Source organism: Taudactylus pleione, unplaced genomic scaffold (assembly GCF_031769625.1).
Source record: "Taudactylus pleione unplaced genomic scaffold, aTauple2 ptg000041l, whole genome shotgun sequence".
NCBI lineage: Eukaryota > Metazoa > Chordata > Amphibia > Anura > Myobatrachidae > Taudactylus > Taudactylus pleione.
The window spans coordinates 19,876,642-20,020,820 of record NW_028284443.1 but is presented as its reverse complement, the minus strand read 5'-3'; the positions used below and the strand labels follow the sequence as shown (position 1 = coordinate 20,020,820).

General features: G+C 43.9%; 1 protein-coding gene and 1 long non-coding RNA gene across 2 annotated transcripts; both read left to right on the top strand.

Moving 5' to 3' along the window:
- The first annotated feature begins 42,486 nt into the window (after window positions 1-42,486).
- LOC148538019 (uncharacterized) lies at window positions 42,487-49,708 on the top strand. Its single transcript, XR_015872481.1, has 3 exons — window positions 42,487-42,587; window positions 48,976-49,252; window positions 49,583-49,708. It is a non-coding gene; the product is annotated as an uncharacterized LOC148538019 (long non-coding RNA).
- A 26,000-nt stretch (window positions 49,709-75,708) lies between these two features.
- TES (testin LIM domain protein) lies at window positions 75,709-140,386 on the top strand. Its single transcript, XM_088457683.1, has 7 exons — window positions 75,709-75,901; window positions 101,068-101,153; window positions 105,773-106,025; window positions 110,879-111,214; window positions 122,299-122,514; window positions 125,401-125,559; window positions 138,427-140,386. Exons 1-7 carry the CDS (start codon window positions 75,875-75,877, stop codon window positions 138,616-138,618), a joined length of 1,269 nt encoding a protein of 422 aa, XP_088313809.1. The 5' UTR covers window positions 75,709-75,874; the 3' UTR covers window positions 138,619-140,386.
- Window positions 140,387-144,179: the final 3,793 nt, after the last annotated feature.

The window sequence follows — 144,179 nt, the reverse complement described above, 5'->3', positions numbered from 1 at the left end:
GCCCAATATATTAGAGTTACATAGTGTGTGTAACAGTAACTAATACTACTTTTTTTCCAAAGTTCCAGGTCTGTGTCGGCGCCATTCACACCGGAGCCGGATCTGCAGTGACCCGGCTGTTCTGGTGTTGCAGGGGATGCTTGGAGATGAAGTAATGTCCAAGTGCCACTGAAACCGGGCATCATGACCCGGATAGCGCCGTTTACACTGCAGGGTGGCATGGGCACGACCCGTGGCCATCTCTGCAAAGTAGCCGAGTTGGATCCCCTGGTCCCTGGACCTGGGTGGATCCATTTACACTGACAAAAATCCGGATTGATGCGCATCAAACCAGGATTTTAGGTCAGTGTAAAAAGGGTATTAGATAGTATTCAGCAGGGTAATCCTCCTTACTTCTACTTTCTTACCGTCATATGCATATAGAGGACCATGGATGAGAGCATAAGGTGGTCCCGCTGATATGAAGAAAGATAGAGACACTTCTGCTTTCAGAGAAATGTAACTGCTCAGCAAAACTCTGATATCATGAGACAATGCAGCACATGTTGGTGGGTGCCCTGATGAGAGTGTCATAGGTATCTATGCAGGTGTGTGGTAATCTGGGTGCCAATTCGTGGGTGTAATATTAAAATGACAAATCAATTGAAAAAATGCATGTCACCATCTGATGACATGAGTCGCGGGGGGCTAGTTCCCATGCCAGCGTGTCCCAGATTCAGACTGAGAGAAGACGATCATTTTGCCTAAGCAGCTTGCTCACTTCCTCACCAGTCGGTCAGTATCCTAACCCTCCCCCTCTCCCTACTCCTAACCCTGCATCCCTGCTGCATAAACCTATCCCTCCCCCATTGTGCCTAATCCCAACCTCCCCCCTGTACCCTAAACCTAACCCTCCCCCATTAGTATCTAACCCTAATTTTCCCCCTAGTGACTAACCCTCAATACTTACCGTCAAGATGCCGGCTGTCGGGATACTGGTGCTGGAATTCTGACAGGTGTCGGGATTCTAACACTGGCATTCTAGGCGCTGGCATCCCGCCTGGCGGGATTATAACTACATCTGTTCACACAGTATTCTCCACATCACACACACACATCCAGTCCTACAAACAGTAAAATAGGTGGGGTTGGAATATTACTGTCACAATTTTGCACTTTCATAGTTCTACCACAGTTTCCATCACTTACATTAACATCTTTATAAATACATTCTATCAGAATTTTTACCCCATTTTCATATGAAAAGCTGTGATCTATTGTCCTTCTGGGCCACAAAAACAATTTCTTGAACATTCTCTGCCTGGTTCTCTCACTTCTTATCCTCTGACATCGCTACCATCATCATGGGTTTTTTCAATACCTCTGTCGATAGACCACATTCTCCTTGTGTCTCCAAACTACTCTCTGCCTCTCCCAGTGGACTGACTCTACTAATCAAAATGGCCACTGCCCTGAGGAAGGACCTTTACGGTCAGAAAAGCGTTGGTGTTTTTATAAGGACTTACATGGCTGTACTGGACTTATCCCAAAACAAGATCTAAGGAGCGGTATCCTGTTGTTATGCTTCAATCCGGATGAAGTAACTCCAGACGCTATTAGAGGAAGTATTAGCTGTGGAGTGTATGTTTTTATTTTCATGGTTTATTTTTAATTAATGTTTTAAATGGAAAATGGACTCTGAATAAAGTATTCCTGATTATCCATAAGAACGTCTCTGGGTGACACAAAGAAACCTTTTGGGCAACGTCAATACCTGGTCCCAGGTGAGTTCACTCCCTATGGGGAGGATTTGCATTGCAGCCAGTGAGAAATTGGTATTTGTAGATGGTGGAGAAAAATAAAGAAACTGTTATAGGAATATAGGGCACCTTATGTAGGTGAGTCCCCTTGATGGTCATCCCACCATATTGCAAACTTTTCTTATTTGATTGGAGCTTAACTGTTTGTTATCTTTTACTCACTTGAGATACACTGCTTCAAGGAAGAAAAAGAGGAAAACTGAATGTTGTGACAGCGCCTGGGGAACGCTTTTTCGTTTGCCTTTCTTATGTATTTGGAGGAGTGGTGCTCCTAAGCATGTACTGGGCTGCAGTTACAGGGCACAGGTGGTTTGAAATATTATATATTCTAAGCTGTGGGACAAGCTCAGACCTTGAAATGCGCAAGAAGGTCCGAGTACTGTATGTCTAACACAGAAAACTCTGACCTACAGTATTACATCTCACCCTTAGTCCTTACCGGGTTATTGGTCTCAAAAGGAAGCACACTTTTGACCAACTTGGTTTCAAAGTATAACGCCTCACTATACATAAACTTAGCTTGACTAGGTATTTTGTCCATTAATACTACAGGATAAATGTAATAGAGTACTAGTTTGACAAATGTGTGAGATCCCGATGAGATAGGATGTGTTATATGTAATAGAATAAGAGTACATGCCAACTTGCCTGAATCTCACATCTACTGTTATACAACTCACGGGATATAACAGTGATTGAATTGCAAACATGCCGGAAACTCAAAAGAATAACTTGCCAAACAACAGACGGCACCCAGGCCAGCGAGATTAATAAGAATCAGCATCTGAGGCCTATTAACACACATACAGTATGTGGCCTATTAGAACACAGGTAAACCCTATATAAACCTGATCTGAGCACATTTTACTTCTGTGTGGCTGTAGTAATGGCTGATAATTTCAACGCTGTTAAAATGTATATGACTGGGCTTCTCACTCTATATAAGGAGCAGCCTAAGTGGGTTCTCCACCCCTTGGGTATAGGAATTCCGCCTCACTGTCAGTAGCCATCTATCACCGACTCCTCGTACTGTGTCAAATGCGAGTAACTCGCTGCCATTACCAAGCTCCTACACCCGCACTTGTAACTGCTTATCCCGGGCTTATACCACTGGCAAATGGAACTGCTTACTTCTTAGTATATGTGGTTATGCTGCTGCAATAGCTCAGGTTGGTGTTGGCTAGTTCCCACTGACCACTTCATATGGACTAATGCTGAGCAGAAATTGAGAGACACTGGGATAAAACGCAAGACAGCATATGGCTTAAGGCACACATCCACTACAAGACTTCAAAACTACTGCACGATTACAACATTGTAATCGTGCAGTCGTTTGTCAGTCTGTGCTGTGCATACACTCAACGAGCAGTCGTTCAGTGTAGGCACATCAATCATCTCCTAACATGCTCAACCTAACGTTATCATCAGGTTTTACAGCTTGTTTGGGTGATGATAGATGCCTAAAGTGACCAGCGGGGGCGCTCATCGCTTGTCGTTTTAGACATTTTAGTGAACGATTTGCAAACGATTGAACCATAACGATATTGTTAAATCGCTGAATTTAATCGTGTAATGGATGTGTGCCTTAAGAGTTTAGGGCTTAACTGGCACTCATAGAATAAAAAAAAATGCAGGCATTTCTTGTGCCAAGAAGATATTAGTTACAGTAAAAATGTGTTTCCAGTAAAAATGTCTTTAAAAGTAAATTCCTTAGCTGAAGGTGCTTAGGAATATCTCAGTATACAAATGTTACACTCCTCGATGTTGAGAGGATATACATTTCTGACTCACAGAACCTGTCTTTTATTTAGATCTGGCACAGAATACAGCAGGGAGTAGTTCTGCCCTGTCTTTGTAATCAAACTAGTTGTGTCCATATATTGTTCATGTGCACTCAGCTGGAGTATTTTAACATTGTCTCTAGTGGACAGAGGGAAGTATCATCCTCTCTGTTCATGAGACCTCCTGGGGAGACTGTCCTGCTCTTGTGCACATTTTATGTAATAATAATAATAATTTTATTTATATAGCGGTTTTCTCCTAAAGGACTCAAAGTGCTTTACATTTGCCTTTACAGTACAAAACACAAAATAAGCTTAAACAAGGGACATTAGTGAAATGCTTTGGTGAATAGGCGAGTCTTAATTCTATTTTTGAAGGATTCTAGAGTGGAGGCCTCTCAAACTGTGGGGGAAAGTGATTTCCATAAGGTTGGAGCCCCAAAACTGAAAGCTCGACCCCCAGACGAATTCCGGGAGATTCTAGGTACTGTTAATAGTCATTCATCAACGGATCGCAGTAATCGAGTGGGAGGGTAAGGAATCAGAAGCTGCTTTAGGAACCTTGGGCCATGGTCATGTAGGGCTTTGTAAGTTAGTAATCCAATCTTGAAAACAATTCGCCATCTGACAGGCAGCCAGTAAAGGGACTAGAGAGTGGGTGTTATGTTGCTGAAATGGGGCTGGCTGGTTAATAGCCTGGCAGCTGCGTTTTGTACCATCTGCAAGCGGTGCAATTCTTTTGCTGGGATTCCAAGGTAGAGGGCGTTGCAGTAGTCTAGGCGTGATGATATAAATGCATGTATGACTTTAGGCAGATCTTCTGAGAGAATTAAGTGCTTGATTCTGGCAATGTTCCTCATATGAAAGAATGAGGATTTAATTGTGGCTGATACCTGATGTTTAAGTGTCAAGCCATTATCCAGATGTAGATGTTTTAAATAAATTGTAAATGGTTTTAAGGATATCACACTAGTGAGTTATTTTCCTTGTAGATATTTTGCATTGCTCTAGCGGCACATCTGGATGACCATAATGAGAATACTACTTCCTATCAGATAAGCACTGTTGAGAAATCAAAGTTACATGCAAATTTGTCTTGTCACTGCCAAATTTATACAGATGACTATAACTGCTCCCTTGTTATCTTTTTATGTGTGGTTTGTATGAGTGCCCTGGGAGGAGCTGGGCTTCACAAGTACTGTCCTTTGCAGACTGTACATTACATGCCTGTTAAGTAAATTTTTACTGTAAGATACAATTTTACTCTCATCCAGCACACTGGGGGGTAACCTGTCCATGTACAATACTAGCACAGACATCTAGCAGGTATTAAATGATTCAGGGCTGGGGGTAACGGGAACTAGCTCTCCTGGTCCCTAACAATCTGTAACACACAGTGCCTCTTTTTTCTAGTCCCAGCACTTAACTGTCACAGTGCTGAGTGCCGCAGCTGCCAAGCTCATTCCTGGACTGTGGCACACTAACAAACAAAAAATATTTGTTATAAATATATACAGTATTTAGTTTGCAGAGCCATCCCACACCAAGTGCTATTTTAAACCACAAGCTGGAGAGTGATGGCAGCAGACTGGACCTGTCCACACTTGGTACTTACCTTATTCTATCCAACTCTTATTATCTCACTTATCCACCTTAATGAAATTCATCTTAAATTGTTGTCACTGTGTGTGGGCCGTGTAGGTGTGTGTTAGGAAAAAGGCGTTCCTTGAACAGCCCCGTGGTTGAAGAACCACCACACACATCACCATAAGTAATAAGGAAGACCCAGGTGGAGGCACTGTGCACAAGAATGTAAGTTGGGGAGAGCACACATACACCATTAAAATCATCATCAATAAAGCCTGAGTCAGGGATTGTTACCATATAATTAAATTTCATTTACGAGCATGAGACCAATGAGTTTCACATGTGATGAATTCCTGCTCCTGACACAGACAATGGATGAGGAACTTCGTATGGCAGGTTCTAACTACCAAAGTTTTGTCACCTACATGTTTAGTGCCTGATTCAGAGATGGACTCAGTAGCACAGTAGCTACATCTTTAGATGCTGCTACTGTGCTAAAATATGGTTATGTTGCAGAAGTCTTGTGTAAATAGGCGCCTCCTGCCAGCTTATGTGATCCACAGCTGTGTTTGAAGCATCGGATGAAGCATCGGATCACTCTGAGTAAACAACGGTCATTTCAGTAACCTTCATGTTCTCAGGATGGCCAGTGCTTTCACGCAGCTGAAGCCAGTGAAGCTGCATTCAAGGACGCAGCCACTAGCTTCAGTATGCCCAGAAAACTGAGCCTACGTACCCATTTTCTGCTCTACGCTGTCCCCGCTCTGCCCCAAATCAGACTGCGGTGTCTGGGAACTGCAAACAAACTCACAGAAGAAGATCTTCACATGTGCAGTACGGATCATGTGCATACACAAATTGTCAAACGCTTTTAGTTATCACAGTTATGGTGCATACACACGGTCAGATTTTTCATGAGATCTGAAGAATAACGATTTTAAAAATCGTTCAATCGTTCATATCTGAAAGAAAAATCAGACATGTGAACCTGCAACAATGAACGATGAGCGTTCCCGCTAGTCAGATAACGATATCTGACATCTGATGTGTTTGCAGTCAGATTTGGTCGATTTCATTCATTTTAATACAGGCTGAAATCGTTCAATCGTTTGCAAATCATTCATCTGACATATCTGACTGTGTGTATGCACCATTACAGTGTGGTTACTTGTTGTGAAAGTGACCAACAAGCGAAGCGCTTTACAATTTATATACAATCACACCCACCATGTATCTAAACAATCCTTTATAGATTTATGTCTTCTAATTTATATCTACATTTTTGAACTTTGGAATTGATTTACAGCCATGTTAATATTAGTTTTACGGAATAAAATCTGCAATTATTCTTTTGTTTGAGTATTTCACAGGAATCCAATGCAGACATGCCAAAGAGAAGGAGGAGCTAGTGTAGTGGAGGACAAGCTGAGACCATTAGAGATGTGCCCATCAGAGGAGGAGCCACTGGATGAGGACAGGAGACTCCTGAGAATATTTTTTAAGGTACATAAATGTGTACTTTCTATTATCTGTTTTTCTTGTATTTCTAATAGTAGAGTCTTTATATGAGTCTATGTTTGGCCAAGGCCAGTCATAGTATGGAAGTGACTTCAAACAGTGTGTAGTTGTTTGAATTAATTGCACTGTATTATTTTATGTTCTCTCTATTTTGTCACCCAATCCCAACACTTGTTCTCTAGTGCTTCAGAGTAACTTGCCTGACTCAGAAGATTTTCAGCCTGAGTGCCACTGGCATGTTCCGAAGTCAGCTCTGTTTTCTGCTACTGCACCCTGGACTGCAGTAAACAAACCTCTTGCTACATATATATGGTATCTACATGTTGGTGCTCCATTTTGATCCAAATCCTATCTGCCTGCTGACATTGGCACCCGGGGCTTCCCGTGATCTGGCTCCTGTGTTCTCGTCTCAAGGCTAGTCCAGAGTGACTGCAGGTGGCTTGCTGACTACTTTGTAGATCCCTGCTCTGCACCTGCTCCATGTGTGCTGCCTCAGTTCTTTCAACAGGACACCATCCTCTTTTTCTGTGGCCAGTGGAGCTTCCCTCCCCAAGCTCCTCACACACTGCGAGGGCACCTCCAGATCTCAGGAGATTTCTCGCACACTGACAAACATGCTGGTGTCTCCCTACCTTGCTCCTCTATCTCGCTTCTCTCACCAATTGTCTACTGAAGATGTTCTAAGCGACCTTGCTCCTACATGTGCACCAGCTTTTCTCCACCAGCTGCATCCACTACATATTAGGCACATAGAGCACTTTTAACAGTGAAGTACTCAGTACTGCCACAGCTCTTTTCTGTCTCCCTCCCAACTAGCCTTCATCTAATGTGCTCTGTTTGTGGGACTCCCAAGCTGCCTAACTTGTACATACATATGCTATAGTGCACTGTTTTGCTACTCTTAAATGTTTTTTACTGCCACTGTTGCTGACCGCCCACCTGATTCAAATTCTTTCACACAAAGGCATGCCATCTACAATTGCCTTAAACTCACATTGCAGCTTCTACCTGTAAAAATGTAACGAGAAAAAATTACCCCAAACGCTAGTAATATGTAAGAAAAAATGTATAACATGAAAAATGTATAAAATAAATACAATATATATATATATATATATATATATATATATATATATATATATATATTAGGGATGTGCGCCGGACCATTTTTGCCGGATTTGGATTTGGATTTGGTTCTAATTCATCGTCCGGCTTTGGATTTGGATTTGGATTTGCCAAACTGCGGTGACTGGCTTTGGATTTGGATTTGGATTTGGATTTGGATTTTTTTACAAAAATTGACAAAAAAAGCTAAAATCACATAAATTGGTCTTTTTTTTCTTCCTAGAGTATTATTAACCTCAATAACATTAATTTACAATCACTTTAGACCATATCACAGCTTTAAATATTGTTTTCAACATTATTGGCCAAAGGTTGCAGTGAGCTGACTGGTTACTAAGCGACAAAGCAGCGGCACAACGACACAGACACCACAGTATAAAACACATCTACAGTATGACACATTGCCACACAGCAGTGGCAGAAATTAAAAGTAGTGCACCCACCCAGTGGGGTACAGCCAGCAGAATCACAGTACTTGTTTACATAGTGGGCTACGGCCCTAGGAGTCACAGTGCACAGTCTTATTCACATTACACCACACATAGTGCCCCTGATTCACATTACACCATAAAGTAGTGTCTCTTATTTATGTTACGACACACAGTAGTGCCCCTTTTACACAATGCCCACAGTAGTGACCCTTTTACACAATGCCCACAGTAGTGCCCCTTTTACACAATGCCCACAGTAGCGGTGTCCCTTACACAATGCCCCCAGCAGTGGTGCCCCCTATGAAGTCCCCTTAGTAGTAGGGTCCACTATGCAGTGCCCCCAGGAGAATGCCCCCCATTAGCAGGCCCCCCCAGTAGTATGCCCCCCATTAGCATGCCATCCAGTAGTATGCCCCCCATTAGCAGCCCCCCCCAGTAGTATGCCCCCCATTAGCAGGCTCCCCCAGTAGTATGCCCCCCATTAGCATGCCACCCCAGTAGTATGGCCCCCCCAGTAGTAGGCTGCCCCAGTAGCAGCCCCCCCCAGTAGTAGGCTGCCCCAGTAGTAGCCCCCCCTGTAGTATGGGCCCCTCTGTAGTATGCCCCAGCCCTGTAGTATGCCCCCCCCAGTAGTATGCCCCCCCCAGTAGTATGGCCCCCCCAGCAGCAGGCCCCTCAGTAGTATGGCCCCCCCAGTAGCAGACCCCCCCAGTAGTATAGCCCCTCCAGTAGCAGGCCCCTCAGTAGTATGGCCCCCCCAGTAGTATAGCCCCCCCCAGTAGCAGACCCCCCCCAGTAGTGCAGACCTCCCCAGTAGTATGGCCTCCCCGCAGCCCCAGTAGCAGACCCCCCCAGTAGCAGACCCCCCCCCCAGAAGCACCCCCGGCCCTTGCACAAATAAAAAATAAACAAATAAAAACTTACCTGTATCCCCGCTCCCGCGCCGTCCACTCTGTCACACGCTGAGGAGGGAGCCGGAAGACAGAGCTTATGTGTGAGCTCCAGCCGGCTCCCTCCGTGCAGCAGCCAATGAGAGTCTGTGTGACTCTCATTGGCTGCTGTAACAAACACACAGCTGCCGCTGGCGGCTGTGTGTTTGTGTCTGTGTAGGGCAGTGCACTATCACAGCGCTCTGCCCTACACAATAGGAGCCCTGATGTCGGATTCTCTAGTGAGAATCCGACATCAGGCGGGTGGACTCGGATCCCCAATGTTCGGAGCGGTTCGGATTCCACAGAATCCGAACCGCTCATCTCTAATATATATATATATATATATATATATATATATATATATGAATACATTTTAAATGCAGCAGCAGAAAAGCACAGTGGGCCTGATTCAGAGTTGGGAATAAAGAGAGAGATAGCACTTAACTGTGTACCTGGACAAACCATGTTGCAATGCAAGGGGTGTAAATACATAATTTTTTTTTGCATGTAGGGTAAATACTGGCTGCTTTTACATGTAGCCCACAAATATTGCACAGCTTTATTATTACTCTACAAATTAGATGTCAGTTTGGACACCTCCCTCCCAAATCTAAATCTCTCTGCACATTTTAAATCTGCCCCACCTGCAGTGCAGCATGGTTTCACCAAGATGATCAGTTCAGAGAGATATCTCTCTCTATTCCCAACTCTGAATCAGGCACAGTGTGCTTGTGATAGCACACCCAACTAAGCACCTGTAAAACAGGTGCAACACAGACTTCCAATTTGTTCTCTGTGCTAATTAAAATGAATGGATAATGGGCCTGATTCAGAGCCGCTCGTAAGCGGCCGCTCGTTCGTTCTGAGCGATGTTTGCCCAACTGCGCATGCGTACGGATCATAATACGCATCCGCAAACCAGTCAGTGCGGCCAAAAATCGTTTGTTCGCTAAATAGCGAATGCCTGCTAATATGAGTGACAAAAGGAGTCATTTGTGGGTGGTAACAGGGGAAGGAGCTTGTAAACGGGGAGTGGAGATCCGAACGCAGGTGTGCTTAAAGGTCAAAACGGGCGTTTTATGGGTGTGCATAATTAATACAGCAGCGTCATTGACCACGTCACTGGGTTATTTTATAGTCAGAACTGCTCGCAAGATTGTGGTAGGAATAACCAACCACAAGAATAGCGAGCAGTTCATACGCTGGTCGATGTACTCGATTAATCTAATAAATAGCGGACATGACGTAGGATGTGAGCGGCCAGGGGGCGTAGTTATCCAAAAAACGACCGCAAGTTTTGTTCGCTCGTTCAGACATAGAGGCATGAACAGACCGCAAAGAGCGAATGGTTCATTTGAATAGCCACCCCCTTTTCCTGAACGACCGTCCGCATATTGCGTCCGGCTCTGAATCAGGCCCAATATGGCTAAAAATAAAAATAATTTATAAAAAATAATTTACTATCGGACAGACATTAATACAATATATCAATTTGACCGGTGAAAATAAAACAAAAAAATATATATACACATTACAATGGAATAGTTAAAAAAAAAAAAAATGAAAATAAATCCGAGATAATAGCTTTAGTATATCTAAAGGTGGTGGATCCTACAAAAGAACTGGTATATATATACCAGTAATCAAGAGTTTATAATCCGCACCTGCAGTATGACCAGAGTCTCATTCAAATAGTAATGTACAGGTTGAGTCTCCCATATCCGTAATTCTATTAACCGAAATATTCCAAACACCGAAGGTTTTTTTGGCAGCCGTGACGTCATGACGTGACCTGGAGTCATGACATCACAGATCAATGACCAATCACTAGCGGCATGGTCTATATGCCGCTCTACCCCCACTGCAGCGCACGCCAGGCACTTCGTGACACCCACCGGACTCCCCCGCAACAACTGATGGACCCACCCCCGCCGCACATGCCGGGACTCACATGACACCTGCCGGAATTCACCAGACACCCGCCGGATCACTGGCGACATCTACCGGACACCCCCGCAGTACACTCCAGGCCTCCTGTGACACCTGCCAGACCCCTTGCAGCACACGCCAGGCCTCCTGTAACACCTGCCAGACCCCTCTGCTACACACGCCAGGTCTCCTGTGACATCATCTCCCGGAACCCCCTTGCAAGGTATTCTGAAAACCGAAATTATCCAATATCCGAAATGCTCCTGGTCCCGAGGATTTCGGATATGGGAGACTCAACCTGTACTTGATAGTATGTCTCTATATGTCATACATAATACTTGGATGGATTGACTTCCAGACCAAATCACATGAAGTCATGCACTCAGGAGAAATAGAGAAGAAATAAATTGAACACTGTCACTTCTCCGGTGGGAGGTATCCGGCAACAATAGTGGATGTTGCTAGTGGTAACCGCTCAAGCTGGACATAGGTACATGTGAGGGAGGCAATATCTCCAATGGGAGGATCAGGGGCCGCGACTACCTTGCATATGTGAAGAGTCCTGTAGATCGCGTCTGAATCCCCGCCTCGACCTCAGTGCTAAGTGAGCATCTAATTAAGCTGTGTGGTATAAGTCTATCTCCTGGGGTAATGGCAGGTGACTGCAGATAACAAATATGGGTCCAGTGTCCCAGCTATGAGTAGTTTTGCACCACTATTTGGGAGCTTTTTGAAAAAGCCAGATACCTCCCACCGGAAAAGTGACAGTGTTCAATTTATTTCTTTTCTATTTCTCCTGAGTGCTTGACTTCATGTGATTTGGTCTGGAAGCCTATCCATCCAATTATTATGTATGACATATAGAGACATACTATCAAGTACACTACTATTTGAATGAGACTCTGGTCATAATGCAGGTGCGGATTATAAACTCTTGATTACTGCTATATACCAGTTATTTTGTAAGATCCACCTCCTTTAGATATACGAAGCTATTATCTGTGATTTATTTTCATTTATTTTTTATTTTTAAACTATTTCATTGTAATGTGTATATATATTTTTTTGTTTTATTTTGACCGGTCAAACTGATATATTGTATTAATTAATGTCTGTCTGATATTAAATTATTTTTAAAAAATTATTTTTATTTTTAGCCATATTTTCCATTAATTTTAATTAGCGGAGAGAATCAATTGGAAACCTGTAAAAATGTGCCCTGAATGATTTACCCAACAGTAGAAATATGCCAAGGGGAAGAGATTTATATACTCCTATGTTTTGAAAAAGTTCCTCTGCTTCCTTCCAAAAAGTGAACATTTCTTCACTCCCTGTAGCAGTATAAAAAGGTAACAAACTCTGTAGTTATTCTCTAAGCTTTGGACTGAATATTCTCCACCTCCAAGATCATACAGTATCTGCTCTCTTTTTCCTTTAACTACCCACAGCCACCATTAGGGTTTACACAAATTTAGGAAGCGCTGCTACTGGGACCACATGGTGAGTGGCATCTTTGGAAGCTAAAGCCACAGACCTAACTCACTCCTCACTGGAAAGCCTCTAGGTTAACTGTACTGTGGAAATTCCAGTAGCAGTAGGTTGAGGGGAGGATTTAAAAACTCTATAAAGTCGAGGGTCGAGAAGCGAGAGCCCGACCGTGTAAATAATTATAAAGGCACTAATAAGACAGCTAATCAAAGGTGCGTGTATGAAATTAAGTGTGAATATGCACTACTAAACATATATTGGGACTGCATTATTAAACCTACTAACCCTAGTAACAAAATTGGAGAACTTGGGAAGTAGCTGGATTAAGTATAAAGACTGCACTAATATAATGCATATGAAATCAAGTGTGGATATGTACTATAAATTACAGATTGGGACTACATTATTAACCCTACTAACCCTATTAACAAAAAGTGGAGAATTTCGGAAATTGTTGCATTAAATACAATGACTGCACTACTAATATATATAAAAACTAACAACCATCTGTTTGGACAGAATAAACTATTAACATTGGTGATATGTGCATAATCTGATTCATTGTGCAATAAAGGGATAATCAATGGATGATTTGTTCTACAGGTATATGTTTTTTAATATTGTTTTTATTATATGGCCATTTCATTTCTATTAATTGATTAATTATTTTATTATATTGAAGATGTGATAAATGATCCAGTAGCAGTGCTTCTTAAATTTGTGTATACCGATTTCAATTGAGGTTTAGCAATTACCTCTAATTATTGAAGCAGCATCTTAGACTCCATATGTTGCCAATAGATTAGGCACCAAGTTAGTTGTTTTTTTATTATTATTAACCATTAGGGTTTTCCTGGATATATGGGGCATGGTCACAGGGAATGTGGAACGTAAACACTCACTCTTTGTTGAAGACAACCCACTGACTATACTACAGCTGAGACTCACCCTTCAAGGCCGGTTCAAGATCATTGGCCATTACGGTGATCTCTCAGATTATAAAATGGACATTATACAAACTTTAGCGATCGCAGAGGTCGATTCGCGCATGTGCACTGCAGTGCATATGCATGCAGAAAACGCAAATGACCGGGTGCATGCGAAAGCAGACGTGCGATCAAAGCTTAATGATGCTCATAACACCAAATTTCACTCAAATCCCACTCAAAATCGAACTTCAGAAAAACATTGGTACTTTTCCATAGACCAACACACTATATTAGATTTGAAATCGAACTTCAAATCCGTAAAATGAATAGACCTGCTTCATGCTGTCGTTTTTAGCATGAGCAGGCCTAATTGACACAGATGCATGCACAGATCAGTGAGATCTGTGCATTTATCTGTGTTTAACTAAAACATAAGAAAATTGAGGTGGGGTAAAAGCACAACCAGCCCTGGACTTTTCAGAGCCTATCCTGGTTGTGAAAATACAGGGGACCAAAGACGAAGGGGTCCCCTGTATTTAGCACAACCAGCACTGGGCTGAGCGAACCGGTCCTCGTTTTGTAAATACAGGGAAAATAAGTTGGGGGCCTCTTTATTTGCCATAACCAGCACCTGACTCTTTCTAGTGGGGGTTATGAATACCCCAATATCGCTAAACATGAAATAATTGCTTTCCAGATTTGGATTGTGGTTCCAAAGCACAAAAAGTTCTTAATGCATAAAAAGAAATTCACACGCTTTGACCTATCACAATTAGCGCAAAGACAATTACATACAAAAGGTACAGGCAATACATACGCAAGTGCTCCGAATCCAAATTCCCGGCATCAAACATGAAGCCTCCGTCATAAGAAAAAAAGAAGATGACTGACTACAGGACTGAGAGCGCTTGAATATATAATGGACAACACAATAGGAACGAGCTGGCATAATTCCATTGGTTCTTGTTCTTGTCATTCTGGTACGATGCAGGCCATAGGACAGTTCATATGGTGACAACAGGGATATGGTCCATCCCTCCAGACGAGATAACACTACATACAAAGTACATATTCTCTAACCAATAATTCCCTATAATCCATAACCACCGAACGCAAGATGTGACTCCTTCGCCGATAGATTCAGATATCTGGAATTATACAGGGTGTCAGTATGATACCAAACATGACATGTCTACTAAGTTCTATACCTTACATATCATATATGTACATTTTACACCATAATGATTAGCTAACAAAAACCTCTATTATTACGCTCAATGCTAGGGAACCTTTTATATGTGTGCTTGCATAAATGAATGTGAGATATTTACAGGAATTCTTCAGTGTGCGTTGTACGTCTTCATATTAAAATAGTTACAGGGTATGTTCGTGGGTATGTGCGTAAGCATAAGAGCGTCTATGTGTTCGCTTTGTGGATACACATGCGATTGTCTATGTGTATGCATGTGTGTGCAAATGTGCATTAGTGTTTGTGTCATGGATTAATATATATAAATATTTATATATATATATATATATATATATATATATATCTTTATCCAGTAACTGGTATTTTTGATATTATACCTGTCTGATGACAAATGACAGACAATTTGTTCTGATCAGAGATGGCCAGCAGATAGATGCTTGATGGAGTCACAATGTCTGATGGCTAATCAAAGGCCCCTTCTGCCTATTTGGAATGTAAATGTTAGTTCCTTTAGGCATTCAATGATGGTCAGACTTATGACAATGGTTTCTAATTTTGCATTTAACACATTCGTCTGCACCTCACAGTATGTGTGTGTTTTTTCAATTATCTGCCACAGACATACACAGAACCTGTCTCCTATACACTGGCTATAAGTTGCATTTTTAAATATATATATATATGCATTTGTGCGCATTGGCTTGCTTCCGATGCAGAATAGCGTCCGATTTTACTCTTTATCAGCCCATAAATGACTAGATCGTCAGATAATAATTACAAACGATCATAACCAATTATTTGACTTTGACAGTCCACCATTTGATAGCAAACAATACGCTATCACACTCTGATCTTAACCTTTTGCAGTCGTGCATAATAATGTATTATTCAAGGTTATAAATGGTGCGACACAAGTAGGTCACTGAATCGTTAATAATACATTCCAAGAGGGTATAACAACCCTTATACGCCATCTGCGGATCTATAGGGATCATTGGTGGGATGTTGGATCTCATGGAACCTATAAAGGAAGTTTGGGGGTGATTGAGACTACATTATTTAGAATGTTTACAAATAACATTAATAATACATCTATGCATGACCACACGATTTTATATTTCATTATCTGATGGTACAGTCTAATTCAGGGTTGTAATACAGTTCTTCCTTGACCTTGGTATCCAAAATATCATTGGTTACCACCATCATCTGTTTCTCTGTTTGCCCTTGTACATTTTCCACATTTCAATACATTAGGAACACATCTGACACATAAGCCAATTACTAAGATGACAATAAGTATGAGGATCAGGAGCTACCCACAATAGCAACCAGTTCCTGGACCCACTCTCCTAGACCAGAGAACCATTTCACAGGGTTCAACCAAGAGAACCACTCTTCTACCTTTTCCTCTACTTCAGCCAGTGAAGCATTATGGTTCTTTCGAAATTCCCATTTCAGCTGCAGAATTTCAGGCATCTTACGATCTATCACCTCCTTGGGGTCACTAGTGTTATTGGTGATGTACATGTAACACTTGACACCAAATTGGGTGGCTAGAGTCACACAGTATCTGCCAGTAACAGCTGTTAAATAATTTAACATTAGCCTATGTTGCACAAGTTCTTTCTTATAAGCCTGTAACTCTTTACCTGTATACCTGAACATGTCATCATACATCTCAGTGATATTATCTATTAATTTAGCAAGATCTTGGATGTATCTAAAATTTAAAGTACCCGAGCGATCCTGGTGGGATCTAGTGCTACCAAAATTTGGAAACCAGTTGTTTTGCTAATCTATTGTGTAGCTGCATGTATGTCACCAGGTATCATGTTTCTTTTGTCATGGTGTTCATAATGCGTATGAAGATATGGAAATGGTGTGTTTTTCACCATGTGTAAGGGTCATAACCTCTGGAAGTACCCTTCCTAGATAACATAAACCTTCAGAACTCGAAGAGAGCCAATTATACGCTTTCCTTCCACATATAAAATACACATCGTCTGGGAGTACATAAGGAATAGAATGCATCATTATCATCGGGCACAATTCTCTTACAAATAATCCTACCCCAGATTTTCCCTTCTGGTACTCTGCCAACCATTACCTTGGTAGAACTAAGGGGGTCATTCAGACCTGGTCGTTAGCGCCGATGCGCTCGGACCGGGTCGATGGCCCCCCCAGAGCATGCGCATGACGGCACCAGCATCGGCGGGCGCATGCGTGAGACCCGCTACAACTGACAGCGCTGGCCGTAGCGGGTCTCGATCCAAAGGGGGCGAGCTGACGATGTTGATTGACAGCTCGCCCCATTTGGAAGGTGGGTCGGGGGGGTGGCAGCCCAAACAGGGGCATTCCCATGGGAACGCCTACCGTTTGGGGCGGCCCCACTGACACAGGAAAGCTCTCCGGGGCTTACGACAAGGGAGACACTACCCTAGGGTCTCGTCGTAAGCCCCGATGGTCGCAATGGTCATGATGGTCTTGACCATCGCAACCATCACCTTAGGCGGTCGTAAGGCTGTGGGTGTTAACCCACAGCCTTACCACCGCAAAGGAGGATGTCTTGAAAATTTAAGACGTCCTCCCCTCATTCAGACCGACCGCACGCTCTGTGCGACCGGCTCTGAATGAGATCCTAAGTGTATACTTATACCGGAAGTATCTTCCACTGGTAATGTTGCGTATAAGTCCACCATCTACTGGTTCATTATCAGCTCTGTGTGAAAAGGTCATTGTCTGATTGTTCCCGGACACCTCCCAATTTCCTGGTTTATTGGAATTGGTGATGTTTAAACATAACAGGGATCTATCCACCTGGTACTGATGGAGCTTAAAATTTGGAGGCTTGGACATAATAAATTTCCCATCCAGCGTCTTCCCCTTTTGTAATCCAAGGACCTCAGAGACGTTTAGCGGGAATGGTACTAGTCCTACATTATGTTGTCCCTGAGGCACGTGAGAGCACACCCAACATTCAGTCTGATTTAAGACTTTGCCCACCAATATATGACAATCCTCTAAAGGATGCACACCCCAATACTGGTTATACTTGGGCTGACACAGTTGGAGGCATCTCTCATCGATTAGGGACCCACAATACTCACAAATACAGTATTCCTCAGACAATAACCCCTCACACTGTCTCTGAGTTTCTAGGATAACAGATCTCTTAGCAATTATTGTACTGAGTTTGGTCAGATACTGCCCTTGTGAATGTATTGCTCCTTCTCCCGACTCCACTCCATCGATATCACCATTGACCTCTCCCTCCATCATCTGTCCTCCGTTACAGAAACAGGACATCCCGAAACAAACAAGGATGATAAGAATTCTGGAAGAAAATAGGAACACAACCCCAGCCCGCCACTCCATTGCTGGAATAGTGGACTGAAAATTGCCCTAGCTCAGGTATCTCACTGCAGTCTTTAACTCTCCCAAAACAAGCTTGCAATTGACATTTCTACGTTATCTGCCTCGACTCCGCCTTGTATCTCAACCGGTTGGTTGACCTTTCTGCAGTGAGGGGAATGGACCCAGGTATCTCTCTGCCACTTTCAAGGATGTCGTACTTGTCAGCAACACTTGATACGGACCTTACCACCAATCTGTCAGACAACCTGAACATAAGAGATTTCTGATCATAACAAATTCTCCAGGTTCAACATCATGACAGTTTGTTTCTGGCATATCAGGTGACAACAATTTCAATTTCTGCTGCTGCTGTTTCAACTGTTTACTTATTGTTATAAGATACTTTACAGTAACCTCGTTGTTACTCTTCAAGTTTTCCTGTGGACTTACAATCAAATGAGGTTGTCTCCCAAACAAAAAGGGGACAAATTAAGAGGGGGTCTAGGAGTTGTCCTGATGCTATGAAGGACTAGCAGTAAGGCTTCTGGCCATCCTAATCCAGTTTCTGCCATGATCTTACTCAGTTTGTTCTTACTAGTACCGTTTACCCTCTCCACCTTGGCACTGGCTTGCGGTCGATAGGGGGTGTGAAGTTTACTATTAATACCCATCAACTTACACATGTTCTGGAAGACATCACCTGTGAAATGAATACCCCTATCACTTTCTATGATCCTAGGGATACCATACTTGCATACAAATTCCTGAACAATCTTTTAGCAGTAAACACAGCAGTATTAGTGGCAACTGGATATGCCTCTACCCAATTAGAAAACACATCTGTACAAACTAATACATATTTGAGGTTCCTGCAGGGTGGTAATTGGATGAAATCAATTTGTATTACCTGAAAAGGTCCATCTGTTGGAGGGATGTGGGATGGCTCGGTTGGTATTGTTTTTCCAGCGTTTTTCCTTAAGCAAGTCAAGCAAGACATTGCCCTCTTTTCAGCTTGAGAAGAGAAGCCCAGTGCACACCAATACACTCTGACCAACTTGCACATACCTTGCTTTCCCAGGTCTCCTATACACTGGCTAAAAGCTGCATTTTTAAATACATATATATACGCATTTGTGCGCATCGGCTTGCTTCCGACGCAGAGTAGTGTCCGATTTTACTCTTTATCAGCCCATAAATGACTAGATCGTCAGATAATAATTACAAACGATCATAACCAATTATTTGACTTCGACAGTGTGTAATGGGAACCGTTCATTGGCCGAGAGAGGCGGAGGCTCACCTTTCTCAGCCAATGAACACTCAACCCCGGGATTTCTAAGTGAATTGCTGCAGCTGAACTGTCATTCAGGAAGTGCCGTCCTTAGAAGATGGTACAGTTCATGGTTTGAGCACTTCATTTTTTTGTTTTAAGAAGATGGTAGATGCCTACATGAAGCAGAGGACTGGTCTAGATATTGTAGGTGAGTATGTGTGTATGTAGTATGCAGTCGGGAAGCCAGCAGACCTAATCTCGACAGCCGATGCCAGGTGACCAGCACCCGGCATCCCGATCAAAGGGATGCCCGGCGCTGAGCACGGATAGCTGCGGAGGGGTTAGGTTTAGGGTTCCCGGGGGGACTTAGGGTTACACCCCCCAGGAGGTTAGGTTTAGGCTAGGGGAAGGGAGGGTTAGGGTTATGCACCCCCGGGGGGGACTTAGGTTTACGCACCCCCGGGGGGGATTTAGGTTTAGGCAGCAGGGAAAGGGGGTTAGGTTTAGGCACTTAGAGGGGGGGATTAGGGTTAGGCACTGGGGGGGAAGGTTAGGCACCCCTAAGGGAGGGTTAGGGGATAGAAATAGGTTAGTCAAATCTTAGGACGATCGGGATTTCCGCCTCTGCTGGGATGCCGCTGTCGGATTCCAACCGCCAGGCATGGGTCCGGTGGTAAGTCATACCGATTCTTTGTATGTGTGTAATGAACTTATACTGTCATGGTGTGTATGTCTTGTCTTTATTTTTAACATTCCTTTACAAGTGAAGTAGAGATACCAGTGGGCCCTTAATGCCCTGTATCATGGTACTTGTGGTTCTCCAAGTACCAACATGCGAGGGAGGCTTGCTGGGATCTGTAGTTCTACTGTTAAATACAATGTTTTTACATCTATTTTTACACTACATTGTACACTATCAACCTGACACCCACCACCCAGGGGTGCCGGGGATCACCCTGGGCTATAAGCCCAGGCCTGGGGTGCCCTGGAAATGGGGACCCTTTTCTGGGGGGTCCCCACCTCTCCAGTCTGAGCTGACTAGCGGTCAAGGGGACCCTGTGAGAGTGTTCCCCTGGCTAAGGCATTTCACCCCCGCTAGAAAGAGTCTGGTGCTAGTTATGGCAAATACAGGGAACCTCAACTCATTTTGTCCCCTGTATTTCCAAAACCAGGGCCATCTTGCTTAGCCTAGTGTTGGTTGTGCTAAATACAGGGGACCCCTACGTCTTTTTTTCCCCTGTATTTTTACAACCAGGACTGGCTCTGAAAAGTCATGGGGTGGTTGTGCTTTTAAGGGGGGACTCCACATACATTTTTGGGGGATTTAACTGTTTCCAAGTTAGTTAAACACAGATGCATGCACAAATCTCACTGATCTGTGCATGCATCTGTATCAATTAGTCCTGGACATGCTGAAAATGAAAGCATGGGGATTTAAGGTTAAATTTTTAGTGGGATTTAGTGTTCATTTGTACATGTGCATGCAAAATCGAACATCAACTCACTGTTCAAAATCGAACCAAATTGAATTTGATTTAGAAAAGCCTTCTGAAATCGAATTTTAGTAAATGTGGGATTTTCACAGGGATTTGTAAATTTGATTTAATCCAGTTTGGGGTGAGCTAAATCAAATATCAAATTGAATGTAAAATCGAACTTTGATAAATATACCCTAATGTTTCCAGTCATACACCAGCTGCATCAGACCTGGGTATGTCAGGGGGAGGGAGCTGTGATTCCAGAACTACATTTGTAACGACAAATGCAGGCTGCAAAAATGTAACTTTTTTTCATGATGCATTTTGTGATTCCATATGTGCCTCTCTCTAAGGCCCCATATGTTTATTTCAAATTAATGAAAACTGTATTAAAGTGTGCAGGTGTTAGTGCTGCGGGGATAGTAGATTTTATAAATAGCTAAAGCATTAATCAATGAATATAAGCAACATCACAAAATTATATTTTTAACATATCATTTAATATGATAGTACTGTAGTTGCAAAACAATTCTGAGTTATTACATCATCTTACAAAATTTTACAGATTTTTGTAGATAATAATGCTTCCAGAAATAAGTCAGGTATGCAAAACATCTATATAATAAGCAAGAAAGTGTGTGTGTCGACTCTGTCTGTTTGTCCTTTATGCATGGCCAGTTTTGTTTCTAGCTCCATCAAATTTGTCATGGTGGTGTAGTCTGACCACGATTAAGATTTATAGTTTTATAAAAAGCAACACATTGTATGTTTCTATTATTGTTGCTGTTGTTGCCTTTTTTAAAACATATTCTTGTTTTTGTTGTTTTTATTGTGTATTTGTTGTAATAGTGTCAGCATCTTTGCTTGATCTATTATTGCATTGGTTCTCATATTGGTACGCTTTATGATATGTACATTATATAGTAAAATGTAATGTTTTCATCATAAGCTGTATTGTAGTACATTGATTATTGGTGACTTAGATACCTCTTTAGTATTTATATTATAGATTGGGGGTTTTGATTAATAATGTCACTAAATTTGTACGGCACAGTAGTGGTGATGTAAACAATATGATATCACTGGTTAGGAGACGGACTCTGGTGCATATGAATAGTAGATGGACTTTAGTAATGATTGATCTTTTAAGGATAGATTGATTTTCTAACTATGTACAAAATCAATGTTGCTCCTGGCGTGTAACTTTTCTTTTCATGTGTAGCACAGGCTGTGTGTATTTACCCACGTTGCTAGGCAATGGATCAGCAGGTTGCATACCTTGGTGTGCGCTGACCGGAGACATCATACTGCGCGGGCTGATTGCCGAGCGGTATGGGCTGATGTCCCGAGTGGTGTGCACCAGGTGAGATTAATGTATTTTCTAGGATGGGGTATTAAAGGATTGTCTGTTACTTGTCATATGTCTGTATGCCCCTGAAGACGGGGGTCAGGTCCCCGAAACATTGGAAATAAAGGACTTTTACTTTTGATTGATACGAGTCTGCAGAGTGCCGCCTGTCTCTGTTCCCCATATATATATATATATATATACAGTATATATTGTGGTAGTATCACCAGAGATGGCACTGGTGAGCAGCAGATTCTGTGTGGTGTAGGGGAGATCCGCCCACACAGACTAGAAAAGCTGATGCTTAATTGTTGCTCAGTGGATTCAGTCCAGGGAGGACTGAGGCAGAACAGTAAGACAGAGCTCATTGTGCCAGGAAGTCATTGGGGGCCAGGATGCCTGAGCCTAGATCTGTGAGATACAGGGAAGGCCATCAAACTCTGTGACTGAGCTATGGTACATGCAAGGCAGCAGGCCAGACTGTGAGGCTGTGGCAGCCAGCCAACTGAAGACCAGGCTGGAGCCTGTGTTAACCTGCAGGAAGCAGGGCTAAGCTGACTTTGGACTTTTATTTGCAGACTAGCTACACTTGAATAGTGAGGGTTCAAGAAGAGAGTTAGTGCCCTAAACAAGGGCTAGGTTTGTTTATTATTTTTCTGTTTCCTGATTTCACATGCTGAAAGTAAAGTATCATTTCTGTTTATTTAACTGGAGTGCTATGTGTGGACTCTAATTCTGCACCTACTCACTGCACCACTGACCCCAGTTTACCGAGCTAATTAACCCCAAGTTATCACAATATATATATATATATATATTTATCTAATAGTTATATCTAAACATGGTATATATTTTACATGTGTGTGTAATACAGTATACATATATATACAGTCAGGTGCATAAATATTGGGACATTGACAGAATTTTCATATTTTGGCCTCTATTCACCACCACAATGGCTTTGAAATGAAACAAACAAGATGTGCTTTAACTGCAGACTTTCAGATTTAATTTGAGGGTAATTACATCCAAATCAGGTGAACGGTGTAGGAATTACAATGGTTTCTATATGTGCCTCCCACTTTTTATGGGGCCAAAAGTAATGGGACTATCAACTCAAAAGCTATTTCATGGACAAGAGTGGGCTATTCCCTCATTATTTCATTATCAATTAAGCAGGTAAAAGGTCTGGAGTTGATTCTAGGTGTGACATTTGCATTTGGAATCAGTTGCTGTTGACTCTCAATATGAGATCCAAAGAGCTGTCACTATCAGTGAAGCAAGCCATCATTAGGCTGAAAAATCAAAACAAACCCATCAGAGAGATAGCAAAAACATTAGGTGTGGCCAAATCAACTGTTTGGAACATTCTTAAAAAGATAGAACTCACCGGGGAGCTCAGCAACACCAAAAGACTCGGAAGACCACGGAAAACAACTGTGGTGGATGACAGAAGAATTATTTCCCTGGTGAAGAAAAACCCCTTCACAATAGTTGGCCAAATCAAGAACACTCTCCAGGAGGTAGGTGTATATGTGTCAATGTCAACAATCAAGAGAAGACTTCACAAGAGTGAATATAGAGGGTTTATCACAAGATGTAAACCATTGGTGAGCCTCAAAAACAGGAAGACCAGATTAGAGTTTGCCAAACAACATCTAAAAAAGCCATTACAGTTCTGGAACAACATCCTATGGACAGATGAGACAAAGATCAACTTGTACCAGAGTGATGGGAAGAGAAGAGTATGGAGAAGGAAAGGAACTGCTCCAATACATACCACCTCATCAGTGAAGCATGGTGGTGGTAGTGTCATGGCGTGGGCATGTATGGCTGCCAATGGAACTTGTTCCCTTGTATATATTGATGATGTGACTGCTGACAAAAGCAGCAGAATGAATTCTGAAGTGTTTTGGGCAATATTATATACTCATATTCAGTCAAATGCTTCAGAACTCATTGGACGGCGCTTCACAGTGCAGATGAACAATGACCCGAAGCATACTGCAAAAGCAACCAAATAGTTTTTTATTGCTAAAAAGTGGAATGTTATGCAATGGCCAAGTCAATACCCTGACCTGAATCTGGTTGAGCATGCATTTCACATGATGAAGACAAAACTGAAGGGAAAATGCCCCAAGAACAAGCAGGAACTGAAGGCATTTGCAGTAGAGGCCTGGCAGAGCATCACCAGGGATAAAACCCAGCGTCTGGTAATGTCTATGCGTTCCAGACTTCAGGCTGTAATTGCCTGCAAAGGATTTGCAACAAAGTATTAAAAAGTGAAAGTTAGATTTAGGATTGTTTAGTTTGTCCCATTACTTTTGGCCCCTTAAAAAGTGGGAGGCACATATAGAAACCGTTGTAATTCTTACACTGTTCCCCTGATTTGGATGTAATTACCCTCAAATTAAATCTAAAAGTCTGCAGTTAAAGCACATCTTGTTTGATTCATTTCAAAGCCATTGTGGTGGTGAATGGAGGCCAAAATATGAAAATTCTGTCAATGTCCCAATATTTATGCACCTGACTGTATATACATATATATATATATATATATATATATCTGTGTGTGTATAAATATATATATGTTTGTGTTAAAGTGTAATATATATATGTCTATATATATATGTATATATATATATATATATATATATATATAAATAATGCAAGGTCCAGCACTCACTGGTTTCAATAAAGCTGCAGTTTACTAGTTGTCCTCCACATTTACAGCGTGCTGCTGAAATAGATAAATACAGTAGTATGGCGGCACTCTGGATTAGATTAGTAATGCTGTTCCTGAAAATGGCAAAATAAATCCCTGAAACATTTAAATCTTTTAACGCTGCAATGAGTCTTTACTTCTAATCTGGAGTGCCACCATTCTACTGTATTTATATACATAAATACTAAAATAATGTGATCCTGGGGCATGCGCTCTGCAACCAATGACAGCGATGCACTGCAGACAATAGCGTCCGGCTGCTATTCACTGCGGCCAAAAAAAATCATGTCCTGTGTCCCCTTCCAATAGTCAGCAAACATTTAATGTGCTGCATATGGTGTTATATCCTGATGTACCTTTCTTCATAGCAATGAGTCATCAAGTATGCTGTTTATGTAGTTTATTTATTGTAGGTAATACTTGCATTAGTACAGGTAGATAAAGACATAATCTCCTCATGGCTGTTCTCCTTTCTCCTACTCTCTCCTATATTCCTCCACCTCCTGATCCCATGTCCTTCTATGCTGCAGGATCCTTAAAGGTACACTACCTCATCTTACTATTACATGACAATGTACATAAACTATCTATATAGATACTACATCTCCCCATTTCTTTCATTCCTTTTCTTTTTAAATATAAAATTTATGTTCAAACAAGTAGTGCATTTATAAAATGAAACATAACAATGTATTAATGGTATCTAAGCATGAACATTAATCCAATATAAATGAAACTGGCAAACCTTCTAGAATGGTTACAAGCCATATATTTTGAGTCATATCTGCTCAATAAGCCTAGCAGGAGGTTTAATGACTCTGCCTCTTTTCATCTGAATATGTGATCCTTCACTCAAAGAAGCAGACTCCATTATCGGATCACTTGATGCTGAGGATGGTAAAGGCACTGTGATGACATCCTCTTGACTTGGTCCATCAAAAGATAAAGATGGAAATATCTTCTTGAAATGGGAAACATTCCTTGTCACTGTTTGATTGTCATTTCCTGCAACAATCATTGTTCCTTTCCTTTTCATTATAGTCAGTGGACTTGGGTGAAAAGCGGTCATGTCCTTGCGTACTACTTTTTGTTTCACCATAACATGATCTCCTTCTTGTAAAGCAGAAACAATAGCTCTCCTTTTCTGATCTGCATACTGTTTAGCTTTTTGTTTTTTAGCAGAGTCCATTTTACTAATCTGATGATCTTTAAATGAATTTCCGGAAGTGTGGATCTGATCACTTTTCTTTTGAATATTAATGTCTGAGGAGGGACATTTGTTGTGGAGTGAGGCACTGATCGATATTGTCTAAGAAATTGATTTAAGGATTGTTGAATTGGAATTAGGGATACTTTAATAATCTTTATTTGCTTTCCAAGATTACGCATAAAACATTCAACAAGACCATTAGCTTGTGGCCACAGGGGAGTAATTTTTTGATGTTGAATTCTAAAATGTTTCTTGAATTGGCTGAAATCAGCACCTTGAAATGGCGGACCATTATCTGTCTATATTGTTCCTGGAATTCCATAAGTAGTGAAGATTTTATCCAACGCTGGTAAGACAGATGTGGCAGATGTTGAAGATATTTTTTCAAGAAGAGGATATCGTGAATAATCATCCACAGCTACTAGTATGTATTTACCATTGTATAATGGGCCATAGAAGTCAACATCAACATTTTCCCAGACATTGTCAGGTAGGTCAGTCATCTGTAATGGTTCACTGTTAGGTTGCATAGAAAGAAGGGCGCATGTCATGCAGTTTCAGATTTCTGATTCAATATGTTGCTCCATGGAGGGAAACCATACCTTTTCACGTAAAAGTTGTGTCACACGCCGGCCTGGAGACCCCAGAATCAGACCCGTCGCTTACCTGTGCGGGCGCTGACCCACGCTGTCCTCCGGCTCCCATGCTGTACGCTCCTTCCTCATCTCTAAAGGCAGTCTCCGCTATTGTCCTCTGGAGGGTCCCGCTGCTGTGCTGCTCCCACGCCGGCTCCTGCTGACCGCTGGTCCCCGCAGACTACCTCCAGGAAGTGCTGTCCTCCGGTCCATGGGCGCAGCCATCTTGGATTGCCCATGTGACCCCACTACCACCAATGAGGAGCCTTCTCCTTCTCTCTCAGCCTGTCAGCTCCCAGTGTCCACTACAAAAGGATCCCCAATGCTCACACAAGTTGCCAGTGCAACTAGTTTCTTAGTTTAACTAAGCAAGCCTTCCCACTGCGCTCCAGCCACTCCACGTAGCCACTCAGCTACCAACGTCTACCCACGGCTATCCAGCTGCTCCACGTAGCCACTCCGCTACCAATGTCTACCCACGGCTATCCAGCCACTCCACATAGCCACTCAGCTACCAACATCTACCCTAGGCTATCCAGCCGCTCCACGTAGCCACTCAGCTACCAACGTCTACCCACGGCTATCCAGCCACTCCACGTAGCCACTCAGCTACCAACGTCTACCCACGGCTATCCAGCCACTCCACGTAGCCACTCAGCTACCAACGTCTTCCCACGGCTATCCAGCTGCTCCACGTAGCCACTCAGCTACCAATGTCTACCTACGGCTATCCAGCCACTCCACGTAGCTTCCTAGCTACCACACTACTGCCGCATTCCTCAAACTCCTGTCAGTTCGCTGCACCCTCTCATGTGGAGAAACTTCATTAAGCCAAGTCTCCTCCAGCGAGTGTCTGCGCCAAGTAATACAGATCGAAGGCCCAGTCCGGGAACACAGCTCCTAAATCCCACGATTGTGACAGTTTGCACTGGCCGGATGGACTCGGCAAGTGGTCAAGGATCTGGGGTAGAGCCCTCGCAGGATGTACTATCCCGTCTGGAAAGACAGGAGACCTCTCAGGCCCAGTTGATCCAATTCATCCAAGATATGTCGTCATGCCTGGACAACATTCAGTCCTTACTGGCTCATCCCGCTCCTGCTGGCTCCCAAGCCGCCTCTCCTCCTGTGGTGTCACCTGCTCCTCCGGTTCTACCTCCTGCTCGTCTTCAGCTTTCCCCTCCGAGCAAGTTCGATGGCAACCCCAAATTATGCAGGGGTTTTTTAAACCAATGCGAAATCCAATTCGAGCTACAATCCGCCAACTTTCCGATGGCCAGAACCAGGGTGGCATATATCATCTCTCTACTCTCTGGCCAAGCACTCGATTGGGTCTCGCCCCTTTGGGAGAAGTCGGATCCCCTGCTCTCCAACTACCCTGAATTTGTTGCCACATTTCGCAAAATCTTTGATGAACCCGGAAGAACCACTTCCGCATCAGCTGATCCATCAGGGCAGCAGGACCGTCAGCCAATACGTAGTCCAGTTCCAGACTCTGGCTTCAGAACTCAATTGGAATGAGGATGCCCTCATCGCTGCCTTCTGGAGTGGCCTTTCTGAAAGGCTCAAAGACGACCTAGCTTCCCGTGACCTTCCAACCAGTTTGGATGGGTTAATCTCTCTAACAAGGTGGATCTCCATCACAGGGAGCGTGCCTTGGAAAGAGGCAGATTTGATCGTGGAAGGCCACGTCCAGTTTCCCACTTACCCTCTCCTCCTCTGGGTGAAGAACCCATGCAGGTCAACCGCTCTCATTTATCGGCTGAGAAATGGCAGAAAAGGCAGAGGCAGAACCTCTGTATGTACTGCGGATCTCCTCAACATTTAGTTAAAACTTGTCCCATTCGTCCGGAAAACGCCTCCTCCTAACTTATGAAAGAGAGGTTAAGTTAGGAGTTGCCATTGAATCACAAAGGAAGTCTGATTCCACCATCCAGGCTCATTTAAAGTTTCCTCGAGGTTCCAAAGCTGTTTTAGCTCTCCTGGATTCCGGAGCGGCAGAGAAATTTGTCACTACTGACTTTGTCCAGAAACATCAAATCCCCATGGAAGCATTGCCTCGAGTCATCACTTTAACCACCATCGATGGTAGTCGCATTTCTAGTGTAACCATCACCCATCGTACAACACCACTTAAACTTACCATTGGGGTGCTCCATTCCAAACAACTATCCTTCCTAATGATTCCCAAAGCCTCTCATTCTATAGTGCTTGGATTACCCTGGCTACAGAGACATTCACCACAAATCAATTGGACCACCATGCAAATAACCTCCTGGGGTTCCAATTGCTTCAAAGGCTGCCTTCAGTGGGTAATACCTGTCAGATCTTCCATCGTACGGGATTCTACAGACCTGCCCAAAGCCTACGATGGGTTTCAGGACGTCTTTAGCAAACAGAGCGCAGACCTGTTACCTCCCCATCGTGATTGGGACTGTCCCATAGATCTGATTCCCGGGAAGAATCCTCCTAGAGGCCGAACCTACCCTCTATCTCTCCCTGAGACTCAGGCCATGTCGGAGTACATTAAGGAATACTTAAGTAAAGGTTTCATTCGACCTTCCACGTCTCCAGCAGGGGCTGGATTTTTCTTCGTAAAAAAGAAAGATGGTGGCTTGCGCCCATGTATTGACTACAGGGGTCTTAATGAATAACTATTAAGAATCGCTACCCTCTTCCTCTCATAACAGAGTTATTTGTTAGAGTCAAGGGAGCCACAGTTTTTAACAAACTCGACCTAAGAGGAGCCTATAATTTAATTCGTATCTGTCCAGGCGATGAATGGAAAACGGCCTTCAACACCAGGGATGGGCACTATGAGTATCTCGTTATGCCCTTCGGCCTCTGTAATACTCCGACCGTCTTCCAGTTTTTCATCAATTAAATCTTCCGGGACCTTTTGTACAAGTGTGTGGTCGTTTACTTGGATGACATTTTGATTTTTTCTCAAGACCTAGAAACTCATCGAGACCAGGTCAAACAAGTCCTTCTGAGGTTGCGGTCCAATCAACTTTTTTGCAAATTAGAGAAGTGTCTGTTTGAGGTCTCAAGTGTACCATTCCTGGGATACATCATCTCCGGAACAGGCCTTCAAATGGATTCATCAAAACTACAAGCCATTCTTGATTGGTCTCTTCCTTCTTCCAAAAAATCCATACAAAGATTCCTAGGATTTGCCAACTATTATCGCAAGTTTGTAAAAGGTTTCTCGACTCTGGTAGCTCTGATTACAGCCCTCACCCGCAAGGGAGCAGATCCAACTAAATGGCCCGTCGAAGCTACCTCTGCATTTCAACTTCTTAAGCAAGCCTTCATCTCCGCTCCCATCTTAAAGCAACCAGACTCCACCCGGCCATTTATCCTGGAGGTGGACGCATCTTCTGAAGGTGTCGGTGCAGTGCTCTTCCAGCGATTTAAAGATGAAAAACTTCATTCCTGTGGTTTCTTTTGCTGGAAGTTTTTGCCTGCAGAAAAGAACTACACCATCGGAGATCAAGAGTTACTCGCCATGAAACTAGCCCTCGAAGAATGGCGATATCTTCTAGAAGGAGCTCATTACCCCATTACCATTTTTACAGACCATAAGAACCTCCTTTAACTTAAATCTGCAAATTGCTTGAACCCTCGTCAAGCCCGGTGGGCAATGTTTTTCTCCAGATTTAACTTCAAAGTCTCCTATCGTCCCGGTTCACAAAACCTCAAAGCCGACGCACTCTCCCGTTCCATGACGAGCGACCCTGATCTACCCATGGAACAGCCCCAACCAATCTTGAATTCAGCTTTCTTCGCCTCTACCAAATTATCTTCTATACCCCCGGTTGGGAAGACTTTCATCGCTCCGGAACTCCGCAAGAGGTTACTGCATTGGGCCCATGCTTCCCGGTTCTCTGGTCACTAGGGTATGGATAAAACCCTAGAATTCATCCAGCGGTCCTATTGGTGGTCTTCGATGAAAAAGGACGTCAGGTCTTATGTGTCTTCATGCATCAAATGTGCCCAACACAAGATACCTCGGCGGGTTCCACATGGTCAACTCCAGCCTCTTGCAATTCCATTTAAGCCATGGACTCACCTATCTATGGATTTCATCTCTGATCTTCCTCCATCTCAGGGCCACAACACAATTTGGGTTATCGTGGATCGTTTTTCAAAAATGGCTCATTTCGTACCACTTACTGGGCTTCCGTCTGCACCTCTACTCGCCCAGAGCTTTATAAAAGAGATCTTCAAGCTCCACGGCCTTCCTCAAGAGATCATCTCCGACAGGGGAGTACAGTTCGTAGCGAAGTTCTGGAGGTCACTCTGCTCAGCCCTTAAAGTAAAACTCAAATTTTCTACCGCTTATCATCCCCAGACCAATGGTCAGACCGAAAGGGTCAATCAAGACCTGGAACAGTTCCTGCGCTCTTTTGTCTCATCCTCCCAAGATGACTGGATTGAACTTCTTCCTTGGGCCGAATTTGCTCACAATAATCATTATCACACGTCCACCAGCTCAACTCCTTTTTCTACAGTTTTTGGTCATCATCCTCGAGTGCCAGATTTCCCTCTTCTTCCAACATTAGATGTGCCTGCGGTCAAAATGTCCCTTCAACGGTTCTCCAACATCTGGGAAAAGGTTCGTTCCTCTCTGACGAAAACGTCAGCCCGGTACAAGAGATTTGCTGACTGCCAAAGATGAGCAGTTCCAAATTTCCAACCTGGGGATATGGTCTGGCTCTCTATCCGAAACCTGAGACTCCGAGTACCCTCAATGAAATTTGCTCCGCGATTCATTGGTCCATTCCCAATCATCAAAGTCTTGAATCCTGTGGCTTACAAGTTAAAGCTTCCTCCATTTCTTTGCATTCCAAGTTCTTTCCATATTTCTCTTTTAAAACCACTAGTCTTAAACCGATTTCAGAAGGTCATGCCTAAAGCTTCTAGTGTTCAAACACAGCAGGGAGAGGAGTTCGAAGTTGACAGAATCTTAGATTCCCGTTGTCGATACAACCGTCTTCAATACCTCATCGACTGGAAGAATTATGGTCCGGAGGAATGAATCTGGATAAATGCCTCTGATGTCCATGCACCCCGTCTGGTCAAAGCGTTCCATATGAAATTTCCTCATAAACCAAGGAAGTGTCCAGTGGCCACTCTTGAAGAAGGGGGTACTGTCACACGCCGGCCTGGAGACCCCAGAATCAGACCCCGTCGCTTACCTGTGCGGGCGCTGACCCGCGTTGTCTTCCAGCTCCCATGCTGTACGCTCCTTCCTCATCTCTCAAGGCAGTCTCCGCTGTTGTCCTCTGGAGGGTCCCGCTGCTGTGCTGCTCCCACGCCGGCTCCTGCTGACCGCTGGTCCCCGCTGACTACCTCCAGGAAGCACTGTCCTCCGGTCCATGGGCGCGGCCATCTTGGATTGCCCATGTGACCCCACTACCACCAATGAGGAGCCTTCTCCATCTCTCTCAGCCTGTCAGCTCCCAGTGTCTACTACAAAAGGATCCCCAATGCTCACACAAGTTGCCAGTGCAACTAGTTTCTTAGTTTAACTAAGCAAGCCTTCCCACTGTGCTCCAGCCGCTCCATGTAGCCACTCAGCTACCAATGTTTACCCACGGCTATCCAGCCGCTCCACGTAGCCACTCAGCTACCAACGTCTACCCACGGCTATCCAGCCGCTCCACGTAGCCACTCAGCTACCAACATCTACCCATGGCTATCCAGCCGCTCCACATAGCCACTCAGCTACCAATGTCTACCCACGGCTATCCAGCCACTCCACGTAGCCACTCAGCTACCAATGTCTACCCACGGCTATTCAGCTGCTCCACGTAGCCACTCAGCTACCAATGTCTACCCACGGCTATCCAGCCGCTCCACGTAGCCACTCAACTACCAACATCTACCCACGGCTATCCAGCCACTCCACATAGCCACTCAGCTACCAACGTCTACCCTCGGCTATCCAGCCACTCCACATAGCCACTCAGCTACCAACGTCTACCCTCAGCTATCCAGTCGCTCCACGTAGCCACTCAGCTACCAACGTCTACCCACAGCTATCCAGCTGCTCCACGTAGCCACTCAGCTACCAATGTCTACCCATGGCTATCCAGCCACTCCACGTAGCTTCCTAGCTACCATGCTACTGCCGCATTCCTCAAACTCCTGTCAGTTCGCTGCACCCTCTCATGCGGAGAAACTTCATTAAGCCAAGTCTCCTCCAGCGAGCGTCTGCGCCAAGTAATACAGATCCAAGGCCCAGTCCGGGAACACAGCTCCTAAATCCCACGATTGTGACAAGTTGTTTGGTCTTTACAATTCCTAAATGACTGGCATGGGCAATGTCGGTTACTTGCTTTCTCAAAACAGCTGGAATGACAATTTTATAACCTCTGTGAATGATTGAATCATCATGCACAATTAGTTCTTGACAATGTTTATGAAGTGCTCTAAAGTCTTGTTCCTCATCAGTTGAAAACAGAAACTGTCCCAACCGCCAATCATTGGAAATAATACAGTGTTTTACTGCTGACAATACTTTATCTGAGGAAGAAACCTCTTTGATGCTGTCACTAGTAAGTGAATCAGGAATTGAATTGTTGATAATAAAGTTCACATACTCCTCCACTGAAGTAGACTGTGAGATGTCAGAAGGTAAAGGGTGTCTAGACATGTAATCTGAAGGATTATTAGTGCCAGTTCTATGAATGATGGAGAAATTGTATGCCTGTAAACGTAAACCCCATCGCTGTATCCTAGCTGGTTGTTTGGATTGCGGATTTCCAAAAAGTGTCACCAGTGCTTGATGATCAGTCTGGATGGTAAAGTCAATGCTCTATAAATAGAGATAAAAGTGTTCACAACCCCAGACTAGTGCAAGAGCTTCCCTTTCTGGCTGGGAGTAGCATTTTGCAACCTCTTACAAACTACAACTCGCAAATGCTACAATGTGATGATCACCATGGGTATTCACCTGAGTCAAGATAGCTCCTAACCCCACAAGACTAGCATCCACAATAAGTTCTATTTTCCAAGCAGTGTTGTAATATGACATTGTGACACAATTCTGCAGATATCGTTTTATGTCATCAAATGCTTGTGATTGAGAGGAAGTGCATAAGAATTTAGCATTTTTCTTTGTGAGTTCCCTAAGTGGGGCTGTCAAAGTGGTATAATTTGGAATGAATTGGGAACAATAGTTAGTCATCCCAAGAAATGACTTTACTTCACCAGCATTGGTAGGTTTCGACATTTTTGTAACAGCCTGAACTTTTTGTGGATCAGGACTCACTCCATCTTCAGAAAAAAAGTGACCAAAAAATTTGAGCTTCTGTTGAAAACGCATTTGTCTTTATTCAGTGTTAAATTCCTGTCTTGAAGACACTGAAACACTTGACGCAGAGGCGCATCATGGTTCTGGGGCGTTGCTCCAAAAAACAGAATATCATCACTGTAATTGATGGCATTCTGAACCATAGGCAAACGCAGGGGGGGGGGTTCCGTCTGCCTGGAAACCCCCCTCTCAAGCCCACACCATGACCACAATAGAAATAGTAAGGTAATTTTACTAGTGCTGCATGTTCTTCACAGTATCACAAATTAAATAATTAGCACCACCTGTGGATCTTTTATAACATGTATCAGTCAGTAATAAATAACCTGCGCACCAACTAGGAGATCTGGAAAACATTCACTGTTAGGGGTGTGCTGCTATAGAGTCTAATATGTACATATATGTCCAGGGCAGTGCTAGGTTCCTCTGCTGCTCCCCCAGACTCCCGGACTTGCTCTAATACTCTGGAATGGTGCCCATATCTAAAATAAAAACATACAGCTCAGGCAGGATGGCCCTACTGCCGCATATAATGGCTTCTGTGATTGCTGGTCCTCTATATGCTGGAATTATAACACAATATACTTTGTATGATGCATATTAAAGCTGGTTAATTGATAATTATACCCTCTTCATGGACTGGCCACACTCACTCTAAAATCAAGCATTTGGAACAGGGGTGTTTCTAGAGAGGAGGGGGCCCATGTGTAGTCTCCGAAATGGCCCCCCTCCTCTTTGTCCGGCTGCCGGCAGCGCACTGAGCGGTGCATGGCCAGTGCTGGAGTTATAGACTCTGGGCACTAGAGTGTGCCCAGAGTCTATAGTGTATGCACAGGGCACCGGGAAAATGGCCGCAGTGGCCATCTTCCCTGTACTGCGCATGCACACACGACTGAAAAAGGGCCACCGCAGCCATTTTCCAGTCGTTTAACAGTGCCGGACCCCCACGCCGATGTAGGACTTTGGAGAGGTGGTAATATTATGGGTGCAGGGTGTGCGGTGCGGGGCCCCCCTGGACCCAGGGGCCCGTGTTCTCCACACACCCTGCAACTATTATAGATACGCCCCTGATTTGGAAAACCCCCCTCTAGAAATCCTGCGTTTGCCACTGTGAACTGACTGTATGACTCGAGGGATAGAATTTTGAAATACGTCTGCTGGATATGATTCCAAATGACAGCCGTTTGTATCTTCATAGCCCAACATGAGTTGAGAATGTTGTTATTTGTCGCGACTCTTCACCAACTTCTAGTTGATTATAACCTTTATTTAAATCCAATTTCGAAAAGGAACATGCACCTGTGAGTCGATGTATAATATCATCCAGGGGCATTTTAAGAGGGGGCCCGTGTGCACTCCTTGTATGGGGCCCCCTCCTCTCTCACCGGTGGCCGGCAGCCAACTGACATGGCTAGCCAGCCACCGGAGCCTTAGTAGACTCCGGGCACTAGAGTGTGCCCGGAGTCTACTGCGCATGAGCAGAACAACGGAAAATGACCAGGGGCAGCCAATTTACTGGTATTCTGTGAATGCGCAGTAGACTACGGGCACACTCTAGTGCCTGGAGTCTAGTGCGCATGTGCAGAACACTGGAAAAATGGCCACGGCAGCCATTTTCCGGTGTTCTGAGCAGCACAGACACCCAACGTGGGACCACAGATAGGTAAGTCTAAATTAATATGGGTGCAGTGTGTGCAGTGCGGGGCCCCCCTGGACCCGGGGGGCCCGTGTGCCCCGCACATACTGCACCGATTATAGATACGCCACTGATATCATCCATAGTAGGAGTAATATGGCTCTCTCTTTTAATGGCAACATTAGGACGACGCATATCAACACATATTCTCACTGCATTTGGTTGACCTGGTTTGGGCACAACCACAATAGGCGATACCCATGATGTAGGGCCAGATACCTTTTCAATGATATCTAAGTTTTTAAGAGTCTGTATGTCCTCTTCCACTTGTTTCCTTATGTTGATAGGAATGCGGCAATGTTCTTGAGCACTTGGTATAACTGAGTGATCAATGTGAAGATGAACTTGATAGTCTTTAAGTTTTCCAATGCCATGAAAAAGATGATCATACTCCTGCAGTAAAACATCCACATCACTTCGTAGTGGTTTTGGTTCATGTAGGACAGGAGTGGAATTGGAAGTGTCAGGTATAACAGGGGTGTGTGGGCCACAATTTGTATAAGACCCAATTGTGATGCAGTATCAAATCCCAAAAGATTGCCTCTAGCATATTTAGTGACAAAAAATAATGCTTTTGTCAGTTTGTCATTTTTGCGTGCAATAACATCAAAAGAACCCTGTAAGGGAAGGGGTCGTTTATTATCATAAGTGAATATTCTTACAGATGTTGGATTCAAAACCACCTTGCCATGCAGCTTCTTGAAACTGATAGCATCCATTAGATTTACAGAAGCACTGCAATCTATTAGAAATTCAACAGAAGTGTTGTCTAGGGCAGTGGTTCCCAAACTTTTTTGAATCACTGCACCCTAGAGTGTCAGTATTGTTTTCACGGTACCCCTAAGCCAAAAGATTGTTATTGAGAAATGAAGAAAAAAATTTAGTAAAGTAGTGACATAAATTGTGCTTACCTGTCATCCTTAGGTTCAGTTATGTGGTGGTGGACAGGTTTGTGCTTCTGTTTATCCACATATTTACATTACATTGACCATAAAGAATTAGATTTGGTGCTGGACCACCAACCTGAGGCACCCCTGCAAGTGTCCCAAGGCACCCCAGGGTGCTGCGGTGCACAGTTTGGGAACCACTGGTCTAGGGTGATGTAAGTTTGTGGACTGACCTTGTTTTTTTCCGACTTGATGAATCATGTAGATAAAGCCTTCTGACATATTATCACTGTCAAATGATTCTGCAGTTGGAGACAATGTAGAATCCACACCATGCACTGTCTTTCTCCTGGATTTAAATTGCTGTGAAGATTGTTTGGTGTAGATTTGGTTTCCTTGGATTTGCAGAGGAAAAGTGATTCAGTTTCCCACATGCAGTGCAAATTTTACCAGTGGCAGAACAGTGTCCTGAATGCAGCGTCCACATCAGTAACATGATCTTGATTTACTTGACTCCATATAGCCACTTGTGTCAGTATGTAATTGATTGCACACTTCCAGCTGGTTCATGCCCCTCTCCATGTCCTTAGCATGTGTTTCTGAAAGTTTAAGACTACTAGCATATTGATGCAGCTCTGTCATTGTCATTTCAGATTTAAGAGCACGTCTGCGCAGCTTTCCACATATGCCAAATGCAATTAGCTGCTGCTTAATTTCATCTTCAACATCATGGAACTGACATGTTCTGGCAAGAATCCTTAATCTAGTAATATATGCATCAACAGATTCAGGGCCTGATTCAGAGCGTCCGGCTCTGAATCAGGCCCTCAGTTTGCAGTTGCATAGCTGCCCTGAATAGATATTTGGAATGTGATAGGCTGCATTTTGGAGCGTAATAGGCAGTCAAAGAGTCCCTGCATTTGGTATAGTCACTGGTGTCTGTCTCTGGCATAGTATCATAAATCTTAGGGCCAGCACTGATAACAAGCATGCTTTTCTTTTTGCTGTCAGTAGTTACTCCCATAGCTGCAATAAAATGATCAAACCTTGCAAGCCACTGAGAAATCAATGCTAGCATGTCAGCCATGGTGACTGTGAGTAAGATAACTGAGTGTGAGCAATGAAACGTTTATCACATCCTCGTCGCCGGTTGTTATATCCTGATGTACCTTTCTTCATAGCAATGACTCATCAAGTATGCTGTTTATGTAGTTTATTTATTTATTGTAAGTAATACTTTCATTAGTACAGGTAATACATAAAGACATCGGGTCAAATGTAAAAGGTAGTTTGTTTTGGTAAATTGCGAGTTTGGTGCTAAACTCGCACTTTTTCACAACTCTCCAATGTAATAGGGTGTCTGTTCACTAAAACTCGCATTTTTCAGAGTTACTAAAACTCCCCATTCTCAAACTCGCATCCAGATGTTTTCACATTGAAAACAATCAACTCGCCCAATGTAATAGAGTGTCTGTTTCAGACTCGCTAAAAAAAAAGATTACCAAAAGTCCCCAAATATTAGACCTGCTTCAGGCTAGCGAGTACATCCTGAGCAGGTCAGATTAACACAGAAACATGCACATATCCATGAGATATGTACATGTTTCTGTGTGTACTTATGTAAAATGTTTTAAATAAAAAAAAATGACGTGCACAACCTCCCCAAAAGCATAACCAGCCCCGGGCTTTATAAAGCCTGTTCTGGTTCTAAAAATACAGGGGCCAAAATGCGTAGGGGGCCCCTGTATATTAAGAACCAGCACAGGGCTTTGTTGAGCTGGTCCTGGTTCTGGAAAATCAGGGGACAAAACGAGTAGGGGTCCCCTGAGAATTCCAGAACCAGCACCGAACTCTTTCTAGCGGGGGGATAATGCCACAGCCAGGGAAAACCTTTCACCGGTTTCCCCGGCCAAAGCATTATCCCTGACCGCTAGTCAGTCCAGGCCAGGGATCCCTGGGGAGTTGGGTACCTCCCCAATAAAGGGGTACCCCTCTCCAGGGTACCCCAGGCCTAGACTGATAGCCCAGGGCTATCCCCAGCACCCTATGGCCGAGGGTGCCGGGTTGATAGTGTAAAGTGTAAAAATAAAGTTTCCATATTGCCTTTAGTTGTAGAACCACAAGTACCAGCAAGCCTCCCCTGCATGCTGGTATTTGGAGAACCACAAATACCAGCATGCAGGGCATTACGGGCCCGCTGGCACTTGTTGTTCCACAACTAAAGAAATACGTAAATAAACAAACATACACAGTGAAAGTAAAATTTTAATTAAACATAATGTAATGCCCCGCATGCCGGTATTTGTGGTTCTCCAAATACCAGCATGCAAGGGAGACTTGCTGGTACTTGTGGTTCTACAACTAAAGACAATATGGAAACTTCATTTTTACACTTCACACTAACACTATCAACCCGGCACCCACGGCCATAGGGTGCAGGGGATAGCCCTGGGCTATCAGTCTAGGCCTGGGATGCCCTGGAGAGGGGTGCCCCTTTATTGGGGGGTACCCAACTCCCCAGGGATCCCCGGCCTGGACTGACTAGCGGTCAGGTATAATGCTTTGGCCGGGGAAACCGGTGAAAGGTTTTCCCTGGCTGTGGCATTATCCCCCCGCTAGAAAGAGTTCGGTGCTGGTTCTGGAATTTTCAGGGGACCCCTACTAGTTTTGTCCCCTGATTTTCCAGAACCAGCTCAACAAAGCCCTGTGATGGTTCTTAATATACAGGGGCCACCTACGAATTTTGCCCCCTGTATTTTTAGAACCAGAACAGGCTTTATAAAGCCCGGGGCTGGTTATGCTTTTGGGGAGGGGGTACATGGTTGTTTTTTAAAACACACACAGAAGCCATCACGGATCTCACTGATCTGTGATGGCTTCTCTAAAACTCGCACCTTTTAATGCTACTCGCATTAAAAGGTGTCAGTTTACATAGGCCTAAACTCGCAAATGCAGTAGCCTCGAGCTGAAAAGTTCGCAGGCTATTAAATTTGCGAGTTTCAGTACAAACTCGCACTTTTTAAAAGTGCGAGAAAGTGTGAGTTTGTACCGTTACTAAAACTGACACCCTATTACATTTGGCCCATCATCTCCTCGTGGCTGTTCTCCTTTCTCCTACTCTCTCCTATATTCCTCCACTTCCTGATCCCATGTCTTTCTATGCTGCAGGATCCTTAAAGGTGATCTAATCTCCAAGCGCCAGTTCAGCACGTGATGGTGGTGATGTCATCGGCTCGGCATTATTGCCGAGTTGGGCAGCCAGTCTGAAAGGGGTCTCAGGCAGTTCGCACCTAGGATGGACCTATGAATAAAATCACCCCGCATACATTATAGATATGCTCCTGGTGCTGTACAGCAAATGTTCTTATTTTTTATTTATTTAAAAAAAATGAAGGCATGTTGACCTTGGCAGCACCCCCTACGAGCTACATCACTGATGACCATCCAGTCAAACTGAACCTCAAGCTGCTATTGTTACTTAGGGGTAAATTTACTAAAGTGAGAGTTTTTAGAAGTGAGTTTTAGAAGAGATGTTGCCCAAACCAAGTATTGGTTTTCCCAAAGTCTGCTGCTTCAGTTTTTAGGATGGAAATTTACATATACTCCAGAATGTCATGAAAAGTGCTCAGATGAATTGCATGACAATGAACTTAGGGCCCGATTCAGACCCACTCGCTAGGCTGCATTCGCATGTAGCCTGCTGATGTTTGCAATCTGCATATGCATAGAAGACGCAGTGCGCTTGCGCGGACCAGTCAATGCGATCGAGAAGTGATCGCCCCTTGTACATAGATGCCTCACTAGTATGAGTGACAGGACGAGCTGTTTGTGGGTGGTGACAGGGGTTGGTCAATGGGAACGGGGGTGTGGTGGTGCAAACACAGCATGTCTGTGCGCCTTAACGCCATTTCAGAGGCATTAATAATTAAGACGCATCATCATAATACACGTCATATGGCTGCATTACACACTGAAGCATTTGCAGTGCTTCCGGTAGGGTATGGTCAGCCACAAGTGCTGCATATGGGTTCGATGGTACTCGATGTTACCGATTGTTGACTACACTTCCTGGAGATGACATGTATTACTAAGGGAAAGTGGGTGTCTTAAGACAGGCTGGTGGGCATCTAAATACACACCGCGATTGCAAGACAAAACATAGTGGGCGTGCTAATGCCTTGCCATGCGATTGCAGGATTTGCATACTTTGGCAACTGATGACTGCATACGAATGCATCTAGTGAGCGGGTCTGAATCGGGCCCTTAATCCCAAAAACAACACTTCCACTGCATTTCAGCCCTGCCACAAAAGGACCAGCTGACATCATGTCAGTAATTCTCTCGTTAACACAGGTGAGAGTGTTGACGAGGACAAGGCTGGAGATCACTCTGTCATACTGATTGAGTTAGAATAACAGACTGGAAGCTTTAAAAGGAGGGTGGAGCATGAAATCTTTGTTCTTCCTCTGTTAACCATGGTTACCTGAAAGGAAACACATGCAGTCATCATTGCTTTGCACAATAAGGGCTTCACAGGCAAAGGAACTGCTGCTAGGAAGATTGCACTTAATTCAACCATTTATCGGATCATCAAGAAATTCAAGGAGAGAAGTTCAATAGTTGTGAAAAAGACTTTAGGGCCCCCAAGAATGTACAGCAAGCACCAGGACCGTCTCCTAAAGTTGATTCAGCTGTGGGATCGGGGCACCACCAGTACGGAGCTTGCCCAGGAATGGCAGCAGGCAGGTGTGAGTGCATCTTCACACACAGTGAGGCAAGGACATTTGGAGGATGGCCTGGTGTCAAGAAGGGCAGCAAAGAAGCCACTTCTCTCCAGGAAAAACATCAGAGACAGACTGATATTCTGCAAAAGGTACAGGGATTGGACTGCTGAGGACTGGGGTAAAGTTATTTTCTCTGATGAATCCCCTTTCAGATTGTTTGGGGCATCTAGAAAAACGCTTGGCCGGAGAAGGAAAGGTGAGCGCTACCATCAGTCCTGTGTCATGCCAATAGTAAAGCATCCTGAGACCATTCAGATGTGGGGTTGCTTCTCAGCCAAGGGCGTGGGCTCACTAACAATTTTGCCAAAGAACACAGCCATGAATAAAGAATGGTACCAAAACATCCTGCAAGACCAACTTCTCCCAACCATCCAAGAACAGTTTGGTGACAAACAATGTCTTTTTCAACATGATGGAGCACCTTGCCATAAGGCAAAAGTGATAACTAAGTGGCTCGGGGAACAAAACATCGAAATTTTGGGTCCATGGCCAGGAAACTCCCCAGACCTTAATCCCACTGACAACTTGTGGTCAATCCTCAAAAGGCGGATGGACAAAAAAAACCCCACAAATTCTGACAAACCCCAAGCATTGATTAGGCTAAAATGGGCGGCCATCAGTCAGTATGTGGCCCAGAAGTTGATTGACAGCATGCCAGGGCGACTTGCAGAGGTCTTGAAATGAAGGTCAACACTGCAAATATTGACTCTTTGCATAAACTTAATGTAATTGTCAATAAAAGCCTTTGACACTTATGAAATGCTTGTAATTTTACTTCATTATACCATAATAACATCTGACAAAAAGGTCTAAAAACACTGAAGCAGCAAACTCTGTGAAAACCAATACTTGTGTCATTCTCAAAACTTTTGGCCATGGCAGTAGTATAAAGCCAGAGTTTGTGTCACTGACTTCCCAGATAATAGGAATAATCTGTACAAACTGGAGAATGGTGAGATCATTCTTGGGAACTTTGCCAACAATGTCACAGCAACCACTCTGACATTCTGTGTTCTACAGTTTGACCTTTTTGTCCAACCCTTTCTATCTGATAGCTGTGTGGGAGACTATAGCTGCTTGTGACGGAGAATGGGGGAAATAATTAAACTTTACCTTTTTATAAAGCTGCATGCAGTGCAAAGCCAAGGTAAGGCTAAATATGGAATTTGCATTCATACTTCATATGTATAATTGTATATTTTTGTGTTTAGTTTGCATTTCAAAATGCTTCATATACTAGCAAAATACTAACAACTTATAATGTCATAGTCAACTATTACTGTAGAGTAATATGAATAAACTATAGCTATATACATGTCTACTGTGTTTAAAGTGGGATGCGGTCAATATCCCGACCTGACACCTTTCAGAATCCCGACCGCCGGAATCCCGAAGGTAAATAGCAGGGATTAGGGGGAGGAGTAGCGTTAGGGTCAGGCACTAAGGGGGGAGGGTTAGGTTTATGGTGCGGGGAGGGGGAGGTTAGGTTTATGGTGTGGGGAGGGGGAGGTTAGGTTTAGGCACTAGGGGGGAAAGTTAGGTTTAGGGATCGTGGAGGGAGGGTTAGGGATAGCAAATGAAGAGGGTTAGGATACCTACCGACAGGTGTCGGTAGCCTAACCCTGTTGGGATCCCGAGCGCCGGCATCCTATACCCATCCCGTTTAAAGCACACATAATAGTGTCATTTTTATTTTTATAAAAACTTTTGCCTTGGTAGTATTCACTGACTACTGTTAATGAAAAGATTAAGAACTGATGGAGGATCGATCTGCTAGCTAACTATCATGAGTCCTCTTATGAAAGGCATAGTAATCTCATTATTGGACTTAATGACCACAAAGGCTATGTGGAAGGTTAGGCTTATTTGTCATGCCCAGATTGCGAATTAGTAAATGACAGTATAAGGAGTAGTATTTCATACCTCCCTGTAGCGTATGTCTCAGCAGTGAGACACAGTGGGGGATAACTGTAGGACACTTGGGTCGTGGCCATGCCCCTGGAGAGAGAATTTTTAAAGATAAATCCAATTTTTTGTGCCGCATACTGCCACATTGTGTGGCAGTACAATACCTCCCAAAAAGACCCATAAATTAGGACACAGGACAGTCCTCTAAAAACTGGACTGCATACCTCCCAACTGTCCCGCATCCAGCGCGACCTGTCCCTCCTTAAGATGTTGAAATGTTGGGAGGTATGGGACTGTCCTGTCAAAATTGGGATGTTTGAGAGGTATGATGCTTGGTCCAGTATCAGTCAATTAACAGTCCTTATGGCATTACCAGAAAGAATTGATAACATAGAGTAACAATATATCCTATATATAAACTACACTGCAGTAGTTATAACATAAAGTAGCAATATATCCTATACATAAACATCACTAAAGTCTCTAACCCGTTAAGGACACACAACCAGTGTGGTTTATGGTCACTGCAAACAAGAATTACCGGTGTACACTACATGGGGTAAATCTACTAAAGTGCGAGTTTTTAGAAGTGGAGATGCTGCCCTTAGCAACCAATCAGATTCTACTTAACATTTAACTAGCACATTCTAGAAGATAATAGCTAGAATCTGATTGGTTGGTATGAGAAACATGTCCACTTCTAAAAACTCTCACTTTAGTAAATTTACCCCCATGTGTCTTATGCTCCCCCCAGGTTCAGGCCTGTTGTTAAGTTGGTTACTTTTCCACTGGATACTAGTGTGAGCATCAGTTGGAGGACTCTCAGCAATGCCTTGGGGGTCTATTCACTTAAGCCTTGGAGAGAGATATAGTGGAGAAACATAAGTACTAACCAATCAGCTCCTGTCATTTTGCAAACACAGAATGTAACTTGACAGTTAGGAGCTGATTGGTTGGTACTTATCTTTCTCCACTTTATCTCTCTCCAAGTCTTATAACCCTTTTACACCAGAGCTAAAACCTGGTTTATTGCAGGGTTAACTCGGGTAGCTTCTTGGTGTAAAAGGGGACAGGGTTGGATTCCTGGGTTAAGTGACCCGGCAATTCAACCCAGGTAACTTGCAGGGTTTAAAACAGGAATGACCCGTGAAACCCTGCAGTGTAAACGGCATGATTCGGGTCACGATGAACCGGATTGTGCCGCATGCCTGCCGATTGGCCGGCTTCAGTGGCACTTGGATATGACGTCATCTCCAAGCATCCATGTGAGGATACGGGGTTCTCTCAATCACCCAGACACCGAGCAGATGAAACCAAAGTGATGGTTTATGTTTCCACAGCACACAGAAGTAGATAATATGTATGGACATGCGGTAAATACAGTGAACAGGCAATAAACAGGTAGCAGTTCAGACAGAGGCAGTCCCAGTAGAGTATATCGTCCCAGAACAATTCCACAAAATAGCTAGAGACCATCAGTCCCCACAGTAGAAACTATCACTGATCACACTTGCAGTGAATAGCGCATAAGTCCCCTCAATCGTTTCCAGGACCCCACACGTAGAAACTATCAGAGATCAAACAGCATTGATAGTCCCTGGGCCCCACCAAGCATTTCCAGGACCCCACATGTAGAAACTATCAGAGATCACACAGCAGTGATAGCCCCTAGGTCCAACCAAGTGTTTCCAGGATCCCATACAGTAGAAGCTAATCACAGAACACACAGCAGTGCAGGGGTGGAACTAGCGGCAGTGCAGCCGGTGCCTTGCACCGGGGCTCGCTGTGGTGCAGGGGCCCATGGCCGCCTGCATCCTACAGCACCGCTGCCCGCCGACCTGGTCCCCATTACCTAAATGTTTGGAGCTGGAGCGGGCCCACTTCGGCCGCTCCAGCTCCAACATGAGAGATTCCCACCATGGCCACACCCCTTGATCCAGCAGCCCGGCCCCTTGTTATGACACGGCGCGCATGACGTCATGATGTCACGTGTGCCGTGTCATAATAAGGGGCCGGGCTGCTGGAGTAAGAAGATCGAGAGGAGCCACGGATCAAGAGGAGCAGAAGAGGAAGAAATAAGGTAAGTGGCGGTGGTATGGAGGGGGGGAGGGTGAAAGAGGCTGGCGCTGGGGGGGACAGGCTGACACACATGCTGGCACTGGGGGGGGAGATGAAGAGGCTGACACACGCTGGTGCTGTGGGTGGGACAGGCTGGTGCTGGGGGGGATGAAGAGGCTGACACATGCTGGGGGGGACATGCTGACACACACGCTGGCGCTGGGGGGGATGAAGAGGCTGACACACACACTGGCGCTGGGGGGGACAGGCTGACACACACACTGGGACTGGGGTGGGATGAAGAGGCTGACACATGCTGGCGCTGGGGGGGGACAGGCTGACACACACTGGGGCTGGGAAGTTAAAAGGCTGACACACACTGGGGCTGCAGGGGGGGAAGGCTAACACATACACTGGGGCTGGGGGGGAGGCTGACACACACGCTGAGGCTGTGGAAGAGGCTGACACACACACTGAGGCTGGGGGGAAGAGGCTCACACACACACTGGGGCTGAGGGGGAAAGAGACTGGCACATGCTGGGGGGGAAGGCTGACATGCTGGGGCTGGGAAGAGGTTGACACACACTGGGGCTGGGGGGGAAAGGCTGAGACACATGCTGGGGCTGGGGGAAAGATGCTGACACGCTGGGGGGAAAGAGACTGACACATGCTGGAGCTGGGGGGGAAGAGGCTGACACATGCTGGGGCTGGGGGGGAAAGAGGCTGACACATGCTGGGGCTGGGGGGAAAAGGCTGAGACACATGCTGGGGCTGGGGGAAAGATGCTGACACGCTGGGGGGAAAGAGGCTGACACATGCTGGGGCTTGGGGGAAAGAGGCTGACACATGCTGGGGCTGGGGGGGAAAGAGGCTGACACATGCTGGGGCTGGGGGGGAAAGAGGCTGTCACACTGGGGCTGGGGGGGAAAGAGGCTGACACGCTGGGGGTGAAAGAAGCTGACACACGGGCTGGGGGGGAAAGAGGCAGACACACGCTGGGAGGGAAAGAGGCTGACACACGCTGGGAGGGAAAGAGGCTGACACACACACTGGGGCTGGGGGGGAAAGAGGCTGACACATGCTGGGGCTGGGGGGGAAAGAGGCTAACATATGCTGGGGCTGGGGGGAAAGAGGTTGACACACTGGGGCTGGGGGGGAAAGAGGCTGACACATGCTGGGGGTGAAAGAGACTGACACACGCTGGGGCTGGGGGGGAAAGAGGCTGACATGCTGGGGCTGGGGAGGAAAGAGACTGACACATGCTGGGGCTGGGGGGGAAAGAGGCTGACACATGCTGGGGCTGGGGGGAAAGAGGCTGACACATGCTGGGGTTGAGGGGAAAAGGCTGACACATGCTGGGGCTGGGGGGGAAAGAGGCTGACACACTGGGGCTGGGGGGAAAGAGGCTGACACATGCTGGGGGTGAAAGAGGCTGACACACGCTGGGGCTGGGGTGGAAAGAGGCTGACACATGCTGGGGCTGGGGGGGAAAGAGTGTGAAATGCTGGGGCTGGGGGTAAAGAGGCTGACACATGCTGGTGGTGAAAGAGGCTGACCCAACGCTGGGGCTGGGGGGGAAAGGGGCTGACATGATGGGGCTGGGGGGAAAGAGGCTAACACACATGCTGGGGGGGAAAGAGGCTGACACACACTGGGACTGGGGGGGAAAGAGGCTGACACATGCTGGGGCTGGAGGGGAAAGATGCTGACACACTGGGGATGGAAGGAACACACGCTGGCAGGAAGAACGAGGCAGAGACATGCTGGGGATGGAGGGAGAATGAGCCTGACATGGCCGCCTGCATCCTACAGCGCCACTGCCCGCCGACCTGGTCCCCATTACCTAAATGTTTGGAGCTGGAGCGGGCCCACTTCAGCCGTTCCAGCTCCAACATGAGAGATACCCACCGCGGCCCCACCCCTTGATCCAGCAGCCCGGCCCCTTGTTATGACACGGCGCGCATGATGTCATGATGTCACATGTGCCGTGTCATAATAAGATGCCGGGCTGCTGGAGTAAGAAGATCAAGAGGAGCCGCGGATCAAGAGGAGCAGAAGAGGAAGAAATAAGGTAAGTGGCGGTGGTATGGAGGGGGGGAGGGTGAAAGAGGCTGGCGCTGGGGGGGACAGGCTGACACACATGCTGGCACTGGGGGGGAGATGAAGAGGCTGACACACGCTGGTGCTGGGGGTGGGACAGGATGGTGCTGGGGGGATGAAGAGGCTGACACACGCTAGGGGGGACATGCTGACACACACGCTGGCGCTGGGGGGGGATGAAGAGGCTGACACACATGCTGGCGCTGGGGGGGACAGGCTGACACACACACTGGGACTGGGGGGGGATGAAGAGGCTGACACATGCTGGCGCCGGGGGGGGGACAGGCTGACACACACTGGGGCTGGGAAGTTAAAAGGCTGACACACACTGGAGCTGCAGGGGGGGAATGCTAACACATACACTGGGGCTGGGGGGGAGGCTGACACACATGCTGAGGCTGTGGAAGAGGCTGACACACACACTGAGGCTGGGGGGAAAAGAGGCTCACACACACACTGGGGCTGGGGGGAAAGAGACTGGCACATGCTGGGGGGGGGAAGGCTGACATGCTGGGGCTGGGAAGAGGCTGACACACACTGGGGCTGGGGGGGGGAAGGCTGAGACACATGCTGGGGCTGGGGGAAAGATGCTGACACACTGGGGGGAAAGAGACTGACACATGCTGGAGCTGGGGGGGAAGAGGCTGACACATGCTGGGGCTGGGGGGGAAAGAGGCTGACACATGCTGGGGCTGGGGGGAAAAGGCTGAGACACATGCTGGGGCTGGGGGAAAGATGCTGACACGCTGGGGGGAAAGAGGCTGACACATGCTGGGGCTGGCGGGGAAAGAGGCTGACACATGCTGGGGCTGGGGGGGAAAGAGGCTGACACATGCTGGGGCTGGGGGGGAAAGAGGCTGACACACTGGGGCTGGGGGGGAAATTTTTCTGTGGTTCATTTGTTTATTTAAATTTGCTTACGCATGTCACTGCATCAAGCCAATCATAACTCTCCAGATATTTGTGGCGCAAGCGTTCCGCATATGCGGAGGTACGTCGACGCCTGCGCTCCTTCGGCTCACGCCGACATATTGGCCAGCTGGAGCGCAGGTGGTCGGACCTGCACCGGCGGACGCCCCGCTTGCTGGCATGCTTTCGCATGCAGATTGCGGAAAGTAAGTGTTCTGGACTGTGGTTTTCAAGTTTATCTTGTGGGCTCTAACTGCGTGTGCATGTTTTCATGACTGTCCTATTGAGTCATTGTAGTCATATCTGCATGTGCATGTTTTCATGTCTGTCCTATTGAGTCATTGTAGTCATATCTGCATGTGCATGTTTTCATGTCTGTCCTATTGAGTCATTGTAGTCATATCTGCATGTGCATGTTTTCATGTCTGTCCTATTGAGTCATTGTAGTCATATCTGCAGGTGCATGTTTTCATGTCTGTCCTATATTTATTTATTTTTTTTGTTTTTTGTTTTTTTGGTTTCCTGTTGAAACTAACAACAATTTTTTGGTCATTTTTTAGGGGCACAGCAAACACTACGGCGGCATCGCCACACAAGACGTCGGTCCCGGCCCCTCTCTCCAACCCCCAATTCCTCTATTCCCCCCCCCCCCAGACCCTGTGGCCGAAATTTCTGCCCTACTTCCCCTCCAGCCCAATTCCCCCTCTCCTCCATTCCTCCCTCCTCCAAATACCCCCTCCCAGGATGGCGAAAACACCATGCCCCTCGGGTTGGGGAATGTAGCCACCTCCGAGGTGGTCCAGGGAGTGGCTTCTGGCTCTCTCGTTTTGGAGAACGGTATGTTTTTAAAGTTTATTTTGGACACCACAAACTGTTTGTATGTAATCATGTGTCGTCCCCATTTTTTTTATTTTTTTTTCGCCTTAGGGTATTTTTGGGGGTTGTCTTTACCTGTTCCTGCTGATGTCACCATACACATATCACACCTGTGTGCCTTTTTTTAGGGCCCTTGTATTTTTGGCATACGACATTTTGGGCTTCTGGGTTTTATCCATGTAATGTATTTTTGGCCCACAAGCTTGTAAGTTTGTGTTTGCTTGTTTTTTGTTTTTTGACAATGTTGCTTCATTATCGATTTATTAATCCCCAAACTTTTGTCACCCACAGAGGAACAGAGGCATCGGGAACAGATTGAGAATTGTGTGGGCCGTATGCGGGAGCAGGTCACCGGGCTAATGCAGGCCCTTGACCATCTGTTGGTCCTCCTTCGGAATTAATTTTTTGTTTTAATTTTTTTTGAAATTGTTTCTTAATAAATATGTTTAAAATCAAGCTCTGTCTCATGCGTTTGGAGTAAATCCAAGATTCTTTACACTGACATAAGTAGACTCTTCAAGCAAGGTTTGCCCCAGAAACTCACTACAGATTGTGTGTTGTATTTTGAATGCAAACAGGCACAAGAAACACCTCCCAGTACCAATGTCATTTTCCTTTTTTGTGGTGGTCAACATGATAGTTTACACCATTTTTCAGGTTCCTATTTGGTGGCCAAACTGCTTAGGACAATCTTACGAAGGCAACTGATTGTACACGATTCCTTGTTGTGTTGGTTAGTACCCCGAAAACATATTACATTTTAGCTCCACTTGCTTCATTACTGGGTTACCCCTTAGGTAAAATTAACGTTTGGGATTTTGTTTACACTTGCTTCTAATGTGCCCAAAAAGGAAACAAATTACACTCTCCAAATATTTATTCACAACAGAAATCAAAATACAAAGTGGTCACTCACAAACAAAACACACAGTGATAATCAGAAAAACTCCACATACCAAAAACACTAAACAAACACACAACAAATCAAGAACTGGTTGACGAAGGTCCATGCCCACATGATTTCACAAATATGGCGTTGCAATATTGGTGTCAGAATATATTCCCGAAGTTTCCACAGAAAGGTTTTTGAAGGGTAGCAGGAAGTAGTCATCGTGGGAGTGCCAAAGATTATGCAAACAAACAGAAGATGGTGCAAGAATTAATATAAAAAAAGATGAACGTTAAAAAACCGTAACACATTGGGTATACACACTGTTGTTTGATCAATAATTACCTAAAATATCGGGCCACCACATCATCGCGTATGGCCCCCCCACATACTGACCTCCAACCAACCTCGGGGGGGCCATCCTCAGGTAAGGCATCCTCTGGCTGCATTGGAACACCACTCCTTATGGCGATGTTGTGAAAGATCCCACACAGGACCACAATTTTCGAAACCATATCCGGCAAATACATGAGCTCGCCACCAGAGCGGTGGAGGCATCTGAATCGGCCTTTTAAGAGGCCGATACAGCGCTCCACCACTTGCCTGGTGGCTGTAAGTGCGGTATTAAACTCACTTTGTGGACCTGGTGTGGGAGCCAAGTAAGGAGTGAGCAGCCAGGGCATGCAAGGGTATCCACTGTCTCCTGTGAAAAAGAATAGACAACATCAGGATCACTGTGTATCAAGCTTAACATTGTTATGTACTAAAGGTCTACACTTACCCAGAAGCCACGCATCACCAGCATGTAGGTTGTTTAATTTGTGCCATATCCCTGATTGCCGGATGACGAAGGAGTCATGTGCACTTCCTGGTAATTTTGCATTCAGGGACAGGATCTGGAGGGAGGCATCACATACCACCATTACATTCAGGGAGTGATAGTGTTTCCTGTTTCGAAATATGGCCTCCAGCCATGCTGGAGGCTGAAGTGGTATGTGAGTACCATCCACAACCCCTATGATGTGTGGGAAGCCAGCTATTTGGTAAAAATTGGCCTTGGCCACACTAAGGGCACCCATATCCAAAGGCATTTGAATAAAATGATGGAGGTGCTTGAAAAGTGCCTCCATCACTGCCCTCAGGATCCGGGAAAAGGAGGATTGTGAGATGCCTGCCACTATTCCCACCGTTGTTTGAAATGATCCTGAGGCACAGAAATGTAACACTGCCATAAATTGCGTAAGTGGTGGTATTGCTGTAGGACTGTCAATTTGCCGCTCCAGATCACTCTCTATTAATGAGAGAGTGTCTATGATGATTTTGGGAGGAAGACGGTAGCGTCTTAAAACCTCATCATCGGGCATTCCAAAAAGGGTGACACGTGTTCGAAATATCTGGGGCCTTGCACGCCTACGATGCCTACGCCTGGGACGAGATTGAGGTTGGTCGGCTTCCGGGAGCATGGCCAGAACAATCCGCCCTAGATCAACCTGAAATGGCAAGATTGTAATGTAAGGCTTTGGACCCACCCCAAAAGAAAATTCTAAACAACTTAGCTTGATGATACCATCCATTGCTGCTTACATGCCGGGGTATTGTCATGATACGTCCAAACTGAAATTAATCACAAAAATTATTTGAAACATTTCACTCTGTGCATTTTTGTTTCTAAATTTTGTGATAGACCAAACTTAAAATATGCGAAACACACATTTGGCAAAAGAGCAAAACGACATTGCACACAGTACATCAAAATGGGTTGAAATGTTTGCCCAAAAAGCGAAAGGGCAACCTCAAAAAAAAAAAAAATATTAATAAGCATTTAAAAATGCGCTAATTAGTTCGCAAATACAAGTCACAATAGTAAGTAGTAAAAATGCGCAAATTAGTTCGCAAATACAAGTCACAATAGTAAGTAGTAAAAATGCGCTAATTAGTTCACAAATACAAGTCACAATAGTAAGTAGTAAAAATGCGCTAATTAGTTCGCAAATACAAGTCACTATACAAACTGTGAAAAATGCGCAAATTAGTTCACAAATACAAGATAAAAAATGGACTTACCAAGAGCAAATATATAAGAGTCCAAATCAAAAGGTCTTTGGGTCCGAAATTAATCAAAGGCTAAAATATATGAAATTATTGATCCAAAATTTACAAAAATGAAGAAACACAATGAAACAACAATTGATCAAAAGTTAGACTTCACAAAACTTACCAAATCAAGAAACGAGGTAAAAAAAATAAAATACAAAAAAGAGAACGGAAAATAAAAACGCAAATCTACCAAACAAAATAATCTCCAACCGCCAACTCCTTTATACGCAAACAAGAAACTCCAGCCAAGGTATCCTCCAACAATCCAAAAACGCCACCTCGACTCGAGACACACCAAGCCATAAATAGTGTTTCGTTTCCCGCTCAAATTAAGGAGGGATCATAGGAACGCACAATCAATGATGCGGCCGCAAAATAAGGACGCATGTATAAATACGTCACGAAAACACATTAAAATTCTGGGGTATTTCTGGATTGGATCTCAGACATGGCGACAGACCAGGGAAACAATGCCCAAGAGTCAGGCGGTAAGTCTTTCATGCATTTTGTATCAATGATTTATTTGAAACATAAGATTGGGCAAGTTGTGATTTTGAGAAATCTGAATATTTACACAAATAGGTGAGGAGGATGACATGGAAGAGGCTGCCGGGCCCAGTATTCCGGCCAAAGCTGCCAAAAAAAAAAGGCAGCCACATTTCACAAGAAAGGAGATGGAGGTTTTGATACAGAAGTGTGTGGACATCCTGCCACAGGCAGACAGGAATATGAGTCTAAGCCAGAAGGGGAGAATGTGGGAAGAGGTAGCCGTTGCTGTCAATAGGGTGGGTGATTATGTCCGTCTAGCCCGGGATGTCAAACGGCGGTAAGTAAACACTTGCCCCCCCTAAAAACAAACACCATTTTAAACAAAAGGATAATGGCTTCCATTTTTTCACATAGATGGGGCGACTTCAAATATCGCCTAAAGCAAAAACTCGCGGACAGGGCTAGGCATGCAAGGGGGACAGGTGGGGGTCCCACCCCTGTGTCATTGGAGTTGACCGATTTAGAAGAGCTGGCACAGGGGTGTGTGCAGCCTGTGGAGGTGTTTGGTGTGTCCAACATGGATACGGACATGCCAGACTTTGCGGCTCCTCATGTTGTCCCAGGTAAATCTTTGGATGTTATCAACTATGAAATGTTATTGTGCCAATATGTAGATTCTAATGTGAGGCTTTTCTCTTTTTTCCTAACAGAGACACAGGCGGATGAGTCTGTTCCAGAGGGGAGCCTTGGCCGCCGAATTTCTGCTGGCTCGGCAGGGGAGGAACCAGTACATCCGGCTGAGGACCCTGCAGAAGCCAGTCCAGGGCAATCCCCCTCGCAGGCAGTGTCCCTCCTCACAGAACTCAATTTCAAATCGGATTTCCATACGGAGATTCTGCAGAGGATGGACGCCAGTCTGCTACGGGTGGCTGAGGCCCTGGAGCAAAATGCTGCGGCCAACGTGACCATTGGTCAGGCCCTGGCGGAAAATACCAGGGCCAACATCCGCATCGCCAATGCCCTGGAGCAGCTCGTTCGCCAGCACATGGTGGAGCCGACCTCCCTTCCTGCCGGAACATCAGGATCCTCCACCTCTGGCACAACATCAGCCAATCCTCCAAATGTGCCTAGTCCTGTGCCTAGTCCAGAGGCCACAACATCTGCCTCTGGACAGGCCAGCCCGATGACATCCCGGACCCGGTCTGGCGCCCTCCCTCCCCCATCCAAACGGGTGAAAAAACGATGACAGCAATGGTGACTTTTCCCACAATCCTTCTGTGCTTGGCTCATATTCCTTTCTGGTCAAAACTTCCCTCTCCTTTCTTGTGAAATGTTTTTAACTTTTTTTTGTATGTTTATGTCAACAGTTATGTTGGGCCAATTTGTTTGATTTTGGGACATATCTTTGTCAAAAAAAGATGATCCCAAATTTTTTTTTTTTTTTAATTTTGTTTGAGCAATAAATTGAAACAAAAAATCTGACATTGGATTGTGAAATTATTGTACAAATGGGTTAAATTGAATCCTGGACCAAAAGGCAAAAACTGAGAAAAAAAAAAAAAAAATGGGCTCTTTAAGGAACGTTTAAAAAATCATATAACGAGGCAAATTCAAGAGGCAAAAATAAAATGGTGCGAAAATTAAAACATGATGACATTATTGTTACAATAGGCCCTAACCACCAAATTGAGGGCAAAATAAACCCTCACAAATGTTCGCAAATTGATTGTGTCATCCTGACATTAGCAGCTCTGATTTCCACCTGCGTACGGTTTTGTGCTATCCCAAAAAACTGATTTCCAAACACATACCAAGCCGGTTTTCAATCCAACACTAATTGCTTTTCAGCCCTCCCGCGATTAATCGCAACAACATCGTGGAGTCCCGGGACGGAGGAGAAGGCCATCGCCAATGTGGTCGAGTAATCCAGACCCTAAGCTGTGCGAGCATTTTGAAGGGAAAGAGGATCATCCAGTGACGTATGAGTCGGTCCGAACACATTTTACGCTCGCATTTGCTAATGTATGTACGCCCCAAAAACGCCTCGCCACGCCTGCGTTTTTCCATCTCCACCCCCGTCAACACCCAAAAACGCCCTGTTCTGGCAATCACATTTGACAGGTCACTTCCTGTACGCTATTTGACGAACGAGACCAAAAAAGCTCGCAATCTGCCGTACGCACATGCGCACTGTTACACCGACGCATGCGCGGTTATTCAACATCGGAACGCAACGAGCGTACTGCTGTTTGCGAGTGGCTCTGAATGAGGGCCTTTGTTCCAACTCCGGGTCAGACCCGGAATTTAGGTAGAAAAGGGGTATTAGTGAATAGAGCCCTTAGTCTTACTTCTGTTCGGTGTTGGATGATCCATTTCTAGAGATAGCTCCAGGTGCAGAAATGCAGAATAGGCAGAGTATATGGCCTCAGGCTTCTTGTGAAGCAGTCTCTGGAATTAGAGTGTATACTCACTACAAGACACTGATAAGCCCTTTATGCTAATCAAACTAGAAAAATACATTACTGTGCAAAGACTAATTGGAAATCCTAGCTCACTAAGGGCCTCATTCAGAGGCGGTCAGAGGATGCAAGCGGTCGCTCAGAAACTGGACGGCCGCTTGCATCCTGACTGCCCGCCTCTGTTTCGGTCGTTAGGCTGTGGGTTTACACCCACAGCTCTAACGACCGCTCGGGTGATGGTCGCGATGGTCAGAGACCATCGCGACCATCGGGGCTTACGACGAGACCCTAGGGTAGGGTCTCACTTGTCGTAAGCCCCGGAGAGCTTCTGGCTCTGTCAGAGCCGGAAGCTCTCCACTGACATCACTTGTGATGTCAGTGGGGCCTTCCCCAAACGGTAGGCATTCCCATGGGAACGCCTCCGTTTGGGCTGCCACCCCCCGGCCCGCCTTCCAAACGGGGCGAGCTGTCAATCAACATCGACAGCTCGCCCCCTTTGGAAAGAGACCTGCTACGACCGGCGCTGTCGGTCATAGTGGGTCTCACGCATGCGCACGAAGGAGCCGGCTCCCTCGTGCGCATGCGCACTGGCCAAACATCGAGGTGGCTGTGCGGTCGTAGACTGTACGGCCGCCTCTGAATAAGGTCCTAATTGCTGCAAATTTGACACATCTTAAGTAAATTGATTGCCTCTCTCTGGTTTGCCAATTTTATAGGCTCTAGAACAAACTCACAGTAGGTCTGGACATAGAAAGACAATGGTTTACAAACATTTTTTTTTTTAGATGGTTTTTCCATTCGATGGTGACTTAATCTGTCAGCCACCATCATATGGTGTGGTAGCGATGGTCTTCTGATGATTAAATACAGCTGAATACAGCTGTTAAAAATGTGTCACAGACTCAGGAGCAATGGATTTCTGTCTGCTATGCATGTGATGTTACTTCCTTCAAATGGTTTTGAAGCAATAGTTAGTTACCATTGCATCAGAAAATTCAATGTCACTGAGCTGTGCGCGGCCAGCGCCGGAGTTATAGACTATAGTGTATGCACAGGTCACCAAGAAAATGGCCACGGCGGCCATTTTCCCTGTATTGCGCATTCGCAAATGACGGGAATATGGCTGCCGCGGCCATTTTCCAGTCGTTTTACAGCGCCGGACCCCCGCGCCGACGTGGGACTCCGGAGAGGTAAGTAATATTATCGATGCAGGGTGTGCGGTGCGGGGCCCCCCTGGACCCAGGGGCCCGTGTTCCCCACACACCCTGCACCCATTATAGATATGCCCCTGGTTCCAGGAATGATAACATCATCTGATGTAGCTGAGCTGTGAACAGGTTTTGTGAACAGATTCTGCATTTCTTGCCAGCGGATTTACTGAGAGCCTCATATAAGAAGAGAACCTGTCAGGGGGACAAGTGGTTGCTGCCTGCACATTTGCTTTTCTGTCATTAAACTACTTTTTACAGTCTATACTGTGGATATTGTTTTATTGAAACAATGGGCCTGATTCAGACCCACTCGCGAGCGGCTGTCCGCTCGCAAGTGGGTCGATGTTCTGGACTGAGCATGCGCACGACGGAGGGAGCTCCGTCGTGCGCATGCGCCAGACGCGACGAGCGAAGGAAAGTCCTTCGCTCGTTGTGTCTGATCAAAGGGGGCGTGCTGTCGATGTTGATTGACAGCACGCCCCCTTTGGTAGGCGTGCCGGGGGCGTGCCTCCCTGACGGGGGCGTTCCCACGGGAACGCCTCCCGTCAGAAGCCGGCCCACTGACATCACTAGTGATGTCAGTGGGAGTGATTTTGGCTCTGATAGAGCCAAAATCACTCCAGAGCTTGCGGTTGAAAACCTCAACCGCAGGCTCCGGCTCGCAATTCCGATGGTCGCGATGGTCACGACCATCGCGGCCATCAAAATGCACGCTCGTATAGCCTGTGGGTGGTGACCCACAGCTATACGAGCGTCCAGGAGGACGCTCCATTTTCATGGAGGCCGGCCCTCATTCAGAGCGTGCGCTCTGCTCAGAGCGTACGGCTCTGAATGAGGGCCAATATCAATTGGCAACAAGGGTAAATCTGTGTCTGAAATGCACGCATTCAGAGATGGACGCAATGCTAATGTTTATGCAGTTGAGCAATTATCGGTAATCAGGGCAGTTTCTAGGGTTTGAGGCTCCCAGTGCGAGCAGTCAAAATGCACCCCCCCCTCGAAGCAGTAATATTGTGGAGTGGGCGTGGCCTCATCGTAAGGGGGTGTGGTATCACAGTAAGGGAGTGTGATCTCGAAAGACCACAGAATGACAGCCACTGTGACTACTGAGTACTGGGTTGGCTAACCTGTCAGGGGCAAAGCGCTGAAAAATATATGTAGTTAAACAAAAGACAGACAGCATGCGCACGCCGTAGGCGCGTGCTCAAAAAATGGGGTGTGGCCTAGCTGTCACAAGCCCACGCCGCATTTCTGTGTGCATGCCTTTGGTGTGACATTTGCAGAAGTATGACCTTGCATCACACTCGTTTTTAGTCGCGTTGGGAGCGAACCCAACACATTGAAAATACAAGCCAGATCCACATAAAATACACTGAAATAAGCCAGGTCCACATAAAATACACTGCAACAAACCACTTCCACACAAAATATATTGGAAAAGCCAGAGGCACATAAACTACGTTTTAAAACCACATCCACTTCAAATACATTATTAAATCCAGAACCACATAAAACACATTGAAAAAACAAGATTCACATAATACACAATTCATTCCAGCCCCCTCCCTTGCCATTCCATCCCGACAGGTCTTAGGCTTCCCCCCCACTGGCTCTCAGGCAAAAGTGCCCATTATGCAGTGCCCCCTGTAGTTGTCCCCATATGCAGTGTCCCCTGTATTTATGCCCCTTATGCAGTGCCCACAGTGGTAGTGCAACTTATGCAGAGCCCACAGTAGTGATGCCCTTTATACAGTGCACCCAGTAGTAGTGCCCCCAGGAGTGGTGCCCCCTATACTATGCCACCATTAGTAGTGCCCCCTGTAGTTATGCCCCCATCAGTAATGCCCCCAATAGTAATGGTCCCTGCTGTAGTGCCCCAGTAGTAGTGTCCCCAGTTGTATTGCCCGAAATAGTAATGCCCCCTGTAATAGTGTCCCCAGTATTAATGCCCCTGTATTAGTCCCCCCAATAGTAATGCTCCCTTTGTACTAGTGCCCAAAGCAGTAAAGCCCCAAGTAGTAGTGCCCCCAGGCCCTGAGTAATGCCCCCAGTAGTGGTACCTCCTAAGCAATGCCCCCAGTAGAAGTGCCCCCCCGAGTAATGTCCCTAGTAGTGCCTGCCCCCAGTAGTGGTGTCTCCCCCCGCAGAAGTGCCCCCGGAGTAATGTCCCCAGGCTGCCTGCATATAAAAGAAAAAACAGTAACACTTACCTTCAGCCTCGCTCCGGCGTCCGCTCCGCTCGGCTGCTCCTCTGCACTATGGGAAAGACGTCATGACGTCCTCCCCTAGTACACACTGGGGGAGCCGGGAGCCAGAAGCCGGAGCCTCCGTCTCTCCGGCTGCTCTGCTCTGCTCTGCTGGGCGCCCGCTGGTAACTGAATCTCAGCGGGCACCCGGCAGTTAATATTCTGTTTCTGCTGCAGAGGTCGGAGGCGGCGCGCCCCGTGCGATTGCACGGGTCGCCTGCCCCTAGAAACGGCCCTGTCGGTAATCTGCGCATGAGTTGCACTGTGCATAAATTCATGAATTGATTAATGTATCCTGTCACTCACAGTGAGGATTTATTTTCAAAAGTGATCGACAGACAGGGACAGTTTGTGTTGCGACCATTTGCGTGGAGTGTTTCAGCCTGCAACTGGGATCCCATAGATAATAAAAATGGCTCCGGTGGCTCAGTACCCACAGCCACCCTAGGGTTACTCAGAAGCAGTGGCGTAACTAGGGCAGGGCGAGCGGGGTTCGTGCCCTGGGCGCCGTTGGACCGGCGGCGCGGGGGGGCGCCGCCGGCCACGGTACCGGCCCGCCCGCCCTAGTTAGCCAGTGTAGCGCCGACCGCAATGAGTGCGGTCAGTGCTACACATTTGCACAGGACCGGCGCTAGTCTTCCAGCGCCGGTCCTGTGCTGCATGCCTGAGCCCGTTCCCTCCCCCTGAGCGCTTGCCCAATAGCGCCAGGAGGCGGGCTCAGGCTGTGCATAACACACGCATCACCGCCAGCGCTGGCGGCGATGCGTGTGTTAAACAGCAGCCAATGAGAGTCAGATAGACTCTCATTGACTGCTGCAGCACCCACTGCAAGAGCCGGACTTCCGTCCGGCTCCTGCAGTGGGTAATGGGACTGACGTCATGACGTCAGTCCCATAATGCTGAGCGCACCAGCCCGGGCGGACTGGCGGTCGGGAGCGGCGTCGCGGACAGGAGCAGGAGCAGCGTGGAATCAGGAAAGTATATTTTTATATATATTTCTTTATTTTTAAACCTGTCTGCTCAACGGGGGAGGGGTTGGCTACTACTGGGGGGGACCTCTACTGGGGGCGTCATTGGGAGGACCTATACTGGGGGGGGGCTACTCTACTGGGGACTACTACTTGGGGGGGGGACTACCACTAGGGGCATTCTAAAAGGGGCCTAGTATTACTAGAGGCACTGCACTCGGGGGACCACTACTGGGGGCAATAATAGGAAGGGCCACTACAGGGACCACTGGATGGGGGGGGTCACTACTGGGAGCCTGCATCAGGGGGACCACTACTGGGGGCACTGCATGGGAGGGGGGGACACTACTGCTGGGGGCACTATATAAGGGGCTTACTGCTAGGGGCACTGCGGGGACTACTACAGGGGGCACTAGATAGGGGGGATCACTACAGGGTGCCTGCATAAGGGGACCACTACTGGGAAAACTGCATGGGGGGGACTACTGCTGGGGGCACTATATAAAAGGGCACTGCATAAGGGGATACCGCTACTGGGCGCACTGCATTGTGGGGACTGCTACTGGGGACACTGCATAAGGGGGAACACTACGTGGGGCACTGCATTTGGGAGGGCCACTACTGGGGGTACTGAGTAAGGGGAACTAATTGGGGCTGTATAAGAGGGACCACTACTGGGGATACTGTATAAGGGGCACTACTATGGGCCTGCATGAGAGGGACCACAACTGCATACTGGGGGTACTGTATAGGGGGTACTACTGGGGTTAAGGTGCATATGGATAGGAATGTTCAGTTTGAAAATAAAGGAGTGTGTCATGTTGACACGCCCCATTTTTAAGTGACCACGCCCATTTTTTGCCGCGCGCGCCTTCGACGCGGGCACATGGGGGTGGGGCTCCCTTTTCAAATTTGCCCTGGGCTCCAAATACCCTAGTTACACCACTGCTCAGAAGTCCGATAATCGTATGATATGCGTCTTTGCATTCGGTCGCTTGGATATGCAAAGCTGCCAGTGGGCATCTCAATACAAATCCAGATGGCTGCAACATTTGCATATTTTCGCAGTTGCTGCTTACAAATTCGCAGCTGCGGTGGCATTAGCGTATCTGATGTCTTTTTTCCATTTTATACTAATTTCACATTGATCAAAGTAATTGTGATTTGTCTTTACTTATATAAGAAACTAGAGCTTCTCTGGCTGCTGGAGATGTGCAACATAGGGCCTGATTCAGAGCCGCTCGTAAGCGGCCGCTCGTTCGCTCCGAGCGATGTTCGCACATCTGCGCATGCATATGGGTCGTAATGCGCATGCGCCAACCAGTCAGTGCAATCGGAAACCGAGCGCTCGCCAAATAGCGAGTGCCTGCTAATTTGAGTGACAGGATGAGGCGTTTGTGGGTGGTAACAGGGGAAGGTGCTTGAAAACGGGGAGTGGAGATCCAAACGCAGGCGTGCCAAACGGTCAAAACGGGCGTTTTAAGGGTGTGCATAATTAACAAAGCAGCGTCATCGGCCACGTCACTTGGTTGTCTCTTAGCCTGAACTGTTCGCATGATTGCGGTAGGATAAACCTACCACAAGCACTGCGAGCAGTTCAGATGCTTTTCGATGTACAAATAAATGCCTTTCGATTAATCAAATAAATAGCAGAGATGACGTAGGATGCGAGCGGCCAGGGGGCGTCTTTACAAAATAGCGAGCGCATGTTTCGTTCGCTCGCTCAGACATAGAGGCGTCAACAGACCGCAAAGAGCGAGCGCTCAATTTAAATAGCCGGACCCTTTTTCTGAACGAGCGAGCGCAAATAGCGTCCGGCTCTGAATCAGGCCCAGTGTTCCTGATTTGCTTTTTGTTCACAAAAATCTAAGGGACCTACAAGACTATTATGTATATTTCAACTGCCACAAAAAAATTAGCATATTAAATGTATGAGCCCAATACTACATAACATTGAGCCTGATCCCAGTGGCACACAAGTCCGAATGCAGCTGCATATCACGACGGGATATGTTCAATATCCCGGCACAAGGTAATGCCGATGCTCAGAATACTGGCGCCGGAATCCTGATACCTGTCAGAATCCCGGCGCTGGCATCCTGAAGGTAAGTAGTGGGGTTGGGGGAGGGTTAGGGTCATGCACACAGGGGAGGGTTAGGTTTAGGGTGCGGGGAGGGGGAGGTTAGGTTTAGGCACTAGGGGGGAGGTTAGGTTTAGGCACTAGGGGGGAGGGTTAGGGTAATGAGAGGGGTGTCGGTATCCTAACCATGTCGGGATGCCGGCGTCTGGATTTTGACCGCCGGGATCCCGAGCACCAGCCTTCCGTACCCATCCCCTCATGATTTATGGCTCCTTACTGTTGAGCTGAATTCAAATGTCAGTTCATCAGACTTCACTGGAGCGCCCAATATAATTTTGAACATATAGATGCTGATGAATCAGTGTACAAGCGGATAGTCTCATAGGACTTGAGGCATTTACAGTTGTGACCGCATTATTGCAGGCCCATTGTGTCACAAAAATCCAATTTGACGAGAATTGTTTTGGCACATTGTACTGAAATATGCAATGGACTATTACTCAAAGTCTGTCATAAAATGACATAAATACAACTTTTTAACAAATATGAATGAATGTAATATAAAGGTATTTACTAATATCAACAAGAAATGCCAGAATGATCTCATCACAAAATATGTAAGCAAAATTATTGGAATAGAATGCCTTCTATTTTAAATACACTGTTTAGATTTTGTTATGGAAAAGAAAACTAAGCATGTTTATTGCTTCTGATGAATAATATATTTACATGTTAGCTATAATACAGTTTTTTTCTAATTTAGCATGTCTGTTATAAAAGTATTTGTAAAAAACATTATGTTTCCACCAATGCCGTCTTTATAATTTGTATTTAACAAAAGAATGGTTTAGACATGCGGGCATGCACTATATCCACTTGTGTTATTATATAACTGTCTACAAATATAATCAGAAAATAAAGAAGTAGTAAACTGAGACCATTTGTTTGGTAGTGACTGAAAACATTTAGACTTGAATAAAGTACTCACAGTAAGTACAAGAGAGAAATGTAAACATTCAAATTCCATGAAAAAGATTATTTTTTCTGCCAAAGGATTAATGTGCCACGTTCAGTTTTTACATAGGTAGCAGATTTGAAAAAGGTATAAGTCCACAAATTTCAACCTTTTTAAATAGTGTACATATTATAACTTAGGGCCTGATTCAGAGCTGCTCGCTTGCGCTGTGTTTGCAAGCGGCCCGATGTTCTGCGCACGCGCATGCTTTGTTCTGCGCGTGCGCAAACTACACACTGCGATCGCAACCCTCTTGCCCGCCCAGCAAAGGCAGCCCAGAATAATGAGTGAAAGGAGAGGCCGTTTGTGGGTGGTAACAGGGGCAGGACACTAATAACGGGGGGTTGGAGATGCGAACGCAGGCGTGCCTGAGTGTTTCAACGCCGTTTTAGAGGCATGCATTATTAACAGGCAGCGTCATAGTACACATCACTTGCCTTTTTTTACCCTTTTTTCCTCGCAATGCTTGCGGTAGGGTAAAGCAACATCAAGCACTGCGTTAGCATCTGATGGTGCTCGATGTACCAATGTTTTAATACACTTCCTGGAGATGACTTGTGCTGGTGGGCGGCTCTTCCTGTGCGATTGGGCGTACGCTCAGACAAAGTGAGCGCTCGCTAAGACATGGTGGGCGTGCTTATGCCTTGGAGAGCGTTCGCTTCCCGTGGCGTCACTTTGACAAATTTGCATACGTATCCAGCGAGCGTACGCAGATAGTGAGCGGGTCTGAATCAGGCTCTTAGACCAGCAAATCCTTAGTACATGGGCACCTATTGTGACCAAAGGTTAAAAGCAATACATACACTATTATTAGTATGCATCCAAATAAGCAAAACAAATATTAGCTTGCATTCATTTAATTTATATAATTACATTTCTGTAAACATTTCTACACTTCTGGTATATAAAAACATGAATTATATAAATTGGCAATTCCATAATAAGATAACACCATAATTATATAATTATAATCTTGTGGATCATTCACTAAGGGCCTGATTCAAAGATTTACACATTGCAGATATGTACGTACATTGAGCAATTGGTTTGCAATTACGCATGCACACAGGATTCATTTGCAAAGCGAATGACAGGTAGTCAGCGTTTGAGGGAGGTAACGGGGGGGTTCAGTTGGACAAACGCAAGCATAACTGACTGGTTAAATGCTGTTTCACGGGCGTGCATAAATTAACTTTTGCAATCACCTTTGCAGCATGAGAGCTCTCTGCATGTCAGGAGGGCTGCAGTGTTTGCGGCAGGTCAGACTTCAGACTCGACTTATATGCTGCATGATGGTACCGATGCACATCGTCAGGCTAATAGCAGAAGGCAGCAGTCGGTATCCCTATGCTCAGCTAAGCTTTAAAAGCCATTAGCATATTTTCACAGCTGCGTTGGGAAAATTGCAGTTGGGATTGCATTGCAGCTGCATCTCTGAATCAGGCCCTAATTGTACATCTACTAGCCCTGTGAACTGTATTGCATCTCTATTTAACTTTTCTCTGACTTCCAGACAGGATGTATCCAAAAGGTCAAAACTTATAATGTTGACATTCATAATGTCGACAATCTCAAAATGTTGCCAAGTAAAATAAAATGTTGGCATTGTTAGAATGTCAACATTAGGGTTAGGTTGCGGGCAGGAGGATTAGGCTGTGGGGGGAGGTTAGGGTTAGACTGCAGCAGGTTCAGGGTTAGGCTGCGGGCGGGAGGGTCTGGTTTAGGCTGCGGGGGGGGAGGTTAGGGTTTGGTTGCCGGGGGTTTCGGGTTAAGCACTTGAGGGAGGGTTAGAGATTAAGGGCAGTGGCGTAACTATAAATTTTGCTCCCCCATGCCAAAAAAGTTTCAGGCGCCCCCACCCCCCCCCTCCCTTCCCCGCCCAAATATCAAACACACCCAAAGACGACATTTAAGGTGTGTGGTTACATGATACAGTAATGTGCCTTACACATTATGACACACTAAGTAATGCCACTTATAACACAGTATGCCACACCGGAATGCCCCTTACAACACATTATGCCACACAGCAATGCCCCTTACACATGCCACACAATAATGCCACGTATAACACATAATGACATACAGTAATACCCTTATAACAAATTTATGCCACGCTGTAATGCCCCTATTTCACATTATGCCACACTGTAATGCCACATACAACACATTATGCCACACAGTAATGCCCCTAATAGCACGTTGTGCACACATTAATGCCAAATACACATTATGCCAAACAGTAATGCCCATTACATCCCACCCTGACAGATCTACTTCACCAACCCTCCTCTCTGCTCCTGCCAGTCTGTCACCTCAGCTCAAGACAGGTTGCACAGATTTTATGTCCATGTAGAACCAGATTATTGGGAACATAGTTTATAACCTGTAAACTGTGTGTATCAAGTTAGTGCCCCTTATACAGTGCCCCCTATACTAGTGCCCCTTATGCAATGCCCCCCTGTAATAGTGCCCCTTATGCAATGCCCCCTGTAATAGTGCCCATTATGCAGGGCCCCCTGTAGTTGTGCCCATTAAAGTAGTGCCCCCTGTAGTTGTGCCCCATATGCAATGCCCCCTATACTAGTGCCCTTATGCAATGTCCCCTGTAATAGTGCCCCTTATGCAATGCCCCCTGTAGTAGTGCCCATTATGCAGGGCCCCCTGTAGTTGTGCCCATTATGCAGGGCCCCCTGTAGTTGTGCCAAGTAAAGTAGTGCCCCCTGTAGTTGTGCCCCATATGCAATGCCCCCTGTAGCAAGTGCCCCTTATGCAATGCCCCCTGTAATAGTGCCCATTATGCAATGCCCCCTGTAATAGTGCCAATTATGCAGGGCCCCCTGTAGTTGTGCCCATTAAAGTAGTGCCCCCTGTAGTTGTGCCCCCTTTAGTAATGCCACCTGTAGTTGTGCCCCTTCTAGTAGTGCCTCTTTTAGTAGTACCCCCTGTAGTTGTGCCCCTTCTAGTAGTGCCCACTGTAGTTGTGGCCTCCCCAAACCTCTCTCCCTCCCCCCCCTCCCTCACTTACCTGACTTTGCACGCTGTCATCCGCGTTGTCTCTCCCGCTGCCGCGCTGACTGTATCTAAATAGATCCAGCAGACGCGGCCGTGCAGGTTCCCCAGGTCGCGGGCGATGTCATGACGTCACCCGCGCGCTGCATCACTGGGAACGCTGGCCTCTGAAGTGATCGGAGGCTTCCATAGCCTCCGATCATTTCAGAGGCCAGTGCTCACAGTTGCAGTGGCGTAACCACTGCCCCCGTCACCCCCAAGCTACCCGGCGCCTCCAAGCCACCGCGGGGGCTGCGGGGGCAGTAGTTACGCCACTGATTAAGGGGTCTATTTACTAAACCTTGCTAGGAGATAAAGGGAATGGAGATAAGGTACCAGCCAATCAGTTCCTGTCATTTTTCAAACACAGCCTGTGACATGACAGTTAGGAGCTGATAGGCTGGTACGTTACCTCTGTTCGCTTTATCTCTTAACAAAGCTTAGTATATAGAACCCTAAAGGAGAACTGCTCACTGGAACACCGGAGGATCACAGCTCTGACCAGGAAGCCATGTAGAACTCGCTGCAAGGTAAGTCACATCGGAGCAAGGTAAGCCACCAGTGGGCCACCAGGGACTATGGGCCTGATTCAGAGCCGGACGCTATTTGCGCTCGCTCGGTCAGAAAAAGGGGCCGGCTATTTAAATTGAGCGCTCACTCTTTGCGGTCTGTTGACGCCTCTATGTCTGAGCGAGCGAACGAAACATGCGCTCGCTATTTTGTAAAGACGCCCCCTGGCCGCTCGCATCATACGTCATCTCCGCTATTTATTAGATTAATCGAGTACATCGAAAGGCGTCTGAACTGCTCGCAGTGCTTGTGGTTGGATTTTCCTACCGCAATCATGCGAATAGTTCAGGCTAAGAAACAACCAAGTGACGTGGTCGATGACACTACTTTGTTAATTATGCACACCCTTAAAACGCCCGTTTTGACCGTTTGGCACGCCTGCGTTTGGATCTCCACTCCCCGTTTTCAAGCACCTTCCCCTGTTACCACCCACAAACGCCTCATCTTGTCACTCAAATTAGCAGGCACTCGCAATTTTGCGAACACACGATTTCCGACCGCACTGACTGGTTGGCGTATGCGCATTACGACCCATACGAATGCGCAGATGTGCGAACATCGCTCGGAGTGAACGAGCGGCCGCTTACGAGCGGCTCTGAATCAGGCCCTATATGTTGATATTCTAACATACCAACATTTCATCACTGTCTATATGTTAAGTGTCAAAATGGTCAACATTAACATTTTGACCACATCAACATTCTCATGTGGACATGACTGTCGACATTATTATTGTCGACATATCATACCACACCCCTTTTAGACTGCTTTCTAACAAGCATGTGAGGTGGCTTAGGGAAATTATTTGCTGGGTACACAGCATATTTGTAACTGGGATTACTTATGTAGAAAACACAACACAATTTAAGCAAATAACTCAAATCGATAACAATCCCAAAACATTTAAAAAACAAAGGGCCTGATTCAGACCCACTCGCAAGCGGCTGTCCGCTCGCAAGTGGGTCGATGTTGTGCACTGCACATGCGCACGACAGCGGGAGCTCCGTCGTGCGCATGCACCAGACACGACGAGCGAAGGACTTTCCTTCGCTCGTTGTGTCTGATCAAAGGGGGCGTGCTGTCGATGTTGATTGACAGCACGCCCCCTTTGGTGGGCGTGCCGGGGGCGTGCCTCCCTGACGGGGGCGTTCCCAAGGGAACGCCTACTGTCAGAAGCCGGCAAACTGACATCACTAGTGATGTCAGTGGGAGTGATTTTGGCTCTGATAGAGCCAAAATCACTCCGGGCCTTGCGGTTGAAAAACTCAACCGCAGGCTCCGGCTCGCAGTGGCGATGGTCGCGATGGTCAAGACCATCGCGGCCATCAAACTGCACGCTCGTATAGGCTGTGGGTGGTGACCCACAGCTATACGAGCGTCCAGGAGGACGCTCCATAATTATGGAGGGCGGCCCTCATTCAGAGCGTGCGCTCTGCTCAGAGCGTACGGCTCTGAATGAGGGCCAAAGTATTTTCCCTAATGCCGCTTGCCCTGAAGCCTCCTATTATCTCTACATACACCTCACCGCATACAGAGCACTTTCTCATAACAAACTATCTTGCCACAGCAATTAATTGCATGTTCCACTGTATTCCTCTCGATTTTAATATGGGGTTTCTGGACAATATGTGGGGACACACAAAAGTCTCTGTGGAAAGTAGACAAACCGCTTTACTCAGGATCTATTTGAAATTTCTTATATTAAATCCATTCAACCTATGTACAGCAAATTGCTTTCATTAACATTTTGGTATACCATTACCATCCTCAGAGTAATGTAGATAGAACAAGCAGACAAACAATATATATATAACTTTATATAGATAATCTATGAGTTTGAAGACTGCTACTTTCCTGATCATGGAATTATGGGCCTGATTCAGAGCCGCCTGTAAGCGGCCGCTCGTTCGCTCCGAGCGATGTTTGCCCAACTGCACATGCGTACGGATCGTAATACGCATGCGCGAACCAGTCAGTACGGCCGAAAATCGTTTGTTCGCTAAATAGCGAATGCCTGCTATTTTGAGTGACAGAATGAGGCGTATGTGGGTGGTAACAGGGGAAGGTGCTTGAAAACGGGGAGTGGGGATCCGAACACAGGCGTGCTTAAAGGTCAAAACGGGCGTTTTATGGGTGTGCATAATTAATACAGCAGCGTCATTGACCACGTCACTGGGTTATTTTAGAGCCAGAACTGCTCGCAAGATTGTGGTAGCAAAAACCAACCACAAGAATAGCGAGCAGTTCATACACTGGTCGATGTACTCGACTAATCTAATAAATAGCGGACATGACGTAGGATGCGTGTGGCCAGGGGGCGTTTTTTTTTTTTTTTTAAAACGGCCGCAAGTTTTGTTCGCTCGTTCAGACATAGAGGCGTGAACAGACCGCAAAGAGCGAACGGTTCATTTGAATAGCCACCCCTAGTTTCTGGACGAACGACCGCAAATAGCATCCGGCTCTGAATCAGGCCCTATGTGTATTCATTGCAGTTGAGGTGTAATGGTTAGCATTACTGCCTCACAGCACTGAGGCCGTGGGTTCAATTCCCACTATGGCCCTAACTCATACTTGCCTACTTTTGAAAAAGCATTTCAGGGAGATTGTGAAAGCTGCACCTATGAGCGCGTGGTACAGTGGGCGTGTACTGATAAATCTGAGAGGCGTGTCCTAAACCTGACTTACATCCAAATGTAAACCAGCCCAAAAGCAGTTACTAAGATCTGTTTGTTGATGAAAACACACTAATACTTTTCAGAAAATCATGGGGATCATTGTGCCTTATAATAACCAATGCAAGGAAATGACACTAATGATCCCATTTGAATGTATATATCTGTTTTTTAATATAACAGCTTCATAATGGGGGTAAGGATGAAATGAGGGAGATTGCTAGACTCTTCAGGGAGAGAGGGAGATTGCTACTATTTCAGGGAGTCTCCCTGACAATGAGGGAGAGTTGGCAAGTATGCCCTAACTGTGTGGAGTTTTTATATTCTCCTTGTGCTTGCGCGGGTTTCCACCCACACTACAAAAATATACTGGTAGGTTAATTGGCTCCCAACAAAAAAAATTAATCCTAGTGTGTGAGCATGTGATAGGGAATATAGGGCCTGATTCAGACCCACTCGCGAGCGGCTGTCCGCCCCCCGATGGAATTCACCACGAACGCCAGATATTTAAACTAGGGGTGCGGGGCTAACTTGCACAATTCTCATAGAATCACCCTCAACGCACGGACCCGCCGATCCCCAGTAATATTCTCCCCACTACACTAGGAAATGGGCAGAATGCGGGAGAAGTGCCTACCCTTCCAGGGGTGCAGGGGGGGTTACCTGAAAAATCGGGAGCCTCCTGCGACTTCCGGGAGGGTAGGCAAGTATGGTGCTATATAAATAACTGGTAGTAATAATAATATAACTTCTAATCATTTTAGTAAAAATCTTGTTGGGACTTGGGGCCTCATTCAGAGGCGGTCGGAGGATGCAAGCGGTCGCTCAGAAACTGGGCGGCCACTTGCATCCTGACCGCCCGCCTCTGTTGCGGTCGTTAGGCTGTGGGTTAACACCCACAGCTCTAACGACCGCTCCGGTGATGGTCGCGATGGTCAGAGACCATCGCGACCATCAGGGCTTACGACGAGACCCTAGGGTAGGGTCTCCCTTGTCGTAAGCCCCGGAGAGCTTCTGGCTCTGTCTGAGCCGGAAGCTCTCCACTGACATCACTAGTGATGTCAGTGGGGCCGCCCCCAAACTGTAGGCGTTCCCATGGGAACGCCTCCGTTTGGGCTGTCACCCCCCCGGCCCGCCTTCCAAATGGGGCGAGCTGTCAATCAACATCGACAGCTCGCCCCCTTTGGATCGAGACCCGCTACGACCGGCGCTGTCGGTCGTAGCGGGTCTCACGCATGCGCACGACGGTGGGGGGCCATCGACCCGGTCCGAGCGCATCGGCGCTAACGACCGGGTCTGAATGACCCCCTTGGACTGCCTGGGATTTGATCTGACTTGTCGACATGGCCGGACTGGACCGATAGCCTAATGGGTTGGTTCAAGCCACCTGAAGGCATAGCCAAGGAGCTCCTTCTTGTGCTTTGCACTGTCGGCATGGCCAAGTCTCCTTTTTCCACACACAAAGGATGCCAGTCCGTCCCTGTTTGAAGATGTTCTTCTGACTATACATTAGAGTTCTGGATATTAATACACTAATAACAGCAAAGTACATGACGATTGACTAACATCTATGCTCAGAGGATATACAGCTTTACTATTGTATGTTTTATGTAAATTAAATTGTGTTAATTTTTTAATATGCCAGTTCATCAAAGATCTATTCTATTCATTATTTCATTATTTTTATTCATGTAATTACTGTGTCACCCAGAGCAATTTTATATCTTTCTTTTTCACTTAAAAAAAACAAATACACAAGCAGCAAAGAAAGCATCTGGAGACCATTATTATCAGAGTGTAGTTGCACTTGCCCCTGGCCACATCAGTATCAAATCAGTGGCGCAAGTTCATCCCAAACGCAGGTTATAATTTGGTGCACCGCCCCCCCTAAAAACAGGGAAAATAAATATAGTGCAGATCTATCTATCCGCACACAAACACCTATATAGAATTTATGAATTTGTTTCTATTAGGCCTATTTACTAAAGTAAATTTGCAGGACATTCCCTCCCACCTTTTTCAGGTATATACAGCTATTCATTACTCACAGATAAGATAGTGACCTGTAGAGTGCGATTAGCATGAGGCCCAGAGTCCTCTTGATGGAGGCAAAAGCCATCTGATGCGGGGTGGGGAGCCCTCCTGAAACCCCTGATGGAGAGGAAAACAAACTGATGTGGGGTGAGGAGCCCTTCTGATACCCCAGTTTGAGGGGCAAACCACCTGATGTGGTGGCTTTGAGGACTGAGTTTGAGTCAATATACTGTAAGACTGCTACTGTAGTGGAACTACAAATCACAAAATGCCCAGTCTACTGCCGACTGCTTCACATGCCGAGATGTTGCTCCAGCAAAGATCTGCCCCAGACTCAGTTGTTGGTGCCCCAGGCCCCCGCCTCCCATGCCCTCTTACCCGCAGCTTCGTCTGGTGCATCCTTGTTGACATCCAGCTCCTGGAAGATCTGCAGCCGCGCTTATGCTGGGGCTCACCGCACAGGTCCGTGGCTTAAGCTGCCATCAGGGAGGAGTAGGACGGGAAGTTGTGGGTTAGGGGGGTTGCCAGAGTCACACTGGCTTGAGAAGCTGCTGAGGAGCGGGGACAGGCTATAGATAGACGAAAGCGGCATATGATGGTCTGACACGGAGCCCTCCAATAGCATATGGTTATGGTAGCTTCTCAGGTGCCGGGAAGAGGTGCCATGTATTGGGCAACCATAACAGTACACTCTGGGTACATATTTACAGCTCTAAGTGGGGTGAATATATTGTGGGCAATGGAGGAGGTGCCCCTTCAGTGCTGGTGCCTGGCGGCAGGTGCCTCCATTGTCTCCCATAGTTCTACCCCTGATGCAAATGATACAGGTTTGGCAGGCATACTGTAGATGTGGGTGTGTATCTGTTTACAATTACACAAACATGCCCTTACTCTTACTGTACTCACCCCTTTAAGAGTCCTTTCTTGAATCTAGAATGTGGTCTGACAAAATAATGAAAATCATCTGAGACCTCAGACCTTAGGAGTAACTATAAAAGAGAGTTGACAGAGATTAAAAAGAAAATAGTCCCTCTCCCTCAACAATGTTACCTCTTACAAACAGGGTCCTCTCTACTCTATGTCTTCTGTCTGCACCCAATCCTTCAAACTGAGAAATGATGACAATGATGAAAATGTCACACATACATCCTGATTTGCTGGTTTTACAAAATGTAAGCCTTAAGATGTTCATAGTTTGCACGATTAGAACAAAGGGAAGAGTGACAAGACCAGGGCACAACTGCCGCAGGTGCAGGGGGTGCGGCTGCTATGAGACCCAGACCGACCCAGGGCCCGGCCCTCCCCCTGCACCTATGGTGCCAGGCCTCGGTCCGCCCCCCCCCCCCTCAGCACTAGACACTCCCCTCTCCTCGACTTACCTACTCCATGATCGCGGCCTCCCGGTCGACTCCACCTCCGGCTCTCACATTGACTGTCGCCTCCTCCTAGCATCAGTCAGTGAGGAGAGATGGAGCCGACTGGGAGAGGAGGTGTGCCTGTCCTGCACACCGCGACCACAGAGCAGTTAAGTCGAGGAGAGTGCAGGGGGGAGTGCTGAGTGGGGGGGGCGTGGACCAGGTGGGGGGCTGGGGACGTAGAGGGGCCCATGAATATTTCGCTATGGGGCCCCCTAGGTCTAGTTACGTCCCTGGACAAGACTGTCACCCACTACATAAATGAACATAAGGATGACAGGTGAGCACAATTTTCTTCACTTTACTACATTTTTTCTGAATTTCTCAATAACAAACTTTTGGCTTAGGGGTGCCGTGAAAATAATTCTGATGCACTAGGGCGCCGCGATTCAAAAAAGTTTGGGAACCACTGCACTAAGTGATAACTGTTCAGAAAGGTAATTTTACTGTTGGTCTTAACGATTATCTTTCAGTGTATAGCTAGCATTAAATGTAAATCACTGTTCTAATATGGCAGTACACAGCCCCCCCTTTCCAACTTACCTGTCCAGGGCCATCTTAACGACATTGTAGTCCATGGGCAAAGCAATGCACTGGGGCCCCTACCCACCCATTCACAGGAATAGAAATGTAAACGCCAATAAAATTAAACCTTTAGCTTTATTGGTACTATCAACAAAAACAATGTTTAAACATAAAAAAACATGGTACTGTATAAAGAGAGGATTATAGAGTCCACCTCCCTCTTCTCCAGCTCGCAGTGCAGTTTCTGCTGTGCCCCTCCCATGCCGGCACTGTGACTCAGTGACGTGCGGTGAGGTCAATGGCTGGGGAGGCACACATAGAGATGGGTCTGAGTGCTGGGAGTCTGTCTCGCCCCCTACTCACTGTAACTCTCCCCTCACCACACTAAGGCCCTGATTCAGAGCCGGACGCTCTGACCAGAGCGCTCGCTCTGAATCAGGGCCCACCTCCATAATTATGGAGCGTCCTCCTGGACGCTCGTATAGCTGTGGGTCACCACCCACAGCATATACGAGCGTGCAGGATGATGGTCGCGATGGTCTTGACCATCGCCACTGCGAGCCGAAGCCTGCGGATGAGTTTCTCAACCGCAAGTCCCGGAGTGATTTTGGCTCTATCAGAGCCAAAATCACTCCCACTGACATCACTAGTGATGTCAGTGGGGCCGGCTTCTGACGGTAGGCGTTCCCTTGGGAACGGCCCCGTCTGGGAGGCACGCCCCCGGCACGCCCACCAAAGGGGGCGTGCTGTCAATCAACATCGACAGCACGCCCCCTTTGATCAGACACAACGAGCGAAGGAAAGTCCTTCGCTCGTCGCGTCTCGCGCATGCGCACGACGGAGCTCCCTCCGTCGTGCGCATACGCAGTGCAGACCATCGACCCACTTGTGAGCGGACAGCCACTCGCGAGTGGGTCTGAATCAGGCCCTAAGCTTCAGTATCCATTGATTATCCTACCTGCATCACTGTGTCTTCTCTTGCTGCTGCTGCTGACTGAGCTCGATCTCTAAACACTGCAGTACACTTCCTGGTCACATGACACATCCAAGGTGTCTATCAGTGCTCAAGGCAATAAAAATAACTCTAAAATGATTATAAAAATTCTTACAAAAAACAAAGATGTTTATAAGTTATAAATATTATCTTTGTATTATTCTAATCATTGTTATATCAAATCTCAGGAGTATGTCAGGGGAGGCTCTGCCTCCCCTGCCTGCACATCTCTGCTGTGACTGCAGGCTTGGAGGCAGGTAGAGAATGCTGCCTAGCACTCTGACTTTGTATAATTCACAATCAGAGCGGCATCGGGCATCTTTCTTTGCCTGCCTCTCAGCTCGATGCCCAATGCACGGAATGAGCAGATTCCGTGCACTCCACTCCGTATAGATGACCCCCGGGCCCAACCTGTAACTGCTTGAAGGTCCCTAGAATCGCGGTGCTTTGGAGAGATGCCCAGAGTGTCCATACATTAAGATGGCCGTGTACCTGTTGTATGGTGGAGGCAGAGGTGGTACCATGGGAAAGGAGGAGGCTGCCACGGAAAAAGAGAAGCGTTAGGACCACCAGGGAGGAGTAGGTGGCACCAAAGTGGAGCATGAGGCAAGGGCTGTGCATTATAGCAATAGGCTGCACACCCCCTGCACTGCACGGAGGAGGAGGTGTAATGTGCTGTCTTTTAACTGAAAAGGCCACACATTACCCCTCTTCCGCCTCCATGCAGTGCAGGGGTGGTGCAGCTTATTAATGCACAGCCTCTGACCGCACGCAGCCGATGCTCCACTGGCGCCTCTTAAATGTCAGACTGGAGCCTCTGAAATGTTTGGTGGGAGGGATAAAAATCAGCCATTTGAAATTTTGTATGAACCTCAAATACTTTGCTTATGGTCATGAATAGCCTTTATTGTTACCCAATATTATTTTCCCCTTTTTTGGAATTCAGAGTGATTTTCCCTCTTTTTTATACACCTCCCCCAGATTGGGCACTGTACAATTACTGCGACAAACATTTTCTTATTGAATAGCAAGGGTTGCAGGAGCACACATTCTGAAATTACCATTTACAGTACGTTTAGTAGATACTCTAAAATTGTTTCTTGATTTTCATGTCACTAGTACTTACTATGCCCCTCCTAATTTGTAAACAGTTCCACAGAACAGGAAGCAAAATGTTTAATAATAGCTGAGTGCTACAGAACTATGTGCAGACAGACAGTATAGGCACGCCCTTGCAATTTGTTGTGGAACTACATGTCCAAGAAGGATCTGTCAGTCGTTTCCTAAAAGCAGTGTAGTCATAATTGATTTAGGGCTAATACAGTATTAACAAAGCTTCCACATTCCTAAATCAGTGTATTAAATTGCCAGCGTGTCTTTTGCTGTTTTTGTACATAAAGACTAAGCAGTGCAGACCCATGCCTGAAAATTAACCAAAGTACACCCTGGGACTGGACAGGACAGCTGTGAGCTGCTGCCAAGGGGCTTGGATGCCAGGCTCTTCTTGTAGTAGTACTAGTGTTACCTGGCTGCTAATGCAGACCGAGGCGAGTACTACGTACTGAGTGGAGTAAGGAGGCGTCGACTGCATCTACTGCACACCTACCAAGGGCGGGTCATGGAGGCTGCGTTCTATTGGCTGGAGATCAGCGAGGTGCGGGCTGTGATTGGATAACATGCTTCTTTTGTTCACTATCAGGACTAAGCCGCAGGACAGAGCAGCGGAAGTTTCAGGCAGCTGCTCCCTGATGCGGCAACAGCACCACCAGCAGCGCAGCAGGCTGTGAACGAACGACTGCGGGCAGCTCACCAGCAACTTCCTCACAGTCACTCACTGACGGGACAGAATACAAACACCATCAGCAAACATGGATTTGGAAAGTAAAGTGAAGAAGGTGAGCTCGGTGCGCGTCTGCTGTCTCTCACCTCTCACTGTCTGCTCTCCTAATAGAATGTATTGCTGCAGGCTACACCCTGCACTTGTGTCATGTCCCCTGGTAGTGACTCGCCCTTCCTGCACTGATAACACTTTGCAATGTCACCTTTAACTCAACTGTTTTAGCGTCGCTTTTTAATTCAATACTTTCCTTTTAGTTGATACTGGATGTTGCAGCAAACCCCATACCTGTACAGGAGCAAAAGCTGCTTCTATGTCAAAAACACACACAAAATAGTAATAGCCAATTATCAATTTAGTTAAACTAGGTTCTGTTGGCTTAAAGTATAAAAATAATGAAAGGAAACATCTGTTACTGTGTCATTAGTCAGACATGACTAATACTGCACATGTGCACTATAGTGTAACCCATAGTAACGTACAGTATTAGCAATTAGCTTTTATCTCGCTAAAGCAAATGTCTTTATGCAATGATTTATTGCATGTTTGAGCAATATTAATAGTTTTCCTAGATGAAAACAGGGCAAAACCAATATGTTAGTTGTCAACTGTATTTAATTTAGCTGGACAGTAGTAGGTTATAAAGATGTGAATGTGGGCAGTGGCACATTTCCCATTGGGCATGTGAGGCACGTGCATAGGGGAGCCACTTGCTGGGGGCAGCACTTGGACCCTTATTTTAGTACTGTCGGTTTCAAATTTCCCAGTAACTACAAAATCTTTGTATTGTACTGTACCTTATGGGCCCCCATACATCTGCGATGAATTGCCGCTATCCTGCGATGCTGCAGCCCAGCATCGCAGAAATCCAACAACTTGGATTTTGACGATCACAATAAAAAAATTATCGCGATCGTCAAATCGGGGACATTTAACATGTCAAATGTCAGCGATCCGATGACTGATCGCTGAACATTGATGGTGGGCGATCGGAAATTTCCGATCGCATACCTGCATCGCGACGATCCGTCGTAGATGTATGGCCACCTTTACTCCTTCTTGACTGGAGCATGGATGGATAGGACATGTGCAGGCCTGAGGACTAGCCAATCAGCATTTCTCTGACTGTTGCAGATGCAGTGGGATATGTGACCTATCCACACTCCACTCAAGATTGTGCACAGTATGGTACAGGGGAAATATGTTGTAGTTACTAGAAAATTTCAGATGCACAGACTTACCAGTTGTCAGCTTGTTTTTGCTCCCCTGTCCCATTATACTGGCAATCGCCAAATTAGGGCTTATAACCTAATAATGAGAATAATAAAATTGGGAGTTGGAGGGGTGTGTCGAGGGGTGGCCTGATAACTAAATCCTCCTCTAAATGTGGGTTTTATTTTGATTTTACATTGTCTTTTCTTAATCTGCATTCTGGACATATTTCTCATGTTTATTTTCTTTTAATTTTTAAATACAATATTAATAGTAATTAGTTATTAGTAATATTATGTTCAGAAATCATGGGTTATGAAAATGTATTTCTGCAAGAAACCAGATCCCTTTAGAAAAAATGACCAGCAAAGCCTTGTTTTTGGCATTTTTGAGAACTGGTTCCAGAACAATTAGTCCTACATTATCAAAACGTGTAAAGACCTCATACAAGAAGATCACTAACTCAATGGACAGGTCACCAGATTGGATGAGCATTTGATTTGCATGGTTTAGCCATAGTTAAAAAGAACAATATACTGTATCATAGGTACATGTTAAAATTGAAATAGTGAAATATGAATTTATAGGCGCTAGATGTTTCTTTGCATAAATTTTCCATAGTTCAAATAACTACATGAATTTATACTTACCAGCTGTGGGCATTTATTGGACCCATAACAAATGTTGCAAACAATTAGGTTGTGCCATGTGTTTGTGAAGCCAGATGCTGAGTTCTTTGAATAAAGCGATAGGACCTGGCTAGTTGTCTGAGTCTTCACCTTTTTAGCATTGCTCTTTCCCTCAGAGCTCTACATGATCACAAGCATTCCGTTGCCCACATGTCTTGTGAATGCAGTTGTAGAGGCTTAATCTAAGAAACTGAACATGGACAACACATAAACACAGGTGCTCACACTGGCTGGGGATAGATGGGAAAGGTCAGAGTCCTGACGGCAATCCTGAGACTGGTCCGTGTCCAGACATAAGGTCAAGGCAGGCAACAGTCAGGGTAGGCAGTAATTTAGAGGGTCTGAACCAGGCAGGGATCAGGGACGGCAGGCACCATGAAAACTTTCTCCAAACAGACCTATATTGCTTAGTATGCTGCATCCTATGTGAGATATAGAGCAGTTTGCAATTTAAAGGTGCAGACAGCCATATACCACTTGTTCCTCAGGTACAGAGGTGTCATTATTCGCCTAGCCCCGATACGCCAAGTGGCGCTAGTGAGCCTCCAGGTCCTGTGCGACAGCATTCACCAAGCATATTTTTGCACACCGATATACAAGTGTTGCATATCATATCAGTCAGTGCAGTCCCATGAAGCTATTTGATATATGTTTGCAACTAAGACACATTTTTGGGCAAAAAAAGGCACTCTGCACAACTTGAGTAGCATGGGGCCTGGCACGCAGAGAAGGGCTATTTGGTGTGTCTGAAGCGATGGTGTATATGAGGACACCCCTGTAGCCCTTTAACCACAGGGAGCTCAGGGAGGACCGTAACTTCATGTGGAACAGAAGAGAACCTGTTCTTTCTCCTTTTTCTCTCTCTTCTAAAACAGACAAACTGAGGTGTTGCCCATAGCAACCAATCAGATTGTAGCTATGATTTCTTTGTATTCTTGAAAATTATAGAATCTGATTGGTTGCTATGGGCAACACCACCCATCTATTTTAGAAGTTTTAGTAAATCTACCCCTCTGACTCTATTTACTCTTCCTTTGCCCTATCTCTGTCTTCCTGTTGCACTGTCAGTCATCTTTCCTGGCTGCATCTGAAAAGTCTGGGGGGACTCAGCCTCTCCCCTCCCGTCCATCCTTGTATCCTGGTAGAGTAGCTGTAGCCTGCACTGGGAGTGGTTAGAGGGGTCCTGCTGACTGCTGAGGCAGTCCCGCTGTGTGCACACCTGTGTCATACTGGAGGGTTAATGGTGCCATCAGTACTTGGCAATGAAACCATAGATAGAAAATCATTGATGGTTTCGCCCAAATGGGCTAATCAGGGAAGGGGGTGAGGCTTAATGACATATCATATGGGACCAAGCAGAGTGCCCTCTATACCTGGTTAAAAAAATAAAGGTTGCTGCACCTCTGACATTGATGACAAAGAACAATTGGATCTCTGCTATCGATGGCAAACCATCAATGGTCGATGGCCATCCCTAAATGAAGAAGCCAACGTTTTCTGGCCAAGGAATGGGATTGTTCACTGGGTGGAAGGTTGAGTGGGGGTGGCTGCAAGCCGTATATATACCTTGGTGTGCGTCTCCCTATAACTTTCACTACTTACGTGTGTATGGTGTCCAGCACATAGAGGGTCTCATTCAGACCCGGTCACAAGCGCCGATGCGCTCGCAACCGGGTCGATGGTCCCCACAGAGCATGCGCACGACGGAGCCGGCTCCGTCGTGTGCATGTGCGAGACCCGGCTAGCGACGGGCACTCCGTCGCTAGGAGTCTCCTAGCAGACGGGGCGACCTGTCGATGTTGAGTGACAGCTCGCCCCGTTTGCTGGGCGGGCCGGGGGCGTGCCCGGCCAAACGGAGGCATTCCAGTCAGAATGCTTGCCGTTTGGGGGCGGCCCCACTGACATCGTTGATGATGTCAGTGGGGAACTTCCTGCTCAAACAGAGCAGGAAGTTCCCTGGGGCTTACAAAAGCCCAGACCCAACCTTAGGGTCTGGTTGTAAGCCCCGATGGTCGCGATGGTGATGACCATCACCCTGGTCGGTCGCTAGAGCTGTGGGTGGTAACCCACAGCCTAGTGATCGACCAGAAGGCGGCACTTAAAAAAGTGGCCGCCCTCATTCACAGCGATCGCTTGCAGCAAAGCGATCGACTCTGAATGAGGTCCAGAGTATTTTGGTTAATTCTTTAAAGAGTTTCTTCCCTACTTACTCGCATGTTTTATTAATGTAATGTCATCTTGCCACCACTTTGTGGGCATAAAACAAAGAAAAGACACTCATGGAGTTTTGTTTAATGTTATATATTCATACAACACATTTATGAGGGGAAATTAGATAGTCGGCAAGATGCAGGAATATGCGAGATTCTGGTGCGTCTGCTGATTGTTTGCAAGTGGCAATAACCATTTTTTTTTTTTTCCTTTTAAAATGTTGCCACTTTAAAACATAGGGCAGTATCGCGCCAGTGCCTTCATCTCCCAAACTTTTAAATTTCTCCCATTGTTTTTGTTTACATATATCATTTAGGATTTGCATTATAGAATTCATATATTGAGTTTAAATCCCTGGCACAATGGCACATTCAGTGCTTTTTACCAGTATGATGGTTTGCTAGTGTCTGTAATTTTATCGGCAATAGCACTGTAAGCTAGAATTGTGTACTCCTGTTTAATCATTTCTATTTGTTTCAAAAGAGAAGCCAAAACATCTTTGTTTTTAATGTTGGGACCATGGGCCTGATTCAGACCCGGTCGCAAGTGCTTAGCGCTCGCAACCGGGTCGATGGTGGCCCAGAGCGCATGCGCACGATGGAGTCAGCTCCGTTGTGCACATGCGCGAGACCCGGATAGCGACGGGAAATCCGTCACTCCGGGTCTCGCACCAAAGGGGGCGCTGCTGTAGATGGTGAGTGACCGCACGCCCCCTTCGGTGGGCGGGCCGGGGGGTGGTTGCCCAGATGGAGGCGTTCCCGTGAGAATGCCTACCGTTTGGGGGCGGCCCCACTGACATCACAAGTGATGTCAGTGGGAGAGCTTTCGGCTCTGTTTGAGCCGAAAGCTCTCTGGGGCCTGTGGCCACGAGACCCTACCACAAGTGTTTCGTCGCAAGCCCGATGATCTTGACCATTGCGACAATCATCCTTGCCGCTCACATTAGCTGTGGGTGGCAACCCACAGCAATGCGAGCGGCCAGGAGGCCTCTCCATAAAAAACTATAACTATAACTGCTTGTACCAGAGTTGCAATAGGCACTTTGCTAAATAAGCGTTAAGTGAATTGGAACAGTTTCCAAGTATAACTAGATAAAAATTTGTGCGGCTAAAATGGAACAAGATAATTACAGCTTGCAGATCAAGAATATGAAGGCTTCAAGTGGCCCTAGATGACGTTTTAGAATTTGATGTACTGTATCCCCCAAAAAAAAATCATATCCAAAAATCTTTAGTTCTCCTCATCGTGTCTGTCAGCCTCTGAGTTCCTATACCAGTCTACATCAATATTTCCCTGCGATAGTGTTGGAATATTCTTCCTAAACTATTTAGAGGCCATTTGACTTTCCCCTTGACACTGCACTAAGGGTTTGTTAATTCAGGTCGGGGCCCCTTGGGCTAGCTGTATGTGCTGAAGTATGAATTAAGTCGGATGGCCTAATCATTCTCCCAATGCAGTCCACTAGGAGTAGCAGAGGACTGATGCTGCAGAATGGGTGGGACCGACATAGAGAACAGTTGCAGGATAGGCTGTAGCAGTATGATGGATGTCTTTGAGCAAATTGCAATTACACTGAAACTGGTTGCCGGAAGCATAACTGGAGTAGACACAAGAAAGACTCGAACTGGGTGCTGGAGCACTAATAGTGCAGGCTGCAGTGATATATGCTGTGAAGCTGCTGTGATATATGCTGTGAAGCAATACTGGAGCAGGTGTGCTGGAACACACTTAAGCTGAATGCTGTGAACCAAATACTGGAGCAGGCGTACTGGAACACAGTGTAGCTGAATACTGTGCAGCAAATACTGGAGCAGGCGTACTGGAATACAGGCAGAATGCTGTGACTCAAATGCTTGCTTGCTGGTACACAGAGGCTGAATGCTGTGAAGCAATTGCTGCAGCAGGTACTGAACCAAGAGCCAGGGTACTTATCCTCTGAGAGAGGGGTTGTACTGGCAATATGCTGTCAGCAGTTCCACATTGCATAACCAGTGGATCCCTATGGCACTAACTATATATGCAACTTTTGGCCCGTTAACTTTAAAATCACTTTTTTTTACTTCGGACCTGATTTAGAGATTGGTGCTAATACAAATGTGCACGTTTTGTATGCAGCGACTGTGCGAAAAAATGCAAATATCGCAGCTGCTGGGATTTTTTTTGAGTCGTCATCTACAAGTGGTTTCACAAATCCAAGTGACTAGCATACATAGAAGCAGCTCGGTCGCAGATCAGTCTATGTCGCAGATCAGTTGATTAACTGACATTTGATGAACCCTATGTTCACGCAAGGTGGCCGTGGGAACTGAAATGTCTGAGGCATTTTCGTTGCATACGGTGTCGCAAGCGGAGATATGCCCTTGAAACGTTTGCAACGCGCTTGCATTTCAGTTGCCACATCCCCTTTGCCGCCCACAAACTGTCCCTGCCTGTCAATCAATTTGTGAATAAATCCTCCCTGCGAGCCACATCAGTAAGGAATTTGATGCATGCGCAGATTTCTGATCGCTCAAACTGCATCGACATTGCATTTAAGCCTTCATCTTGATGAGTTTGAGATCTGCAATGTAATCTATAAAGAATGAGAGGGGTTTGAATTCAATCTGTCCCTTGTTAAATTGCTACGCTAATAATTAACTTTTTTTTAAATCAAAATTTATAGTGTTCACACGCAACAAATTAAACTTACTTGACTCTCCCCTACCGGCCGGGAGGCTCCCGAATATCAGGTGGCACTCCTGGCCCCCCACAGGAGAGGGCAAGTCTTCTGGTTTGTTTATCTGTTAATTTTCGTTCCTTTTGTTAAATAAATATAAATAAATCTAGGTGCAATCATATGTATTTTAAACAATTAGTTTATTGAGCTCCATATGTGTACAATTAAACTGATTTCAATGTAAATACACCTGTTTGCAAGAGGTTTTTGATGCATTTCCACACTAGAGCTTCATATCAAAGAACATGAAATGCAAATCTGAAAAAAAACAGTAATTGGGAAGAACAGAGAGTTGAAAGATTTAATTTTACTCTTATCTGCCAGAAAACTGTTAAATGAATCATAAAGACCTAGTACAATCCACATTTAAAATGCAGTTGTAGTGTGATATTGTCAACTAAATTTGCATTGAGAATGTAGGAAATATCACTTGGATTTACAGTACTAACATCCGCGTGCATTGACAGAGCTTGCGACAAAGCCCTGTCCCTGTCAATCCTCTTCGGATACTTCTCATGGTATTTTTTGCACGAGAAGGTGACTGTGCAGTTACCACAAGCCCCCCTCCTGAGACCTGACACCTCGGTGATCTCCTGCTCATGTGTGCTGCAAACTGGGATGCCGGTTTACAGCACAGCTGACCGGGGTCACAGTGCAGGAGCCCCAGCAACCAGCTGACCGGAGGAGAGAGCTCCCCGATCACGGAGGTAAGTGTCAGCTATTGGGGAGGGGGCGGATAGCGGAAGGCGGCGGTGCATGCACCCTGGTGACAAGCTGACCAGAGGAGAGAGCACCCTGGCTGCAGGTAAGTGTTTTGAGATATAGATCGCTCTAGAGAGAGATATATATAGAGATAGATAGATATATATATATATATCTATCTCTATTATGTTGTCCAAATGTGCGGCACTCGGATCGTAGATGCAAAATCATTTAATGGAGACAGAGGATACAGCAATGTTTCACTGCTCAACAGGCACATTCATCGGGCTAAAAGAAACCATAAACAAAACCCTACCTTATACTAGTTCACTGCACCACGTGGACGCCATCTTCGGGGTTGGGACCGCTCACCCTGCTCGGCAGCATTATGATGATGTCATCACACTGTGCGATGTGTCCTCAGTGGAAGCCCATCACCATGGCAACAATGTACAACTGGGAAATAAATTAAAATATAATGGGGATCAGCGTAATAATACACATACAAAATAACAAAACATAATCGGGCATAACATAACTAATAGCAGCCTATCGCATTACTAGCATACTTCAAATATTAGTTATGCAAAAAACTTGCTTGGAAGGTACTATAATAGGCATATGCAAAAAGTTCTACAATGAATATAATCATCCTATACATATAGCCTAGGATGATGAAAGTACTTATATATAAATAGATGCTATACTGACCATCATAAATCCTAATAAATAATATAAACTATCAATAATATAAACTTAATTGGCTAAATAGCACCCACTATAGGCAATATGGACAGTAGGTACACGATTCAGATAAAGCATGAAGGACCAATTAAAGAAAGTTGTTCAAACCTAAATGCTCATTAAGGCCCTTGGGAACAAGGGTACCCAATTGATATATCCATTTCGTTTCAAGCTGTAATAATCTCAAGCCCCTATTACCACCCGTAGGGGAAAAGGGGACATGGTCTGTCATTCTATACCTGAGCGTTGATAACATTTGGGGGACACTACAGAAATGTCGTGCAACAGGTTGGTCACTATTACCAGTAGCCAATGCAGCACGTATAGCGGATCGATGTGCCGCCATCCGTTCTTTAAAGGGGTGTTCAGTTTTGCCAATGTAGGATAAACCACAAGGCGCTGAGGCGCCGCTTTCGAAATGGGCGCCGCTGCCGTACTTGGCAGAATAGATGGCGGGGACTGGATCCTTTCGGATCCAGGCCCGCCGCCGACACCAGAACAGGCGCCGGTTCCACAGCTACCGTGTGCCGACGACGATGATGTTGCGAGCTATGATTGGCTTGCGGCGACCATCTTTGAAGAGGACCACAGAAGCCCTGGGGTGGTGGTGGCAGCCACCCGCCAGGCGAAGACACCGATGCCGGCCAGGTGAAGACACCAGAAGTCCTAGTGGGCGGCAGCCATGAAAAAGGGCTAACACAGGCTGCCGCCCACTAGGTGAAGGCGTCGAAGCTTATTTTAATATTTTTACTACAGGTGGCAGTAGGCCCTAATGCCCAGCATGCTAGTACATTCAAGGAGGCGTGCTGGGACCTATAGTTCACCTGCACAAGAAAATATTCTTTAAAATGCACCACATCACACAACCTGGCACCCACCCCTCAGGGGTGCTGGGGATAGCCTGGGGTGCCCTGAGGATTGGGACCCCTTTATTGGGGGGGTCCCCAGCTTCTAAGGGATCCCCGGCCTTGACTCACTAGCGGTCAGGCTTGATTCTGCGGCTGGGGGGCCCGGTGAAAGGGCTCCCCAGGCTGTGGCATCAGTCCTCCATTAGAAATAGTCCGGTGCTGGTCCTGGAGAATACAGGGGGAACCTACTCATTTTTTTTTTCTCCCCCTGTGTTTCCAGAACCAGGACCGGACCAGAGCCCAGTGCTGGTTGCACAACTTACGGGGGATCCCTACCACATTTGTCCCCCATATTTTGGCAACCAGGGCTGGTTGTGCTTAAATACGGGGGAACCCTGTGTCATTTGTCCCCTGCATTTAAGCACAACCAGGACTGGCTACCTGTGTTTAAAGAAAAAAAACTGTAAAGAAAAAATGATGTGCCCCCCCCCCCCCCAAGAAAAAAAAACCAACCAGCACTGGGCTTTGGTTGTGCTAAATACTGGGGACAAATGACATAGGGGTCCCCTGTATTTAGCACAACCAGCACAGGGCTCTGAGCTGGTTCTGGAAATACAGGGGGAAAAAATGCATAGGGGCCCCCCTGTTTTTCCCAGAACCAGCACTGGACTCCTAGTGGGGGGGGAGGTGATGCCGCAGCCAGGGAAGCAATTTCACTGGCCGCAGCATCACCCCTGATCGATAGTCAGGCCGGGGTGCCCCCTGTAGTAATCCTCCCCTGGTAGTTGCCCCCTGTAGTAATCGCCCTCTGTAGTCCGCCCCCCCACCCCCAGTAGAGAGAGACGTGACAAGAATAAAAAAAAAAAATCACTTACCTGAACTCCTGGTCCCGCCGCTGTCCACTCCTCCGGACGCTTTGCATGGGAGAGACGTCGTCATGACGACGTCTCTCCCATCACCCACTGCGGGAGCCGGAAGATGGCTCCCGCAGTGGGAGCAGCAGCAGCCGCTGAGAGTCTGACAGACTCTCAGCGGCTGCTGATTACACCAAACACGCAGCTGCTGGCTCTGGCGGCTGTGTGTTTGGCAGTGTGTAGCGCTGACCGAACTCCATCCGGTCAGCGCTACACTTGACTCGAGTATAAGCCGAGGGGGTACTTTTTCAGCACATTTTTTGTGCTGAAAAACTCGGCTTATACTTGAGTATATACGGTACATGTACTCATGCATACACACTATCTCCATACTCATGTATCCCTGAAGCCAATCTGTCCTCTTTTCCAGTAGGTAATCCAATGGTGTACACCTGTAATAAAAATGTCATGCTCACCTCCTCCTATGCGTGGATCTGTCCTCTTCGTCCCAAAGTAGGCAAATCCTGGGTCTTGGCAAAAAAAAAACAAGAATTACCCGAGCCCATGGACATTAGTAGTGTCCTCTAATGACACTTCTACCCGAATGACAGCTCCGGTGTGGGATTTCGGTCCAGAAATCCCGATGCAGTGCGCTTATTGGCTGAGAGAGGCGAGCCTTCTGTCTCTCAACCAATGACCAATTTTCACCATTGAATTCAATGGTGAGAACCGAGCGTACCCTTTTTAAAAATGGCGCCTCAGTGCCATTTTTTTTTTTTATTCAAAGATGGCCGCCGCAAGCCAATCACGGGTAGCGATGTCATCGCCCTGCCCACTCTGCTGGCTTAAATACTGCCAGCGTGAGTTGCCGTGCACTCGGTCGGTGGCGAGGAGGCAGCAGAGCTTCGCTGCCAAAGACAGAAGATGGAAGATGCCGCGAAAGTCCTGGATGAGCGACGGCCAGGAAAAAGAGCTTAAAGGCCGTCGCCCTCCAGGTGATGACGCCATCGAAGTCCTGGGAAAGTGGCAGCCATGTAAAAGAGCTTAAGGCTGCCGCCCCCATGTGAAGGTCCCGCTAAATAAAATATTGAAAAAAAACGGTGTCTGTCTGTTTTATTTTAATATTTCTTTTGCAGGGTACCATAAGTAACAGCAGGCCCTTAGTGCCCCACCTGCTGGTACTTGTGGTTCTCCAAGTGCCAGTATGCAGGGGATGCCTGCTGGGACCTGTAGTACTACTGCAAAAGACAATATTTATATATTCATATGCACCACATAACACAAATCAACCCAGCACCCAGGGATGCTAGGGATGGCCCCGGTGTACCCTGAGGAGGGGGACCCCTTTATTGGGGGGGAGTTCCCAACTCCCCTGGGCTGACTAGCAGTCAGGGGTGATGCTGCGGTTGGGGGGGCCCGGTTAAAGCGCTCCACTGGCTGGCATCAACCCCCCCCCCTGCTAGAAGGAGTCCGGTTCTGGGAACTACAGGGGGGCCCTGTGCATTTTTCCACCTGTATTTCCGGAACAAGGACAGGCTCAGAGCCCTGTGCTGGTTGTGCTAAATGCAGGGGACCCCTACATCACTTGTCCCCCGTATTTTGGCAACCAGGACAGGTTCTGAAAAGCCTGGTGCTGGTTGTGCTTAATTCGGGGGACCCCTACGTCGTTTGTTCCCTGTATTTAGCACAACCAGTACTGGGGCTCCAAAACCCAGTGCTGGTTGTTTTTTGGGGGGCAGTGCACTGCACCACTGCCGCTGTTCTGCACCACCACTGTTACCGCTACCCCACATGCCTACAGCCATCTCACACTCTGCACCTCCCAAACCAACCTGTGTGCTGTCCCCTCTTCCACCTGCATTAGTGTACCATTTTGTTGCCCTTCTCCCCTGCAGGTGGCCCGGTTTGCTCAACCAAACCTTGATAGTTAATACATTTTTAAAAAGCTATGAAATTCCATAGACAAAAAACCTTACGGTTTCACATGTCCCGTTAAAGCTGCTTAGACATGATCTGAAAATTCACAAAACCTATTGATTTTTCTGCCACTCAAACTTCAAAAAGCAATAAAATTACGATCATTAAGGCTGACGTCTTTAATGGACGTGTTCCTTGCGCAATACAGATATGGTATGTCATCACACCCTGTGGTTAACTGCAGATTCAGCACTCTCACAGAATGAGATTGCTGTCACTCACAAAATGGTGGCGCTGCTAATTCACAGAATTGTGTGCTCATTGGAATACACACATGCAGTCTATGCAACTGAGGTCAAAGCAGAAAATAGAGCTGTGCAGATGGCATAAAAGTGGTGTGGATGGGGGGAGGAAACATCAGTGTGAATAGGTGAGACAAAAAGGCGTGTAGTGGAAGGAAAGTTAAGCAGTACAGAGGGGGGGTAGCCAATGTAATGAAGATTGGTGGAAAACCGTGGCATGGTTTGGGGGGACAGCGACATGGATGGGGTAGAGAGTGGCATGGACATGGGAACACAGAGCAGTGCAGATGGGTAAAGACAGATTGGTGCGGATAAAGGAATACAAGACTAGCACAAATATTAGAACAGTAGGGATTGGGGAAGACAGATTAGTGTGGATGGGTAGGAAGACAGAGTAGTGCAGGTGGGGGGGAGGAGACAGAGTTGCACAGTTGGGGGGGACAGAGTGGGGCAGATGGAGGAAGAAAGAGTGCCACAGAGGAAAGGAAGACAGCGGCGTGGCTTAGGGGAAGGCAGTGGTGCAGAAGGAAACAGAGTGGCATGGATGCAGGACGGTGCAGATGAGAGAACACAGACTACCATAGTTCAGAGACCACACACCAGTAGGGATCGGGGAAGACAGATTGGTGTGGATGGGGAGGAAGACAGTGGTGCCGGTGGTGGGGGGTGACAGTTGCACGGTTGGGGGACCAGAGTAGTGCAGATGGAGGGAGAAAGACAGCAACATGGCTGTGGAGAAGGCACGGATGCAGGGCGGTGCGGCTGGGGAAAAACATTGGTGCGGATGAGGGAACACAGTCTATCACAGTTGGGAGACCACACAGCAGTAGGGATTGGGGAATATATAGCAACATGGAGGCATATAGGAGAAGAAAGTGTATATGCTTAGACAGAGTATGATATTTTTAAAAATAAGGAAGCTGAACGTGTATTCCAAATGAGATAAATGTATGCAGTGAGAAGGATGTTGGAAGCCAGTGAGATTGTTTTGGTGATCAAATGGGAAGATTGTGGGCACTGAGTGGGATGTGGGAGCCACATAACTGCTCAAACCTCAGTTGCATAGACTGCATGTGTGTATTCCAATGAGTACACAATTCTGTGGGCGGAATTCAATTGTTTTGGCGGCCCGGATCTCCCATCTAAAGTGACGGGAGATCGCAGGCCGCTATTCAATTGTTCCAGCTTTTCGCGCTGATTGCGCCCAAAGTGCTAGGGTTTAGCCTTGTAAATCGGCTAACCCCGACCAAAATGCTGGGCTCCATCACGAAAAGTGCCGTTTGGGCTCTCAAACAGGTCACTTTTCACCGATATCAGCTCGCACCCCTCTGGGACTGTGAGCTGAAATGGAGCGCTAGCAGCTGATCGCACCTAACAGGAGCAACAATTGAATAGCTCCGTCGGGCGCGATGGGGGCTGGAAACAATTGAATTCCTCCCTGTGAATTAGCAGCTCCACCATTTTGTGAGTGACAGCAATCTCATTCTGTGAGAGTGCTGAATCTGCAGTTAACCGCAGGGTGTGATGGCATACCATATCTGTATTGCACAAGGAACACGTCCATTAAGGTATCAGCCTTAATGATCGTAATTTCATTGCTTTTTGAAGTTTGAGCATCAGAAATCAATAGGGTTTGTGAATTTTCAGATCATGTCTAAGCAGCCTTAATGGGACATATGAAACTAATATATATAATTTTTTTTTTTTTTTAGAGTGATCAGATAGTGGTCTATTAAGACCACAAAGCTGATCACAGGCGGCCGGATCCTTGCTCTGCCTGTCAAAGTGGGTGGCGTTGCTATAGCATGGCTCCCATCTGTTATTTTCTTTACAATTCCTCCTTAGTACATTTCAAGCAAATTGCATTTTCCATTACAAGTATGGGAAATGCGATCTGCTCAGGGCTTGGAGTAGTTTTTCACGAAATCTGCTCCTAAAGCCCTTTTAATACATTACAGTGAAACTAAACTAATGTGAAAAGGGTGTGAAGACACCCATCTTCACATTATTTTAGTGAAAAAAAGATTTATAAATAGAGCCCATAGAGAGACTATTGCAAAACTGTGAATTCATATTAGACAGGCTGTCCTCCAAAAATGAGTATCTGTGACAGACTCACAATTTTCCATATCGGAGATGAGAGAAACTGTCTACAATAGCCTAGACACTTCACAAATCTGCACTGTGTTACCGTGTGGTAATAAGAAAGCAATTGTTGGGGAAAAATGTAACATTAAATATCACGTAAAAGACCACCAGTATACCAAGTGAAGGAAGATCATATTGTCTATAGAGAGCAAGATTTTATATTTGTCCTCTATGCTACTCACTAGAAGTGCTAAATTGGTGGAGCAAGGCACAGACATGTTGAATGAAAATACGCTGCTGTCTTCAAGGAACCTGGGAATCATGAGAAGTACAATACACCAAAATTATACAGAAAATGCTACTTTTGTATGACTATAGGGGAAGGTGGGGCTAATTGTTACAAAAATACAGAAATTCAAATATCTCAAATCTTTAATCACAACCAAATTGTATACGGTTTTGTTTGTAAATTTTTCTTTCTTCTATTTATATTGGGTGTAAGTTACATCCCATAATTACAGTGGTGCTTGAAAGTTTGTGAACCCTTTAGTAATGTCTATATTTCTGCTGCAATTTGGCCTAAAACTATCTTAGATTTTCACACAAGTCCTACAAGTAGATAGAGAGCCAACTCAAGAAAATGAGACAAAAAAATTAGACATGCTCATTTTTTTTTTTGTTTAGGAAAATGATCCAATATCACTTATCTGTGTGTGGCAAAAGTATGTGAACCTTTAGGCTTAACAGATATTTTGAAGGTGAAATTAGAGTTGGATATTTTCAATCTATAGGATGACAACCTGTCTTTTTAAAAGAATAGTGATTTTTCAAAGTTTGATGTTCACAAGACATGTTTGTGGAAGTGTATCATGCCACGAACAAAGGAGATTTCTTCTGAGGGCCTCAGAAGAAGAGTTGTTGATGCTAATCAGGCTGGAAAAGGTTACAAAACCATCTCTAAAGAGTTTGGACTTCACCAATTAATCGTCAGACGGATTGTGTACAAATGGAGGAAATTCCAGACTGTTATTACCCTCCCCAGGTGTGGTTGACCAAAAAAGATCACGCCAAGAGCAAGGCATCTAATAGTTCGCAAGGTCACAAAGGAACCTCTAAGCAACTGAAGGCCTTTCTCACATTAGCTAATGTTAATGTACACTGAACAACAATGGTGTGCATGGCAGGATTGCAAGGAGAAAGCCGCTGCTCACCAAAAAGAACATTGCTGCCCATCTGCAGTTTGCTAAAGATCACCTGGAAGACTATAGGAACTATGTTTTGTGGTCAGATGAGTCCAAAATAGAGCTTTTTGGTTTAAATGAGAAGTGTTCTGTTTGGAGAAAGGAGAACACTGCATTCCAGCATAAAAACTCATAACATCTGTGAAACGTGATGGTGGTATCATGGTTTGGGCCTGTTTTGCTGCTTCTGGCCCATGATGATTTGCCATCATTGATTGGACAATGAATTCTGAGTTATACCAGTATATTCTAAAGGAAAATGTCAGGACATCGGTCCATGAACTGCATCTCAAGAGAATGTGGGTCATGCAGCAAGACAATGACTCAAAGCACACAAGTCATTTGATCAAAGAAGGGTTAAAGAAGAATAAATGTAAAGTTTTGGAATGGCCAAGTCAAAGTCCTGACCTTTAATCCAATCGAAATGTTGTGGAAGGACCTGAAGCAAGCTGTTCATGGGAGGAAACCCACCAACATAACCGAGTTGAAGCTGTTTGATACGGTGGAATGGGGTAAACTTCCTCCAAGCCGATGTTCAGGACTAATCAACAATTACTGGAAACGTTTAGAAGCAGTTATTGCTACACAAGGGGGTCATACCAGATACTGAAAGCAAAGGTTCACATACTTTTGACACTCGGATATTTGATATTGGATCATTTTTCTCAATAAAAAAATGAGCACATCTAATTTTCTTGTCTCCATTTTGTTTGAATTGGTTCTCTTTTATCTATTTTTAGGACTTGTGTGAAAATCTGAGGTAGTGGCCAAATTTCAGCAGAAATATAGAAAATTCTGAAGGTTTCATAAACTTTCCAACACCGCTGTATTATTTAAAAGTAAAAAGTAAAAATAATAGAAACAATCTGCCCCCGAGGTAAGTTGTTACGGGGTTAGGGCAAATTGTTACCGAAAAAAATATCTATATAAAATGTTTATAAAAAGCATTAATTAGAACACTTTGTATGTTATCACAATCACATTTGGCATAAATTTTGTATGTAGTCTGAGGACAATGACAGACATCACTCATCGTCTTCACTGGCGATTTCTGATTCCAAATTAGTGCAAGTAAATGCTACTGCATCACCTCTTACGCAGGCAATATGAGCCCACCCTTTACATGCAATACACTGGGCCCACTCCTGGCCAAGTTTCGACAGATTGTAACTCTTAGCACACATTATACAGAAACACTCATCTTTATTTTTGCCTTAATTCCAGAATAAACATTTCTTAACGTTCTGGAAGTTTTTGTCGCCTTTTTTTTTTTTTTTTTATATATATATAATATAAATATATATAATATATATATTTGCCTCTAGTTCTAGCTGGTCTTTTCATAGGAGTGTCGGTGACTCCGATATTGTGTAACAACTTTCCCTACGTGATGTCAAATAACTAAGATGGCCATAGTTCGATTTCTGTGCTTCAATTCACGATTATAACAATGATAATAAATACACACTAATGGTCTGCGATTCTGTCAAAATGAATGATAAACCCTTACCAGCCAAGTATCCAGTCAAGATACGACTTAAACCTAGGTGAAAAATGACTGTGGAACAAGAAAAACTAGTTTGTTTAGGTACCTATTACATAATAACATCTGCGTTAGCGTCATTTTGCTGAGCACTGAAGGTAATCTGTTCAAACTTGTTCCCAGTTGCACGAGCCGCGGCATGACATGGGCGTGCTTTTTGATCCATTGTAACCAGAGCAATAACTAGACTTTTTGGTGCACCCTAAAAAGAGGCATGACCTCATGGGTAATGGCCATTACCAATCTGATTTGTCCTGTACAATGATGAAGGGGTACCGATTCCTTTGTTTGTACAACTGCTATCCAGGTGTCACTGCCAAACACAGTGTGAATTATTGGCTGCAGTGATGATACACAATAATTATGCAGGATAACTCACCAGCTCTAGATGTAGGAGAGCGCTGGTGAAGCTGCACCTGCAGCAGGATTTGTCCATCAGAACAATCATACGCAAGCCTGGAGCCGGCAGTGTAGATCACCGACTGAAGATCTAGAAAGAGGGTTGCTTGTAGTGTATATGCAGCAAATAACGGTCCGTGTATGTACCCTGCGCCGGCAGCTGAATTCACCAGAAAGGGTACTCGAGGCGTGCTGGTAACACCTGGGTCAGTAATCTGTGGCTGTGTTCAGGGAATTGTGGAGCAAATACACACGTACGTGTGCGTGCGTGCGTGTGCGTGCGTGTGCGTGTGTGTGCGTGTGTGTGTGTTAAAAGAGGATGTGACCGAAGGTGCTTGGGCAAGTCCCAAGATGGATGGGGAGCCGGCCAGTCACGAGATAGGGATGGCCAGAAGATGTCGAGGATAAGAAGAGGAAGCTGCACGTGAGAATGATTATGAACAAAAAGTTGATCGGCCAAAACCGTGTACCCTGCCCTGTGGTGCCCTGTTACGACCCTGATTGTAACCACTTGCCTCAGTAATAACTAGCCCCACCTTCCCTTACAGTACAAACAATGTTTTTTAAGATGTCTGTATCAAAGTGTATTTATGGTATGATTTGATCACTGCTGTTCTCCAATTAGCCAGAACCAGTCTGATGGAAATCAAGTAATATTACAGATGGTTAAATATCGCAGTGTGAAAGTGCCCAAATCAAGACTTGCAGCTAAAGGTGTTTCAAAGAAATATTCAAACAACAACGGGTTGTGAATGATTATGGAATCAATGTCAGTTATTTATTGTTTTTTGTTTGATATTGGGTATTTTGTATTGTTTATTGTTGGAATTCTTAAATAATGAAGTTTTTTTGATTTTCTAATGTAAGTAAATGAGAAGTGAAAAATGAACGAAAGTTGTGAATACTGTTTATAGCCACTGTATGTATTTTATATAGCATGTGTGCACCCAAACATTTTCGCTAAATACAGAACCTGAAGCATAAACTTACTGCTACTTTTTTTTTTTTTTTTTTTTTGTATAGCAGATTGTTTATATAGGACAGGAATTTAAATTCTGTTTTCCATAAATAGAAATATTAATGCTGTCTTGGTTTTGAAATATTTTTTGCCTAACGTTTTTGTTTAACTGATGTCACTGCATATTTGTGGTTCATTTGGCATATCATTATTGTTTATGTGCGCACACGGGACTTGATTTATTAACTTTCCTCAACAATGCTCCCTGCCATTCATAAACCTGGAACAGTCACATAATATTATTCAATACTAAACCATCAGACAGCTGGTTACTCTGATCAAATATCTTGCGTATCAACAGAAGTTCACAGAGCATATTTAATGTTGGTGGTAACTTGATTTATAAAATAAAACCTCCCGGTTTATCAAATAATCACCCCCCCTCCCCTCCCCTGCTTACTCTTCCTATTAAACACAAAATGCTTAGACATTTAGGTCCTGATTTCAACAGCGTACGCAATTACGCAAGTGCACCAGCCGATCACAACTGCGCATGCATATAAGCCGTGCTACGATTGCTTTGCGATTTTGCGAACCCAGATGAATCCATCGCAGAGTAGGTGACAGGCTGTGACCATTTAGGGGTGGTGACGGGGGAGTGGTTGTAGAGATACAGGAGTGTCTGTCCGTTGGAACGCTGTTGCATGAGCGTGCATACGCCGCTTGAGTACTCAATGTGAGCAACGAGACTTGTAGTTTCTGTGGCTGGTCAGACCTGGTGTAAATTGTGCATGACGGGCCAATGTGTGTCGAGGGTACCGGTGTATATGCAGGAGTGCGAGGTATTACTTATGTGAGAAAGCAGCCTTTATGCTGGATGAGCTATTGGAGGCATTGGCATACATTCGCAGCTGCGCTCCGTATGAATTTGCAGTTGCATACGCAATAGCGGTTCCTTACTGAATTAAGCCCTCTCAGGAAGTTTTCCCTGACAATCCAAATTCTACTACAACCTAATTGTTTTATCAATTATTAAAATTAAATTAACAGCAAAAATCCTAACCATTTCTGAGATCTGTCAAACAGCAATCGGGTAAGTGCAAATGGTAAACCACTCACAAACACATTATGTGGGTCCTTTTATGATGTAGTATACTCAGATGCACCTCTCTTGTATTTAGAAAATATTATCATCATTGATTTCTGTACTTGGGTTAAAATTACTTGATACCACTACTGTAAGTAGAGATTAGCATTAACCCTTTCTGAGATAATTGTACCCAAAACATGTCAAACACTTGTCCCTACACAGTATTACAGAATCGCTCAGGTCTTTTATTCTAAATATGAAGAAGGGAAAAAAGACTGCCCCTTGGAGTTCACACAACAGTTTTCGGAAGTGTGATCAAGACCCTCAGATGAACTATAGATACAAATGTTAACTAAATGCATAGGAATATTTATTAATGAGTTCAAGAAAACCAACAAGGTATGGCCATATTATTCTACATCCCCACAACAAACAAAAAATATACCTCTTTATGTTCATAATTGTTTTTCCACCCTTCCTGAAGGGATAAGGGTCCCAATAATGGAATTTCAAAGATTTAAGAGCAATTCGGTAGCTTCTATTGTGGATAATACCATGTACTCATCATATACTCACGAGGCTGAAGTTGGCTTCTTATTCATGCTCCATCTCCTTATTCAGAACATGTTCTATTAAAACAAATCAATTTAGATTATTAACTTAACACTGCATATTTAAATAATTGTCTCCCTTAAACAAAATTCAGGTGTATTATGCTTGGCCCAACAAGGTTTTGGGTGTAAAATAGGGTGGTACAGCTGGCACATGTACTCATTTTATTGATTTAAATAAGTAGCTGTAGTTGTGCAAAGGTTTAAATAGCCTTGGTTAACAAATTTGACTCTTGAAACCGATAGAGGTCGGTCACTTACATTTGACCCACTAGCAGTTTGCCTTGACCAACTAGGTTCTGGGCATGAAATAAGGTAGTAAAGCAGGCACAATCACCAGATTTTGTCATTTTCAATAAGTAGTTGTGAAAGGGTTAAATAGCCATGTTCTACAAATGTGAAACTTGGGGTTTTCCACAAAGTGGTAACCAGTCTGGTATTGGAAATTAGGGGGAACCCCAAGCTGTTTTTTTTTTTTGTTGTTTTTTTTTCCCCCCTATTTTCCAATAACCAGCACCAGGCTGAACCAGCCAGGGAGGGTGGGCTTTTCCCCCACACCCACTAGGCTTTGGGAGCGGGGGTAATAGCGAATAATTAGTAAATTATATTGTTGTCACAGGTGGACTTTAGGTCCCAGCAAGCCTGCTCCGTCATGATGGCACTTGTAGAAGCACAGGTGTCAGCATGCATGGACATTAAGGGCCCTCTGGTATTTGTAGTCATCCTGTAAAACAAAAATTAAAATAAACACACGAGACACATTAATTGCTGTAGTATTTCAATAAATGAACACTCACCCACATATTGCTTGTGTTCCAATTTAATGCTCACAAATTGCTTGGATTAGGTCCTCTTCGATCCATGTTTGCATCCTCAAGTCTTGGCAAAACAACAAACCGGACAAATTTGGCCCTGTAAGGAGACTCGATGCTATGACGGGTCAATTGGGCCTGATTCAGAGATGGACTCAAATGCCATTGCAGCTGCGATCACTCACTGATCACAATTGCGAAAATCTGCTAATGACTCACTCGCCGTTCAGTTCTTTGAGACTACCACAAAAATAATTTTACATCTGCTGCTCATGCACAAAACAAAAAAAAATTGAAAGCTGATCAGGCGGCCATCAGCCTTCTGAGTAAGGCTAAGCTGTCGCAGACAAAGCTGGTCTCCAGACATACAGAGGGCTCTCCTGCTGTGAGCAAGAACGCAGTGGCTAATTTTATGGTCGTCCAGAAAACCGCGTAGAAACGGACCGACACACCTGCGGTATTTTAACCACTCCCTGTAACCTCCCGCAAACGCCGACTACCTGCAAGTGAATCCTCTGTGTGAGCGTATTCGCAATTCAGTTGCTGCACATGTGCAGTGTGGCTTACCCACAACCGCTGCTGATCTCTGCCATACTAGAGGGTGAGTACTGGATCCTCTTAAACAATTGCTCAATCTGCGTAAATATTTGCATTGCGTCCATCTCTGAATCAAGCACACTATCCATAGAAATTAATAGGGAAGTGCTGATTGGCTCTGCCCTCTCAGCCAATCAGCATGTGAGGGGTGGTCCTCTGCATAATTATGCTCCCCAACAATGCATCTACACCAAAAATACAAGGACAAGGTAATAATGCAGTTTCAAAGCAATACAATAATCACAAACCGGTACCTTACCACAGCATAAATTTCATGGGGGCCTGACTGCAGGAGCTGCGATGACCAGGTTACAAACCATAATAGATTCATATCAATGGGGCCTACACCTCATTACCTTAGGGTCTAATGCCTGCCTAACCAGGGAGCAATGAAGGACTATGTAGTGCCTAGTGTCCTGAGTCACTCAAGTATACAATCCTCCTACTGGGCCAGAACGATCATATTACAGGGCCTAATTCCCTTCTGCTGCCTCAGGCCTAGTGCCTGCCTACTGGGGGTCAATGACGCAATATGGTCCTATTGCCCACCTAACAATGGCTTAATGATGTGGGCCCACAAAAAACTATACCCCTAAATCAACCCTATAGGGCCCAATGACCCTTATGCCTTCTGGGCCTAATGCCCCCCAGTGACTTGGGCCTTTTGCCCAAACAACAAGGAGCTATTCCTGGTGATTAGGGCCTAACACCCACAGTCTCCAACAACTAAAATACCATGTAATTGAATATAAATACAATGCAAGACTTACAAGTCCTAAAGTTTTCGGCTGAACCAAGCCTGGTGTTCCTCGCCCGAGTAAGGCAGACTCTCACCACCTCGGGGCCTCCTGTAACCTTAATGTCTGGGCATGCTGGCACTTGTCATTCTACAAGTGCCATCATGGTGGGTCAGGTTTGCTGGGACTTGTAGTTCACCTGTAAAGAAAAAATATTTACTATTCACTTTTGCTGAGGGAATGCGGGGAAGAACCCTGGCCTGGATGCCCCTTTTGGATGTGGGACCCGACTTTCTGAGGTCTTCCAGCCCTGCGCTGACCTGTTTGGGGCTGGTTAACGTTATGACAGGGGAACACCATGCTGTGTGACTCCCATCTATAGGGGTATATTTACTAAAGTGACATATTTTTTAGAAATAGAGATGTTGCCCATAGCAACCAATTAGATTCTACTTAACATTTAGCTAGCACCTTCTAAAATCTATTTTCCGATACTAGACAAGGCTCAGAGGTCTGGGGATTTTTTTTTTCTTTATAACTAATTCTCGAGGCCTTTCAGCAGGTTCACAGAGGAATCGTAAAAACTGTCGAAATTGCATACACCCTTTTTGTCTGATATTGTACCATCGCATTTGAGAAATATTAAACTGCACATAACTGGTCGCATCTGAATATCAGGTTTTTTCTTCCAATGAAACTTGATCGATCTCATGAATGGGTTGGAAGTCGTATTTGTATTCTATAGATTATAAGCTTGCAAGCAGGGCCCTCTTATCTCTTTGTCTTCTCTGTTATTACCCAGTCTTGTTTTATTACTGTTTTTAAATTGTAATACGCAATGGTTTTTGCTGTAACTGTTAATACATTTCTGGTTCTCCCAGCTGCCCGTTACATAGATGAGTCCCATTATACCAGGGGCATATTTATAATGGGTGTAGGGTGTGCAGTGCACCTTGCACCCATACCTCTCCGGTGTTCCATGTCAGCGTCTGTGTCAGCGCTGTTCCATGTCAGCATCTGTGTCAGCGCTGTAAAAAACACCTGGAAAATGGCTGCGGCGGAAAAAGGCAGCTGTCATAAAGGAGTGAAGAAGAAAACAGCGGATTATACCCCCCTTCCCTTACTTGCTTTCTAGAAAAACATAATTGTAAGGAGAGACCTCTAAAAAGACAAGGGGACAAGGAAGCGCTAGTCTATATATACCAGGTGGGCTGACCCTTCTGGGAAAACTTCCTATCTACACTTAGAGGAATAGGTTACTAACCCAGAGTAATGGCTGCCATGAAGCATCTGGAAGGAACCGAATTATCGTTGTATAATCTGCTCTTATTTTAATATCCACAAATGTATATCTAGGGGTTTTCTGCTTTGTATGTGACTACATTATGTATTGTTCTTCAGTGCAAACATTTTATAATATGTTAACTTTTTTTTTTTTTTTTAGGTTATTGGTGTAGATGATTAACAGATTACTCTAGTTAGCTCACTGGTTTGTAGAAAAATGCTCTGTCCTAGCCAACTGGTAGGACTGAGTCAGTCAGGATGTAGTTAGCATCCCGGCGTGCAGGATGCTGACTGTCAAAATACCGGTGCCAGAATCCCGACCGCGTCTGGGTCCCGGCTCCAGTATCCTGAAGGTATCTGGGGATAGGGGAGGGTTAGGTCTAAGGGGAGGGTTAGGGTTAGGCACTAAGGGGGAAGGGTTAGGTTTAGTGTACGGGGAGGGGGAGGTTGGGTTTAGGCATCGGGGGTAGGGGTGAAAGTTAGCATTAGGGAGCTTACCTTGCAGTGTTGGGAATCTGACTGACTGTCGAGATGCCGCTGTCTGTTTTCTGACCGGCGGCATCCTGACCGCCAGGATCCCATACCCAACCCGTGTCAGTCACATCACTGCAGTTATGGTCTGGCCAACTAAATCTATAGCTTGTACATGTTGCTAAAATGCACCTGAAATTAGATTTACTGAAATAAATTCTGGTGTGCACAATAAGAAATTACTCTTTGTTCAATGTCTTGTATTAGATATCTCATTATTTACTGTATGTTATACTGCCCATAACATACAGTAAACCGTAAACAACAGTAAATGTTGTTCATAACCTTTTTTATACTTTGATTTTATGTTTAGTAGCACTTTGCATGTTCTATTGTATTTTATGCTTCCACTTACATTGTCTTATCTGTAATGGTTCTCTGGGCCTGATTCAGACCCGCTCGCGAGCGCATAGTAGTGAACTTCCTGCTCTATTAGAGCAGGAAGTTCACTGGGGCTTGCGATGGACGAGACCCTACCACAAGGGTCTCGTCGCAAGCCCGATGGTCGCGATAATCGCGACCATCGCCGGGCCGCCCGTTAAAGCTGTGGGTGGTCACCCACAGCTTAGCGAGCGGCCTGGAGGCCGGGGTTATATAAAAACTGTCCCGCCCTGAATCAGGGCCTCTGTACACAATGTATCCTCTGCCTTTTGTAGCTGGAGTGATTGTTTGAATGAGTCTTTGAGCCTACACAACTGCGGTATTTTCAGTTTTCCAGCAAAGGATCCCATTGCTACTTTAACTGACTAAAGGGAAATCTACTTTATATAGCTTTACATACTCAGTTGTTTTAAAATACATTTCATTACCTTAATAGTCTCTGTATTTACTGGCAAAATCTGTTTTAACGCCATCAATAAATCCATTGTTACTTACGAATTCCTTGTCTCTACCTCAAAGCTAGAAATTATATTTATAGAGCTATATATCAAGGACAAAAGGTAGTGCAAAGAATGAGGCTGACATATGTATTTTCACTGTCATCTAGGTAAAATAGTTTGTTATTTTTTTTGTATACTGGGAAGATTCTAATCAAGGGCTGTCCAAAAAAGCATGGAAACTTGCATATATTCTCAGACTGATATTAGTAAGAATTTAATCTAGATTGATTTTTTTTTTTTTTTTTTTCATGTAACAGATGACATTGGGCCATGAAGAAGGATCTGGAGCTCCTTGCTTAAAATGTAAGGAAAAGTGTGAGGGATTTGAACTTCACTTTTGGAGGTAAGCATAATGCATGGCTTGAAACTTTTGTTTTGGGTGGTCTCTCAGTTATTCTGTAAGGCAGATTTACATTATAGTTTCCCACAAGATTTGATGTTTTTATAATATCTAAACTTTGTTTTCCATTCTTCTGTCTTCAGTTGCCAACACCATTCCCCCGTTTTTAATCTAATTCAGTGTTCTAGAGACGTACTGTCAACAAACTATAGGTATAAGTTAAAACTATGACTAAGGGACCATATGGCCCAAAACTCAATATTGATTAAATCTATTGGAACTTTTACATGGTATTCCTGAATGCATATCTTTTTCTACAGTAGTGATGACTAATAAATGGTCAACAAGTTGCTCAAGATAGGTAGCGCTGGTTGGCAAAGAGATGGGTTGCACTGTGCCATAATAAGCCATGGAGGTAAACTTACTAAAGATTCTAAAAATGAAAAGTGGTGCTGTGTCCCATAGCAACCGATCAGTTCTAGCTACGATTTCTTTCACATCCTCAAATGATAAACCGAAACTGATTGGGTGCTATGGGCAACACCTCCACTTGTCTGATTTAGAAGTTTTAGTAAATCTATCCCGTGGTGTTGGACTGAGGAGGTCCAGATCTATAACCTGTGATTCTTGTCAGATGTGCCTGTCTGGGAGTCTTATGTAACTGAACATGTAGGAGCTCTCCTAGTAAGTGACCTGCTGTAAACTCATGTAATATTTCACAGTAAAGCCACACCCACATAAACCTAAACTGTGCCTAAATTTGCATAAATGTCTATATGTGTTCTGAACAGCACTCTAAATTTGGCACCTGTAGTTCTAGAGATGGCTTCTAACAGTTCCCAAGCTTGCTGTAAAGGCACAGTGCATACACACTGTAGGGCATTTTTCTGCCCGATCATATTTGAAGTTTGCAGCCCCATGTTCTAATCTGTCTACATGATCTGTATTCTGTTATGATGGGTTTTTTAAAGTGTTATTTTGTAACCTGTAGTTCTAAGCAACTGTCCAAAATCATCATACGTATGTTAGTATTTTAATAAGAAGAAATGTAAGATATCTACCATGTAATTTTAGAATAATATGGCTTGTGTTCAGAGGAATATAAAATATTATCCAAAGAAGGGAAAAATATGCCATTAATGTGCTATGTCTGTTTCCCATTACATTGTTTTATGTATATATTCTGCACATTGTTAATATTTATATAACTAGATGAAAATGTCCTGAGTAATTAATAACTGTGTATCAAGACCTCCTAATAACAGGTGACACAGGAAGTGAACTATTTATACCTTACGGACATGTAATTATTCAATTTCACTATTTTCACGTTGCGTTACATGTGAGATTGATACAGATATATAGAAAGATGGGCATCACATAAATATCTATGTCACTTAGAGGCTTTAAAATTTCTGTTTATATCCTGTTGCCAGTGCAAAATTACATCTACACTCTGCTCTTCAGTAGAAAAATGGCACTCTGGTACAAAGACTTAAAAAGTTTCAAGGCTTAAATCCTTTTCTTCAGTGTCACAAAAAGGAAACAACTAAAATACAACTTACCCACACTATGAATCATGCAGTCTGGACACCTACCTGACACCACCCGATGATGATCTTCTAAGCAAACAGGTCGCCTATATAGAGAAGAAAAAAATCTATCAAACAGCGCTGTATATAAAAAGTAAAAGCACTCCAATAAGGAAACCACATCAAGTATGAATCAACATTTATATACAATGCGCTATAGATAGATAGATATATCGACCTCAAAGGTGGCACTCCACGACTTTAAAGTACATAATCAGCACAAGCAGAACTTTGCAACGTTTCGGTTTATTCAACCAGGCCTGATGACGGTTGAATAAACCGAAACGTTGCAAAGTTCTGCTTGTGCTGATTATGTACTTTAAAGTCCTGGAGTGCCACCTTTTGAAGTCTGCGTGTGCATTTGTTTGGTTGTGCACGTAGGCCTGGACTACGGGAAGGGTGAGTGCTAGTTCAGTGACTCTGTATGTACGTACGTACATACACACGTACACTGCTGGACCGGCACTTGCTGTATAATGTCATTCACCTGAGTGACTTTGCAGAAATTCAATATGCTTATATAGTGTACAACCCTGGCAGGGGGTTCAACACAGCACGACACTTCAGGATTTGAATAGAAAAACTGCTTTATTCCAACGACATTTCAAGTTGCTAAACCTCGTCCTCAGTTGGAAAATGCAAACAGACAATAACAAACTCTTAATTTTTATAACCTACACAACTGCTTTTTTCAGTTTTCCGGCATCTAATCTAATCTATTTTCCATTACAGATCTCCTTATAGTCTGCTTTTCATTTTGAAATTTTGCCTTACGCCCACCATTCACTGGTATCCACATTCGCTTTGTTGCGCACTGTAGGCAGTGTATGAAAGATGCAAGTCGCGTATTGTACTAAGATCAAGATCTCAAACCCACAGTGATGTAAACTTCTGATGGGTTTTGAGGTAACATAACCATTCATCGTCCTCCCCACACTAAAGCTGGGTACACACCTAAAAGATATTGCAATACATGTTGTTGGTATCTGCTCACTCAGGTGCATTTAAGGGAGGGGTTATTCTATACAAGAAACAACAAAAAGTATTCCCCCAGCACTCAGAATGAAATCGGCAAAAAGATTTGAAAAACTACATGGTGGTAGATAATTCCGAGATCTCTATTGCATATATTTGCAAAGATATGGCTAAGCCTCCAGGCCACATCACGGCTTGTCTGATACTGGCAGTCCCTAATATTTGGTCAGTCTGGTTCTTGTAGTGCCAGTAGGAGAACTTGGGGGTGACTCCAAGGTAAGCTGGCTCTCAATTCAGGTATATTTGTATGTGCCATTATCATGTGGTCAAATTGGATAGTTATCAGTTTTGGGGATGAGTTTAGGGTGCGGTGCCCCCCGAGGTTGATGTGGCTGGGGTGCTCTGGGGTGGCACACTTTAACACTTCATTTAGCACTTTAACACCTTCAGATTATTTTTTTTCTTAGTATATCAATTTCTTTTTTCTTTTCTTAGCATTTTAATTACTCTTCACCTATGTATCACCTACAGTATTAACACACAGTTTTTACTTATTCTTATTAACACTTACTAACACTTTAGTCTTTCACTGGTGAGCTTCCCTGGAGTGGCTGGTCTTCGCTGGCTTTTTGGGTTTCTGCACCCCATACTTTGACCAAGTATTAGGGACCTCCAGTATCAGAAGCCGTGACGTGGCCTGGAGGCTTAGCCATATCTTTGCAAATATATGCAACTGAGATCTCTGAATTATCTACCATGTAGGTTTTTAAAATCTTATTGCTGATTTCATTCTCAGTGCTGGGGGATTACTTTTTGTTGTTTCTTACACCTAAAAGATATATCTGCAGATCAAGTGATCCGCAGATGATGGTTGTTCATAGACACTGAACAACCATCATCTGTCATCTGGTGGCCGCTGCTGCAAGTGTACGGGCGGTCGTCTGATCGTCTGTACAAACAGCATGCTGGACAGATATATATTCCATCGGCTGTGCAGCACAGTCAACGCGATATGTCTGAAGGACGTCGTTGAGACATATCGCTGGTACACACTGGTCGACGGGCACCAGATACATTGGCCGATCAATTGATTGGTACACACCGGCAGATATATTGGCCAATCTTTAGATTTATTCAAGTAATTTTAAATCTGATTTAAACTGAATGGTGCTTTTCATATTCTGCACCACACTGGTATACTCTCCTACGGTCGCCACCAGTTGCATCCGAAGACTCGTCCAACTGCAGCCCTTACTTAATGACAGGACACGGTAGATGCAGTTGCATTTCTTTGTCCATGGTTGCATTGTGCTGCCCTTAACCCTTTTGTGTACCTGTTCTATTGGCTGACTGGCTCAATTTCCACTGCTACAACTCTGATCTGCAGCAGGACAGTTCATTACAGAACCGGAAACCTGAAAGATATATAAGCCATTTTTATTATTGATTGATGGTGGTCAGCTTTGTGTTTTGCACCGAAGTCTGGCTCCCAGAGTTTATTGCAAGAGGAGAGGAAACAGAGATGCTATTGGCGAGTAATGGGAATATGAATGATTGAGGAGGCAAGTACTCCAAATATAATAATTGGAAATTAAGTAATGGGCTCTGTGATTAACACTTAGCCATCAGTGTCTCCTCCAGAGATATTAAATGGGATTAGATACTGTGCTGGAATTATGTACATCATTTCTGCCATACAAGGATGTCATTGCTATATCAATGTGTGAGTGCATAGTTGTGCTTTCGGTTCTAATTAGAATCTCAAATAGGTCTTGCACATGGGTGAGGAGGGGATACATTTTGCCAATTTTACCTTGGTTGCCAAAACAACTTGACCTACTACTACATTAAGATCTTAAGGTGCCTTCAACTAACAATTGCCTTCTACCATTACTGGATCTGGTAGGAGGCATTAACCAATATAACATGTTATTGTGTGTAATGCTTGTTTTAGAATAAGAGGTATAAAGCTAAAATAATAGGGAGTTTCAGGAATGTTCTGTAATCGTGTACAAATGTGTAGTGCTTTGACTCTTCATTTTACCTCAAATTTAGGAAAATCTGTAGAAATTGCAAATGTGGGCAAGAAGAGCATAATGTTCTTTCAAACAATGAAGATGATCGTAAAGTCGGCAAGCTGTTTGAGGACACAAAGTATACAACCCTTATTGGAAAGTTGAAAACTGATGGGGTTCCCACTTATAAACGGAATGTAATGATTTTGACTAATCCTGTGGCAGCAAAGAAAGATGTGTCCATCAACACTGTCACCTATGAATGGGCACCACCAGTGCAAAATCAAACACTAGTGAGTTCTTATAATTTTTCACAGTTTGGGAATTTAAGTCTCTTTTTTTTTAAAATGTTCTTGATCTCCTCAGAAGCTTGTGTTATTAAAATACAAACATTACAAAAACAAAATTAACTTTTTTTTTTAAATATTCTATGTTGACAAGTCTATAAAGCAAATACATTTGCCCAGTGTTGCAACCAGTCTGAAATGGGTTTGGAGGCCCATTGCAAGTTCTGACTACATTTTAGTGTGGTAGGTGGTAGTATCCACAAAAGGTGGCTACTTTCAGTAAACACAAATTTTTATTAAAATTCTCTTCTGTTGTAAATGTGTATTTTAAAAGAGAATACCACGGAGCATATCCAATTTGGCGTTTTGTGCAGAAAAAATTATGACCGTTTTGTCTTAACACTGTTGTGCACAATAAAAAGGCTGCTGTAGTTTTTTACCGCAAACAAAAAACAAACAGTGGGAAATGTAAAAAAAAACTGGAACAGTGTGTACCCTAAATAAATAAAAAAAAAAAATATATATATATATATATATATATATATATATATATATATATATATATATATTGGGAAACCATATGGATGCATATTACTGTCCCAATGAGAGAATTTTTGCACTTTTAAAATGCTGCAAATAGCTGATTTGTGCATTTCTTTTTAAAAAAAGAAAAAGAAGAAATTCATAAAAAGCACACTATTTTATTTTAAAAGCAAACAAAACAAAAAAGTAGGGTGGTTTTGGGTTAATTTGAGGTCAATTTAAAGTTTTAAAAAGCAATGTATTTATTTTGCTAAATACTTTACATTTGGGGTACAGAAAACAAAATTGGATTTTGGGGTAGTTTCAGGCCATTTTTTTTTTACCCCAATAATGGCATGTAATTATTGTACTAATTAAGCTAATTGAAAACTTCCAGTAGCCTAATTAGTCATTAGGGGGTGTCCAAGGGGTTCTGAAGCAAGTCCTAACATTTTATACTTAAAAATTAACTTCACTTAATTTCATCTTTACATTCCCTGACTTTGCACATGCGAGAAATAAACCTACGTTTATTCCTATTCTCACACCCAATTGAATAGCAAACACCTTGCACCTGCCGGCAAAAACCCTACAGTGCAAGCTTTAAAAAAAAAAAAAAAGAGAGAAATTTGCAGCCAGTTAAATATGCCCTTTTAATGGAGTTAACTACATTCTACTCATGTCCAAAGATCAGTATTTTGTTGGAGCCATCCATCAGTGAGATACTCACCAATCGCAATGTTCACCAGCACGTTGACGATTCGATATATCTAGAACCATTGGCAATAGCAGGAGAGATATGCCACAACAGCTCTAATTATAGGCCTTTCAGTTACTGTACAAGATCTCCCATCTAAGGAAAGAACTGAGACACAATAAATGTGATTGTAAGAAGTCCTGCCTAGATGTGTGTCACGGGACACTACTAAATACAGCAAATGGAGTCCCTGTTAAAGTACTATTTTTGGGAAGGAATGAGATTTGTTAAAGTTGCTAAGTAGTAGAAAACAAATTTTAGTGCCAATAAACCACTCTCATCTGTATACTTGAGAGAGTTGTTTAGGACATGCATGGTTCTCAAGATATGAACAGCTGCTGGTTTTGTAACTGACACTTTAAAAAAAATTATAATTTGTGTTGAGTCGTGGAGACTCTCTACAGGAATCTGTGCTGGCACCTGTTTAAAGTTGCCTAACAGCCTCTCCTGACTATGGGCCTGATTCAGAGTTGCTGCGCCTTTGTACCCAAATGCTCTGCAAAATTATGCAAATGCCGCAGGAGGCGTCTTAAGTAAAAAACGCCAACTGCCTTATCTGATTTGCTGCTTCGTCTGAATCCGCTGCATCAAATCAACTGTGTGAACATTGGCCATCTGCATCCAAGAACGCAGCCACTGACTTCAGAACACCCAGAGAATGGAACTGACGCCCCCGTTTTCTGGAAAGCTCGCTGTCCCCAAACTCCCAATGTCAATCATCCTTCGGTTTTGGGGGCACTACAACCAATGTCTCAGGACCTGATCTGCATGTACGGGACATTAAACGGAGATTAGTGTAAATATCGGATCTACATAAATCTCTGAATCAGGCCCTATGTGCTTGCAGGAATTTTGCAGTGCTGATCATAATTGATAGACTCATGGGCTGCATGTTTGGCATAATGGTTAGCAATTTAATTCTTGACCAAGAGGGAGATGTATCAAACATCTCAGAAAGCTAAAGTGGAAATGTTGCCCATGGCAACCAATCTGCTTCATTTAATTTTATAGACTGCTGGATAAATTGTAGCTGATTGGTTGCACTTTATCACTCTCTAACAACAAAGAACCATGCACTGCAGGGAGATCCATAAAACCTTAAAGGGACAACTTGTTATTGGTCTTTTTTTAATGGAGATGATGATCTTTGTTGCTTTCCTGAGGCAAGAAAATCACATTTGATCCATTGTGTGACCAAGTTCCGCCCACCCTTAGCTGTTTAACGATAACATCTTCCTGGTTGAGGTGCCGGACAAATGCCAAAACCTTGTTAGCTGTCATTGTTAATAAAATAGCCAAGGACTTCATCATTTATTCAGTTTCTTTGCGCTGGTACAAAGCCAAGAAACTAAAAGAATCGGGCTTCAAGCATTACCAGGTAAATGACGACAGGTATCATTTCATGGGCCCAGACAGCGGCGCCCAAACACAGTATGTAGAGTTGATGTGGGGTTCGGCCAAGTGGTGCAACAAAAAGCACAGAGGTATAGCCAGACATACCCTCAAATCTTACTTAGCAGAGTTTCTGTAGCAGACGAAAATCGGGAAGAAAGATTCTTTCAAAGCCATCCTTGGCGCAATCCATCAAGTCAAGGCTTCGGTTATAAAGTACTAAGCACTTGTTTTATTATTTGGTTAAATACAAATTTAAATGCTATAAACAAAACTGTTAGTTTAGTAAGAAACAGTTATTGAAACATACAGTAGTTAATAGTGTGATGACACATTTAAAATAATACAAAAATATAACAATAAAAGGTAGTCCCTTTAACCGCAAAGTACGCAAGGCACTATGGAGAGTTTGTATGTTCTTCCCGTGTTTTACGTTTGTTCCCTCCAGGTGCTCTGATTACCTCCCACACTGCAAAAACATAGTAGCAGGTTAATTGGCTTCTAGTGTGTGTGCCCCCATATGGCAGGGGATATAGGAGTAGAATGATCAAATCTTGGATAGAGTTAAAGTGGAGAAGTTGCCAATACCCACCAATCTGCTTCTGTCATTTTACAGGCTGTGCTAGAAGCTTATTGGTTACTATTAGCAACTTCTCCACTTTATCTCTTTCCAAGATTTGGTAAATCTTCCCCATAGATTAAAACCTCTGGGTAGGGACTGATGTGATATATTGCCTGTAAAGCTTTTTATACTTGTGCGCTATATAATTATCTCTTAATAAATTAATGAATCTCCCAGGCCACAGGAGTCCCAACATGTTGGCGAAATCTGTTTATTGTGAAAGCATTTTTAAGTGGTGTACTGATATCATTTTGCCATTCTAAATCCTTTTATCTTGGTGCCTGGGAGAGAGGAGAAGTAGAAGTGAAATAAGATAGCCATCTGAAATGTAAAGTTATGCAGTTAGAAAAATGGAAACTGGTAATTGTTGCATGCAGGGTAAGTACCATAAATCCCATAAGCAAACGCAGGGGAGGGTTTCCGTCTGCCTGGAAACCCCACTCCCCAGCACACACCATGACCACAATAGAAATAGTAATATAATAGAATGTTACTAGTGCTGCATGTTCTTCTCAGTATCACAAATGAAATGATTAGCACCACCTATGGATCTTTTAAAATGTGTCAGCTAGTAATAAATATACCTGCGCACCAACTAGGACATGTGGAAAACATGCACTGTTAGGGGTGCACTGCTATAGACCATCAATAGGGTTAATTATTAATACTGTATAATAATACACTATCCAGTACATAAGGAGGCCAATATGTGTGTGTGTGTGTGTGTGTGTATATATATATATATATATATGTGTCCAGGGCAGCGCTAGATTCTTCTGCCGCTCCCCCAGACTCCCGGACTTGCTCCAATGCTCTGGAATGATGCCCATGTCTGAAGAAAAACATTCTGCTCAGAGAGGATGGACCTACTGCCGCATCTAATGACTAGAGGTGCATACACACAATGATTTTTTTGATCGATAATCGATAACTATATCGTTTATCATTCAATCATTGAAAAAATCGTTCACTTTCTGAGTTAAAATGATGAACGATTATCGTTCATGCACGTTCACGTTTGTAGTTCAGTCAGACTGACCAACTGAACGATTTTCATTAAGGGAATATGCAAAAATCGTTTGTAGTTCAAAAAAATCGTTCATTACACTTTAAAAAATCTGACAGAAAATCGTTGGTAACAAAATTGTTGTGTGTGTATGCAGCTTTAGTGTCATAGCTGGTCCTGTATATTCTGGAATTATGCAGCACAATATACTTTGTATGTAACATATTAAAGCTGGATAAGTACTAATTCTGCCTTCTTCATGGACTGGCCACACTCGCTCTAAAATCAAGCATTTGTAAACCCCCTTCTAGAAATCTGCGTTTGCCACTGAATCCCCTCTGTGCATTATAGAAAATAAGATTGGAGTTTGTCTTGAGATGAAAAAGACATTCTGTCCTGAATACTTAGTGCTGAAAAAAAAAACTGAATAACATTTTTTATTTTATTTGTACATGTTGTCTAAATATAACTTGAAGTGGTTTGTTTTTTTTTTTTTTATTGGCATGTTTCTCACAGAAATGGCTTTCTGTGGCTTACTTTACTAATCCCTGTTGTTCTAGGCCAGGCGTTACATGGAACTGATTCCAAAAGAGAAACAGCCTGTGGCTGGCTCAGAGGGAGCGCAGTACAGGAAGAAACAGTTGGCTAAGCAGCTGCCAGCTCATGATCAGGATCCTTCTAAGTGCCATGAACTGTCTCCTAATGAAGTGAAGCAGATGGAGCAGTTTGTGAAGAAATACAAAAATGACATACTCGGTGTGGGAGACATCAAGTTGCCCAAAGAAGTGGAGGCACAAGGGGGTGATAAAGGTACACCCGACAATGGGAATCGGAGCACACTTGGAACTGTGAAGAGTGGAGAAAACCAGTCGCCAGCACCACAGGGATCTTCTTACGTGAGTTACTTCTATATCCAAACGTATCTTTTTCATATTTACATTTGTTCCTTTCTTTCCACTACAAAAAAGTGAAACTTGAAAATAATGGTGACAATGCTTCCTAATTAATTTTGGGTTGATTAGTCCTGTTTAAACTAACCACAAACTATATATACAGTATGCTGTACTGTTATGGAAATACAATCTGTACAATCATGCTATAGCTGTTTAAGTTCTTTAAATGAAAAAGGATGTAAGGTAAAATTGGCGAAGTCACGTGCTTAATTACCATTTTTAGGAATATGTAAACATACACCGTAATTTGGGCCTGATTCAGGATGATTCACAAGGCTGCGTATGCACGCACCACGCTCACTGCGAAAATATGCTAATGAATGCAATCGCACGGCAACCGCAGCACTATACCCATTACTGTATAAAGCCTCCCACTTCCCATGACATGCATCCACAAGTCAGCGAAAACATCGGTAACATCGGAACCATTCGCACAGTTTTGATTGACCTGACCCTACCGCAGAAACTGCTAAACTTCCTGTCACCATCTAGACCTCTGCCAGCGTATGCTATCGCAGGGGCTTAATTATGCACACCCCTGTAACAGCATTTAAACGCCCAGGCACGCCTGCGTTTCTCTGACCACTCCCCGACACCACCCTGAAACGGTCACTTCCTATCAATCACTGTGTGAGGACTCTGTCTGGTCACTGTGATCGTTCCCAATCGCTGTGGCAGGTTCGCGCACTGCGTCTTATGCGCAGATAGCAAACATCGTTTGGCTGCGTGCAAACGCAGCCTTGCGAACCAACCTGAATCAGACCCTTAGTTTGGTTATATAAGACATGAGGGAATAAATGGATTTTAGTCTGCTGTAGCTTTCGCTTACAGTATCACTAACAATCAAGTCAGTCAATTATTAAGACAGGTTTTTATTTTTGTTCCTGTTTTATCCAATCAGTGGAAACTCTTCTTCTTCTTTTTTTTTTTTTTTTTTTTTAAATATATATATATTTTTTAATTAATGTGCTTTGCATCATGGAAATACAATGACATATGACCATTCAAAACATTGTAAGTATATTAGCAAATAGTGCAGTTCCAATTGTATAGTAACCATAATGAACCATCAAAAAGTGATAAAACAAAAATGTGCCCACGGAGTGACGAAACCCTAAGTAAGAATCCGTTCCCCAGGTCACCAACACCTCCCTATTCGCAGAAATCAGACAAGAAGAATGGGGGGATATCATGTGCTTTCATCTGAAATTTACTTTAAATAGTATATTGTAGACTCCTGTGCATTTGGGATCTAGTGGTAAGGGGAAGGGTATCGATGTAAATCTCTCGTACCTCAAAAAAAAAACCTGTACGTCTATCCCTTTCCCATAATGAATCCACCCAATCCATCCTAAATACACTGAAGTGCCAAAAGTCATGAGATAGCAGTATGTAAAGGTAATGGTAGGTGGTGTCACTGTACTGTGACGTCTTGCAAGTGCCCGGACCTGCGTCAGTTGTAATCTGACATCTCATGAGTCAGTTTAAACACTGGCTAGGCTGCTCATGGCAAGGCATCGTGAATTATCGGAGTCTGAATGGGGCATGATAGTGTGTGCCCGATGGATGTGACATTTCTGAAGTTGTGTGGACATTCAGCATTCCTCGATCTACGGTGTCGTGTGTACCACGAAAACCTCCTGGGAGGCATTACCACCCACCGTGGATAGTGCAGTGGCTGACCACGAGTACTTCATGACCGTGACCAGCGTGTTTGGCCAGAGTTGTCCATGGTAACAGACAAGCAACACTGGCTCAAATCAGATCCACATTCAATGCAGGAGGTACCAGACATATCCAGCTGGTCAGTATAAAGTTTTTTAGCTTCCATGGGATGTGGGAGCAGAAGACCCACCCAAGACCCCCCTGTTAACACTACATCACCGAACATAGCACCTTACTTGGGCTTGTGACATCGCTAATTGGACCCTGGAGGACTGGCAACATGTGGTGTGGTCCATTGAGTCATGGTTCCAGTTGTTTCGGACTGTTGGTAGGGTTCAGGTGTGGTGCAGACTCCATGAGGCCATGGACTCCAGTTGTTAAGAAGGCACCGTGCAGGCTGGTGGTGGTTCCAGAAAAAGGATGCTAGACATGTAAACATGTCATAGCAATGGGGGCGCTTATATTTTGTTAAATAGACACATAAATAAAAACAAAGAATATTTTATTACACAAAATGAATACATAAAATATATATAATAAAGAGCCAATTTATGCTTAAAAAAAAAAAACTTGCTCACCTTCTGAAGAAACTGTCAGTACACTTTGACAGAGAAACCTGTTAAGGATGGATGCTTCTTTTTGATACACCACCGTGATACTGATTAAGGAGTCTACTGGAATGCACTAATAGACTCTGGTGCTAAAAAGAACAAGTATCATTTAAACCTACTTGTAAGGACGGCTTACTGACTTTTAGTGCTGCCTGAGGATTTTAAACTGCAGCCAAAGTGAGTGTAAAGGCCGTGCACCAGTTCCAGCGTAACCTGTGAAGCAGCCGAAGCAGAGGATAAAGACTCCTCTATGTGATCTGTCGGGAGGAGGCTGGGTAAATATACCGGGACACTTAGGCCCTCATTCAGAGCCGGACCACCCACCACCCACAGCCTATACGAGCGTGCAGGTTGATGGCCGCGATGGTCTTGACCATCGCGCCCATCGCCACTGCGAGCCGGAGCCTGCGGTTGAGTTTCTCAACCGCAAGGCCCGGAGTGATTTTGGCTCTATCAGAGCCAGAATCACTCCCACTGACATCACTAGTGATGTCAGTGGGCCGGCTTCTGATGGTAGGCGTTCCCTTGGGAACGCCCCCGTCTGGGAGGCACGCCCCCGGCACGCCCACCAAAGGGGGCGTGCTGTCAATCAACATCGACAGCACGCCCCCTTTGATCACACACAACGAGCGAAGGAAAGTCCATCGCTCGTCGCGTCTGGCGCATGCGCACGACGGAGCTCCCTCCGTCGTACGCATGCTCAGTGCACACCATCGACCCACTTGCGAGCGGACAGCCGCTCGCGAGTGGGTCTGAATCAGGCCCTTAATGCTCACAATCGTGCTGCTGGCTATGTGGTCTTAAACAGGATTGGAAAGCTTTTTTGCCAACACGCTCTGCAATCCAACTTATCTGGATGTGGGTCTAATACTTCTAGTGCTAATCACACAAACTCTACCTATGTGGAAGGGGAAATAAAAACTCCCTTTATTTCAGCTAAAGCAAATCATATGCTTATATATAGAGGAACTTTTATCTACGTATCCCTAGACGCAGTCTACAGTATTTCTGTTGATAAATTGTATCATCATTTCCTCTATTGGAGGTTGATGCATTTAGGTGGTGTGACTTTTTGAAGCATAAATTGGCTTTTTATTATATATATTTTATGTATTTTGTGTAATCAAATATTCTTTGTTTTTTATTTGTGTCAATTTAACAATATATAAGCGTCCCTATTGCTATGACATGTTTACATGTCTAGCATCCTTTTTCTATAGCAGCAAATGGTAATTGAGAGTTACTTATTTGGAGGCTGCTTTGATCTTAATATAGAATTGGTTAGATTTTATCCATATTTGCGGCTAGTTCAAATAATTGTATTTGGTGGTGGTTCCATAACTGTGTGGGGTGTGTTCACATGGCATCGGTTGGATCTGCTGGTCCACCTGAACATGTCATTGCTTGATGACCATTTGCAGATCTTCGTGGACTTCGTGTACCTCCACAATGATGGAATATTCCAGCAGAATAATGCACCATGTCATCTATCCCAAGTTCTCTGGAATTGGTTCGAGGAGTATTCTGGAGAGTTCCAACGAATGGTGTAACCAACATGTTCACCAGACATGAACCCATTCGAGCATATATGGGAAGTAGTGAGGAGGTCCATTCGTACCCAAGATCCTGCATCTAAAAATATCAGGGAGCTGTGGGAATCTATTCAGACTACATGGGTCAACATCTCTCCAGATGTCTTCCTCCCACTTGTGGAATCGATGCCATGTTGCATTGCTGCACTTCGCTGGGCTAGAGGTGGTCCTACACGCCACTAGGCATCTATCTCATGACTTTTGCACTTCATTGTATATGAACCAACAGTTCACTTAAAAGGGAGAAGGAAGGAGTTCCCTTTTGAATCCAGTTTTGAAGAATGGTTTTTCTCACTGCTGAACTGATTGCAAAAAGCAGCTTTTTTTTGTTGTTTATTTTTTTATTAATTGGTGAGCTCATATCTATTAGAAAAAGCTCCCAACAATGCCAATGCAGGTCCAAAGGGAACATCATGCAGCAGATGATGCTCTGCATATTACATGATCCATAGTAATGACCACAAATATCTAGCCATGATAAATGTCAGTCTCACTGTGAGAATGCCGGGATTATGTGTGCGTTATTCTCGCCTATTGCCCATCACCACCTTGAGAAACAGTTCTAGCTCTTGCACGGTACCCCGGTTCCTTTTTAGGAGTCTTTGATCGCACAGGAAACACACAATGGTGAACGTACCTTTATTTTACACAGCACACACTACAGTCATGTAAAAACGGTAACTACAAACTATATATAACTAGCGCCCCACCCCAAAATCGCACGGGAGCAGTTTAAAAATTTATGGCTATAGTCCTTCTTCTTCTTTTTTTTTTTTTTTTTAACCGAGGTCTTGTAAGATTGCCTTGTAGACAACAATAGTCGTTTTTCCTCCTGACATCAACACAAAGAGATTTAGTTTTGATGTGACACGCAAAAGGTCCACTTAAAGTTGTCCATGAGAAAAACACTTAGGTCAACTCCAGCCATGTTAATTGTCTGTCCCTGTCATGCCAAAGCAGACTCTTACAGGGAATTGGACTCGTTTGAAATTAAAGAATCGTTTTTCACATAACTGAAAAAGGAATGTTAAAGAAAGGGAAAAACTAAAATTTTGTATCGGTAAACAGGGCTTACATATCATTTCTCCAGAAAATTGTATGTATCAATCTGTACATGGTATAAAATAAAGTCCATCGTTGTGATATGTCTTTAGCGGTTTAGGCAGCGTAAGCCAAGAAAGCGCTCAGACTTCCATTTTTTTTTCATTGACTTCATTAAAATCGTCTCTGCTCTGTTCCCTTTTTTCATACATTAATGTTTCATACACCTAAACCTTCCTTGAAAAAATGTTTTATAGAATAGTGAAAACTGCATCAAATCTGTCCAGTGGTTCTCTAGATTACCCAAAACAAACAGACAGACACCTACCAGGGACTTTATTTTATACTGTGTATAGATATATACAGAAATGCCAGTAGTATTAGCCACACTATGAGCACCCTCCATCTCCTAAAACAGTGAGCCCTCCAGTAATAGAATTAGCAATCAGTTAGAGTTGCACTTGCCTGTCTATACTGGGGAAAGTACCGCTGTGAGGGAGGCTGCTGGGCAGGATCCCACTGAGAGAGGTGTCACTGGTTGTCAGGAAGTAGCTTCTCTGAATCCGAGCCACTAGGGCCCATGAGTTGCTGATTGTGGCAGCTCAGCCTGATGTATCGTCTACCAATTTGATAGGTACGAGCTACCAGTGATCCCACTCCTGCTGGTTCACTGGGTGACCAATCCAGTGGCTTCTCCCGATGGTAGTACTGGAGCTCCCTGGTAGGAACAGAAATTCCACATCCCAGGTTATCCCATGTCAAGAACTGAGTAAAATGTACTGTTTGTTCTTTTAAAAACTGTTATTTTTTTCGCGGTGAAGTGACACCCCTGGGTGGGAGTTGCAAAGCACTAAGCCCTGGTATTGGGTGCTTTAAATGAAAGGACTGGCTACAGTCAGAAAAGTGAATGGGCCTTTGTACTCCCCTATGTCCCCTGCTGTTTTGTGTCCACAATGTCTAGCAAAAATCTTTTATGTACAGTGCCCACTTTCACATCTTGAAGGCATTTGTGATGTTGCAGGGTATTTGGCTGATTCTAGCTTCCTGTGTGGACTTGAGAGGGGGGGTAGGGGGGGATGTATAGGACTGAATGTTTGGTACTTTCCTGTGGTAGAGACCTAGCAGCCCAGACAAGTCACCTGACTGCATGTACACAGGACAGTATACCTAGCTGCACATATTGGATAACAAGGCATCATAAACCGTAATACATAATGAATGGTTACTTTCACTTGTAAACATATGTCCATATGCATCCTGTAAGAAACATTCAGGTAAAGGGGCCCATTTATTAATTATTGCATTTTGCAATGCGATCAGGGCATGTAGTACCGCCCATGATCGCATTGCAAAATGTATGATCCGGCACATGGAGGGTGATGGGCTCCAAAAGGAGCCCGTTCCTGCGATGTGGCCGGAGGCTGCTGTGCATGCGCAGTCCCGCGGACTGCACATGAGCGGCGTCCATTGCTGGTGGAGGGATCTGGGAGATCCCTCCGCCGGCTGACATGTGGTAAGTCCCCATATGCTACAGCGGCTAATGCTATCTTCAGATGGCGTTAGCTGCTGATGCCAATATCGGGAATGTTTCGCATTCCCGATATTGATACATTTGGCAGCATCGCATCCCCCATAGAAACCTATGGGGGAGGCGGCTGCCAGCGGCAATGGACGGATCGCAGCAGGTGTCGGAGATAGCTGCTGCGGTCCCTCCTTCATACATCCGGGGGATACTTAGTATTTGAGGCAAACCCCCGAGAACAGATGTTTTCGGGGAATTTACCTCAAATTCCCGTTGATAATTGGGCCCCTTAGTGTTATGATTCAACTGAAGGACACAGCAGCTATATAAAACAAGTAGTAGTGAATCAGAAAGCGCTGTGTTAGAAATAAGAATATAAAGATATATATTAAAAAAAATATATATCAAAATTGGGATCAAAAAATAAAATATGAGTTAAACAGATCTGCGGGGATATATACAGTGAAATTGACACATAATTGCAAGCTGGTCAAGATGTTTATAGCCCCTTTAGTGAATCTCTGGTGATTCTCCTCCCGCGATCCGGCAAAGTGAGTCAGAAAACGTGTCCCTACCTTACCTTACCGATGAGTTCCTTATAAGTGGTCAGTCTTATCTCCCCATCCTGCCCACTTCACTAGGAAGGAGATCTGGATACTCTTCTGGGGCAAATACATTTTATGGAAAATGATTAGGAAGAATTCAGTGTACCTGTTGGATGGCAAGACTGTGCAGGAACATATCAAGAGAGGGAAGATGGTGGTAACCCATGGGCCATACCTGTAGTAATGGTGAAATGATCATTTGCTTTTCTCAGAAAAGTCTAGTATATAGCTTTATGATGGGGAGGGGTTCCCTAGAATATATCTTTAATCATTGAAAGAAAGGCTTTATGGTTGCACTTGTATAATGTTGTGACTGGATATGGTCTCAATACTTTAAATTTGTCAGAAGCTTCTGTGAATGTTTTATCCATTAATTGAAATGCAGAATGTATTTTTGAGGTGTTTAAAATGTAAAAATAAAAGGTAGATATTTTATTTTAATTTTGCTAGTCTTAACATAAAGAAAATATTTTGCTAATTGTGAATGAAATAACTGATTATTTCCCTATCTTTGGCTAATGCCTTTAGTTTTCAGATATGCATTCCAGATTCCAGAGAGCCTGCGCTTTGGGCTGATTATGAGTTGGGAGCAAGAAACTTTGCACCACGACGGATCACGTTGCAATGCAAGGGGGTGCAAATACATTTTATTTTGTTTACATGCAGAATAAATGCTGGCTGTTTTTGCATGTAGCCCACAAATATGCTGGACTGCCTTATTTGTACACTGCAATTTAGATAGGAGTCTGGACATGCCCCATAGATCTAAATGTTTCTGCACATTATAAATCCGCCCCACACGCATTGCAAAATGGTTTTGCCAAGGTGCAAAGTTACAGTACTTGCTCGTTTTTGTTTTGCTTGCGTTCATCTCAGAATAAGCCTCAATGCTTCAGGCTACGGTCTGCCTAGATCATTTCAATAGAGTTAAATTAAAGCGCTTAGATTGCAGTGTCCTTATTTCACTTGCAGAATCACTAGCGAACTGACTCTGATTCATTGTGAGGGAGAAAACTGATTATGAAGAGTTGCTGGAGAGCAAGCGAGCCTTTTAACTTGAAAAATTCTAATGCTGGAAAGTGAGGACATGTAACCTGTAATGAAACTGCTCAAAAGTGGAATGGTGCAGTACATTGTATTTTAGAAGAGTGCTTGGATTTATATCCATTTAAATATATCTTTGTGTTGAGTTGCAAGACGAGAGTGTTTATTAAAATGTTAGGGACAGAATTGTAGTCCCATTCAGGGGTGTCTATAATATAGAAGAAGAGTTTCAAAGAGAACAGCACTGTAAATGTCAGGAAGGAAGATATAAACCATTTGGTGGTTTAGTAGTGACCCCAAAATGTTTCTTACTGAGGATATTGGGTTTAGATCTGTGTATAGTAAAGCAATAAAGAGTCGCAGTGCGAACAGTTGGAGCCCCTGAAAGTTCGATCTAGAATATATTGTGGTGCTGACTCTCAAGATGATATCAGTACTTTCAGTAACCCACTATATACTGCAATACAACAGTATGCATTGTTATAGTGCTGAGATGTAAATACTTTTGGTGGCCCCTATATCTAACTAATGTTCCTAATGAATTGGTCCTCTATAAAATGGATATGTCTACTATGTGCATTTCATGTGCTTTATCATCTTTCAGCTGAGTGTTACCATGTATACAGTATCTACTACTATATCTACTGCAACAGATCAAGAAGAGATTTGGAAAATTTGGTGCTGGTCATTGGGCACAAAGCATGGCTAGTGTCTCTTAGGTTACTATATGTAATGGCAGTTATTGCAGAGGAGAAGGAAACCATGTAATGGACTTGGATACCTCTTCTTCTAGAAGTAGTGTAGGCAGTTGATTCCACCAGGAAAACCAGGTAATCACTGTGCAGAAAGAGGAGAGCAATTTACCAATGTGCCATTTATATAGTAGTCTTTCCATACTTTCGCAGGTCTCTCCATATGTTCGCTGCCTCCTGGATCTGCTACTCTAAAAGCTATAGCATATACTGTATCTGCTTCTAAGTGATTCACTCAATGCAGCCACTTTAAACTGATAAGAATGGAAATAGTTTTCCCAATAGAAAATGCATGGAACAGTCAATAGTACTCCAAATTTAATAGCCATGTCCTCTGATTATCTCTTCTGTTCATATGTAATCATTGTAAGCGCCACAGAAATATCGTATTAGTTATTTTAGACCTTGGTGTGTAATCGGGAATAAACGTAAATGCAGAAACACCAGGTGAATATTTACTGTAAATGAAAAAATCTTTATCTTGTTGAAGGAGAACAGAGTGCTTGTGTTTTCATATTTCCTCTTCAGATACTTTCTAGAATATACAATGTGTTTATAGTTTGTATACATTTGTCACCCATTATTTATATAGCTACTTGTAACCTGTATAGAAATGGAAAGCATGCTGATATATATATATATATATATATATATATATATATATATATATATATATGCAATACAAAGCAGTGTTCCTTGTTGTTCAACCTTGATCATAATATATGACCTATAGATTCTGCAGTAATACATTTGATAAGAAACACCCTCTCTATGTGCTAGATTCAGAGAGCCTGTATACTTATTAGTTTGCTAGTCTTACTTGAAAACACCAACTTGTTTAGACTATAGTAGCTCTGCTGTGGCTGCAGAAAGCTCTATTCTGGCTGGCATTAAATTGACTTTCTTACAATAGACACTGTACACTGCTTTGTGCATATGTGCACCTGTATACTGTATGTCGAGGTCTAACTCTGCATCATTTTAAAATGATTCAGGATTTAAAATCGCTGAAAAATAGACAGGGCATTTCACAATGGGACTGAAAAAAAAAAACAAAGTAGCAAACCGTGACGCTGTAAATCATGTCATGCATATGGTCTTAAGAACTGAAAAGTACAATTGCATTGTTAGTTTCCTGTGTGTATCCTGACACTTTGCTATTTTAGCTCTTGTGCCAAAGAGTATGCTATTTTAAAGCATTTTTTCTCAGGGGTAAATTTACTAAAGTGAGTTTTTAGAAGTGGAGATGTTGCCCATAGTAATCAATCAGATTCTAGCTATTATCTTCTAGAAGGTGCTAGTTAAATGTTAATTAGAATCTGGTTGCTATGGGCAACATCTCCACTTCTTAAAAACTCACTTTAGTAAATATACCCCCTAGACTCCAAATTCTGTTTATCTAATTTATGGTGCATGGTTATGAAAGTTTCCCTGACATCGATATCGGTGACAGGGAACAAAACTTATGTTCTGAATACTATTTTCCTGTTATCCATCTACAACAGACCACACTGTTTGTATGTTTTTATTTATTATCTTTGACTGCTCCAGATTTCAGCGTCTGGAACTAGATCTTCTGTGTTATAAAACATTCTCATTACTCACAAAACTGCATCAGAAGCACATCTCCAGTTATGGGAATATCTTGTTTTGTGAGCAACTGCCATGACTGAGGCAATTTTTCCATCGGAGGCGTTGCTCTGTTTGGACAATGGGATGTTTGTGGCTGGAGGGAAGGGTTAAAAGATTGAGAGGGCGAAGTATGCACCGTGACCCTGCTCTCAATTGGTTTGGTAATTAGCATTTTATTGTTGCGTAGAGAGGGAGTGTTGAGACATTAAGAAGCACTGTGGAAATAGCTGTGTTATGCCTGTTTAATTCCTGTTCTAAGCCCAATTTTTCATTGTCACGGGAGGATTAGGAGATCTCCCAGCATTGCTAATTGATGGTCCATGTCACTGTCTACATGGCATTTTGGAACTGTGAATCACGTAGGTCTCTGGACATGTGTATGTTGGCACGGTTTCAAACACACTTTATTATTTTGTAATGCTGACAATCCTTTTTTTGATCCTATTTAATGTCTTTTTTTTTTTTTTTTTCCCTTCATGTGTATGTTCTGTTTTAGAATGCCACATACTTATGGTCAAGTTTTTTGTAGAATAAATATAAAATCTTGTCACCTTTGTCCACAGTACTGCTTCCGTTGCAAGGAGAACATGAGGGAAGGTGACCCTGCTGTTTATGCAGAGCGAGCTGGCTATGACAAGCTATGGCATCCTTCTTGCTTTGTCTGTTTCACCTGCAATGAGCTTCTAGTTGACATGATCTACTTCTGGAAAAAAGGAAAACTTTACTGTGGCCGACATTACTGTGATAGTGAGAAGCCACGTTGTGGAGGTTGTGATGAGGTAACTTTATTTTATTTATTTTTAACAATTTATAATATCTTATTTTTGTTTACCTAAACAAAGTGTTTAAAAACAGATGGGATTATTATTATAATTTTTCTTTGTAGGTTTGTTTGCTTTTATGCTATTTTATTCACTGTCTGTTTTAATTGTGGGGGGGGGGGGGGTTCTTGTACAATATAGTTGTGGCTAGACTTCTCTGTTTTTCATGTAGTAGGGTCAGCCTGCCACATATACAGGGCATCTCTTTAATGGACTTTTAAACTCCTTAATAAAAAAAATTTAAAAGTCCATTTTAGAATTTATTATTATTTCACCTATTAATTTTAAAGAAATGTAAATATGCAAATAGCATCATGGAATTTTTACTGAAACATACTTATTTAAAATTTGTATTGGAAATACAATAAGCCCACTCTCTTCATTGCTGCTTTCTATGAAGATGGTCATGTATAAATATATAAAAGTTTCCGAACAGGTAAACACATGGTTGCAGGGGAGAGCTGGCCACTCATGGCCTTAGGGGCAAACAAATGAACTAGTCTCTTCTAGGAGAAAACCCAGTGGACATGTTTTTATACAGGTATATTTAATAATGATGTAATGAAAAACATTGTAATCTAATGAATATTCAGTGAAAAGCCCATTCTGTTCACCACTTTACAATGCAAAATCCATCCTCTATACAATACAGAGTGCATTTTGGTAAACAACTGGATAAACTGGAGTGGAGGTCTGGCAGTGCCATTAAACCCAGTAAATTGCTCCCATCACTATGTTAGATCGCGCTGACCAGCTAGTGCAATCAGCTAATCAGAGCGCTTTGAGCTATTTTGTTCAGAAGATGGTATAAAAATGAAAGTTGCCCAATCCACTTTCAGGTGACGAGGATTCAGCTCGTGTTGCCTTTGTTAATAGGATGGTCCTAAATATTAAGTGATGAGAGTGCTCATGTATTTGTGTTTTTAAATTGAGAGCAAACCTACCAGGAGGTATAAGAAAGCCTCCAAAAACAGATGCTACCAGGAAAAGCACATCCAGTCTGCTACTGATCTCACATGGAAGTTACTCAAACAGTGTATACCGTAGGTATCAGTAGATGGCTCAGACCAGGGGTATCCAACCCTGGTCCTCGAGAGCTACCAACAGTGCATGTTTCCCAGGTCTCCTCACAGACTCACAACTGTAATAAATAATTACCTCCACCTGTGGATCTTTTCAAATGTGGTGCTGAGTAATGAATACACCTGTGCACCTGCTAGGTGGTCTGGAAAACGTGAACTGTTTTAGTAGCTCTCGAGGACCGAGGCTGGATACCCCTGGCTCAGACTGATACATAGTTAGCAAAACCAATCACAACACACAAGGAGATGTGGCCTACATCTTTTGTCCCTTCATAGAGCAATCTCACTTACGTGTGTGTGTGTACATATGTGTGTGTACATGTGTGTATGTGTGTGTGTATGTATATGTATGTATATATATATATTAATTATATGTGTGTGTGTTGTGGTAGCTTACGATTGCTGCACAAATATATATATATATACATACATACATACATATATTATAATGCAATCAAGTCCCTATGCTACACAAGTGTGCAGCACAATCCTAAGCTACCACAACATTATTTTAATAGTCAAATCATTGGTTTAAGTAAGAAGGAAAACCTTCCCTCTGTAACTTCACTCTGTTTTGGTCATCTGCACAAATCATACTGTTTACACCATATAAGCAGAGTCTAAAGTAAGTAAAAAAAAAATATATATATATATATTAATTATTCATCTGCTAATGTTTGGTACTGTATGATCCGCAATTTTTACTCAACTGATGAAAACATGAGGAATTAAAAATAAATGCTGACATTTACCAACCTAGGTGTCATTTTTATATTACAACTTTTTAATAGCCCAGCTCCTTTTTTCATTTAGTCTTTCAGCCCTGGAACACTCACCAGATGCTCAGTTCTATCTTAACTGAAGTAATGAAGCACCACAACAGACTCATAAGACCACTCTTATTGCTGTCAGACTAATTTGTTCTATTATTGCAGTCGGTTAGGATGGAGCTGTACAGTAAATACGGCACCAAACTGGCTGTGTTTTGGCTCCTCTCCAATCAGGTGTCAAAAGAGACACACTAGCTGCTTATGTCATTTAACAGTGGTGGTCCCATTGGGACCCCAAAATGCATAGTTAGGAACCGAACTAAAGTAACTGTTTGTCTTAGACTTTCACTTTTTATGGGCTCATTTTCTCTCACTACTTGTATATCCTAAATTATAGAAATGTAGTCAGTGATTTACTTACCAAATTATTCATGTTTTATTGATTTAACATTTGTGTTTATATGTAGGAACTGAGTAATGTTATATTATGCCATACTGTTTTTTTTATGTGATGTTCAGGTTGTAGAATTTCTAAAACATTTAGGTATGGTAAATGCTAACATTTAACACTTATTTACAGTTAACAGCATGTATTTTTAGGAATCTGTACACATTCACTGTATTCCTACAATTTTTGCAATACTTGGTCATAAATGTCTGTATTTTGTTTACCTAAGTATTGCATTAGTGCCAAATACTTTGAGTAATTATTTCTTCCCAGCATCATAAATTTTGTTACGTTTCTAAATATTAGAAGTTTATCTAAAACCCAAGCATCTCCTTGTGTCGCACCATTTATTATGTTATAACTTTCTTCTATGGTCACAAGGTGGCGTATATTTAAAATAAAAAGTAAGGCTTTAGTGACATCTGGTGGTTAGAATAAAAAGTATTAAGCATATGTAAGCAACTAGTATGTTCTTTACTGCAAAATCTTGTTGATGTAACATAAGTTTCCTGTTTTTTTTTTTTTTGTTTTTTTATCTTGTCAGCTGATCTTCAGCAATGAATACACTCAAGCAGAAGGCCAGAACTGGCATCTGAAACACTTTTGTTGCTTTGATTGTGACTGTGTTCTGGCTGGGGAAATCTATGTGATGGTGAATGACAAACCTGTGTGTAAGCCATGCTATGTGAAGAACCATGCTGTGGTAAGACTATTTCATTTGTTGCCTTAATGATGGTCTCTTCCCACACCATGCTTAAGGCTTTATTATGTGTGCACTTGATACAATTGAAATAATTATTATAAATTACCATTTTCTATTTGTTTATATACTGCCTTTCTGTAACAATTTTGAACTTCTGATCGTTCAGCTTTCATTTGTATTGTAATACTAATCAAAAGCAGTCACATTGTGAGATCGTCAGGATGGTCATACATTTAATGATACATTTCAAAAATCATTGATTAATTCCTTTCAACTTGAAAGTCTGTTATACTCATATAATTATTCTTTCTGTGTATGCAACTTATTATTACTAAGTGCTTTGCTTTCTAATAAGTGCCTCCTGCACTTTTATATAATAATACATACAATCAGCATTATTGGAGCATTCATATATTTAAGAAAAAAAAATCCCTAAAGCTTAGAGCTGCACACAAGCTATGTAATCTACTTTCAGATCAGAAGAGTCTGCTTGAGGCAGTCTCATCTCTCCTATTCTGCTCAGAGATCTCAGTCTCAATGAATGTGACTCCAGTTACTCACTGTCATGTTATAACATGGGGCATGAGCAAGTGTTTGATGTTGCAGGCCCTGGGGGTATAGTTAATATTAATACTTGCAGTGCCTGCATCACAAACATGTCACTTCCCATTCCCGGGTCTTTAGGCTACCTGACGAAATTAGTAAATCTAGGGGCACAAATCCCAGAAGGAAGTTTTTTTTTTTTTTCTATATATATATATATATATATATATATATATATATATATATATATATATATATATATATATATTTTAGGGATGGGGAAATATCTGGCAAACTTGACAGACCAACTTTTTATAACAAGGCAAAGAGAATTAAATGCTGAAGGTCATTCTGATGATTAGCACGTACTGATTAAATTAATGTACAGTATTATGTTAAATGTCTGGAGAGCTTATCACTTTTATTTGTATCCACATGAATCTGACACACAACACATTGTTCAATCATTTTTTATTTGTTTCAAAAGAATTTATCTCCACATATATTTTAGAATTGTCTTTTTGCTCTCTCATCCTTAGTTTCTTATATACTTGACAAATCATGTCCTGATTTGTTTATATAATGGAATTTTATTTTGTAATTTTCTTTTTAATGAAATTTCACAAACCAAACAATTTCTTAAGCCGTGTATCCACTAGCCGATTAAACAGAACGATTACGACATCGTAATCGTTCAATCGCTTATTGCTCAAGCATAAATCGGGCACTATAATGTCGGAAACGACCGGCGATACGCACTCCAGCTGGTCGTTTCCAACATCAATCATCGCCTGAACGTGACGGTCAATCTGCCAATAATGGGGATGAGGGAGAGTGCCTGCACTGTATGACATAACATTCAATGTGGGCACCTACAGGATAAGGAACGTTTACGATGTTGTAATCGTTCAAACGTTCCTCATTCGGCAACTGGATACGTGGCATTAGACAGCCAATAACCTATTATTCCTTGTACAAAAGCAAGTCTAAATAAATATAAAAATACAGTCTAAACTTCTCAGATTGCAGTAGAAGTTGTTTTAAACTTCTGTATGTAAATACAGAATAAGAAACGTTGAGGACAATGTTTGTGAGAATATAGAATGTTGAGAAAAATATAAAAATAAAATATATAAACAAAGTAGTAATTGCAACACTAAATATAAAAAAAACCTGCCATAAAACCTATTGCAAAATGGAGGGTTTAATACTCTCTGCAAAGAAGGTTAATACCACGGAATAAGAGGGGCAAGAGGATGAGTAAATGGCAGGACCAACGGGGTCAATGCAGTAATATTCCACCATACCTTGCTGCACCAAACTGCCTCCAAACATCTGTCTATGATGGATATATTTTATGTAATAAGTGATAGGAAATATTTAGTCTCCAACCTTTTTAAAATGACACACTGTAAATTAATATTCAAAGATGTAGAACTTTTCCACTACTTTTCAATATCCAAAAATGTGTCTTGTTTTTTCAAAATGCAAGAGTTCTAAAAGTTTTGTATTTAACCTCACCACGAGGATGAGTGATTGAGGTCCATTTGCACAATCTTGCTTTTTGGAGTAGTTTAAATCCCAGCTGCCGGGATGCTGGCGCTCAGAATTCCCGTGCCGGCATCCCAACAGTAAGTAGTGGGGTTAGGTTAGGCACTAGGCTGGAGTGTTAGGTTTAGGCACTGGGGGGGGGGGGGGTTAGGCTTAGGCTGCGGGGAGGGAGGGATGGTTAGGCAGAGCCGTAACTAGACTTTTTGGTGCCCTGTGCCAGAAAGAGCATTGGCACCCCCCTCATTTTTCAAAGGGACATAATGCACCCAAAAATGGGAATGGCCTCATGGGGAAGGGCCAGGGAAGAGATAGGAGAGGCCAGGAGATGCTGGGGATAAAAGAAGAGGAAGCTACAAGTGAGAATGATAATAAACAGAAATTTGACAGGCCCAAACAGCGCCCCCTGACCTGTGGTGCCCTGTGCGATGGCACCAGCCGCACTACCCTAGCTACGGCCCTGTGGTTAGGTTTAGGGATGCGGAACACCCTGCAACTTAACAATCCGCTTTCATTATAACCTGGACACACCTTTTGCAGCACCCTGCCTCTACATTGCAAGCAACTACCACTTTGTTTTCTGCACTTTTTTATCTTTTTTATGTATGTTTTTGTACTCTGCACTGTTTAAATCATTCCTTCACCACTGTCAGTTTATCTTTATATCACTGTGATATCTACCATTGTTACATACCCATACATTTAAAAAATATATATTGTATTCTAATTTTATGGTCCTGCAACTATAAGCGCTCCAAACTTCTTTTGTTTTATATTCTACTATTGTAGTTGTGCCTTTATATCTACCAGCACTGTTCTTTCTTTTATCTACATTTTAGATGTTTAAACTGTACTGTACCTATCTCACGCACGTCACTACTACTGCTATTTTTCCTCCTAGCAATTCCCTCATCTACAACATGTCCCTTTTTTCTTCAAAGACCCCTCTCGCTCAGCAGCTACATAATTCTCTCTTCTACCACCTGTTCCCACCTCTTTCCTCTCTCCATCTGCTCCTCCCCCTCTTTCCTCTCCTTACTCTCCCTTCATCCCATCGGGAACTCTCCACCACATCTCCCATTACTTCATTATCATTCATTTCTCTTCCACCATTGTCCTGCTACACCACTAAGCCCTGCCCCCTCCCTTCTCTCCAAGTCACCTTTCTTCTCCTCCACCCATACCACTCTAAACCTCCACCTTGCCCACCAACTGCTATCACCCTGCCTCATTCAGAAGCCCGCCACATCCCCACACTCTCCTCATCCCCCTGCTCTAAATCAGTCTCACCTCCACGCTACAGCAACCCTAATAATCTCATTCTTATCTCTCCTCTTAACTGTTTCCCTCTCTACTGTGCCCTCTGGAAAGCCAGATCTGTCTATAATAAACTGGTCCGCTTTATCTCCAAATCCCTGAATCTTCTATTCCTCATCGTATCTTGGATTTACCCCTCTGACACCACTTCTCCTGCAGCTATTTTCTTTGGGGGCTTCACATTCTCACACACCATGGACCTGAGTGTCACCATGGTGGTGTTGGGGTCCTTTTATCCTCTGGTCACCTTCTGAAACTTCCCTTTCATTTATTTCTATTCAAAGTTCATGCTATTTACCTCTTCCAACCTTTTCACCTTCGAGTAGCTGTAATTTATCGTCCCCCCTGGCCCTAGCTCTAAATTCCTTGATATCTTTGCTTCCTGGCTCCTAATCTTCAACTGGGCTCTCAAGACCCATTTCTTCCTCAAAGCTTTCCAGCGCTCATCATAACCCACTGCTCCATGCTCCTTCCTCACTATCTACCCCCATCTGTGTCACCTCTGTCTGCCCCTCCCCTTTAGAATGTAAGCTCTCACAAGCAGGGCCCTCTTCCCTCGCGTGCTTCTGCTTGCCTTACTTTATACTATCATTTACTGCTAACTTCACACAACGGCACCTAACACTTGGTTGCTGACGCCCTGCTGATTATTTAAGTGTTACGCAGCAATGTTTATAAACCATGTCCTTGTCCTGCATTGTTTGTATTGATAATAACTGTTTTTCTTGTGTGCTTATTTGTTTATATACTGTGTAAGGCGCTGCGGAAACCTTATGGCACCATATAAATAAAGGATAATAATGATAGAGTTAGGATACAGACACCTGTCAGTAAGTATCCTAACACTGTCAGGATGCTGGTGTCTGGTTCTGACCGTCGGAATCCCGAGCGCCGGCATCCCATACCCAATCCTTTTGTACTGTTAAAATAACAGTTAAGAGGTGGACCAAGTTTTTTTTACTCGCCGAGCATAGATATTGGATCCTTGTGTAGGAGAAGCTATATAATAGTGTTTATATAAAACAGAACTTTATTCCAAAACAAGTCCACTTACATGTATTTCCAGAAAGTTAGATTAAAGATTGCATTATTTCTCTTGAATTTTAAACAATGACCTGTCTCATCAGCAACAAAGTGCCTTCTCTTTGCTTGAGATGTAAAGCTCTGTTAATTAATTTGATATGTACCGTATATACTCGAGTATAAGCCGAGTTTTTCAGCACATTTTTTGTACTGGAAAAGCCCCCCCTCGGCTTATACTCGAGTGATGCTCCAGGACCAGGGCCGGTTCTCCTGTTACGCAGCTGAGTAGGGCGCCACATATTGGAGGGCGCCTCACTCAGCTGCGTACCATGCGGGCCGCGGTGCAGACTGTGTCTCTGTGACATAGCTGCAACGCGTGTGTAGCGCTGACCGGACGGAGTTCGGTCAGCACTACACAGTGCCAAACACACAGCCACCGGCAATGGCAGCTGTGTGTTTGTTGTAATTAGCAGCCGATGAGAGTCTGTCAGACTCTCATCGGCTGCTGCTGCTCCCACTGCGGGAGCCATCTTCCGGCTCCCGCAGTGGGTAATGGGAGCCGGAAGTGGGTAATGCAAAGCGGCCGGAGGAGCTGGTAGCAGCGTCAGGACCAGGAGCGGGGTTTCAGATAAGTGGTTTTTTTTATGTTTTTTTTTATTACCGGTACGTCTCTCTCTACTGGGGGGGCTACTACTGGGGGCAATACAAGGGGGTGGATTACTACTGGGGGCAGTACCAGGGGGTGGATTACTACTGGGGGCAGTACCAGGGGGGGATATTACTACTGGGGGCACTACCAGGGGGGGGGTGTATTACTACTGAGGGCACTACCAGGGGGGGATATTACTACTGGGGGCACTACCAGGGGGGGATATTACTACTGGGGGCACTACCAGGGGGGGATTACTACTGGGGGCACTACCAGGGGGAGGATTACTACTGGGGGCACTACCAGGGGGGGGATATTACTACTGGGGGCACTACCAGCAGGGGGGATATTACTACTGGGGGCACTACCAGCAGGGGGGATATTACTACTGGGGGCACTACCAGCAGGGGGGATATTACTACTGGGGGCACTATCATGGGGGATTACTACTGGGGGCAGTACCGGGGGGGGGAATTACTACCAGTATCTGCTGCATTTCCCTCCCTAGGCTTATACTCAAGTCAATAAGTTTTTTCCCAGTTTTTTGTGGTAAAATTAGGTACCTCGGTTTATATTCTGGTCGACTTATTCTCGAGTATATACGGTACTTATTGCAAAGCAGCATATTGCAGATACTTTAGTCTTGTCATAGTATTCTAATAGTATGTGAGTGTGTGTCATACTGGGAACTAGCAGTATCCAAGCGCTATAAGTTTTATGCCATTGACCAAGAGCATCAGCATGAAGTAGGTCATATAGAAATTTGATCTTATGGTGCGTACACACGGGACGATTAAAATGCTCGATCATATCGTGCATTTATTTGGTCCCTTCCAACCCACCAACTACCTGCGATGCGTGGGCACATATGGACGATAACGATATCGTCCATCGCCCGTGCATGCAGGCCAACCTGGTCGATATCAACTAGGTTACTATAGGGACCGCTGTCATTGATCGTGGGTCGTTGGTAGTTTGCTGGATGATCGATATCGATCATCCAGCACACCCAGGAGATCGTTCAGCGACATCGTTGTTGCTGACGGTCGTCCTGTGTGTATGCACCATAAAACTTATTAGTTGTAAGAAAAATACCCAGAATAATCAAACCCTTCAGTAGCTGGCACGTACAGCATTTTTGTTTTAAAAGTAAACTTCATAGTAGAGTATCGAAGGTTCCAGCGCATATAATGCTGTGATTTAGGCAAGTTGAATTTTCCCTTTTTAATTGTTGAAATTAAAAAAATACTTCTAAACAAAGCAATGCTCATGTTTAAAATTTACTTTTTTTCAAGCCTTGACAAAAAGCCATGAATACCCCAGATGCTAGACCCGTGGATGTCTTGGTAATTTCTTGTTGATAGCAACCCATGTAATGTGTATCTTTTGAAGATATTATTTTGCAAAAACAAGTTGGGGAATCCAGATTTAGGCAGCTGTAACATAGCATGAAATAACCAAGTCCATAACCTTGATCAAGGAGCTAACCTGATATATAAGTAAGTAGGGCAGAGTGTTGAAATTCAGCGATATCAGGGAATTGATGTGTCCTCTTGCTCCTCAGTATTTTATTGCAGTGTAGCCTAGGTTTCTAACCTTGTCATGAAAAGGTAAAATACATCTCTTCATTTGCAGATAACCGTCTAAAATAGAGGAAGCATTGGCATTATAGTGGAAAGAGCCACAGTAATGGGGACAGTATTTTGTCCTTGGCAGATCACTTGTGATCTTGGATGTCTATGGGAAAAGGTGTCTTCATACATTTAGTCTCAATACACCACGAGTGAGCCACCAGGTCCATGCTACTTTTACTAGTGTTCGGCATCTTTTATTGGTGAAAAGGTATCTAAGATGCGATGCGGCTAGGACGCACCAGCAGACTGTACTGAGTAATTTGATATGTGACCCTTGTATATCTCTGTGCAACTGAGTATATAAAGCACAACGGAACGTCGAATGAAAACGGCTGCGGCCACTACATTTTAGCACTTCGTATAGATTCGGAGACCCAGTCAAACACCGATATACAAGTGTTGTATATCAAATTAGTCTGCACAGTCTGCTTGTGTGTTCTAGTCACAGACTCATTTTCAGCAAAAATAGACGCCAGGCGCTAGTAGAGTCTAACTTGACCTAGTGCGCCAAGAGGGTCTTTTTAGCCTGACTGCAACAAAGATGTGTAAGTACAGTGTTGTCGTCCCTTTAAGGATCCATATCTAGGCCTTAGTTGTGCGCACACAGATGATGAGAGGAGATGCTAAATTGTTCTGTTTCCAATGCTGTCTAAGCAGACTTTGTATTTTTGTATTCAGCCCTTTAGCATGGTATGGTATCAGCAAAATCCATGTATCCGTGCATGGATGTCATATAAAAGCTTCTATAAGAGGAGATCACAAACTAACACTAAGACCTGTATTCAATTTTCCACGAAAAGTCTGAATCCGGGAAAAAGTATCGCTGATTGTAGTTTTCGCCGGGCGGAAACTTCTCTCCGTATTCAATTGCAAACACTTTTTGCGTACGCGAAAACACAATGCAATGTAATATGCAAAAAACATTGACTGAATACGTGGAGAAAAAAAGTACAAAATCGCTATTATGGGGTGCAAAGGTGGGGAAAACACTCAGCACCCTTGGGACAGCCCCCCAAAGGATAACTGAGTCAAAAAACTCATAAAATTTGAGGAACACGCCAAAAAATCACTTTGAAAATGGGGGCGAAAAAGTGCAAAGTGGGGTTACAAACTTAAAAACTAGCTAAATAGACTTTTGGGGGGTCTGCAAGTATGGGTGAGGTGTTTTTCTTTTTTGGATTGCAGGTGCTTGCTTCAGGTTAGTTTTTTACGTTTTTTTAATCTTTAATTTAGTGACTTTAAACCAGGCTTGCACCCATTTTCAAGTACCCTAAATTTGACAGGACTACTTATTTTCACCAAAAAAAAAATGCTTTTTGCTATTCTTCACCACTTGTGCAAAGAGGCTAATTAGAAGAAATTGACACATCTTAACTACCCCAAATAGCTTTATTAGGGCTATTTGGGGGCATGTACATTGATCCCCAATGTTAGTGCATCTTTTAGGGGGTGTCAGACTGATTTCCTCAATTCTGTCAGCACTTTGCGCCTGGTTTGCATTCGTTGGGTTGCGTTTTGCGTCTTTTGGAATTGAATAGGGCGAATCGCGGGCACGCGTGCGATAAGTTTCTGCGGTTAAAATACACGATGTAGGCAAAAAGTACGTCAGGTGAAACTTTATCCCTAAGAGGGAGTCCGAGATATGGAACACAGAACTATGGGAGAGTGGGTCAATAACCCACATATATTGATGGAGAGTGAGTCATATAATGGGTCAGCTATGAGCGGGGAGAGGAAAGTGGAAATAACTAACTTTGAACTATTTTTGCCGGGACCTTGTCCTTCAGGGAAGGGGATGCACAGTGGCAGGTGAACATTAGTTAGCAGTGCTGTCTCTGTCCACATATTGTCTCATTGATACAAAGTAAGGGCCTCCAATGTAGTACAAAGAGACAAACAAAAATGTTAATTCAGGTAGCGGCTGTCAGTAGTGTCACATGGGCAGACTATTTCATAAAGAGCCCTCCGTCCTAGTGATGTCACTATGTGTGGGGCAGCCCCCCAATGTCCTTGATGGTTCTGGATGACCACTCCAGCCTTTGATGTCATGAGACAAATTCCTGCTTGTCCATTACACTTCTCTTACTGCCTCCCACTCCCATCTCCAAGACTACTACCAGGTCTTCTCCCATTTGTGGACTTCTTGCTATGTCCAATCCAACTTCATACTTGCCAAACATTATACCCTGACTGCTCACTCCCTCTACTTGTCCACTCACCATGTTCCACTGGTGCCCCATTTACTCTTACAGTGTCTCTCCATGCACACTCTCTAGAATTTACAGATGTGGACAAATTTGTTGGTACCCTTCCACACAAAAAAGAACCCATATTTTTCTCTGAAATCACTTGAAAGTGACAAATACCAAATAAACAATGATGGCTGCTTATTACTTTAACAGAAATTAGACTGTTTTGATTCAACAGCATTTTTTAATTAATAAAACAGAATGGCATGGACAAAAACGATAGGATCTTCAACCTAATATTTTATTGCACGACCTTCAGAGGCAGTCACTGCAATCAAGCTATTTCTGTAGCTTTCAATGAGACCTGCACATGTCAATAGATAGTTGGCCCACTCTTCCTGAGCAAACTACTCCAGCTGTCTCTGGTTTAATGGGTGTTTTCTCCAGACTGCATGTTTCATCTCTTTGCTATTGATGTTCGTTCGGATTCAGTTCAGAGCTCATAGAAGGCTACTTGACAATAGTCAAATGTTTTGTTCTTATCCATCTTGTGTGCTTTAAGCTGTTCGCTTTAGGTCATTATCCTGTTGGAGTACCCATGACCAGCAACTGAGACAGAGCTCTCTGACATTGGACATTATATTTTGCTCTAGATTGACTTGATAATCTTGAGATTTCATTGTACCCTGCACAGTTTCAAAATTCACTCCATACCAAAAACAGCAAAGCAGCTCCAAAACATAACCGAGCCTCCTCCATCTTTTATACAGTATATAGACAAATATGATTAGGCACCCCTCGTAAGCGAAATGCATACCTTTGCACACGAGTTCCAAATGGTGGTTTTCGGCAAGAACACTTTATGCACTTACATTGCAGTTCTACAGAAACAATGAATGCATTTTATCAGGACGACAATGCCACCTGTCATGTTTCCAGGGAGGCGCTGGACTAGTATACTGCAAATTGGGTAACCTAGACAGACTAGCCCGCTCAGAGTCCAGATCTTAACCATATTGAGAACCTCTGGGACGAATTGGAGAGACTGGTGTATTATAGGTCAACTTAACCTTCTTCACTGTCACAGTTGGTCACTGTACTTAAGGTGGAATGTCAAAACATGCCGCCTGCTGTTGTCCAGGAACTATTGGACAGTTTGCCAGGAAGGCTGTTTGCAGTAATCCTGCACGTGGTGGACCTACAAAGTACTGACGTCCATAAAATCTTGTTGATCTGTTTGCTGTCAGTGTCCAATCACTTTTGTCTACATAGTGTAGTATTGTCCATGGGCCACTGTCACTCAAAGCATTGGATGGTGTGATCAGATGCTGATATACCGTGACCTTGGAGTTCAGCTTGTGTCTCTTTTGGATGTTTTCCTTTGCTCTTTCTACCATTCTCACTATCCTTCTGTTTAATCTAGGGTGCATTCTCCTTTTGCGGTCGCGTCCAGAGATGTTTACTAAAAGTCTCATGGACTTTAAACTACTTAATATTTGCAACTGTGGTCACAGAAACCTTAAACTGCTGGGAGATGGTCTTATAGCATTTATTTATATCGTGCTTGAATATAATTTTATTTTTGAACTCCTCCGACAACACACACACTTTTTTTGCTTTCTCTAATTCATGTTAAGTGTGGTGCATATGATGATGCCAGCAGAGTGACTAAGTTTCTCCATTTAAATAGTTGAATGACAGTTAGCACATTGAAGACGTATGATGCGAATTCAAGAAAGCGATCGGTTAAAAAAAATCACTATAATCCAATTATCTTTTCTAAGAGGTACCAACAAATATGTCAAGCTCATTTTAGAATATCTTTGGAGAATAATCTATAATTAATTTATCTTTTTTTTTTGTCAGTTTCTTTACTTTATTCTATGACATAGCAAAACTATACATGAGACAATCTCTTTTAATTTCATCAGTTTTCAGGAGGAATGAAGCATTGTTTCAATGAGCTATAAGGGTGCAGCCAAATTTGTCCATATTTGTAAGCTCTCATGTGCTGGTCCTCTCTTCCTCTTGTCTCATCCTTTTCCACTGCCTACCTCATCTGTCCCTTGTCATGTCTTTTGCTAAATTTGGTGGGAGTGCAAAGTGGTTTTCAAACATGCACAGAATTCTGCCTCTGTCTGTAATTGTACATTTGTCGCTCATTCGCTGTTTGTATCTGATGTGCTATCATGTGTATTTATTTTTATTTATGCATTTATTATTTTGCTTTAATAATTTATGTTTGTCACATTTCTATTGATTGGTTACTGCAGTGTCTTATACATAAATGATTGTGATGATAAGCCTGAGTTCACTGTCTTCTTTTTATTTCAAAGCTCTGATATTCAATTTTGTTTTCTTAATACAAAATTGTTTTATACTACAAAAATAAAATATATATAAAATTAAAAATGCTGTTTGTACAAACAACTGCCAAATTAAGACACTGTTTCTTTGCAATAAAATACACCTCTAGCAGTGAGTTTTTAAAATAAGAGCTACATTTTCTATATAAAAACCCCCATAGACAAGGTTGTGAATCCCATGTACTGCTGTGAAAATGAAAATCAGAGATAAATGAATACTAATTAGGAAAAGAGTAGAAGTAATAATAAAAGAGCACTCTGAGACATCCTAATATTTTACTATCAGTAAGTGGAAGCTTCAACAAACTACCCAGATGCTGCCGAGATAAAGATGGCCCTCAAAATGCTCTGCGCAAACAGAGAAATGTGAGAAGTCACATAGATGCAAGCAGTCACCGTGAAAGAGCTGCACCATTCTGTAGCAGAAACTGGAGTAGAGGTGCAACAGTTATCGATATCAAGAGTTCTGCTCACTGGCCTATGTTGGAGGGTGGCATTAAAGAAGACCTTCTCCAAAATGGACGATGTACAAACATAAGTGACCCAGTTGTCAGGTGGAAAATTGTTCTTCTGTCAGATGAGACAAAGTGTTTTTAGCATAAGTTCAAAGCAGTATGTGCAAATTTAACTCTATCCACAACTCCGAACCACATCATTCCAACAGTGTAGTATGGTGGTGGTTGCTATGGGACTGCTATTGATGAGCAAGTACTTCCTAAAATAAAAAAAATAGATGGTGCAAAATACAGGGATATACTAAGCAACAGATAATTCAAAATATCATCCCGGTGTATAGAAGTTATAGGGGGAGATGTACTAAGCTGTGGAGAGAGATGAAGTACCAACCAATCAGCTCCTAACTGTCAGTTTACAGGCTGTTTTTGAAAAATGGCAGTTAAGCGCTGATTGGTTGGTACTTTATCATAGAGCAAAAGCACTAACAGCTGATTCTTAAGGTGCAGTAACACATATCTCTGTCAATTGCAGTTTCCAGCTACCTGTTTTCTAGTTATTTTGTCTATTTTAGTAAGCTTAACAATACTAACTTAATACAGGTAGTTATTTATACAGTTTTGGGTTGCCACAACAAGCATATGAATAATAAACTTATGTCTATAAAAGTGTGATACTTTAAAATTGCATGTATCTTAAGATACATGCAACTGACAGTACAGTGTATATATGAAGCCTCATCAATATACTCAGAATTTCTTGATGTGGCATGAATAAATATACGTCTTTCGTCATTCTCAACTTTGGTGGCAGGCATTGCTGGGGCAAGCAACTCACAATATTACAATCTACTGTTTCCCTGTTACCTTTCAAGAGTTCCAGGAAATTGATTGACTGCACATATTCAGTGAGGCAAAGTGGAATTTTTAAAACTTTTTGCAGCCCACTATTGGCCTTCTGTTCACTCTAAATCAGGAACTGGTGTTCACAAGCAGGCACAATGCTGTAGCAAGTAGGCAAACTGACTTTGAACTGTGCTATTTTTTCTTTTTCATATGTTCTTTTTTATATGAAAGACATTGCATATTTGTTGGTCCCCTATTTATTTTGCCTCATTTGTTAACCTTTCTTTTTTATCTCCTTAGTCGTGCCAAGGTTGCCACAATGCCATTGACCCTGAAGTTCAGCGTGTGAGCTATAGTGGATTCCATTGGCATGCCACCACAGAATGCTTTCTGTGTTCTTGTTGCAGCAAGTGTCTGATTGGCCAGAAGTTTATGCCGATCGAGGGGATGGTTTTCTGCTCTGTTGAGTGCAAAAAGAAAATGGCTTCCTAAAGAGAAGATTGAAATTTTTGATGATGAATCTTTGAAACTTATTTAAAAGAATATATTTCAATAATCAAGTGGAATTATTGTTTAGCTATGCTATTTTAAAAAATACATATTAAAAAGCAAGTGAAAAATGTAAAAGAAAATATACAGCTTCACATTTTATGCAAACTGCTGCTTTATTTCATACAGAATCGCCACACATTCAGTCACTTAAATATCTAATTTCTTCTACCATGCTAGTTGCCACTTTGTTGTTTAATAACCTATTTTCTATGGGGCAGCACTTTATTGTAAATGTTCTGCTTTGTTGGGCGAGAGAACCAATTCCTGTGTTGATTTACAACATTGTTAGAATCAAAGCTTTTTATTTTTGTTAGTTTCACAGAAGCTGCAAATTACCAGACTTTTGTAGTTTAGGAAATGCAGTGTATATGATGGCTTGGAACTTTCTTTCATTACAATGAACAGTGAAAATATTACCTAGCGCCTTTCCTTTCACTATTAAATGCTGGAATTTGTGAGTTCAGTGCCATACAAGCATGTTTTGCATTTGTGTATTGTGTATTGGCACACAAACTATTTGTATACTACTTTTGCCTGCAATTAGCAGGCAGTAGAAATGGTGTGTTTCTGTTACACTAGCACTCAGACATTCCATGAAGAGTGTATTGGTGCTTGTGTGGCAAGAATCGAATGTTTATACCATCTGTTAGTTGCCAACAAATAGCCGCTAATAAACTCAAAGATCACCTGGCTAATACATGGGCTACTTAATCACTTAACGGGCAAATTTTTTCCCCAAAAACCAGTCAGAAATTGTATTTTTGTTAATGTAATCAAGTTTAATATGTATCTCTCAAAATCTATTTTTGGATTTTATTTTAAAAAGATATACCTAGGGGATGTCTTTCATCCCCCCCCACACACCCCGTGTCCATATGTTTCCATTGTAAAATCACTTCCCATCCCCCAGTAGAAATAGCCTCCCCCCCAGTGACAAAAGATTCCCAGCATTATAACCCCTCACTCCCATACTGTTGATAAATTCCAGTGGCAGAGCCCAAACCCCCACCCATATTGTGGGTTTGGGCTAGTGGAACTATGTTCTCTTCCTTGCACTTTTAGTTTAAGCGCATGCGCCCCGAAATGCCAGTCGCACGGCATTCTGGGTAGCGATTACAAGAGTGATGTCAGAGGTCACAGACTACATCCCTCCCAGGGGGGCCAGAGCAGGAGGAGAGCATTTCTTCTGTACATGTGTAAAACGGGTTTTCTCCATAACAGACTGGGGATGCGGTGGGATGGCACATACACATGAGATGCAACTATGTCAGCTGAAGCACAGCTGGCTGCGGACGCATCCCATGCGTTAGTGCCAGGTAAGTGGTTAAGATGACAGACCATACTAAACCAAACAGTAGTTCCCACATTAAGAGCATGGACTTGTTCATTTCTTTTTGTAATTACAGTTGCATGTAAAACCATGACATCTAAGAAACTTTACACATTACAATAAAATTTGCTAGGCAAGTGGTTAATATGTCCTATAAATCATCCAGGTTGCTTTTGTGATTTAGAGGAAGTGGCATGCTTCCTGCTGATGTATGGTCCCATTGTATGTCTCCGTAAGTGATTGCCGTAATGGAAACCACACAGTTTTTTATTTGCATGCTGTTTACCATCTGTAACTATGCAAATCTAAGTTACATCTTCTAAATTGTTATGTTGAGGATTTTGCACTTTCAGAAATTAAAAGGCTTTTGGTAATGTGTGTACTTTTTTTTTTGGGTGATTTTTTTTTTAAACTTAATTTTCCAAAGATCCTGCAGAGGGAGATCATTTCAAAGCTTTGTTGTAATTGTTTTAAATGACTCCTTGTAAGTTTATTTCTGGCAACTATTTAACATCTTAAAGCACGTCATGCATTGCACTTATTTCATTTATAGGTACTATTTTACAAAACTATTTTGAACTAAAGAAACTGCATAAAACAACATAAATCACTCAAGGTTACATGTTCAAACATTAAGATGCACAAAGGTGCTGATACAGAGTTTGACAGATGTGCCTAAAACACTTTATTAAACAAAGATGCACTTTAAAACAAGGTGGCCTTTTCTACTTGTGTTGAGCTACTTGATATAAATGCTATATACTGTGTGCAACTGTGGGTGTGGCTGAATGTGAAATGCTACGTTAGTGTCTCAGCTGCTGAAACTTATGTAGCATTTTGCATGCAGATACACCCGCAGTTGTACACAGAACATAGGCATGCTGTATATAACTTGTAGCGCATGGACACATCTGAAATATATATGCGTCTAGTATATGCCGCATTTTTTGAAAAATAAAAATCTAATGTCATGTTCTGTATGAAATCACTAATCTTAAATTAACACTGCATATTTCTTGTATTCTGCCACATCCCCATTTTGGACTGGTTTTGGTTTATTTGTAATATGATTATTCTACTTTTATTACATACTGTATGTACATCTTGAATTATCGATGTATTATACCCTGAGAATATTAAGTGACTGCCAATTTGACCTTGACTATTACACCTTATATTTTATTAAAATTTACAGTCTATAGCACACCTATATTGCAACGCTTTACAGAGAATATTTTAGTCATTGACATCCGCCCCTGACCCATTTGAGCTTACAATCTATGGACCTGATTCAGAGTTGTACGCTATGCAGATATTTACATTAGAGGGTTTGCATCTAAGTTGCACGGCACATGCGTCCCAATGCCTCTGCAATGTCGCTTGCTGAGAGGATTTAGACGCAGAGTGATTGACAGCTAGGATCCGTTTGTGGGCAGTTAGAAAAATGTGGATGTGTTGTAACCATTTTATAGTAGTGTCTGATCCAGCGACTGCGTCTTTGTACACAGTTTCACTGGTCCCAGCGTCTTCGTTCCTGTGGTCATTCTGTGGGACCATAGGCTCACTCAGGACTGCTATAATCAAATGATCTACAACCAATGCGGCATCTTTGTACAAACTGCACAGTTGCTTGGATTTTCAAAGCCGCTGGTGGCCACCTCCATATACGTCCCGGCGGCTGTAACGGGATTAGCGTAGAATGCTGACTCAAGCCCCATATTCCATTGACACTCACACGGACTAGAGTTAATTATGTGATAGAAACCAATTAACCTACCAGAAATGTTTTTGGAGTGTGGGAGGAAACCCATGCAAACATGTATAGTGTATTGGCACTATGGGCCTGATTCAGAGCCGCTCGTAAGCGGCCGCTCGTTCGCACTGAGCGATGTTCGCACAACTGCGCATGCTTACGGATTGTAATATGCATGCGCGAACCAGTCAGTGCGGCCGAAAATCGTTTGTTCGCAAATTAGCGAATGTCTGCTATTTTAAGTGACCGGAGGAGGCGTATGTGGGTGGTAACAGGGGAAGGTGCTTGAAAACGGGGAGTGGAATTCAGAACGCAGGCATGCTTAAAGGTCAAAACGGGCATTTTATGGGTTTGCATAATTAATACAGCAGCGTCAGCGACCACGTCACTTGGTTTTTCTTTAGTCAGAACTACTCGCAAAATAGCGGTTGAAAAAACCAACCACAAGAATAGCGAGCCGTTCATACGCTGTTCGATGTACTCGATTAATCTAATAAATAGCGGACATGACGTATGATGCGAGCGGCCAGGGGGCGTATTTTTCAAAATTTCGACTGCAAGTTTGGCTCGCTCGTTCAGACTTAGAGGCGTGAACAGACCGCAAAGTGCGAACGGTTCATTTGAATAGCCACCCCTTTTTTTTAAACAAAAGACCGCAAATAGCGCGCGGCTCTGAATGAGGTCCTATATCCTTTATACTGTAGTCCACTGTTTAATAATAATAATGCGTTTACTTGATTTGAATAAACCATCCAGTTTATCTTCAGAAACATTGTTATTCAGTACAGACTTCAATATAAAAAATGTGAACTGAACATTTTCTAATAACTAATATAGGATAATATTAAAAATATCACACCCAAACAACACACATGCAATAGAAATATTAAAAGGTTTGCCTTGCAATTCTTTCAAGATAACAAATTACTTGGATGAATCTCAGCATTATTTTTTTTTTTTTCAAAAAGCAGTACAATAGCTCTGTGGGGAAAAATCTAACATATCAAGACACATTAGTGTGTTTTCAGTAATAATTGTAAAAGTGTCAATGGAAGTACACTAACCATACACAATAGTTCCTAGGGAAATCTAATATAAATGTGACCAGCAGAAAAGTCTGTAAATTATTTTAAATGACTAACGCACTCTGTATTTGGTATAATTAACAAATATATAACCATACCTCTATGAAACTGCAGTACTAATCTTTATTGTGTTATGACAGCAAATAAATAAGTCAAACTTGGCATATGCCTGCTAATTTATTTCACATAGCTGCAATAAATGAAGTAAGTGTGATCAGGCGAAGAGGTCAATCCGCAATCCGCCAATGAAATGCATCTAGCTAGTTAGTGGTTCTGACCGTTATCATTATCACCATTGTGGGCCTGATTCTGAGGTAGGAGTAAAGCAAAAAAGCAAGTTATCTGCATGCAGGGTAAATACTGGTCAGCAGGGGCGCCGAGAGGGGGGCGGGTACAATTTGCCCGGGCTTCCAGAGGGGCCCGGGTCCGACGCCACCCCCCCCTCCCTCGCAGCAGCCAAGCACACAGCGTGTGCTGGGATGCAGTGAGAGATTGCTGTGGCTGCTGCTTAGCAGCCGCGAGCAGTCTCCTATGCCTGAGGGGGGAGCGATCACACTGATCGTGCCGCCCCTGGCAATGCGCTGGGCTCACAGCGGCCCCTGCGCAGTGCTGCAAGAGTGTTTTTTTTTTTCAAGGGGGGCATGGCCACGCCCCCTCTTTGCCGGGGCTCAGCGGCGCTCTCTGCGTCCCTGCTGGTCAGCCTTATTTTTACACTGCAATTTAGATTTCATCTAAGATGCACCCGTCTCAAATATAAATCTATGCACATTTTAAATCTGCCCTTCCCTGCAGTGCAGCATGGTTTGGCCAGGACCCACAGTACTGTACCTTGCTTGTTTTTTTTTTTTTTTTTCCTTTGCTTCCACCTTAGAATCAGACACTGTGTATATGCACATGCCCTCAAGTCCCCCGCCAGATAGGATTTGGTTTTCTTTTTGGTGTACTGACATGCATAGTTTCGATTTGCATATTTTGTGCTAAAGAAATAAAAGGGACAAATCTGCATTAGACCCAAAGGCTTTTTTTAATAGCTGTGGTTCTGGAATCAGTGAAGTATAGAACATCCCATCATGTGAGCTGCAATGAATAATTCTGCTCAGTAAGGCAGATGTTTTATGAGGAACCATAGTGAAGGTATTGTTTCCTGTGGATATCGAGAGCAAGACAGCATCAACTAGGGACAAAGATGAATTGAACAGATTCTGGAGAAATACCTGAGAGTGTGGTTCTGCCACCATTAATAAACCATTGACTGATTTGTGTTACATTTATCTAACAGATTCCCGGCCATGCACAGTATATATGACAATGTGGTGTCTGGCCATGATGGCTC

Coding starts and splice junctions, on each gene's coding strand:
- TES (XM_088457683.1), top strand. CDS start 75,875: ATGGATTTGGAAAGTAAAGTGAAGAAG. Junction 106,026..110,878: donor CAGTGCAAAATCAAACACTA/GTGAGTTCTTAT, acceptor CTGTTGTTCTAG/GCCAGGCGTTACATGGAACT. Junction 122,515..125,400: donor GTTGTGGAGGTTGTGATGAG/GTAACTTTATTT, acceptor TTATCTTGTCAG/CTGATCTTCAGCAATGAATA.